General features: G+C 41.7%; 2 protein-coding genes and 2 long non-coding RNA genes across 4 annotated transcripts; 2 read left to right on the forward strand and 2 right to left on the reverse strand.

Annotated features, from left to right (window-relative positions):
* Positions 1 to 1,012: 1,012 nt before the first annotated feature.
* On the reverse strand, positions 1,013 to 79,479 carry PAH (phenylalanine hydroxylase). The gene is made up of 13 exons (XM_001156919.6): positions 79,296 to 79,479; positions 75,033 to 75,140; positions 57,305 to 57,488; positions 40,015 to 40,103; positions 29,146 to 29,213; positions 17,660 to 17,856; positions 15,333 to 15,468; positions 14,206 to 14,275; positions 9,582 to 9,638; positions 7,028 to 7,123; positions 6,338 to 6,471; positions 3,092 to 3,207; positions 1,013 to 1,910 (listed from the first exon to the last, which is right to left on the reverse strand). Exons 1-13 carry the CDS (start codon positions 79,353 to 79,355, stop codon positions 1,867 to 1,869), a joined length of 1,359 nt encoding a protein of 452 aa, XP_001156919.1. The 5' UTR covers positions 79,356 to 79,479; the 3' UTR covers positions 1,013 to 1,866.
* A 29,467-nt stretch (positions 79,480 to 108,946) lies between these two features.
* Positions 108,947 to 113,042, reverse strand: LOC107967619 (uncharacterized). Its single transcript, XR_001708227.3, has 3 exons — positions 112,786 to 113,042; positions 112,331 to 112,477; positions 108,947 to 109,124 (listed from the first exon to the last, which is right to left on the reverse strand). It is a non-coding gene; the product is annotated as an uncharacterized LOC107967619 (long non-coding RNA).
* A 397-nt stretch (positions 113,043 to 113,439) lies between these two features.
* Positions 113,440 to 116,186, forward strand: LOC107967620 (uncharacterized). Its single transcript, XR_001708228.4, has 2 exons — positions 113,440 to 113,630; positions 115,620 to 116,186. It is a non-coding gene; the product is annotated as an uncharacterized LOC107967620 (long non-coding RNA).
* Positions 116,187 to 119,855: 3,669 nt separating this feature from the next.
* On the forward strand, positions 119,856 to 122,692 carry ASCL1 (achaete-scute family bHLH transcription factor 1). The gene is made up of 2 exons (XM_016924057.4): positions 119,856 to 121,176; positions 121,534 to 122,692. Exon 1 carries the CDS (start codon positions 120,431 to 120,433, stop codon positions 121,127 to 121,129), a length of 699 nt encoding a protein of 232 aa, XP_016779546.1. The 5' UTR covers positions 119,856 to 120,430; the 3' UTR covers positions 121,130 to 121,176; positions 121,534 to 122,692.
* The last annotated feature ends 21,487 nt before the right edge of the window (positions 122,693 to 144,179 follow it).

Raw genomic sequence — 144,179 nt, forward strand, 5'->3', positions numbered from 1 at the left:
TTAAAACATCTTTACTGGACTAAAACTCACTCTTCAATATTGTCAAAAATATTATCTAATATTTAAGTTCCAGAGTCAATAATTAACTTTTCATGTGAAATAAAGAAACATCAGAATAATACCTTTGCAGGGATTGTTTTGTGTTTAGAGTAAAAGCAGAGAAAAAAGTCCTTTTTCACTTTTAAAATCAGTGGGTTTTACAAAGGCATAAACATAGATACAGGCATAAAATTCCAACTTGAAAACAATGAAACTTCAGACACATTCAGTAAATTCCTCTTTCCTCCCAGCTGGCATATATAAGCAGGTATTGTAACACCCCAGCAGTGGATCAGGCATAGCTATATAAAGACACATATGAACACTTGAATCATATTTCAAGGCTGCAATGGACCTTGGTTTATAAAGTTTAACTCCCTCATTGTTAGAGTGACACTGAGGTCTAAAGAAGGGAAACAGCTTATCCACATTGACATCATTGGCAGTGGCAGACTGACCACAAGTCAGGTTTTCTCAAACTGAATGTACCTGATAGAATTTGGCTATGAATAATAAAAAAATGGGGTACTTAAAAATACAGGTCTCTGGGCCTTATCTTCAGAGATTCAAATTGGGTGGAGCTGGGAAGGTACCCAGAATTTGCTGTTGATGATACTACAGCTGTTCTGAGAACTAAACTCGAAGAAACACTACGCGAATTCTTTAAGACTTAACTATTTCCAAAATAAAATGTAAAGTAGTATGAGAATTTCCAATCATAGCTTCAAAGATATTGTTTTTTTTCTCCCCACTGCTTCTCAGATATTCATGTTTTCATGGCAAACACACAATCAACAAAAGTCAAAGTCCGTTGACTGTCCAGGCATGACTTTGAGTGTCACAAGGAGCCCCTGCAAAGGGTTGGAGATATGAGCCTCTGGCCATTTTCTCATGTTACAAAACTATCTAGCTAATGTATTTCTAAGGCAGTGAGAGGAATATTTCATTCCAGGAAATAACTGAAACAGTGAAATTGTTTAAACTACTAATGTTTTATTACTAATACAAATAAAAATTTCACATTTATACAGATTTGCTTTTCAATAATGTATTTACTTATTTATTCAGTGAACATTTCCTGAATATCTACCAACCAAGCCTTTAGTCGACATCTGCTGCATCATAAATGTCCTCAAAGTGTTTCCCAAAACAGACTTGATAATTAATTGGAAAATGATACTGGAAGTTATGGGGATTAGGTGCAGAGTTTTATTACCTTATACAGCAGTATTTATGATTACAATAAAACATACAAAAATGTTTTTATATTAATATAATACTAAAGAAGTTCAATGCTTGTAACTATTTTAATGGGCTTCTGATTTAAAGAAAATTTACTTAGGTACAATAACAAAGTAGTAATTGGAATCATAGTTAACTAAAATAGAAAATAAACTTCATAGGTTACGATTTATATTAAGCCCAATAATTCAATTCTAATGACAGTCTTGTGTTTTACATTTAGCCTTATATGCTCCTTTATGAGTTCTCTGCAAAGCATATATGAAGCTTGAATGAAGCAGGTCCCAAATTTTAATTAATCTTGATGAAATGCGACAGATTACTGATTTAACTCAATTGAGAGTATGGGATTATCATCTCTAAATCAAAGATGACCCCAAAAGATTTACCATTATGCTTTTGAGTATGTACTCATATCCTGTCATTTCAGATTATTTTGACTTATTTGTTGTTTCTCCATCTTGTAAAGGATTTAAGGCTGTTATTTCAAATTAAGGTTTGCTTTTCGGACTTTTTCTGATGAAAGAAACAGTTGGATCTCCATCAACAGATTCACAGCTGACAGACCACATTCTGTCCATGGCTTTACTTTATTTTCTGGAGGGCACTGCACAGGATTCCAATTTCACCTACAAAGAAAAACACCATCAAAATGGGCCACTTATATAATAAACAAACACTCTTCAAGTGTCCTCAGTGCAAAGCACTAGGGGATAAGTGGGCTTCTTGGATGAGCTGGGTGCCACCCCAACTTTCAAGGAGCTTACAGCCTCATTATGTTATAAGTACTTGCATGTTTTAGAAAATGCCAGAGCCATTAATGTAATCAGCATCCCTTTTCCATAGGTCACTTCCCAGGAAAGGACTTAACAGGTCTCTCCCCAGGCAAATCATTAGCTGTTCCATTTCTCTTTTACATTACCATCTGCATATGCTTCAAGAAGCGAAATCATTGAACCTAATAGTATGGTTCACACAAAACTCTAGTGTCAGAATCACCTGAGGTCTATAAACTCCCAAGAGTTATCACAAATTTGGTAAATTTAGCCTTGGCTATGACTCAAAGCTATTAATTTTTAGCTGGCTTTTCATTTGATTCTGATGTACATTCAAATTTTAGAATCCATGGTCTAAGCAGATAACTCAGTCTAGATGGCAAGATCACTGGATGAAGGTGTGATGCAGCCTTCCATTTATGCCATGTCTTCACATACCAGGTAAATGAGATTGGAAAGGAGAATATTTTAAACATAAAGAACTGCATGGGCAAGGGTTAGGAGTCTGGAAAGAGCATGAGAACTAAAAATTGATCACTGTTGCTGGAAGAGAGTATGAAGGGCTAGAGAGATAATCAGGTGATAAATGAGGTAACCCTGTGATACTCTTAAGAGCAATTATTATAATATTCTCATTATGAAGGAAGAGTGGAAGGCCAACAGATGAGCCACTGGACAGCTTATAAAGTGGATAGAACCAGGCAGAGTGATAACAACTGGACACTTAGTGTAGAAGGGATGGAGAGGCGAGGGAGAAAAAGGAACATGGCAGTGACAGGCCAAGTGTGGAAAGGTGGAATGATGGTAGGAGGTGGAGTGGAATCTAGGAAGGTCAAAGGAAAAAGAACACAAGGGTAATTCTGACCTTTTTGTCAAGTTCTTCTCCATCAATGAACCCATGGCTTACATGGAGGTGCTTTTCTCCTTAATTAAATATTTCAATAAATTTATTATTTTTCCTATGGCGATGGTAGGGAAAGACAGTCTTCGATTACTGAGAAACCGAGTGGCCTCATAAGGTGTAAATTACTTACTGTTAATGGAATCAGCCAAAATCTTAAGCTGCTGGGTATTGTCCAAGACCTCAATCCTTTGGGTGTATGGGTCGTAGCGAACTGAGAAGGGCCGAGGTATTGTGGCAGCAAAGTTCCTAAGACCAAAACCACAGGCTTGAGTGAAGGGCACCATTTGGAGAAAGGTAATCTTAAGAGAGTTCTCAGTGGCATTTTACTTCTTTTTTAGGAACACGGACACCTCCCTAGAGCAGGGTCTTCAACAGCCAGGGCTGAGGCGGGGGGAATGGAGTTTTAGTGAGTCTTCTTGGGAAGCCTCTGTGTGTGTGTATGTGTATGTACAAACACATATATACACATGTTTATTTAGTCACCTGGCTCCAAGAAGACAGAGATAGCTTACAATGAAACTACTGAATACAATAAAGCCACAAAATCCTATCATTAAATAAAATCAAGAGTAAGTAAAATCTAGCTAAAGAATGCTATATAGAGGGAAAAAAGCTCTGAAATGCTTGACAATCAATGCAGAGGGAAATAGCTCTCAAGTGGTGAAGAAAGCACTATGTTAATAATGAAATTTAACATTGATGGAGTACCTTCTATGTTCCAAGAACTATGTTAAGTTCTAACTGTCCAATGCTCTTTACAAATATCCTTCCTTATTTAACCTTCACAAAAACCTTAGGAGAAAGGCACCATTGCTATACCCATTTTACGGATGAGGAAACAGGCTTGGAAAGGCTGCGTGACTACTAAGGCCATACTGTCAGTAAGTTATGCAGCTGGGAAGGAACCCAGGCAGTCTGACTCTGGCCTGGACCCTTTGCTTTCCTGCTTTCCCAGTGCCTTACTCCTGGATCTGGGAGAAATCCACCATGAGGGCCTCTATGAGGGACATCATGCAATACCTTTAACAAGATGTTGCAAAGTAATCACAGATTTCTAAGTTGGCCTCTGGTGAACCTATAAGCTGCTGTACTGAAAATACAATGTTATGGGAGACAGTAGGGACCTCCAAGTTTGGCAAGAGTGGCTCCCCAAGTTCCAAGTCAAGCTGCCTGGGCTGAAACCCTGCCTCTGTCTATTATGGCCCTTGTGACCATGGGCACAGGGGACCACTCTTATGTACCCCAATTTCCTCTGTAAAATTGGGGCATTAGTGGTACCTGCCTCAGGGGGTTGCAGCAAATGCTGTTACACTATGGTGTAAGTGCCCCATGAGTGTTAGTTGCTATCTTTCATGAAGAACAAATGGCCAAGTATATATTTCCACCTTTTCTTCTCTGAAAGGAGCTGTCTCAACCCAGCTGGTGGCATGAGCCACATGTTACACATCTGTGATTTTGCCTGCTCTGCAGCTCTTCCTCCTTCTTCCCATAAAGCAGCTCATTTTTGCTTTGGGTGATTTACCCCTACCCTACTAGGTGTGTATCAGTCCAGAAGTCAGTATTCGGTGCCAGCCCTCCTCTGGCAAGGAGGTAGCATGTGAACCATGCTCAGCCAATCACATCTCTGCCTACAACTTGAATCTTAAAACTCCAAGTGGTTAGAATTGGTTTCTCCTGGCTGAGATGCTTTGAGGGAATCCAAAGGGATGTGCAGATTCCTTGTTTTGAACTCCGTTCTTTAGCATTCTCTTTGATTCTCTGAGCCACTTCTCAGCAGAATGGGGTTTTCATGGTTGTTTCCCTTGAGGCCTCGGTACTGACAGGCCTGTTTCCTGGCAAGCTCTTCCCTGCTGGTCTCGGACTGATCACTTGCTGGTTAGAGAGTTGTCTCCAGGAGGGCCCATCCAAATGTGATCTTGGTATGACAGGGTGCTCATCAGCACTGCCTCTAAGCTCCAATGCCTAGGTCCAAACCTTGGGCCTTGGAGGGAGAGGGGGATGATGCTGGAAGGAGGCTAGGCTCCCAGTTTAGGAGAGAATTAAAAAAGCAGAGCCAGAAGGACTTGAGAGCTCTGGACAGAGCTGGAGAAATAGTCATTTTAGGCCACACCAAGTGGATTTGTGGGCCAGCATTTTACCTTTAATTATCTAAAGATAGTAGACCTAAATTAAGGAATATCCATTTTAAAAGAAAGAAACTTAGTCCTCTTTGAAGTCTCTTTATTCCAAAGGGTTCTCAAACAAATGTTAGCTGGACCTGTCTTGTCCCACAATATTACCTTGCAAATGTAAGGTAAGTGAATGAGCTGGCAAAAGGATAATTTTTACCTTTCTTTGTGAGGGGTCTGGGGGGGATGGAATTTGGATTTAGAAAGGAAGGACTAAGATGTATGTTCATTTGTCTTTGACTTTCTCCCTTATGTCTCTCTTTCCTCCCTCATGTCTCTCTTTTCAAAAGTGCGGATTTCTTTGAGAAGTCATTTATTCTATCACCACTCCCCTCCATTCCTCTGACCTCTCAGAGGCCATAGATAGGGTTGAAAGCTAACATACCCAGTGTCATAGACTCCCAAAGGCCTGTATGTTCCATGCCTGTCATCCATCACTGATAAGATTTTTTTGAGTGGTAACATACAGTGAGTATTAGGATATTCATGTCCAGGTGGACCCTCTGCCCAGTCTGTCTCCTGCTTGGGTGCAGGAACTGTGCACTCAGAGGGCCAACAGTCTCAGAGTCCGAGAACCACTCCATCAGCCTCTTGCTGAACTGCCTCTGGGATTAATGCCTTCACCAATTATTTATTGAGTGCTTACTCTGTGTCAGGTATTGTTCCAGGGGCTGGAGGAAAATCAGAAAATAGAAAGAACAAAATTTCTACCCTCATGGAGCTTACCTTATGTAATATATTACAAGTTAATAAGTATTACAGACGCACTGGTGGCAGGGATGAGTAGAAATAAGTTGGTTAGAGAAAGACATATAGAGATTAAATTTGGGTAAAGACACAAAGGAGGAAGCAAATTTTGTAGGTGTTTGGGAGAAGAAAGTGAAGAAAGGACTTCCTAGGTTATAAGACTTCTTTGATTTTGTGGGGAGACTTCTGTGGCCACTCTGTATGCAGGAGGGTTCAGTGTCTTGACTTGGTGGTTGCGTTGAACAGGGACCAGGTGGCAGGGGTGTGTGCAAAGGTCAGCATGCCCAACCTTCCAACAGAGAACGGAAGAAAAGGAGGGTGGAGAACATGGGAGAGAAACTGTCTATGGTACAAAGTTGCTGTAGGCATTGGAGTCCACTCTCCTGGCCAACCACCCACAGATGAGTGGCACCAGTCTGGAGGCCCCCAGAGCTAGTGGCTCACCTTTGTCACCACCTCACCTTACTTTCTCCTTGGCATCATTAAAACTCTCCGCCACGTAATACAGGGGCTGGAACTCCGTGACAGTGTAATTTTGGATGGCTGTCTTCTCCAGCTCCAGGGGGAGAAGCTTTGGCTTCTCTGATAAGCAGTACTGTAGGACCCAAGTGAAAAGTTATTATCACTGTTAAATCAGGATCAGTATTCCCTGCTGCATCCCATAGGCCATTTGTGCCCCTTCTCTCATCTCACCCCGATTCCTTCTACATCACAGCCCAAATGCTGTGAGCCAAATTACTTTGCACATACTAGGTTCTACCCTTCATAGCTCATCTAAAACCTACAGCCAAGGGAGAAAGGAGTAATTCATTCCAATTACTTTCAAGTAAGGTGGTCAATAGATGACGTGGGAGCCAACCACACTTTCTGGCATGTGTTTGCATACTCACAAGGCTGCATGCATAGGTCAGCCTTGGAATCAGGAGGCCCCTTCTCCTCAGAGATATGTGTACTTGCAATTCCATTTCTATCTGTAAAACCCACAGCCATCATCAAATCATAGCTGCTAAGGTACCAATCACTGGAGAATGAGTTCCCAGGTTGCATATCAAAATGGATACAAATAGGGTTTCAACAATATTGAAAGCACAATAATGGTTTTCTGTACCCACCACTTTTAAATCTATCCTTGGTTCCTGTTAAGGTCATACCTGTAATTCACCAAAGGATGACAGGAGCCCAGCACCATATGCCTTTATGGAGTCTCCTTGTTTGCAGAGCCCAAACTCCACAGTAAACCAGTAAATCTGGAATGGAAAGTCAATCTGAGAGCACACTCTGTGATGGTTAATTTTATGTGTCACCTTGACTGGATGAAGGGATACCTGAATAGATAGTAAAGCATTATTTTGGGGTGTGTCTATGAGGGTGTTTCTGGAGGGGATTGGCATGTGAGTCAGTGGACTGAGTGGGGAAGATCTTTCCTCATTGTGGGCGGGAACCACCCAATGGGCTGGAATCCCAGATGGAAGAAAAAGGCAGAGGAAAGCCACATTCGTATTCTATCTCTCTTGGAACCAGGACACCCTGTTTCTCCTGCCCTTAGACATCAGAACTCCAGGCTCTCTGGCCTTTGGATTCTGGGACTCGCACCCAACCATCACCCAGGGGTTCTCAGGCCTTTGGTCTCAGACTGAGAGCTATACCATCAACTTCCATGGTTCTGAGGCTTTTGAACTTTGACTAATCTATGCCACTGACTTTTCAGGTTCTCCAGCTGGCAGGCAGCATATCGTGGGACCTCTCAGCCTTGATAACTGTGTAAGCCAATTCCCCTAATAAGTCCCCTCTCAGATTTCCCTCTCTCTCTTTCTCTCTCTCTCTATATCTCACTGGTTCTTTCTCTCTGGAGATCTTTGACTAGTACACACCTCAAAGAAGGAGAAGGCAGCAACTGCCCCAGTGCCATGGACAGGATTGCCCAGGTAGAAGCCTGTGCAGGTTTGTTCTCTGAATCAGCATGACCTGTGATCACGTCTCTGTGTCCTGTGTCTCACTCTATCTAGTCACCTGTTGAGTGTTGGCTGAATGTAAAGCATGACGGAAAATATCAGGAGGTACTAAGAAGCCCCAAAAGGAGGCTCCCAACAATTTGTTCTCCATATGACAGGAACTCCTCCATCTCTTTTGTTTTTTTCTCTGTGGTGTCAACTAGACTGAGATGTTCCTCAGATGCTCTGAAGCTGGTAGAGCTCATTAGGCACAACAGTGGGAGGTAGCAGATTGGGTAGTGATAGAATCAGTGAGGAGAATGTCCCATCATCCATGCTAAAACTTGGGGATGTTTCTGAAGTCAACTACTGCATTTATGCAAATAACCAAGTACTTTTCTTTCAATAACTGACAGTTCAATATGTCCTAGAGAGTTGGCCTGAAAAAAAGAATATTGGGGTTCTGGGGCTAAGAGGAACCCAGAGCTCAGTTAGCTGCTGGAGACAGTCACAGTTTCAGAGAATTAGGGGTAGGTTATTAGTTACATCTGTTTATTGGACTAGAAAATGTTAAACCTGGGAGGGCTGTCAGAGCTCAGTCAGTCTGACCTCCTCACATACACGTGAGGAGTCTTCAGCCCAGGAAGGTAAGGCAACATGCATGTAGTTACACAGCAAATTAAGGGCAGCAAGAATCCAGGACTGTTCCCCAACCAATCAGTAACATTTTTTCAATCAGTAACAATTTTTTAGAAAAGTCGCATTGGTGATAAGTCATTTTAATATTGTTATGGCAGATAACATGATGCTTTGAGTTCCAAGTTTATTTTCTTTGTAGAAATGAGAAATTCTATCTAGCTCTGTAACTTCTTTGAAAGCCGCTCCTTGCATTTCTGTAGCCTCTGGCATTTAAAAACCCATGTTCACAAAAATTTAAATAATTCAATTTAAATAGTTAAATATTTAGTTGCTTTTGAGATGGGCAAGATATGAGCTATTGCATCCCATTTTTTAGAGATGAGGAAGAAAAAGCTACTTGTCCAGCACCTGAAAGCAGCTGTCAGTGAGAAAATAACCTTCTGGGAGTTTTTAGCCTTTTGATGGAATGAGTTCATAAGCTTCTAAACTGATATATCTTAATAATAGATTTGCACTCATTGGCAGTCCATAATTCAATTATAAATGTTTATTTTTCAACTTCCAGGACAGGCAATGTGGCTAGTGGCTGGGGTGGGATGTACTAAAATTAGAAACGAGTATGAAGGAAGGAAATCACCTGCTATGTAGAATTGCTTCTATAGCCCCAGTGGACAAGTGTCATCAGATATACTCAGGAGAGGAAAGTGTTCAGCAAGAAGGGGAAAGCCCACCCCCATTTCTCCCTCATGTCTGAGAAAGAAAAGATCCTAATGTATGCTCTGGTGTGAAAAGTAGAGATGTAAACATTCCATGTTCAAAGCTCTGGATCCAGATTACTTCATACACACACTTTATGCCAAGGGTTTTCAAGGGCTACTATTATAGCCTGTTGGTGGGTTCAAGATACTGCTTAAAATTTAAGAGATGTAAACATCTGCAGGTAGCTGATTTCAAAATCAAGTTATTAAGGAGAAATCTATCAAAATGTGAAGTTTCACTTGTGCAAATGTAACCCACCACATTCTGATTTTTTTCCCCAGATAACCTGGCTTCCAGGGGAGTAGGAAAGTTTCAAAGACCTGAGGGCCATAGCCTATAGCACTCCGCCATCCACCCAGGGAGAGAAGGGACTTACTGTGGCGAGCTTTTCAATGTATTCATCAGGTGCACCCAGAGAGGCAAGGCCAATTTCCTGTAATTGGGGGAAAACAGAACCTGTTCTGTTCCTGTAATTGGAACCACAGAACCAACCTGGTACTTGGCCATAAAAAGGTGATGGGTGGCCAGATGCCTTCAGAACAGCCCACATAGACCCTGAGTGTGTTATCAAGTCTTTCCTGCCTATATGTTATAGAATCACAGATCTCCAGGGTAGGGGGATCCTTTCACCCTCACTTGGCCCTTTGTTTTCACTTTATAAGTGAGGAAATTGAGGCACAGAGAAGGGAAGTGACTTGCTCATGGTCACAGGGTCAGTTAGTATCTAAAGCTTCTTCCCTTGACTCCAGCTCAGTGATTATTCATCAGCAGAACATTCCTGGAATGTTAAATGAGTCTTAATCATGTACCCTGGAAACATCACAGGAGAACTGCAGATAAGTGGTGACATCGGTCTAGGCATATATATAGCTGGAGAGTCTAACACATCATAGATTAATTCTCACCACAGCTTCTGTTGCAGAATTCCTCTACTGTCTCATTGTCTCTTTTACAGCACTTACTGCAGCCTGCCTTGTGTGTATGTGTCTTTCCTACTGTATACATTAATTCACTCTCAAAATATTTATTAAGTTCATTTGATGTGCCAGGCAGTGTATAAAATCAGTAAAGACATCTTGTGAGTTTTAGTGGAGACAGACAATAAATAATGAACATATACATAACTATGTTAGAAGAATATAAGTTCTTTGGAAAGAAGAAACAAAAGAAGAAATAAACAAGAGGGACTAAGAGCTCCAGGGGATTCAGGGGAGACTTCGATTTTAAATAGGGTTCCAGGGTAAGCATCATTGAGAAGGTCATATTTGAGCACAGACTTGAAGGAAGTGGAGTTGTTGGTTATACTGACATCTGAGGGAAGCACACTGTTGGCCAAGCATATAGCCAGTGCAAAAGCTTGCATTTCTTTCCCAAGAAAAGGCAGCGTTGTTTGGGTCAAGAAACAGGGAGGAAGCAATGTGGCTGGAGAAGAATTAGTGAGGGGGCAGTGGCAGGTGATATCAAAGAGGGATCCAGAGCCAGATCATGTAGAATATATTTAGATGTTTTAGGGCTTGAGTTTTTCCTTTCAGTGAAACAGGAGCCATTGCAGGGTAATGAGCAGATAGATGGTCATGATCTCACTTGTGTTATCAAGCACTCCTTCTGGCTGCTGTGTGAGAATAGATGGTAGCAGTTGAGGGTAGAGGCAGGACACCAAGAGATGGTAGGGGTTGAGGGTAGAGTAGGACACCAGGAGACTGGAGGGTAGACAGGGAACAAGGAGACTGAAGGGGTTGAGGATAGACAGGACACCAGGAGACTGGAGAGGTTAAGTGTAGACAGGACACCAGGAGACTGGAGAGGTGGAGGGTAGACAGGATACCAGGAGACTGAAGAGGTGGAGGGTAGACGGGACACCAGGACACTAGAAAGGCTGAGTGTAGATGGGACACCAGGAGACTGGAGAGGTTGAGGATAGACAGGACACCAGGACACTGGAGAGGTAGAGAGTAAACAGGACACCAGGAGAATGGAGAGGCTGAGTGTAGACAGGACACCAGGACACTGGAGAGGCGGAGAGTAGACAGGACACCAGGAGACTGGAGAGGTTGAGGGTAGATAGGTCACCAGGACACTGGAGAGGTAGAGGGTAAACAGGACACCAGGAGACTGGAGAGGCTGAGTGTAGACACAATACCAGGGCACTGAGAGGTTGAGGGTTAAAGGGACACCAGGAGACTGGAGAGGTGGAGGGTAGACAGAACACAAGGAGCCTGGAGAGGCTGAGTGTAGACGGGACACCAGGACACTGGAGAGGTTGAGAGTAAATGGGACACCAGGAGACTGGAGAGGCTGAGTGTAGACAGAACACATGGAGACTGGAGGGGTCCAGGGTAGAGACCACTAGAGGGGGCCACTGAGGAGGCTACCGCAGTCACTAGGATGAGAAATGATAGTGGCTGAGACCAAGTTGGTAGCAGTAGACATAATTGAAATGGTCAGACTCTACACATATTTTGAAGGTAGAACACACAGGATTTTCTGAAAGATTGGCTGTGGGGTTAAGAGAAAAAGGAGTTGGTAATGTCCCAAAGTGCTTATGGTTTGATCAGCTGGAAGGGCGGAGTTCCTATGAACTGATAATAGAAAAAGCTGTGCTGGAGAAGGTTTGAGAAGGAAGATCCAGAACTCAGTTTTGGATAGGATGTTAGAGATGTCTTATAGACATCCAAGGGGAGATGTTGAATAGGCAATTCAATATGTAAGTCTGAATTTGGGGATGGAAGTCTTGGCTGCAGATGTAAATGTGTCCGTCATCAGAGTAGAGATGGTATTTAAAGCCATGAAATTGAGTGAGATCACCAGAGGAGTGCTTGTAGACAGAGATGAAGACTATGATTAGACCCACTTTGAAGCAAGAAGCTACATGGTCTGCATCTCTATATCACTCCCTGGGCCAAGTCCAGAGCCTGGTTCAGATTAGGCTTATAAAATACTTTCTGATTTAGAGTGAACCAAATTCAAATTCTTAGCCTGGATCTGCTCTCTCAATTCAACTAGAAACCACTGATAAATCCAAGACCAAAATGGCGCCTTGTTCTCTTAGTCACCATTCTTTGTGAGCCTAGAGTTTGCCTACAACAAGGGGGGCCCCACATTCCCTGTACTCCAGCCCCACTCCATCCTGTACTGTAGTGGGAAGCAAGTCCTGCCTCTGATCAAAAAGGAATGTTCTCAGGAAACTTTCAACATGACTTGCTGCCTTGGAACTGTCCAGATCAAAGTTGGAACCATGTGACACTGATGCCCCAAAAGCTCCTGTTTGTTGACTTGAGCAACTGTCCACTCTTCTGTGGGGTTCCCCAAAGTGGAAATGGCTTAAGGAGGACTGCCACTTAGCCTCTGACTTCGTAAACTAACTTCTGGTGGTAAGAATAAAAGGTTCCTATTCTTCAAGGAAAAATCTGATTGTTTTTTGGCCACAGTAACAAATCCAGATTTTAAAACTGTCCCAAGCAATCAAAGATATCTTGGCAGCAGTAACCACACTTCTGAATGTCATTGGTGATGCTTCTACAGTTAAAGTTCAACTAATCCCTAAACACTTCCACTTCCAAAAGTCCAACGAACTTTGAACTCCATAATTCCCCAAACCTCACATAAAAGTAATTTTCCTTTTGTTTAGAGAGGCTGCATCTTACAAGTACAGTTTTCCCTCACTTAGCAAGCAATAAATTCCACTTTTTTGTTTGTTTGTTTCAAATATTTAGTGGTAGCTTCTTTATTTGACAGTGGGAATGTTTATTTCTGCCAGCTGTGGGAAAATGCCCATTAAATTCACACACAATCCCATTATTCTGAAATCCCAATACTTGGCTCAGCATTTGCTCATAGGTCATTCCATTTGATTCTTGTGCTTCTTTGTGAGGAAGATGACTGGTGGAGAGGGCTTTTGACTGATCCACTTTTATTAAAACTGAGGCACAGGTGGCTGATAATGTAACCCCAGGTCACACAGCTGGTTAGTGGCAGGGTTGGAGCCTAGGTACATCAGAACACCATTCAACCTTCTCATGATCCCAGCTACCAAACCATGGTTTTAGGCTGCCTCTCAGTGCCTGGAGATAATTGGTAGCATTATTTTACTCAGCCCAAAACTTTCTTTTTTGGCCAGGTGTGGTGGCTCTTGCCTGTAATCTTAGCACTTTGGGAGGGTGAGATGGGAGGACTGAGGCCAAGAATTTGAGGTCAGCCTCGGCAATGTAGTGAGACTCTGTCTCCACAAAAATTAAAACATTCAGCCAGGCATGAAAGTATGTGCTTGTAGTCCCAGCCACTCAGGAGGCTGAGGTGGGAGGATTGTTTGAGCCCAGAATTCTGAGGCTGCAGTGAACCATGATTACACCACTGCACTCCAGTCCAGCCTGGGTGACAGAGTGAGACCTTGCCTTAAAAAAAGAAAAAAAAAAAAGAAAAAAAAAAAAGAAAAAGAAAGCTTTTTTTTGAGCTTGTTAACCACTGTGAAAGATGAATGAAATTCTAGGTTGCAGGGTTGCAGCTTTGATGATGGTGATAAGATATTCAGCTCATTTTTTTCTTTGTTAACTCTAAGTCAGGGTATCAGCATTGGATTCTTGGCAAATGTCACCTCACTTAATTCAAGCATATACACAAATAACTGCCTGACAAGGTAGAAAGTTGCAACAGCCCTGAAAAGGTGAGGGGAATGTACTAAGAGATTGGAAGAAGGTGAGGTAGTTCCTGCATGGGAATCAGGGAGGCTTTCATGGATGAAAGGCTCTAGCAGGAAAAATGAGATTAGTACACTGAAGAACACACATATGATTCAGAGGATGAGTGATTCACTAACCCCATGCTTGATCTCCGAAATGGGTATTTAGCTTCCCAGAACCACACACCCATTTCAGGTGGGATCATAGAACTGTACCTGGTTTCCACTCTTGCAGAGGGCATGAGGACCCCTCCCTGGGCTCAACTCATTTGAGAAATTCAGGTCACAGACCTATAACTAGAAGGCTAAAAAATCCATTCCTTACCTGGGAAAACTGGGCAAAGCTGCGATCTGAAAACAAGGGCACATGTCCCAACAGCTCATGGCAGATGTCACTGAAAGACAGAAAGCACAGAGAGCTCGGAGGGGAGGAGGTTTAAGCCAAGCCAGACTCAGTCTTTCTACATGAGGAATGGGCAGAAAGAATGGAAATAACTCTTTTAGGCTTATGATCTCTCTCCCAGGAATAAGTGATATGCAGAGGTTGGGATCAGAAAAGGCAGGGTACAAGGTAAAAAGAAGAAAAGGAAGGAAAAATAAGAGACAGGTGCAGGGTAGGGCACAGCAGCCAAGGGTCTTAAGAGTATCCCCAGTGGGGTACCGGGCAGAAGAGCTAATATTCCTGTGGACATGCTCCCATATACCTAAGTGAGCTATGAGTCATGAACACTTCTCATCCTGTCTTCTCCCTGGTATTGACTTCCCTGGGCAGATACAATATGCTCAGCTATTCCACTGGGAACTAAAACAAAAACAGTGCTGCTCTTCTGTTAGTCTGGAGGTGGACAGCAGTGAGGGAAGAAAACCTACATTTATTTAACACTGTATGTGCTATGTCCATTTGGAACAGGTCTTTTTGGATTTGTAGCAATGAACTTTATGGGCAAGGAAAAACAATTTTGGATGTTCCATTAATTTTTTATAAGTTGCATAAGTTTTATCAGACTAAGGGGATAACGAAACACCCAAGTAAGAAGCATAATGGCTGCAATTCTCTACCTCTACCCAATACACAATCTAGGCAAAGAAAGATAAGAGTAATCTCGATGTATACTTAGGAGGTATTGAGATAGCTTGGCTGCTACTTGTTCCTGTTCTCATTTGCAACTTCGTAGCTTTGACTTTGGAACTTGATTGGGATCTCTCATTCTCACTGCCAAGGGAGTTCTGAGTTATTGGATCACAGGATGCCCAAATCTCCAATCAGTCTGGTCTATCTACTTGGATGGAGCAAATCTCCAGAATAGATGAATTGTTTTTAGTACTACCAGCAAACAGTCTAGACAACTAGTCCTGTGGACCAGCCAGCAATGAACCCAAACCTCATTCTTGCAGCAGGAAAAGATGGCGCTCATTGTGCCTGGCAACTGGTAGCTGGAGGACAGTACTCACGGTTCGGGGGTATACATGGGCTTGGATCCATGTCTGATGTACTGTGTGCAGTGGAAGACTCGGAAGGCCAGGCCACCCAAGAAATCCCGAGAGGAAAGCAGGCCAGCCACAGGTCGGAGGCGGAAACCAGTGCAAGCTGGGATGCAAAGAAGAAAGAAAACTCAAAGCTCATCACCACTGAGTCAGAGGCACTAGGAGACCTTTAGGTAGTGGAGTAGTACACATAACTGCCCAGGGACATAGGCTTTGACGCTAGGCAGACTTGGCTTCAGATGTCTGCCTCGCTGCTTTCTAGCTAGGTGATCTGGATCAAGTAAATTCCCATTTCTGAGCCTCAGTTTCCTCATCTGCATAATGTGGATAGATACTTCTTAGAGATGTTCCAAGAATAAAAAGAGCTAATGAATACGAAGTACTTAGCACAGAGCCTAGCACATTGGAAACATGCAATAAATTTAGCTTTCATTACCATTTGTTAGGGTGGAACAATGATTCCCTACTTCTGCTTCTAGAGTGAAGAGGGAATTTGTACCTCATTTCCCAGAAAGGAAGAGTATGGATAGAGTGCTTCCAGCTTCTGTACTGCACCTCACACAGTCTACCCCATGAGTAGCAGTGACCTGTCTGACTGGAGCATTTGGGAAGAGAATATGAATATTGTCAATTTAACTCTTTCTGTACTGCTCTTTCTCTCTTGATTGTTCACAGAGGACCTCATTCCAGTCTGCTCTTGGCCATGCAATGGACTATGCTCTATGAATTGGCAGGTAAGTTTACCTAATTAAGGGGTAAAATATTAGCAAGTCCATTTGTGTGCATATCTATATCACATTCTCTAAATCGCTCAATTTTAAAGCTGACCTCTGATCACCATCTCTATGGTTCCTGTATCTGTCTCTCAGTTTGTTGCAAACTTTGGAGGATAAGGATAATGACAGTGATAATGGTAATAATAGCTAACACTATATATGACCTACTGTATGTAAGACACTCTTTTAAGCTACTTTAGATATGCTACTAATCCCCACAATAGCCCTATGAAGTAGACACTTTTATTATGCCCACTTTACCGATGGGAAAGCTGAGACAGAGATAGGTTAAAGGTCTTATTCAAGGTCACAGCCACAGGCAGTCTAGCTTCAAAGTCTGTTCTCCTAATTACTATTATGTAGCTTCCCAACTGCTAGTATTACTGTTTTATTATTCTTATTATTGGCCATGGCAATGGAAGTAATTAGCTAAAGAAGTCTTTGAGATCCCCTTGCCTCTTGCCCCCACGTTCTCTGTGTCTTCAGGCTGAAGCACACTCTGCTTGGACCCTTACTCCATTCTTTATCTAAGAAGCAAAGACTTTCTAATGGAAGGGACCCAAAAGGTCATCTAGCTCACCCCCAAACTGTCCTGGCTACAACTTCCCTTCCTGCCAAGTAATTTCCCTGGCTCATTGCCCCCACAGTGGCCCATCTCTGCACAGCTCTGATATATAGAAAATGTTGTAACCTGTAGTCTGTCTCCCCACTTCTGCTTATTCTACCTGGCACACAGTAGGTGTTCGATATGTGCTAGTTCATTATTTTGTTTTTGCTAAATTAACATCCTCTTGGCAGAAAGAGTAACACCCATTTCACCTGGATATACTGTACAGAGAGGCTTGCGACTCAATGTACTTACCTATTGAGCTACTCAGATTTCAATTCAGTCCAAATTCACTGAATACCTGCTGTATATGCAAAACTGTGCTGGTTGTTTCCACATGCAGCACCTTACTTCATTCTCATAATTTCCCTATGGGAAAAGCTAAAGAGTTGATACAGTGTCCATTTGACAGATGACAAAACTGAGGCAGGTTTACTCAGCTGGAGAGGATCGAAGGCAGGATTCATACCAGATGCACAGACTCAGAGCTCAGGGCTCTTGGCACCATCCCCAAAAATAGCACATTTCTTACACAAACACACACTCCTAACTCATAACACAGCAGGAACTACAGGGCAAAAACAAAAACAAAAACAAACAAACAAAAAAAAACAACTCAATGAAGCACCTTGGGCTTTAAGTGTGAAAGAAAATACTTTTCAGGGACAGGTACACAGCAAAATCCACAGCCTCAGGTGTTTGATTGAATGAAAGTGGATAAACACAGTAGGGGCTGGAGGGAAGGCAGAGCGCAGTGAAATTTAGTTCTTCCTGGAGGAATCAACCTGCATGCATTTCTACAAGCACATGCTTTCATACTTGCCTCCACATACTTGTCTTCCCCTTCCCTCTCCTCTGCCTCAATCCTCCCCCAACTTTCTTCAGGGCCATTGACCCTGATGTGGACTTACTCTGCAGGAATTGAGAAACGTCTTCCAGCTGGGGAATGTTATCTTCATGGAAGCCACAGTACTTTTCAAGAAGTGGAAAAATGTGATTGTACTCATAGCAAGCATGGGTTTTATACAAGGACTTCAGAGTCTTGAACACTGTGCCCCATGTTTTCTTTTCTTCCTCCATGTATTCCACTCGAGGGATGGGCTGCCCACTAGAATACAGGCACAAATTAGGTGTCTCAAGCAGGGGAGGGGCACAGCAGAACGCAGGTTAGGTTAGCAGAGGGAGTCAGGGACCAGAACCTGTGAGCTGCCATCACTTGCTACAGCGAATTTCATACATTATTTGAAAGAGAAAAATTCCACATCTTGATATAGGAAACATTGTTGTTTTGATTTCCCACATGAAAGGGTGATTTGGTTAAGCAATGATACAGGCTGCAATGAGGATTTGCTCTCACTTTCGGGAAATCACTTGGTTTCTCTACTCTTCTAATTCTCTAATTGCTTACCTAGGGTAGAAATTCACTTACCTGCACGGGCCAGTCAGGTATCACAAAGCTGTAAAGTTGCAGAGATTGGCAATAAGGAGAATGGGGGCTGGCAGGAGAATACATTCCCTTTCTAAACCAGGGCATCTAAGTTAAAGCAACACAGTGTATTTTTATGATGTTAGCTAAAGCAATTATACCAGTGGGCTAAACTGGATTTAATATGTAAGCCACGAATCTGAGATCCCCTTTGTTTGGTAGGCATGCACTTATTGGGTTTGATATTTCTGCTCCTGGGAAGTTATAAAGGTATTTAAATACATGCTAAGTAAGATTCCACATTGTATACATATATCAAAACATCATGTTGTACACCATATTTTATATACAATTATATAATTATATACAATTATATAATTGTATATAATTAAAAATTATATACAATTTTTATTTGTCAATTAGAAAACTAAATAAATAAATAAGTTCTAGATCAAGGATAATAAATAAATATTGGAACAAAGGAGAGAAAATAAATATATAAATCCATTCTAAGGTATAAAATGCCTTATACCTTCTCTTCACTGAGTTTGTTCAAGTACATATGCCAGGCCGCATAGATCCTGAATCTCTTGGGGAAGGGAAGGCTCACATATCTGGATTCTAGTAAGCTCCCCAGGTGACTCTGATGCAAACTATAGTTTAAAAGTCATTAGTTTTAAAAGTCCGGGAAGCTCAAACTGGGTGGAGCCCACCACAGCTCAAGGAGGCCTGTCTGCCTCTGTAGACTCCACCTCTGGGGGCAGCGCATAGCCAAACAAAAGGCAGCAGAAACCTCTGCAGACTTAAATGTCCCTGTCTGACAGCTTTGAAGAGAGTAGTGGTTCTTCCAGCATGGAGTTTGAGATCTGAGAACGTACAGACTGCCTTCTCAAGTGGGTCCCTGACCCCCGAGTAGCCTAACTGGGAGGCACCCCCCAGCAGGGGCAGACTGATACCACACATGGCTGGGTACCCCTCTGAGACAAAGCTTCCAGAGGAATGATCAGGCAGCAGCATTTGGTGTTCAGAAATATTTGCTGTTCTGCAGCCTCCGCTGCTGACACCCAGGCAAACAGGGTCTGGAGTGGACCTCCAGCCAACTCCAACAGACCTGCAGCTGAGGGTCCTGACTGTTAGAAGGAAAACTAACAAACAAAAAGGACATCCACACCAAAACCCCATCTGTATGTCACCATCATCAAAGACCAAAGGTAGATAAAACCACAAAGATGGGGAAAAAACAGAGCAGAAAAGCTGAAAATTCTAAAAATCAGAGCACCTCTCCCCCTCCAAAGGAACACAGCTCCTCGCCAGCAACGGAACAAAGCTGGACAGAGAATGACTTTGATGAGTTGAGAGAAGAAGGCTTCAGACAATAAAACTTCTCTGAGCTAAAGGAGGAAGTTCGAACCCATTGCAAAGAAGCTAAAAACCTTGAAAAAAGATTAGATGAATGGCTAACTAGAATAAACAGTGTAGAGAAGTCCTTAAATGACCTGATGAAGCTGAAAAACATGGCACGAGAACTACGTGACAAATGCACAAGCTTCAGTAGCTGATTCAATCAACTGGAAGAAAGGCTATCAGTGATTGAAGATCAAATGAATGAAATGAAGTGAGAAGTTTAGAGAAAAAAGAGTAAAAAGAAATGAACAAAGCCTCCAAGAAATATGGGACTATGTGAAAAGACCAAATCTACATCTGATCAGTGTACCTGAAAGTGACGGGGAGAATGGAACCAAGCTGGAAAACACTCTGAAGGATACTATCCAGGAGAACTTCCCCAACCTAGCAAGGCAGGCCAACATTCAAATTCAGGAAATACGGAGAATGCCACAAAGATACTCCTCGAGAAGAGCAACTCCAAGACACATAATTGTCAGATTCACCAAAGTTGAAATGAAGGAAAAAAATGTTAAGGGCAGCCAGAGAGAAAGGTCAGGTTACCCACAAAGGGAAGCCCATCAGACTAACAGCTGATCTCTCGGCAGAAACTCTACCAGCCAGAAGAGAGTGGGGGCCAATATTCAACATTCTTAAAGAAAAGAAATTTCAACTCAGAATTTCATATCCAGCCAAACTAAGCTTCATAAGTGAAGGAGAAATAAAATCCTTTACAGACAAGCAAATGCTGAGAGATTTTGTCACCACCAGGCCTGCCCTACAAGAGCTCCTGAAGGAAGCACTAAACATGGAAAGGAACAACTGGTACCAGCCACTGCAAAAACATGCCAAATTGTAAAGACCATTGATTCTGGGAAGAAACTGCATCAACTAACGAGCAAAATAACCAGCTAACATCATAATGACAGGATCAAATTCACACATAACAATATTAACCTTAAATGTAAATGGGGCTAAATGCTCCAATTAAAAGACACAGACTGGCAAATTGGATAAAGAGTCAAGACCTATCAGTGTGCTGTATTCAGGAGACCCATCTCATGTGCAGAGACACACATAGGCCCAAAATAAAGGGATTGAGGAAGATCTATCAAGCAAATGGAAAACAAAAAAAGGCAGGGGTTGCAATCCTAGTTTCAGATAAAACAGACTTTAAACCAACAAAGATCAAAAGAGACAAAGAAGGTCATTACACAATGGTAAAGGGATCAATTCAACAAGAAGAGCTAACTATCCTAAATGTATATGCACCCAATACAGGAGCACCCAGATTCATAAAGCAAGTCCTTAGAGACCTACAAAGAGACTTAGACTCCCACACAATAATAATGGGAGACTTTAACACCCCACTGTCAACATTAGACAGATCAACAAGAAAGAAAGTTAACAAGGATGTCCAGGAATTGAACTCAGCTCTGCACCAAGTGGACCTAACAGACATCTACAGAACTCTCCACCCCAAATCAACAGAATATACATTCTTCTCACCACATTGCACTCATTCCAAAATTGACCACATAGTTGGAAGTAAAGCACTCCTCAGCAAATGTGAAAGAACAGAAATTATAACAAACTGTCTCTCAGACCACAGTGCAATCAAACTAGAACTCAGGATTAAGAAACTCACTCAAAACCACTCAACTACATGGAAACTGAAGAACCTGCTCCTGAATGACTACTGGGTACATAACGAAATGAAGGCAGAGATAAAGAAGTTCTTTGAAACCAATGAGAACAAAGACACAACATCCCAGAATCTCTGGGACACATTTAAGGCAGTGTGTAGAGGGAAATCTATAGCACTAAATGCCCACAAGAGAAAGCAGGAAATATTTAAAACTGATACCCTAACATCATAATTGAAAGAACTAGAGAGGCAAGAACAAACATATTCAAAAGCCAGCAGAAGGCAAGAAATAACTGAGATCAGAGCAGAACTGAAGGAGATAGAGACACAAAAAAACCTTCAAAAAATCAATGAATCCAGGAGCTGGTTTTTTTGAAAAGATCGACAAAATTGATAGACTGCTAGCAAGACTAATAAAGAAGAAAAGAGAGAAAAATTAAATACACAATAAAAAATGATAAAGGGGATATCACCACCGATCCCACAGAAATACAAACTACCATCAGAGAATACTATAAACACCTCTATGCAAATAAACTAGAAAATCTAGAAGAAATAGATAAATTCCTGGACACATACACCCTCCCAAGACTAAACCAGGAAGAAGTTGAATCCCTGAATAGACCAATAACAGGCTCTGAAATTGAGGCAATAATTAATAGCCCACCCACCAAAAAAAAGTACAGGACCAGATGGATTCATAGCCGAATTCTACCAGAGGTACAAGGAGGAGCTGGTACCATTCCTTCTGAAACTGTTCCAATCAATAGAAAAAGAGGGAATCCTCCCTAACTCATTTTATGAGGCCAGCATCATCCTGATACCAAAGCCTGGCAGAGACACAACAAAAAAGAGAATTTCAGACCAATATCCCTGATGAACATCAATGCAAAAATCCTCAATAAAATACTGGCAAACCAAATCCAGCAGCACATCAAAAAGCTTACCCACCACGATCAAGTGGGCTTCATCCCTGGGATGCAAGGCTGGTTCAACATACACAAATCAATAAATGTAATCCAGCATATAAACAGAACCAAAGACAAAAACCACATGATTATCTCAATAGATGCAGAGAAGGCCTTTGACAAAATTCAACAGCACTTCATGCTAAAAACTCTCAATAAATTAGGTATCGATGGGATGTATCTCAAAATAATAAGAGCTATTTATGACAAACCCACAGCCAATATCATACTGAATGGGCAAAAGCTGGAAGCATTCCCTTCCCTTTGAAAACTGGCACAAGACAGGGATGCCCTCTCTCACTACTCCTATTCAACATAGTGTTGGAAGTTCTGGTCAGGGCAATCAGGCAGCAGAAAGAAATAAACGATATTCAATTAGGAAAAGAGGAAGTCAAATTGTCCCTGTTTGCAGATGACATGATTGTATATTTAGAAAACCCCATCGTCTCAGCCCAAAATCTCCTTAAGCTGATAATCAACCTCAGCAAAGTCTCAGGATACAAAATCAATGTGCAAAAATCACAAGCATTCTTATACACCAATAACAGACAAATGGAGAGCCAAATCATGAGGGAACTCCCATTCACAATTGCTTCAAAGAGAATAAAATACCTAGGAATCCAACTTACAAGGGATGTGAAGGACCTCTTCAAGGAGAACTTGTAGTTGAACCACTGTTCAAAGAAATAAAAGAGAACACAAACAAATGGAAGAACATTCCATGTTCATGGACAGGAAGAATCAATGTCGTGAAAATGGCCATACTGCCCAAGGTAATTTATAGATTTAATGCCATCCCCATGAAGCTACCAATGACTTTCTTCACAGAATTGGAAAAAACTACTTTAAAGTTCATATGGAACCAAAAAAGAGCCCGCATTGCCAAGACAATCCTAAGCCAAAAGAACAAAGCTGGAGGCATCACGCTACCTGATTTCAAACTATACTACAAGGCTACAGTAACCAAAACAGCATGGTACTGGTACCAAAACAGAGGTATACACCAATGGAACAAAACAGAGCCCTCATTAATAATACCACACATCTACAACCAACTGATCTTTGACAAACCTGACAAAAACAGGAAATGGGGAAAGGATTCCCTATTTAATAAATGGTGCTGGGAAAATTGGCTAGCCATGTGTAGAAAGCTGAAACTGGATCCCTTCCTTACACCTTATACAAAAATTAATTCAAGATGGATTAAAGACTTAAATGTTAGACCTAAAACCATAAAAACCCTAGAAGAAAACTTAGGTAATACCATTCAGGACATAGGCATGGGCAAGGACTTCATGTCTTAAAAACCAAAAGCAATGGCAACAAAAGCCGAAATTGACAAATGGGATCTAATTAAACTAAAGAGCTTCTGCACAGCAAAAGAAACTACCATCAGAGTGAACAGGCAACTGACAGAATGGGAGAAAATTTTTGCAATCTACTCATCTGACAAAGGGCTAATATCCAGAATCTACAAAGAACTCAAACAAATTTACAAGAACAAAACAACCCCATCAAAAAATGGGCAAAGGATATGAACAGACACTTCTCAAAAGAAGACATTTACGCAGCCAACAGACACATGAAAAAATGCTCATCTTCGCTGGCCATCAGAGAAATGCAAATCAAAACCACAGTGAGATACCATCTCACACCAGTTAGAATGGCGATCATTAAAAAGTCAGGAAACAACAGGTGCTGGAGAGGATATGGAGAAATAGGAACACTTTTATACTGTTGGTGGGACTATAAACTGGTTCAACCATTGTGGAAGACAGTGTGGCAATTCCTCAAGGATCTAGAACTAGAAATACCATTTGACCCAGCCATCCCATTACTGGGTATATACCCAAAGGATTATAAATCATGCTGCTATAAAGACACATGCACACATATGTTTATTGCAGCACTATTCATAATAGTAAAGACTTGGAACCAACCCAAATGTCCATCAGTGATAGACTGGATTAAGAAAATGTGGCACATATACAGCATGGAATACTATGCAGCCATAAAAAAGGATGAGTTCATGTCCTTTATAGGGACATGGATGAAACTGGAAACCATCATTCTCAGCAAACTATCGCAGGGACAGAAAACCAAACACTGCATGTTCTCACTCATAGGTGGGAATTGAACAATGAGAACACTTGGACACAGGAAGGGGAACATCACACACTGGGGCCTATTGTGGGGTCGGGGGAAGGGGGAGGGATAGCATTAGGAGATATACCTGACAAGTTAATGGGTGCAGCACACCAACATGGCACATGTATACATATGTAACAAACCTGCACATTGTGCACATGTACCCTAGAACTTAAAGTATAATAAAAAAAAAAAAAAGAAAGACTGTGGCAATTCCTCAAAGACCTAAAAGCAGAAAAACCATTTGACCCAGCAATCCTATTATGAGGTACATACCCAAAGGAATATAAATCATTCTATCATAAAGACACATACACACATATGTTCACTGCAGCACTATTCACGATAGCACAGACATGGAATCAACTTCAATGCCCATCAGTGGTGGACTGGATAAAGAAAATGTACATATACACCATGGAATACTATGCAGCCATAAAAAAATGACATCATGTCCTTTGCAGGAACATGGATGGAGCTGGAGGCCATTATCCTTAGCAAACTAATGGAAGAGAAAACCAAAGACCACATGTTCTCACTTGTAAGTGGGAGCTAAATGGTGAGAACATACAGACACATAGAGGGGAACAACACACACTGAGTCTATTGAAGTGTGGAGGGTGGGAGGAGGGAGAGGATCAGGAAAAATAACTAATGGGTGCTAGGCTTAATACCTGAGTGATGAAATAGTCTGTAAAACAAACCCCCATGACACAAGTTTACCTATATGTAAATACCTGCCCATGTACCCTTGAACTTAAAATGAAAGCTAAATTAAAGATTTAAAAAAAAAGTCCTTTTGAAAACCACCTGGGAATGGACTGTGTTCTGAACAGCACAAACAGATGTAAACCAAACAAAGCCTGACTTCAAAGATCAGTGACTGTTCCCTAGGCTGCAGGCCTATTTCTCTAACAGGAACACAGTCTGGGACAAAGTGAGACCGTTTATCTCAGAATTATGGATCATCATTAGGCTCCAGATTAGGTCTTTCCTGCCCTTTCAGAATTGTACCTCATCCAAACACATTAGAGCACAGTCTTTGTTATTGTCTACAGACGAGTGACAGGGATTAGGCAAAAAGATAGCATTTTGCTTAAGTATTATTGAAAGCCAGACAAGTTCAGAAGGTCTTGTGGTAGCCAGCAATGACGGTGAAACAAAAAATCAGGTAAGCTCTTGCCCAAGAACATGCCATTATCGAGACTAAGCACTGATACAGGAGACAAACAGACTTTGGAAACAGACAGAGACTGTTCAATCCTTGGCCCTGCCATTCCCTAGCTGTATCAGCTCAGGCAATTTAGTAAACCTCTCTGAGCCTCAATCTGTGCAGCTGCTACGTGGGCTAAACATAAGTAACTATTTGTACGGTGTGGATAAATTTAAGTCTAATACAATGTATAAAGTACCTAGTATTAGTACTGACAAATCCTAACAATTGGATAATTGATCATTACCATTATGACTGATTCTCATTTTAAAAGAAAGGCATCTGTTATTCCTGCAACAAATTTCAAGAAATGGTAACATCCTGAGCACCAAGATGTTCTGCTGGTTGACACCTGCTGTTCTAGGGACTCAACATCTGTTCCCCATTCATCAGTAAAGCACCTTTCTTCCCTCTCAGTCTGTGAGGTTCGGGTGAGGAGAGACTCCACTCCTACCTTCAGAAGTGGGCATGTGACCAGGCTAAGCCAATTGAAATCCCTCATTCTCCTGCATTGTGCCTGGCTGAGAGACGGGCCTATGTCCTAATCAGAGTCAGTGGACTCAATGCCAGAACTGTGGTTGACTTTGTTGGAAATAGACAGGACCTCTAATTGAGTTGGCGTATCAGCCTAAAGGTTCTAGATTCCCTCTCCAAGAGAAATGAGGCCAATGTCTGAAAGCAAGGCCAAAGCAAAGGACACTAGAGTCAGAGAGGCAAATAATGAGACACTGAATCCTGGACCTGCCTGAGCCTAAACTATCCCCCTTAAACTCTTCATTTATAGTATCCAGTAGAGCTCTCTTTTATGTTTGAATTGTTTTGCAGCTGAAAAATATAAGCTCCTATGATCCGTTTTATCTATTCCTAGATAAAACTTAAAAGCCCAACTTCCACTCCAGTAATATCATCAAAACCTGCTGTAGAAGCCTTCTAGATGATTCTAGACACAATTCCTGGCTCTGCCTCCAATTCACCATTTTGAATCTTTACTTTTATATGGTCTCTTGGATTCATTCATTCATTCAACAAATGTTAATTGAGCACTGTGACAAAACAGTCAATTACCCCTGCCCTCATGGAGTCCACATTTCTAGTAGAGGCAGACAGAAAGCCAACACAACTCCGTTAGATGATGACAAATGCTATAGAGAAAAAAAGGGCAAAGGTATAGGGAGTTTCAGAGTGGGGTTTCAATTTTACATAGGGTGTAGAGAGGGCATGGCTGAGAAGGTGACATCTAAATGTCACCGAGGAGATGAGGCCTCGGTGCTTCACTCTGGAGTCTTCCGTTTAGCTTGAACATAACTATTTGAGATTCTGATTCTGCTTTTCTGCAGGTTAATCTGATTAGCGCCAGCCCCTGAAGTCTAAAGCAGTGATCGCTGTATCCCCTTTATGCAGTTATTGGGGCTGCTCATCCCAAGCTTGATAGCAGTGGCTCAGCAGTCACTGCTTTCCTGGGAAAAGCAGGAGAATCTCAATTCTAACTCTGCCGCTTCCTAACTGAGTGAGACCTTGGTCAATTTTTAAAAAGCAAAATCACAAACGAAAGCACAAAAATGTTAAAAATGTGACACTAAACAGACCATGTAAAGGACACATGTTGACAAAATGAGGGTAGAAACAGAAAGGTAGAGTGTCGCCTTGTTTGACCTCAGTTGGAGGTATACACCTCAGTAGAATCAAATTTTTTCTCCTCTCTGTGCAAGTCTGGGAATGACTGTGAAAGTGTACAGTGAGTATCGATTTTGGGGTCACAAATACACTTAAGCAAGTAGGCAAATTCGCAAAATAGAATCTGCAAAAAAAAAAAAAAAAAAAAAAAAAAAAAAAACAAGGATGAACTATATCAGACCCTGAAGTAAGAGACTATTTTGAAGAAGAAAGACATGGTGAAAAGAGCACCGAAAGCTTAAATGAGATGAGATAAAGTAAAGTCTGAAATAGGCTTTGAATTTTTTAAAAAGGCGAGCCCTTTACTAGCTACATGACCTTCGGCACATCAGTTAGTTAATCATGTGGGATTCATCTATAAAAGGTGAGAAATTGACTAAAAAATTTTAACATACTTCTGAGAGTCCAGCTATCTATAGATGATTTTCAGTAACCAAGTTAACTGATTAACATCCAGGATTGTGAGGTGATTCACCAATTTCACTCTTCTTCATAAGGTTTCACATTTCTATGAGAAGGAGGTTGAGGAGGATCTGTCTCCGCTCTCCCCAAATCCCAGCAACCCAGAAGTAAGTGAATGTACTTTCTAAGCACCTCCTCCTTGATTATATGAAGTGCAGTCTCTAGACTCTAGGAGTCCCCAGACACTCAGAAGAGTGGCTAAAAATACCCTTAGAATTCAACAAACCTGAGTGTAAAACCTGATTATGTCACATACTAGCTACATGATGTTGGCAACTTACTTAACCTTTGTAAGCTTTGATTACCCCATCCGAAAAATGAGAAGTTATTATTGAGGCTAAACAAAATGATATATACAAAGCATTCACCAAAGCCCCCAGACACACAGCAAGAAGATAATAAGTATGATCTGTTATTGCTGACTATCTGAAGGACTCTTGCCTGTACCTGCTTTGATGGTGTCCACCTGACTGAGCTGGGGCAAAGGTGGGGTCAGGAGAGGGAGGTCACCATCTTCTGTGAATCCTGCTCAGCAGGATCCAAGGCCCAGATGGGCTTAGATCTGACTAAAGACAGCACATTTTTGAATTCTTCCACTACCAAAAGTCATTCAGAAAAACTTTCTCTCTCTTTTTCCGGAGGTTTTTCCATGTTGAAAGTAACTTTGTATTCAGTATAGAAAGGCCCATCATCTTCTCCATCTCCCTGAGATTCTATCAAAGCTGTCAAAGTACTATGCCATGAGCATTCTGGACAAATTTTAAGTTTCTTCTTGTGCATGTCTTTTCTTAATCCCTTAACTCAGTAACAGCACTTGTCAAAACACTAAGTTTCCCATGGTGGCATTTCTGTAGTTCCTTAAGACTCAAAGGAGCAAAGCTGTTGTCTTCTCAAACATGTTTTATATTTGCATTTTCTTTTGGCTAAAATAGGGTAGGGGAGGAACACAGAACCCCAGACAGGAAAAAAAAAAAAAAATCCTAAAATTGTCCTTCACAGCTGGGTCAGACCAGATAAAAGTAGAAAGCTGAAGTTTGGTTGGCCTGAAACCTTGAATGATTCATTATTTCAGTAAAGCAGCCAGCTCCTTCTTGAATATAAATGATTCTCTTTTTCCTTCTTCCCTGTTGAATGTAGAGAAGACCGGAGGCTGTTTTATTCAGGACCAAGGCCTTTTCTAATTACTGCAGACACCACTGCGTAATTAGACAACAAAGCTTGGGAGAGAGCAGGGCCCCCGCACAGTGGGTAATTTTGTTTTGTCTAGCAGCAATCATTTTTTATCATGTGTTATTAAAGGGAGGGTTTAAACACACCCCCCCACACACATACACGCATGCACATGAACACATGCACACACAGAAGGCAGGACTCTTCATGCTGGTATTTTCCATCCTCAACTGGATGAGGGCAAGGGAGAAGCAGGCTGGGGGTGTGTTTTTCTCTCTTCCCCTCAACAAGCAAGGCAGACTTACTGGCGGTAGTTGTAGGCAATGTCAGCAAACTGCTTCCGTCTTGCACGGTACACAGGATCTTTAAAACCCTAGGAGAAAAGAGACACCTGATTTTTCAAGGCTTCATAGGAAGAGGTCTGGTACCTTTATGAATGCTTTGAATGGGGGCTCTCAAGTCATGACAGTGCATGTCTCCTTCCCTTCGTTATACCCTAAAACTAAAGTCTCGGTTAAACTTAGCTCTCCTACCAGATATTGTGAGTGACACCTTATTAGTAACTCCTTTGATTTAGCATGAGCCTCCTTGCTGTGGATTCCAATGTGCATGATCTGTTCTTAAAGAAACCTCAGCTACAGCATATCTGACTGACACACTTTGCTAAACTAGGCAAAGTTCATAGGATGGATGTCTATGATGAAGATGTACAATATCCATTTAATTCCTGATTAAGGTTTGTGTCTAGCTCTACCTTTTAATTTCTTGATAGACGAGCAGGCACATGCTTATTGCTCTTGCAATTTTTAAAAATACCATTGATTAAATACATACTATGTGCCAGTTTGTGAGTACTAGGAACTGATTTTACATATAATTCTCACAACAAACTTGCAAGTTCGACAAGTATGATTATCCTGTTCTTTCCGGAATAAATGGTGGTTCAGAGAAGTGGAGCCATAGTGAAGGTGAGGCTGGGATTTGGATCACCATCAGTAATTGTCAGCCTTTACAATCTGGCAGGGGTCTAGCTAACTGAGAGTCTGTCTCAGGACCTAAAAAGGATGATAATGGCGTCTTCTCTGAAGCTGACTCACAGGCAGCCTTTTCCCAGTGATTTGTAAGCAGCACATTTCCGAGTGAAAAGAGGCTAAGTGTGTCTTTGAGTGTTTGGGGTGGAAATGGGATTCCAACTGATTGAAAGACAATTTTCCAAAAACAGTTGATTGCAGTCTAAATTTTGGTAAGACAAGAGACTGATGTCATTTCCGTAGAACTCTGCTGTGGTTCTTCCAAGCCTTTCCCAGTAAGCCATGCCATCCACCACTTTAGCTCACAATTTCTCTGCTCCACTGTCCCTCCAAACCAAGGCAGTAGTGAATTCAAAACAAAAGCTTATGTCACAGATGGTAATGTTTAAAGGAGGCTTTTAAAAAGAGAAATATTCCCTGATTTTTAGATATTGTTTTTTGTTTTGGTTGCTTGATTGGTTGAATTTTTGTTTTGGGAGAGTTTTCTCTCTCTCTCTTTCTCTCTCTCTCTCTCCCTCTCTCTCTCCCTCTCTCTCTCTATGTATATACATATATATATATCAGTATATACATGTATATACACGTATGTATACATATATACGTGTATATACATGTATATATATACATGTATTTATATACGTATATATGTATATATATGTATATGTATGTGTGTATATATACATATATATATGTATATGTGTATATATATATCAGGGCCTACCAGTAATTGTAAAGACACAGAGGGCAATGTAATATAATGTAATTTGTTCTGAGAATCTGCGGCATTGATTCTGGTACACGGGAAAAAACTACAGACACTTATTGGAAGAAAGGAAGGGAGGGAAGAAAGGAGTTAATTAGTTTATTTCCTGGAATATATTTTGAAAAATAGAAACATCCAAATGTTTCACACTTGAAAAGTGAAGTAAAACTACTACACATTTTTTTTTACTCCAAATCTAAATCCCAGATAAATAATGTGATTACTCTGTTTAGAAAAGATTTTATGACACGGTTATTGCAAAGTATAACTCTTCCTTTCCCTAGAACACTGAATGGTTTTTAATCATTAATTACAGATTAGAAAGCTTAGGAATCTGAGTACTTAAAACTACTGTTGTGCCTCGTTTCTACTGGGTGAAGATAAGTTGGTTTGAGATGATGTGGTTAAAAAAAAAATAAAACTGGGCACCATGATTTACTTTCCAAACATCAGTAACACACCATTTTAGAAACCTGTCTACTGGACTAAACTAAGAACATTTATTTGTCCATATCTCCATACTTGGGGCTCAAAATAAAAATGTAATATTGGTCAGTCATTAAGGTTTGATTGTTACGGTCATTCTCACTTGCCATTCTTATTTAATAGTTAGTAGTGAATAGTTTTTCTCCAGGCCCTAAGGATAATATGTAGACTTTTGACCCTGTAAGGCACCTTGTAGAAAGGTCCATTTCTATATTTTGGTCTAGACTTGAAGAATATGAAGCCCATGGAGCCATTTGCCTAAAGGCCCAAAACTACCGAACTAGCACCTCCATTTGGATTTTGTGGTCCTCCCTAGGCTGGCAAGTTGAGATTTGAGCACTGAAGTAGGAATCCAGGAAGAAAAGAGAATTCCTTCAATCCGTGGATTTCCACTTCATCATGCTGCTTCTAGGAATGAGATATCCATGAACAGTTCTTACCCCCATTTGCCTTTATTGTTTATCTTTCATGTACCTTGCCTAGGTGGTTTAAAGATTTTCTACTTGTGAAAATAAAAGCTAATGTAATACTGTATACCCAGTTGATATTATCAATTATGTCAATTATGTCATATATCAATTATGTCAGAGGAAATATGTAAGTATATAAATGAAATGATTAAAGAAATACACCAAACTCTAACAAGTGTTACCTCCAGGTAGTGGGAAAAATAAGTAACACTAACAGTTGTATTCTTGAAAACTATTTATGCTTTTCAAGTTTTCTAATGTGAGAATGGGTTTCTTTTAGAATAAAAAAAAGAAAATAGTATTAAATATCCATCTCAAATCATTTTAGTGAAGTAGCAGGAGATTCATGTGAGAATGTGAGAATGGGTTTCTTTTAGAATAAAAAAAAGAAAATAGTATTAAATATCCATCTCAAATCATTTTAGTGAAGTAGCAGGAGATTCATGTGAGAATGTGAGAATGGGTTTCTTTTAGAATAAGAAATAAAGAAAATAGTATTAAATATCCTTCTCAAATCATTTTAGTGAAGTAGCAGGAGATTCATACATTGGTATACAGGAACACACACACAGATAATGCACTATACAGATCTTCCATTTGGGAAGGTTTCTAACCATGACCCTTTCCAGCTCCTGGTTTCTAAGAAGTTCATTATCAGCCTGCAAGGGGCCCCAACCAACCAGGTTGCAAGGAGTTTTGCTTTTTCAGTTACCAATGGTCAGAGAGCTCTGTGGCCTGACGCCCAGCCTCTTGGGGATCTGGCCTTGCATTCCATGGGCTACCAGACAACCACAGGGCCTCTGTAGCCATCCATGTGGAGTACATTCTGAATCAAATCGCAGTTGGTGATGACTGATCACCCAGTCTCAATTTAGACTAATAGCAGCAATTTCAGTAGCACTGCATGTAATTTATTTATAATCACCCTGTCTCAATTAAACTAATAGCAGCAATTTTAGTTGCACTGCATGTAACCAAGTATGTTTTGACAGGAAAATATATTGTTGGTGAAGGAGTGGTGAGGGGGAGGGGAGGGGATAGAAGACGGGAGAAAGTCGAGAGAGTTCTACAGGATGCAAGTCATGACATCAACTGAAGTCTGCATGTATTGAGAGGTATAATTTGTGTGTGTTGGGGGGGTTTAGGGGAGAGGGTAACTACATATATGGAAAAGTCTTGAGTATTCTTGTAGACTGAGATATTTATTCCATCATTTCCTAATATCATAGCTAAGGTTAAACCTCAGAAGTGCTCTCTTTAGGCTAGTGAGAACACAGGTTTTAAAGTCAGAAAAGCTGTGTTGGAATACTAATTCATTTATTCACTAGGAGCATGGCCTGGGAGTGGCCAGTTTATCTCTCAGAGCCTTAGTTTCCTCATCAGTAAAATAAGACTGTCAATCCTACCTGCTTCACAGTGTTGTACAGTTTAAGTCAGGTAATGTCGGCAGCACGTTAAGCAAAATTCTGAGCACATCGTAGTCGCTCAAAGCATGATGCATTTGTGCAAAATGGCAGGAAATCCAAAGACAGAGAAGTCTGGCTCAGAATATAAAAAAGATGTACTCTGGAATGGGTCAGTGATCCCCACCGGCCACAAGGGGCTTTTAAACCAACATCTACAGAATTCTTACCTTGCTGTGTATATTTCAGCTAGGCCAATAACAAGAGGCTTTTTGCATTTTTCATAGTGTTTCATGACAACTGGGGGAAGGATGGAACACAGAAGACAAAAGGTTCAAACTGGCATTTATTAAGTAGCTGCCATTCCCATCCTATAGACATTGGTCAAGGAGGACTTGCAAACAGTAGACTAGGGGAGCACCGACCATGCCCAATCCCTTTGCTCACCCTACAATTGGCCAAGAAGCCTATTCTGGAAAAATGTATGTACCTAGTTGCCCAAGCCCATAAGCCAGGAGTTATTGTTTTACTTCCCCCTTCTCTCTTCCTTCACATCCAGCAATCAATTTCTGCCCATTCTACCATTCAAACATCTGAGTCTGTCCTTCCTACTTCATTCTCACTGCTGCACCTGCATTCGACCACCACCATTTCTTGCCTGACTATTGTAGCTGCTGTGTAAGTGGCCTCTCACCCCCTCCACTTCAGCCCAAATTATATTTATAAAGTGCAAGTCTGGTGAGGCCACTTGCCTCTTCAAAAGCCCTTCAAGGGCTTCTCATTGCTATTAGACTGTTGTCCAAAATATTTAGCACAGTCCACAAGGCTTTACATGATCCAGCTCTGTCTATGCATCCAGCCCTGTGCTGACTCACGCTGGCCTTCCTATGATGCTGCAGAGTGCACTGGTCTTGCTTTAATTCCTTAAACACACCATGCTCTTTCCCACATCAAGGCCTTCACACGTGTTCTACCCTCTGAGTGGGACCCTCTTCCCCACTCGTTTAGACCAATAAGTCACTATCTGTTCTTTCTGTCTTCCTGGATTTTTCCAAAGTTTATTGGTTTCTCTCAGTGTGTTGTATGTTTCTCTTTTCAGATGGTCTCACATATGTTAACAATGATTAAACTCAGGAAACTCTTTTACATATCACTGGATTTTCAGGACATAGCACACTCAGCATATCCCCAAGTAGAAGCTGTTCAAAAATTATGCAAAACAGGCCGGGTGCAGTGGCTCATGCCTGTAATCCCAGCACTTTGGGAGTCCAGGGTGGGCAGATCACCTGAGGTCAGGAGTTCAAGACCAGCCTGGCCCACATAGTGAAATCCTGTCTCTACTAAAAATACAAAATTAGTCAGGCGTGGTGGCGCATGCCTGTAATCCCAGCTACTCGGGAGGCTGAGGCAGGAGAACTGCTTGAACCTGGGAGGCAGAGGTTGCAGTGAGCTGAGATCGTGCCATTGCACTCCAGCCTGGGTGACAAGAGCAAAACTCTGCCTCAAAAAAAAAAAAAAAAATATATATATATATATATATATATTTGCAAAACCTAGAGCAAAAAAATTACTGTGTGCCTTTTAAATGTCATATGAGATCATCGTCTCACAAGCTCACTCTGTGCTCTAAGGGGACATATATTTACTACTTATAAAGTTACAACCACTTCAAAGTAGATGCTGGCTTTTTAGAAGACCAATAAGTTGCAAAATATTCATTTGATTATCAAACTGTAAGTTGTTTCTGCCTAGTAGAAAGGATAAGACACATAATTACGGCTTTATTGTCTTATGGAACATTAATCACTTGTGCATCCATCTTTGTGACCTTATTCTGGCTTTCTATTTTCCGACGACCACATGTACTTTCATCTCTTGTATCTTTTCTGCACTATCTTTGTCATCTTGCTGGTTCCCTCAATAGTGAGTTAAATGGATCTTTGACAGGTGTTCACTATATACTTGCATGACAGTTATGTTTTTAACTTTTCACAAATTATGCTTGGATAGAGCAATTTAGTAAGAATGCAACAAGTCTTTGATGACTCAACTAGCTGACTGATTCTTAGAATGAACTCTGACAGGGCCTCAGGTGGAGAAAATTAGGTGGGCAAAAGGAAAAGAAAAGGAGAAAAGTATTGAAAAATATAGTCTTGTTCATGGGCAATTTGCTGAAGAAGAAATTTCCTACAGGAGAGCAGGAAAACTTGATGCCCACACCTTGAAAGATTAAAAACAGTTTCAGGCCTGGTGTGGTGGCTCATGCCCATAATCCCAGCATTTTGGGAGGCTGAGGCGAGCGGATCACCTGAGATCAGGAGTTTGAGACCAGCTTGGCCAACATGACGAAACCCCATCTCTACTAAAAATACAAAAATTAGCTGGGTGTGGTGGCACACACCTGTAATCCCAGCTATGTGGGAGGCTGAGGCAGGAGAATCACTTGAACTCAGGAGGTGGAGGTTGCAGTGAGCTGAGATTGCACCACTGTACTCCAGCCTGGGCAGCAAGAGTGAAACTCCATTAAAAAAAACCATGTAGTTTCAAAGACTTGGGTCAAGAAGTAGAAATATCCACAGAAGGACAGTTGTGTTGGCTGATATTTTCTTCACTAAGAAGCCCCCTCTATTGCAGATCTGTAGCCTAGACTCCAGTGCAGCTGCCAGGTAAACTGGAATAGGTAGCTCTGGAGTTGGGGGTCTATGCGGCAGAGGTTGCTGGTGCTCCCCAAGATCTGTCCTCTCTCCTTTGTTCAGAGAACGTTGCTAAACTATTTTCCCCCATCTTCTTTGCAGTTAGTAGTGGGCACGTGACTGAGCTCTACTCAATGGAATTTGATTGAAGGGATGTGAGTCATCTCCAGACATGGCCCATGAAAACTTCCCAGAAGCAATTCTCACTCTCTCTTCTCCCATCCACTGGCAGAATGAGTGGGCTCCAAGGAGTTGAAGGAGGGTACAGTCATTGGTGGAAGGAGCCTTGGTTCTGAAAGACTTTGTGGAGCAGTTTCCTTACTGACCCACATTGGAAGTGAACTTTTATTGGGTTGGCCACAGAGATCTGGGGGTTGTTTGCTGAGCAGTTAGCCTGCTCTGGTTGCTAGAGGGCTAGACTCAGATCTTCCTCTTTCTAGAAGTCCTCCCTAACCATTCCAGTACACAGTGACCTTAGAAATGATAGCACATGCTATCTGACTCATGAAACCTGGCATTTATGCACTTTTTTGAGTTATTATTATATAATTATATACTAATTATTATCCAAACTGTATTCCATGGAAAACTACCACTCACGATAATGTTGCTAGGTATTTCATTAAAAAGAGTTCCATGGGTAAGTAAGTTTTAGGAAACATTGCATTGACTGGGTTTCATTTTTGCAGGATTTTCCAAAGTTTCTAATGAGATAATGGAATTTGCATACTTAAAGTAGGGTTATAGAATACAGAGTTTCTCTCTTTGATCATGGGATATTTTTCATAAACTACAGTTTGGGAAACATGCATATGGCCCTTTCACTTGCATATATATATCTTGTGCCTCCCATGAGGTTATAAGTCATGAAGAAGTAAACTTATTGTGATCTGATACTCTGTACCCAAAGTATAAAACACAATGTGATTGTTGCCATCTCTGAGATAGTAACAGTGTGAGAAACTTAAGTCTTGGAAGAGACAGGAGGAAGGCTTTAGGGAGGCAACATATATGATTTAGACCTTAGATGAATAGAGGTTTCCAAGTGGGGAAATAACAGGTGGGTTGGCAAGAAAAACCATGTCAGGTAAAGGGAACAACATGGACAGAAAGGGGAGTAAATTTTGGAAATGGAAATTAAATAGAACCAGTTGGATTCTGCCTGCCAAGTTTGCAGTTACTATTCCAGCTCCCTCCTGCGCTGCTTTGAGAACAGTCAACACCCCTTCTCTCTCTACTGTACAACCACAGGCCCCTGGAGGGCAGGGATCATGTCATCTGTCACTTCAACTTCCTTTCTTTTATATGGCCTGAGACATAGTTCACATAGAGATGATGTTACACGGCCCTCTCCCTCTGAGATTTCTTATCTGAAAATGAGATGTACAGCCCTCATACGGTGGTGATAATATTCAAATTAAAAAAGGAATGCCAAGCATTTAGCATTGTGCCTGGCACACAGCCCCTGCTCAAGAAGCATTAGCTCCTAATATCATTAGTTAACTAAAAGCTTTTGGAAAAAAGAAAGCAAGGTGGGAAAGGGGAAAGGAAAGAGGCTGGGAAAGAAGGGGAAAGGAGGCAAGATGGTCACCAGGAAATCTAGCTTCCCTATTTCATTTTCCCACTTAGCTAAAACTGAAAGGCAGAGGCCATTTTCCCTCTGTCTTGGAAACAGTCCTTCCTTTACTTCATTTTTCAAAGTGACTGCTTTGGAGGACCTGATGAGAGATATTGGGTCACGCATCCATGCATACTGCCAAGGGCCGGGTTCAGGGACGAAGAGATCACACAGGATGCAACGGGACAGAGAGAACAGAGGGTCCTTTCGAGAAGAACACCCGCTGACTGCACCACTCCTTGTGCTGCTGTCTGTTTGCACTCACACACTGAGGCCAGGCCTGTGGGCCCCAGGGTCTCTGGGAAAGCACGCTGGAGGGTTTGTTTTGTCCTTGGCCTATGTCCCTGGGATCTGATGAGAAATGAAAGGAACAGAGAGAGCCTGGCGCCTCATCTTTAGGGAACTGTGTACCTGATATGTTGTATTTTTACAATAAAATTCATAACATTGAGAGGGCAGGGAGTCAAAGATGTGGCTTTTAAAAACCAATGCATTCCAGAGAGTTTTAAAGCCAGTGCCAGCTGCTTTGGAGGGGACTTGAGGATACAGGGAGAAAAATGTCCATCTCTTTGCATTGGCGTCTTCCACTGTCCCAAATGAAAAGGGAGTGAAACGAATGGGAAGAATGCCGGTTTGGGGCAGGAAGACAGGAGTTTGGTAAGAGGAGAATAACGCCCTGCTGGGCAGACCTCTTGGATGGGTCAGAGGTGAACAGACAGCTTTTCTGAGAACCAGTATCTTTGGAGATGCTTTGCTGACAGAGTTGATGGCTAAGAGGCCCCAGACAGAGATCTGTTGAATGGGTACACAGAGCAGAATCCCACCTGGAGCAACCTTGGCGCCCCAGGGCTCCTGGGAGTAGGCTACATGGTATATAGGATGGAATGGGGGTCAAAAGTCCCCACATTTACCTTTACTTTTCGGGGACAGAGAGTATTTAAGTAATATACACTAGGAGCTTTAAATTTAATTCCTATCCTCAGTTTAAATATAACTTGGTTTAATTTCACAACTAATATTCGAGGAAGCCATTGGAAGTTCACATGAAAATACATAGGTGAGACTCAAACTTCCTACACATTTGCAATTGGGTGCTGGTTAGTAAGTTGTGGCAGTTAATACACACAAACACACACACACACATATTTGTGTGCATACATATACACACTATATGTATATACATATATATATATAGAGAGAGAGAGAGAGAGAAAGGAGGAAGGATGGAGGCACACCCAAATATTAATATTGATTTATTGATTATTTTAGAATAGTGTGATAATAGGTGATTTTTTTTTTTCTGTTTGGAAGTCTGGGAGATTGGAGGAAATTCACCTTTGTTTCTGTTGATATATGCTTTCTCAGTATTTGAAAAATGCAGAACTGTCCAGAGAGAAAAATAGAAATAACTGAAATTATGGTTGCTTTTCATTTTCCTCCTCATGCTCCTCTGTGTTTTCAAGCCCACTATCATTGGTTTTACAATTTGAATTAGAAGAAGCATCAATCATTCATATTTCAAAGGGCCAGCTTGCCCCTGAAATAGCTTGCCCTTGGCCTCTGTAAAAGAGCCTGGATTTCTGCCACTAGCTAGGCCTTTGTCTTCAGGCACCATGAGCTCTCAGGATTCACAGTTTAGCACCGGGCCTTAGAAAAGTCATCAGGCTCCTCGGGCCTCACTAGTTCTGCAAGATGGAAGCATCTGCTTTGCCTCCTGAAAAGTGCCTTTGCGAACATTCTTTGCTGATTATAAAGACCCACATAAATGTGAGGAGAAAACAGACTCCTGTGGAAGTGTAAATGCTTCCTCTGGGTTCTGCTCAACCTTCACCGATGTAAATGGCTGCAAGTCATTTAAAGATGAAGGAGTCATTTGCCTGGCAGAGAATAAAGGGCAGGCAACAGGATGGTGGCCCTTCCCACCGATGGAGGCTGTGAGACCTGGCCCTGAGCCACCGCAGCCTGGGCTGTTCCTCCCCAGACCCTCTGCCCCAGAGTAGAGGGAACGATGAAATATCCCCCACCCTGGTCCTCTACTCAAAAACCATTAAAGGACCTGCCCCCATGGCTGCAAGCCACAGGCCCAGTCCGTGTCCCTCTTTCTGGTCCATTAGCCCTTTTACAATCTGATCCCAACCCACTGCCCCAGCCACATCTCTCATTCTCATACTTAATGCACCAACCAGTCATTCCCACAGTATTGTGGATGCTTCTAAGACTCTCAGTATTCTCATACACTGTTCTTTCAGCCATAAGCCCTCTCCGTTCCTTATGTGACCAGCATCTCCTACTCAGTTTTTAAGATCCAGTTTCAACGTCGCCACTCCCCGCTGCCCCCTGCAGTTGGCAGAGTTGTTAGTACAGGTTGCTGTTTACCAAGCACTTGATTTAAACCTCCATAGATGTACACAGGCAGAAACAATGATGATTTGCATCTGTGTGTGTGTTTGTGCATACACAGACCTAGTATATAGAGACAATAGTTTCTGGACAGTGATTTATATTCGCTCCTACAAAAATAATGACCATGATAATGATGATGACAATAATGTCTTGCTAATTTTTCCCAGCCCTCGTGTAAATAGGAACACAATAAGTGTTTGTTGAACAAGTGAACAAGCACATTGCTCCAAGTAGAGAAGGTAAGAGGAAGGGAGGGGAGTGGAGAAGAGGCACTGAAAAAATCTCATCCTACGGGCCATGGACTCACAGGGTGGTCAGCATCCAGTTCCGCTCCATAGCTGAGAATCTGATTGGCAAATCTGTCCAGCTCTTGAATGGTTCTTGGGAACCAGGGCACTGAAACACAGAGAAGGCAACGTCCTGAGTACAGATTGGCAGAACATGGCCAAAGGCCTTGCTGAGATCAGAAGTGGGGATCCCAGTCAATGGTGATGGCAAGTGGGCTGGCTTCCAGATAACCCCCAAATTACTATCATTCAAAAGTTAAACTCCATTTTCCTTAGAAACCGGTTTTAAAACCCATTCCCAAATACATTCTCTTTCCTGGAGATGTTCTCTGAATTATCTCAAAACTCATCTCCCTCCCACCCATCATGGTAGATTTCTTTGATGGTTTTCTTTAGCAGCAGAATTTTTTTTCCCTTCTGTCACCCAGGCCAGAGTACAGTTGCACGTGATCTCGGCTCACTGCAACCTCTGCCTCCTGGGTTCAAGTGACTCTCCTGCCTCAGCCTCCCGAGTAGCTGGGATTACAGGTGCACGCCATCATGGCTGGCTAATTTTTATAGTTTAGGTAGAGGCAGAGTTCTACCATGTTGACCAGGCTGGTCTCAAACTTTTGACCTCAGGTGACCCACCCCCTTGGCCTCCCAAAGTGCTGGGATTACAGGCATGAGCCACCGCATCCGGCCATTAGCAGCAGAATATTACATATAGGCCCAAAATATAAATTATATAAAACCAGGCTGTTCTACTGTAAATGAGTTCATGAGAACCCATCTTCCCATTATGTGTTTCCCTCCCAAAGGCCCCAGGCACTGCAGCAAAATCTTTCGATCGCAAAGCCAGTTAGAAAGCCGTTGTTGAAGCAGAGTGAACAGAGTCAGATAGTTGGGATCTGAAGATGCCTTGCAGCACCTAAAGGATTTCAGACTTGCTTCTGAGCCAGTGTAGTGGGGAAGGGGTTGGGCTTGAGTGGGGTGGACTACAACACTTGGGTCTTGCAGAGAGAGGGGCCCAGGGAGAAGGGCAGGTGGCAGCACCGACGTCCCTGTGGGTTACAGGAAACAAGATACATTGCAGGTGAAATTTTCCCAGGAATGAACAGAGACAAGGGCATTTTGGACTGTAAGTTTCATGAGGGCAGAAACCATGGGTACTTTGTTGTACTGGGCATAAAGAGAAAAAGAAGGAGGGAAGGAAGAGGGAAGAGAGGGAGGGAAGAAAAGGATAGAAAGGAGGGAGAAAACAAGATAGGGAAGAGAGGGAGGGAAGAAAAGGATAGAAAGGAGGGAGAAAACAAGATAAGGAAGGAAGGAAGAAAGAAAAGGAGGGAAGAAAGGAGGGAAGTAATGGATTCACCCTGGTTGTGTTAACATTTAAGGTATTGACAGCAGTAACCACCATCTAGAGTGCCTGCTTTGGTACAGTTGCTATTTCTGAGGTAGCTTCAAGATAAGGAAGGCATGATAACCCTTCTTGCACGGGTAAGAAACTGAGGCTCTAAAAGCTTAAATAGCTGATTTAAGATCACACCAGGAGTAAGAAAGTGGTAGATTCAAAAAGAATCCAGAGAGCCAAAATAGACGTGGTGGGAACCCTGAAGTGAGTGCAAGGCTTCCAGAACTTCCCCTGAAATGAGGTTGAGGGGAAGATGCTGAACTTCCAATCAGCATGCGGTCTGGCTTAGAATCCGGGTTCCATCTGCCTACTTATCCTCTCTGTGTCTCAGTTCCTCCTCCGGGAGGAGGAGGAATAAACAACTGGGATACACAACTATAGGAAGAACAGCAAACGTGTTTTTGAAGCCTTCCTACGTGCCAGGCACTTCTGGTGGAGCATTTCTGGTGGAGTAGCTACTTGAATCTGAGGATTGCTGTGGACAGTGATGAGAAACAAGCAAAGGGCGCCGCTCAGCGTCTGGTACATAAAACGTGACTTTCAATCTGACACCCATGATTCATGATTCTGACCTGCTTAGATGGGGCAGGAAAGAGCATGTGTGCCATCTAGTGGCCAATCTGGGGAAATTCCGTCCGTGATCTAAACAGGAGCCTCAGGAGGAGCAGCAGCTGCATTCCAGCAAAACAAGGAGAGCTGATTCCAGCAGTTCATAAAAGGTCCATTTAGACCCTTGTTTCTGCAGAGCTGAGGAACCTAGGCTCTCTACCACCCATGTTAGCAATAAAACTAACACTGAACGGTGTTCTAAATATTTTACCTGTGGGGGGGTACTATTAATATTCCCATTTTAAAGACGAGGACACTGAGGTACAGGGAGGTTTAGTGCAAACTCAAACACACACTGCTAAGAAACAGTGGAGTCAGGATTCAAATGCAGGTCCAGCTGACTCTCTGGCCTCTGGTCTTGATCATCAATCCATCTTGCCAATCATGGGAAGGTGGCAGAGCATACTGATAAGGAGGGCTGACTGTGAAGCCAGATTTCCTGCCCAGAAGTTTCCATGCCCCTAAAGCACAGCCCTCTTTTCCAGATTGGCTCCCTATGGACAGCAAGAACAGAGGCAGATGCTGCAGCCATCACTCCAGGTAACACTGCTGTCGTACTTGCTGTGTGTTGGACACTGCCCTAAACATTTCACATATGCTACCCCCTTCAATTTCTGCAACAGTCCTTTGAAGTAGGTATTATTATTATCCCGTTTTACAGATGAAGAAACTGAGGAACAATGAGGGCAAGTCTCTTGATAGACCTCCTTGGTCCCAACTGCTGAAACTTTGGAGTCTCGGATGACTCAATACCATGCTCTGTTCATTTGGTGAGGAACGTGGCTTCCCGCCTTGTCACCTACACTCCTCCCCAAGCTCTCCTTCCTCAGTGGGTCCAGCATTTGCGTTGTACACTGAACCTCTGTTGTCAGTGCCAAGAATGGGAGTTGTTTCCCACCCAGGTTTGCAAGGGCTTGAGAAAGGAATCAGCACTTTAGAGTCACCCAGGGCTCAGGATCTTCTAAAAGATCTTTCTTGCTTCTCCAGGACATTGCCACCAAGGGGTTTCAATGAATGGCACCCACCTGGACAAGGGGGCCTGACCCTTTCCTCTATGTTCAGGACCATGGATAATCTCATCCCCGCACTGCGGAGGTACCCTGCCTCCACTCATTCATCATCTCTCTTTTGCCTGGGAATCGTTCATAATTCTGGCAGTAACTGCTGCCCCCAGAAATAAGGCAGAACAAGTGCTTTCTTGCTGCAACCCCTTCTTACTTAGGGGACCTTTAGAATGATCAAAGGAGATTCCACAAATATGTACTGAGCACCTCCTGCGTACCAAGCACAAAGCATTGTGGGGTGCATACAAGGGAGTCTCCATCCTTGTGGTGCTTACATTCTGGCAGGGACAACACAAAATAAGCAATAAATAAATGTAAATACATGACAATGTCAGGAAATTCTTGAAAAAGAAGAATAAAGAAGCATAAGGAAATGGAAAGTGATGGGGATGCTCTTTTTTAAATTCTTTTTTAAAAATTCCATCTTTATTGGGGTATAATTGAACAATAAAAATGCATATATATTTATAATATAAAATTACAATTGCATAAAATTGTATAATTTATATATACATAATTATATTAGTATATATTGCATATATTTTATTATTTATTAATTTAATTTATTTATTTGAGACAGAGTCTTGCTCTGTCACCCAGGCTGGAGTGCAGTGTTGTGGTCTCGGCTCACTGCAACCTACGCCTCCCGGGTTCAAGCAATTTTCCTGCCTCAGCCTCCCAAGTAGCTGGGAATACAGGTGCGTGCCACCACACCCGGCTAATTTTTGTACTTTTAGTAGAGACAGGATTTCGCCATGTTGGCCAGGCTGGTCTCGAACTCCTGACCTCATGATCTGCCCACCTCGGCCTCCCAAAGTTCTGGGATTACAGGTGTGAGTCACTGCACCTGGCCTATTGCATATATTTTATATAACACATATATATTTATATTATAAAATTATAAATACAATGTAATTATTTAATACATGCATACATCATGGTTACCATGATCAAGTTAATGAACATATTCATCATCTCATGTAGTCATTTTTCCTGTGTGGGTATGGAGTGGGACAAGGACACTTGAGATCTCTCTGAGCAAATTTCAAGTACACAGTAAAGCGTGATTAACAATAGTCACCATGCAGTACATTTGACCCCCCAGTACTTGCTCATCTTATGACTGAAACTTTGTACCCTTGACCATCTCCCAATATTTCTCATCACCCTTCCCCCTGGCAACCACCATTCTACTCTCTGCTTCTATAAATTCAACACGTTTTGAATTGGATATAAGTGAGATCATGCAGTATTTGTCTTTCTGTGTCTGGCTTATTTCACTTGGCATAATGCCCTTAGGGTTCACCCATGTTCTCCCAAATGACAATATTTCTTTTTTCATGGCTGAATAATATTCCATTGTGTGTGTGTCAGGAGGGTATCACATTTTCTTCATTCATCCACCTGTTGATAGATATGTAGGTTGTTTCCCTTGGCTGTTGTGAATAATACTGCAATGAACAGGGGGTGCAGATATCTCTTTGACATACTGATTTCATTTCCTTTGAGTATATACTCAGACATGAGATTTCTGGAAAGTATGGTAGCTATATTTTAATTGTTTGAGAAACTTTCATGCGTTTTCCATAATGGCTGTGCCAACTGACATCCCCACCAGCAGAGTACAAGGGTTCCCTCTTCTCCACATCCTTGCCAACTCTTATCTCTTGTCTTTTTGATGTTAAAGACAACATGCTATTTACTATGACATCCTCTGCCTCTAGACCCCAGAGGGAAGACCCTGGTGACTTGAAATTGCCTTGGCATGGCTCAATGAAATCTGGGATACTCAGGATCTGGCCCTAGTCCAGAGTTGGTTTCCTATTTGTGTCATGAATAGTCAGTCCAGCAATGGTTAAGAGTCTTAAAACAGCCAGACAGCCCAGGTTTGAATCTTATCTCTGCATTTACTACCTATGAGCCCAGGAAAAGTTGTTGCATCTCTTTGTGCCTCACTCTTCCTATCTTTGAAATGATGATAATAGTAGTACTAGAAAGTATTGCTTTATAAGAACAACATGATGTTAAATGAGTTAATATGCGTGATTTATGGAAAACAATACTGGCACATAGTAGACAGTATTACTGCTCAGCTGTGAGTTACATATGTGTGTATGTATATATACACATACACGTATACACACATTATATATATCTGTATATATATGCATATATATACACTATATATATATATAATTTTTTTCTACTGTATCCTTAGCTTATCATAGCAGAGAGCAGAGTGGAAAGTTTTCCAGCAAGCCTAGAAAGTCTCTACCACTTATTTCGTTGTGTAACTGGCAAGTGTCTTATCTCCTGGAGCCTTAGTTTCCTTATTCACAAAATGAATTAAAATGCTCTTTCCGTATTATTGGATGAATTAAATGCTGCAGCAATATGACACATCTTAGCACAGTGGCCCATAATATGTGTTTTATCAATGTTAACCATTAATATGACAAAGATTTTAATGATGATGATTAAAGGAGGAGGAAGAGGAAGAAGAGGAGGAGGGAGGAGGAAAGAATAGAGACTGGGATCAGGAAGCTGGTTCTCTGTCCAGCTTGGATATTAAGAGGTTTCTAATCTTGGGCTTTAGTTTCTGTAACATGTGGGTATTAGATTCATCGGCGCAGCAAACCCTTTTGAGTTTCATATTCAGAGACCTGTGGGATCCTCTGAAGGGCTGAGACTGGCCAGATGATACTTGAAAAGTCAGCTCCACTTCAATCAATGTGTCAACCTCATTTATTTTTCAGAAGTACAGTCACTACATTTGTTCAGCTCCCAAATGCACAGCCTCGTTTTCCTTTCTCCTCCCACTAGAGAAACAACGTTCTTCCCCACAGACCTCAGTCAGGGTGCACCACCTTGACTCCGGGCTGTGCGGGCTGGCTGGCGCTCAGCGAACGCCAGAGGGCAGCAGAACCAGCATATTTCTAGCTCTGGGTGACTTTTTCCTTCTCCAAAGGAAAAATCTTATTGGGCCACCTGGCTTCATTCAGCCCTCTTGGTCGGAGAAACAAGACAAAATAAAACAAAACGAAAACAAAAAATTTGAAGAACTTGAGAAAGTTGCCAAGACTCAGAGGATTCAAGTCTTTGTAAAAAGAAGACAAAGATCAAAACAGCTCACCACATCCCAGACCTCTGAGCTCTGCACCTTGTCGCAGAGGCTGTGAGGGACCCCGAGGTAGCACTGCGAGGCTGCAGGGTGCTCACCTGAGTCCAGGGGCCTTTGGTGGCTTTGGGATCCCATCATCTTCAAGAAAAGGTCCAAAACACAGCCAGGCCAGAGAAGTGGCAAAGCCTGGGGACTCATCATACACACTTTGGAGCCAGACCACCTAGCTCCAATCTCTACTTTGGAACTTTGTGCAAATTACTTAAGCCCTCTGTTCCCTAGTTTCCCATTTACAAAATAGCTATACTAATAGTACGTCCTTCAGAGGGTTGATGGGAGGATTAAAATGAACTCATGTATGAAGAGTTCTTAGAATGGTGTCTGGCACACAAGTGCTTCTAAGTATCTGTTAGTGGTATTATCATTATAGAAGGACAAGTGAGAAAGGGTGAGAAGGTCTGGTGCTCACTTCCTCCAGGCAGCAGCCCAGCTCCACATTTGATCTATTCCCTTACATAAAGTTAATGCCCTTGGGTGCAGCCTATTTGTCTTCTAGGGTAGGATGAGGACCCAGGTCAGACCTAACCATTAAGAGAAATTCACCAGCTGTCATGTTGGAGAGCAGGGACAAAGCCTGAGGAACAAGACCAGGGAGAGGCACCTGGGTGCTGGGTGTTGGGGATTGGGGGTCGATCCCTGATGTGGCTCACTTCCCAGCTTGCAGAGTTGTGAAGCAGGCAATGTGAGGACCTCAGGAGAGACCACAGAGGACCCCAGACAAACTCAGTGCCGAGCCTTGACACATGTGCTGACTCTTTACATTGTGCAAAGGGTGTGCACATCCTGGGTTTGAAGCCAGCAGGTCTGAGTTCAAGTCTCATCTTTCCCACCCACACAACATGGAAGTCTGAGCAAACTACTTAATTCCTGCGTCTCTGGCTTTGCATCTGTGAAATGGGCAAGGTGCTGAGCACTTGCCTGCCTCCTTCTTTGGGGTGGGAAGAAACTGACCCAAAACAGGTGCATCTGTGGCATCAGTCCTTGCACCTGAGCCTCATAATAAACTCCAGAGTTGCTTGTCTGACTAAGATAGTGGTCCCAGAGGCCACTAGAGGCCAAGCCAGTCCATGCTTATGTCTCTAACCTCTGCACCTGGGCTCTTCTGATTTTTCCCAGGCAAAAAGGTAGGGCTACCCTTTTTCCTCTAAAGTTACATTTTCTTGAGCGCTTATTATGCACCAGATACTGTGCTAAGTCCTTTACTTTCATCATCTCCTTTAATTCGCAAAACAGTCCCAGGTGGTAGACATTATTGCTGTTCACTGATGAGCAAATAGGCTCAAAGAGATAAAGTGATTGCTCAAGATCACTGAGCTAGCTGAGCCGAAAGAACAATTTTGCAGCCGATGCACTTCACCAAAAAGCAATGCTGGGCTTAGAATAAAGGTGTGGGGGTGGTGAAGGGGTGCTTTTAAATTTTAGATTCTTTTTCTCCCACCTTGAGAAGGAAAGGAAGCGTGACAAACTAAGGCTCTAAAGGTGCTTGAAGAAGATCCCTAGGACACAGCCTTGAGTCTGCCCCATCCTAAGCATCCCTGGATTTAGGGATAGTCACTTTTTAACCTAAGTTCTCTTCACATACCCCTTATTTTCTTTAGTGAAGGCTGCAGGTCCCTTCCCCCTACCCGGTCTCTCTCACAAAGCTGGAAATAGAGACTGACCCCAGCGACCCAGGCCTCCGTTTTGAAAAGTTAAATCAGATTAGCTCATTAATGGCCTTGCCAAATACCTCGGCCGGTGGGCTGGCCTCTGTGAGCCCCTTAACAGCCTCTCCGGCGGGCGGCTGGGCTCCGCGGTTAATGAATGACTTGGGCAGGCTGGGGCAACAGAGGCCCTCTGTGGAGCGGAGGCACCCGGTGGGGGCAGATCATTAATAAATATTGATTTGGCTCCAAAGGAAGCAGCCCGCTGGAGAGCTGGCCCTGGACACCCACGTAGTGGTCCCATTAAGTCGGGGTCAACTGCTCAGCCAGGACGCCAAGGGGTGGCTGGCCCAGGAGCGCCACTGAGCAAAAGACCCCCCAGGCCTGGCCAGAGCCTGCTTCCTGGCCAGTGGGTCAGAGGAGGCCCATTCAATTTACAGCAGTTCAAGGTGCAGGCTGAGTCCAATCTTACCCCCTCCCTCCACCCGATGTTCCCCAGCCCCAGGGGTTAGCCGGCAAGGCACCCAGGCTTGCCTCCAGCCTGTCTCAGAGAGAGCAATAAATCCTGGTTTCTTGGGTCTGAAATAGAAGGCTGTTTTCACCACCTCCTCCCAGGCTCCCGGATGTCTCCTCCTAGGCAATGGCCTCCAGCCCCCCAGAGAAGCAGTCCCTGTGTGCTCATCTCCACAGCTCCCACAAAGGAAGAAGAGATGGCATGCCAACATCCTGCAGGAGGAAGACTTGTGAGGGTTTTATTCTTCTCTTTTAAGTAGCTTCTACTTTCTTTCTGGAGAAGGAATGCTCTTAAGGAAGCTCTTGGCAAGAATGATGAGCCAAAGGCTGGCTGATGATGCCCAGCTATTACCCTCTGCCTCCTGGAGACAGCAGTGGTCAGAAGTCAGGAGTGGTGATTTTAGGACAAAGCATCTGTTCTCTCTGTTCACATGGAAAAATAAGAATCCCCAAACCAGATGAATAAAAGGGATCTCACACATGAAGTAAACAGTGAAACTGTGCTTAATAAGCGGAGGGAGTGAGTGAATAGATATGAGTGGAATTATGAATAAATAAAATAACCTGTAGGGCTATTTATTCCAACCACCCACCTAAATTACAACTACCCTCCCAATATCCTTTTTAAGATACTATGTATCTCATAAACATTATCCATTGGCAGGTTGGCCCCCATATCCCCAAATATCTAATTCTGTCTTCTGAGAGCTCACCATTGCATTGAGATCTGGTTACCTGTCACTGACAACCCTAGTTATGGTCAAGCAACATTGGGTCAAACAGAAGACATCTAAAGCCTCCTCCACGTATTGGTTATGTCACTCCAGGAGCACTTATTTGGCCCTGCTCCCCTTCTTCTCATCAACTGAACCCATGCCTGGGCTCAGTGCCTTGGTGCACCTCCTAAGACTACTGAGGCATGCCATCTTCTCTATCATTGCCATGTAGCCACAACCTACTAGATTACAAAATGCATGGGTATAGGCACCATGTCTGTCTTTTTCACTATTGCATCCTGTCATGTGGCTGACACCGAGTGGGCACTCAATCAATATCGGTAGCATAAATGATCAACTGAATTAGGAGATAGATGTGAATGAGAGAGGAAGTTGGCAATGCTGACTCTGTGCTGTTTGAGAAGGAGTAGTAAGAGAAGGAAGAAAATCCCAAAAGTCAAGATTTTTAAAAAGTAAGGGCCACATAATTCATAACATGCTAAGGAAAAAGAGAATTCCTGGGGGATATTTGTATCAAATGCTACAAAAATGTCGAAGAGGATGAAAAAAAGAGAGGCTATTGGTTTTGAGTATTGTCAGAATGGTACAAGAGAAAGGAAGATGAGAAGAAAAAAGGGAAAGAAGAAAGAAGGAAGCAAGGAGGAAAGAGGATGGTGGAAGCAGGGAAGGAACGAGGAAGAAAGAAGGGAAGGAGAAAGAAAAGCTGCATGAAAAGCTGACCTTCTATCTCATATGCCAGTGCCATGTGCAATATAGCAGAAAGTCAAGTGGATGATGTTAAGCACAAAAAATATTTGGAAACGAGAGATCATTCACAGGGACCCTCATACAATCCCACACATGAAGTTGTCTCCGTGGCTGCTAGGTAAGCCTGGCTTCACCATGGTAAGCCTGGCTTCAATGAGGTGGTGGCTGCCACCAACTCTTTATATATTATTATTGGCCTGGTAAGTGTCTATGCCCATGGAGCTGGTGGAGACAAGTGACCTGTTATTGGCTGGGGTTATAGATCATAGAGAGCTCTCCCTATTGAAACTTAAGGATGTCTAAGATCAAGGGCCTATTCAACTCAAGCAAGTTCAATTTGATCTTTCAAGCACCCTAATGCACAGGGTACTCCACATAATCCCCTCCATGAGCCACAGGAATTGGGAGAGTGGGTCTTTGCTCCATTTCACAGATGAAGGAGAAGCGATCATCCATCTGGAAGGGTGTCAGATGGAATTCAAACCTAGCTAGTAGTGTACAAAATGGAGACCCAAATCCTGGCTCTTGACTCTAAATTCATGGCCCTTAGTGCATCACGACAATACTCCCTCAATCCAGCATGATGGCAAAGTGATATTTAGTTAGTCATTCCATATCCTTTTACTTCCTTCTTCAATTGAGAGAACACACCTGTCACACAGAGAAAATGTATTCCCAGTCTAAATTTTTCTACCTTTCACAATCTTTTGGACTGACCCAAATAGCATTTCACAGTTGCCTTTGTTTATCAAACTTCAGGAGTTTTGGGAGTTTGGACTTGCTCAACCCTAAGATTCATTGTGTACCCTTATGAGAGACTTAAGGGTAAGTTTACTTGTAACCTTTTGCATGGGCCCTACATGCTAGGCACTTTATGCAAATTATAACATATAATCCACACAACCACACTGGTACCTGGATTTCTTCATTTGCAGATGAGAAAATTGAGGCCTAAAGAGGGAAAGCAACTTGGCCGAACAGCTACAGCCCAGGAATTGAACTGGAAAATCCATGCAACCTTTTAATTATACCTTTCTGACTTGTTTTCTAATATTGAAAACAAGAATAATACTATGTTTGCTTTAGCTGCCTGAGTTGGTTGTTGCAAAGCTTAAATGAGATAACCTAATGCGAAAGAATTTGGAAAACACTGCGTGTGGCATACCACTGAGGGATTCCTCTTAGAATGAGAGCCTCCTTATAATTTTGTAATCTTCCTGAGCTTGAAGCTCTGTGACCTGGCAAACTAGATGGGCTGCAGAAATAGCATTTGCTCAGGATCTTCCTTTGCCAATGAATAGAGCTGCCTGTGACTGACTGCAGGGAGCAGACAGTCTACCAAGGATATGAAGGGACTCTGCTTCCCACTCCTGGGTTGGTGTCACCTCCCCCTGAATGGGCTGATCCTCTCAGCTGGAGTCTGCTTGTCTCAGTGAGGCAGTTTGCTGAAACGAGTGACCTCCCCAGCTGCCAGGACTTAGTGCTACATCAGTGCATCCAGCAAGCATCCAGGTAAAGACTGAAAAAGACAGCCAATCCTGTGTGTTTTTGCAAACATGCAGATACTTGGTCTCCTGCAGACACGGAGCCACATACATCTACAGCTGTGAAAGGCAACATGGAATGCACAAAGTAAAATGCACGGGAGAAGGTTTAGAACTGAGAAGAGGGCAAAGGGAAGGTGGAGACAGAAAAGCCAAGCAGAGGAAAGGAGAGAGGAAAGAAAAGTGCAGGTGGTGGGAGTGGGGAAAAACTCTAACCAGATGGATTCCCTTCCAGCCCTAAGCGGCTTCTATCTAAAAATTCTTAACTCTTTGGGAACCATAGCCCCTTTGAAAAATCTTGTCTCCTAAAAAATATGCATGCACACCCATGTACTATCTTGCCCACAATCCCAGGGGCTTTTCAGAGCCCTCTAAGGAATCCTATCCTCCCTTCAACCCTAATTGATCTGAAATGTCAGCTTTACTCAGCACAGTTCTTCAGGTCAGCAATGTTGAAGCAGAAGAAACTCAAGAAGGCAAGGAGGGGCAACAAGAGGGAAGGAATGACTATAATGATGTTGTTTTTGTCTTCTCACAGTAATCATAAGTGTCCCCAGACAACATAGATAGATAGATAGATAGATAGATAGATAGATAGATAGATAGATAGATGATAGATGATTGATGGATAGATAGGTAGATAGATGATAGATAGACAGGCATAGATGATAGATGATGGATAGATAGATAGATAGATAGATAGATAGATAGATAGATAGACAGACAGGCAGATAGGTCTTTCTGCTTTCCACAGAAGCAGTAGTTGTTCTGGCAATTTGAACTCACTTTTCTTCCCCACCAGGACCCTTATAATCACCATAAATTAAACAAAACCCAACAGATATTTATCTGCTCTTGGAAGATAACTGCAAACATATTTCTCAAATGGTGATGTTCCTAACTTCTGTCTACCCAAGACATTGTGTCTGTCTGCTTCTCCTGGCTGCAATCTCTCTCCACGTAGGAATTTTCCAGCCCCCACTAAATGTAATGTCATGCAGTCGACTCAAAGGGAAAGGTAAAAGGATTAGTAGATTGATCGATGAAAGATATTAATGCTCTTTCATGTTGGGTTGAAGAAGGATTTGAAGTCATCAGGAAAGAGGGTAGCAGGAGAATAGACCTCAAGTATTCAAAAGACTCTCTGGATTAAAATCCTATTAAATTCACATCAGCTTCTCCAGGAGGCATTTGAGAAGGTTGGGGTTTCTTTACCATGTCGCCGTAATTAACCTTCTCTTAAGCTGTTTTGGGTGGGGAACTTTCGCAATTAAGAAACTGAAAAACTTTTATTTTCTATCACCCACATGGCTTTTTGAATGGTTTAAAAACTAGAGTGGAAAGTGGTTTAGCTTAATTGATTTGAGGGGTTCAGATCTCCTACTTGAACCTGCTGTCAGACTCGCCTCTGAGATCTGAGCCCCACAATAAAAAGGGCATTTTGTCCGGAGAAAGAATCAAAGGTTCAGATCTACTACAATGCTTTTCTTCCTCTGACTGTTCTCCCACTGAGTCCTATAGAAAGGGCAACTTTGCAAAGGAATGGTTGTTCCCCTTAAAAAAACCTGTTTCTTGGCCCAGACCCCACTTCACGGAAACTACCACAGAAACCCAAAGAGTCTTTCTTGGCAGATGCCAGGTCGTGGCATGTCAACATCAGCTCTCTCATTACAGGTACGGTAAGGTCAGGTGGGGGCAGCCACTATGGGATTGGGTGACCAATCATCTGAAGAAATAAGGGTCACAAAACACATGTTATTTTAAAGGGTTGGTCTTAGCTAGTTTTTCTTCCCTAGGGAAAATGTCATCCCACTTCAAATATCAACAACCTTGACATTTTGAGCAAGAAAGCGAGAAGCCCCCTTAGGGAATTGAACCTGTGCTTCCTCCAGGCTCCAATAAGCCCAACTTTTATTACATGATGCCTCTATGTGAAAACATTAACTTTTTAGGCCGGGCACTGTGGCTCACACTTGTAATCTCAGCACTTTGGGAGGCCGAGGTGGGCGGATCACCTGAGGTCAGGAGTGTGAGACCAGCCTGAACAACATGGCGAAACCCTGTCTCTACTAAAAATATAAGAATTGGCCGGGCGTGGTGGCATGCGCCTGTAATCTCAGCTACTCGGGGAGGCTGAGGCAGGAGAATGGCTTGAACCCGGGAGGCGGAGGTTGCAGTGAGCAGAGATTGTGCCACTGTACTCCAGCCTGGGCGACAGAGTGAGGCTCCATCTCAAAAAAAAGAAAACATTAGCTTTTTTACTTTCTTACTTCCTGGATCCTCAGAGCTAAACACGAGTGGAGAACAGGCGGAATCACACCAACCCTGTCTTTGTCACAGCACCTGTCCCTCTATTCTACTTACCTGGGTGTGTCTTCCCCTTTGCCAGGCTGTGAGCTCCTTAAGAACAGGCAGTTTGACCCTTTCTTTCCTAGCACTGTGCCTGGCACAGAGCTGCTCTCAACACACCCTTGCACATGACCCCCCAGAACCCACTGTTTGCCTTAAGGCAAGTCACAGCCTCTGTTTTCACAATGAAAAATGAAGGGGTCTGTAGGGCTGCATGACCTCTCAGGTCATTTTCCAGTTGCCAGACTCTGAAAAAGTAGCTGTGTACAGGCTGCATTTCGGCCGCTCTTGTGCTCATGCCAGTGTTTATAATAATAATGATGATAATGGTAAGAATAGAGAATAACTTTAAGTCCTTAATTAAACATGCTCTGCTCTGTTCCCAGTGCTTCACTTGTGTGATTTCACCAATCCTATAAGGCAGAGGCTCTTGTGACTCCCCTTTGATACAGTGGGAGACTGCAAGGGTCAATGATTTGCTCAAAGTCACACCGAGTGTGGTCGCCGTGCTTCCTGAATCTGCACTCTTAACTCCCCCTCAATGTCCCCACTAAGAACCTCCTTTCTGAGCCTCCAGTTCAGGCTGCCGGCTCTCCAGCTGGTTTACTATATATTCCCTGGCTCCTCCAGGGGCTGGCTGTCTGCCTGTCAATTGCTTTGATTTCCTTCCTCATGGCCCCAGCTGGCCCAGCCTCCACCTGCTCCAACCAGAGGCTGAATTGCCCCAGGATCTGGCAGGCCCTTTGTCCAAAGGTTCTGCAGCTCCTGTTGAGAGCAGGTGGCCGGAAAAAAGCAAGGGAGGGCAGTCATTGGGGAAGCAGCTTGGGAGGCTGAAAAGGAAAGAAGGCAGATAGGACTAATCCAGGGAGGAATTCCAAGTGCCTGCCCTCCAGGGACCTGAGCCCATCTGCATGGCTGTCCACTCTCCACAAGGCCAGAACACTGGAGCGGGCTTTCCTTGCCTTGGTTATACCTACAGGAGAATGAAGGCAGAGATGAGTCTCCTAGAAAGGCCATGGAGCTACCTTTTAAAAAATGTTTCAGTGGCCTGTTTTACGGGGTGGATCTTGTCTCATTTTAAAGCATCTCTGCCTATTCAAATGCTTCTTTCAGCTATGGTGCCTGAGCTCCTCTTGACCCAAAGTCTTTCCAAGTGTTTTTGAAAGAAACTCGATTTTACAGTAGAAAAAAAAATAATTTTTTAAAGAAGTTAACCTCAGCAATCACATTCTTAGGTATTTACTTGAATCAGTTGAAAACTTATCTTCACACAAAAAAACTGCACATAAATGTTTATTCACAGCTTTATTCATAGTCATCAAAAATTGGAAGCAACCAAGATGTCCTTCAATAGGTGAATGAATAAACAAACTGTGGTACATCCTGACAATGGAATATTATTCAGGAACAAAAAGAAATGAGCTATCAAGTCACAGAAAGACATGGAGGATTTGTAAATATGTATTGCTAAATGGAGGAAGCCAGTCTGAAAAGGCTACATACTGTATGATTTCAACTATGTGACATTCTTGAAAAAGCAAAACTATGGAGCTAGCAAAAAGAGCAGTGGTTGCTGGAAGGAGTCTGTAAAGAAGAAGGAATGAATAGCTGGAGCACAGGGCATTTTTAGGGCAATGAAACTATTCTGTATGACATTGAAATGGTAGATACATGACATTACGCATTTGTCAAAACCAATAAAACTGTAAAATACAAAGCATGATCCCGAATATAAACTATGGACTTCAATTAGTGATAATATATCAATATCGGCTCATCAGTTCTAAAAAAAAATACCATACAAATGCAAGATGTTAATAGAAGAAACTGAGGTAGGGATGAAAGACCTGGGAACTCTCTGTACTTTCTGTGCAGTTTTTCTGTAAACCTAATACTGCTCTTTTAAAAAGTCTATTAAGGCCAGGCACAGTGGCTCATGCCTGTAATCCCAACACTTTGGGAGGCTGAGGCGGGTGGATCACCTGAGGTCGAGAGTTTGAGACCAGCTTGACAAACATGGTGAAATCCCGTCTCTATGGAAAATACAAAAATTAGCCAGGCGTGGTGGGGCATGCCTGTAATCCCAGCTACTCAAGAGGTTGAGGCAGGAGAATTGCCTGAACCCAGGAGGCAGAGGTTGCAGTGAGCTGAGATCGCACCATTGCACTCCAGCCTGGGCAACAAGAGCGAAATTCTGTCTAAAAAAATAAAAATAAAAATAAAAAATAAAATAAAAAGTCTATTAAAAAATGGTTCATTTGAATATGCTTGAGGCCCTAAAAAGCAGTCACCTTCTTCCTCTGTATTGCTTTCAGGCTAATCATAATCATAATAACAACCACATGCTATCATTTGTCCAGCCCTACAGTGCACCAGGCACTGTTCTAAGCACTGTTTATGTATGACTTCATTTAATCCTCACAAAAGCCCTATGAAAAATTGAGGTCAGGGCAGTTAAAGCAATTTGTCAGGGTATCAAACTCAATATGTGGAAGAAGTAGGACTTGAACCACAGTCTATTCAACTTCAAGCCCACACTTATAATTTCTACACTCTACCACCCTTTTCCTCCCCGGAGGATGAGTAGCATTTCAGTACGTAAATAATGGGACAATGCAAGTTTTGACAACTCCTATATTAGTCATTCACTCAGAAATATGTGCAGAGCACCTGTGTACCAAGCAGTGTGCTAAACTCTGAGGATATAAATATAGGTAAGAGAGTCTACCTGCCCACAAGGAGATTGTATGAGAAGAAGAGACAGATAAGAAGATGGAAAATGACAATGAAAGCCCTAGTAACAAGGAGCCAGGTATCTCCAGCTCTGGAATTGGCATGTTATGAAAAGGACTTGAAGAGATCCCTCTGGTTGGAGTGGAGAGATTCAAAAATCCATTCAACCATCTTGAGTTGATTTTTGTATATGGTAAAAGGCAGTGGTCCAGTTTCAATTTTCTGCATATGGCTTTCAAGTTATCCCAGCAGTATTTATTGACTAGGAATTCCTTTCTTCATTGCTTGCTTTCATGGGTTTTGTTGAAAATTAGATACTGCTTATTGGGTATTATGCTGATTACCTGGGTGACAAAATTATCTGTACACCAAATTCCCATGACACACAATTTACCCGTGTAACAAACCTGTACATATAACCCTGAATTTAAAATAAAAGTCAAAAGAAAAAAGAGAAAAATAAAAATAAATAAAAATTAAAAGCTTATAAAGTAAAAAAAAAAAGAAAAAAGAAATAGCTATCTTTAGGAAGGGGAAAAATAACTAAAATTCACTATATGTCTAAAATATACCAGGCACTTGCCTAGGTCCCCAACCTACGTCCACTCATTTAATCCCCCAAACAGTCTTCCAAGGCATTATTTCCAATACATATATATTAATTTTGCTTCCACAAAATAACAGCAATATATATTAAATATATATATATTTAAATATGCTGTTAAATATGTATATTGCTGTTATTTTATGAAGACAGTGTGGAGTTACTTATGTTGCAAAATTCCTCTAATTCTTACCTGTGTCTTTCTTCTTATCTCGTGAAAGCTCATGGACAGTGGCACCAATGTCATGCCTCAAGATCTTGATGATGTTTGTCAGAGCAGGCAGGCTACGTTTATCCAAATGGGTGAAAAATTCGTACTCATCTTTCTTTAAACGAGAAGGTCTAGATTCAATGTGGGTCAGGTTTATATCATTCTCCTAGAAGAGAGAATGGGGAGGGTGAGGAGACAGTCACTGGAACTAACGCAGGCCAAAGATGCAGAACCAGAACAGGAAAACCTAACACAACAAAATGGAGAGTTCAAGAATACAATTATTTTTATAAGAGTATAAAAAAGTCCTTAAATTTGCAAAAGTTGTTTACTTTTTCTTCTTTAAAACCAAGTACTAAGTGGCAGGAGGTGGGGCAGTTAGTTCACATGTCATAATTTAATCACATGAAAATCTGCTAAAGGCCTAGAATTGCCACTATAAGATTTTGATTTGGTTAAAATATTTAGGACAGCGGCTGCCAAAAATATTTACATAGGAAACACCCCCACTTTCCAAACGAAATTCTATGGAATTACAATAAATAAATAATATAGAAGCAACATTGTTCTGCTTGAATAGGTGGTCAGACTTATTTGATTTATATCTAATATCTAAATTTATTGCTTGTGAGACGATGTACTTTCATGTTTCTATTCCTCAGTTTTTCCATCTGTAACTTGCTGGTCTTAATTATACCTGCTTCATAAGTTCATTGGGAGTGTGGGATGATATTATACACGTGCACCACTTGGCACATAGTAAATGCTCGGTAAAAATTATCTAATATAATTACCACTAATATATTTATATAGGCCTGGCGCTGTGGCTCATGCCTGTAATCCCAGCACTTTGAGGGGCCAAGGCGGGCAGATTGCCTGAGGTCAGGAGTTGGAGACAAGTCTGGCCAACATGGTGAAACCCTGTCTCTACTAAAAACACAGAAGAATTAGCTGGGCATGGTGGTGTGTGCCTGTAATCCCAATCCCAGCTACTTGGGAGGCTGAGACAGGGGAATTGCTTGAACCACGGAGGTGGAAGTTGCAGTGAGCCAAGATCGCGCCACTGCACTCCAGCCTGGGCGACAGAGCGAGACTCTGTCTCAAAAAAAAAAAAAAAAATATATATATATATATACATACATATATATATATAAAAAATTACTTTTCATTCAAGCTATTCAATAAATATATACATTTGTAACACCCAACAGTGGCCAATCATCCTTCTAGCGGCTTGGGATCCACCAGTGAACAAAATAAAGATGCTTTCCTTTATAAAGCTTACATTCAAGTTGAGGGGATACAAACAACAAACAGAAACTCATTTGTGCATGTTATCATGAGAAGGACTAAGGCAAAAATGCAACACAGAGCAGGGGGAAGCAAATGGGCATTCCTGAGGCAGGGTGAGGGCAGATTGCAGGACCAAATAGGGCAGGCACATGGGGCCTCATTGGGATGGCAAGATTTATGTACAGTCCTAAAGGAGTTGAGAGAGGTGAAGACCAAAAGGTGGCAGCATGCCTGGCCTGTTGAAGAGACAGCCACAAGGTGGGTTGATGAGAGTGGAGGAGGTCAAGGGGAAAATAACAGGAGACAGTGTCAGAATAATCACAGGGTCATTGCAGGTCATTTTAAGAATTATGGTTTTGATTCTGAAAGAAATAGGGATCTTTGCAAGATTTTGAGCAGAGGAAGAATATGATCTCATAGGCTTAAAAGGACCAGTCTAATTTCTATGTTGAGAGTAAACTTTAAGGGATAAGATAGACCAAGCAAGTCCTGTCAAGAGGCCATTGCTGAAATGCAGACAAGACGTGAAGGTGGCTATGTCTATGTTGGTGGGAGTGGAAATGGTAAGAAGATGTTACATTCAGGACGTCTTCTATAATCACCTCAAAAGGATCAAAATTATCCAAGGATATGAGAAGAGTTTGTGGGTAGGAAAATGGAAAAAGTCCATCATATTCCATGCCATCCTCAGATTTGACTATTACTCTGGTGTCTATGTGGCTAAATAGAATTTCAGGAATCCAACGGGAAGAAAAGAGCACATCATATCTCCCTGAGGAATATCGTCTTTAAATCAAATATCATGGGCCAGGCTAGGTACTTGGACAATGCAAGGATGAATAAGATATTTCCTGCTTTTACATTAGCCATTCGTACCCTCATCAGACCATTTTTAATGGCTGCCTGATGATCTGCAGCACAGATGTGGTCATAAATTCTTTATCCAATACCCTAGTGATGGGTATGTTGCTTCTTGTTTTTCTGCCACTAGAAATAACGGTCAGCAATATACATAAAGTTTTGCCTAGTTGTCTAACTGATTTCTCAGAATAAATGCCTAGGGGTCAAATTGTTTAATCAGAAACTACCCTTTAAAGATTCTCTATATATTGTCCCATTGCCTTCCAGAAAGTCTATACTCATCTCTTCTATCTTTCCACTAGAGGATCCATGTTTCTCACCTGTACTACCTTTAAGGATTTTCAATATTCTTGACTTGACAGATGAAAACAGCAAATAACTCATTGTTCAATTTTTTATTTAACTGCTGATGACACTAAACATTTTTCCTAGGTTTAGTGGCCATTTGCATTTCTTTTATGAATTATCAGTTTATACCATTTTCTTATTATAGAGGTTTTTTACTGATTTGTAATAATTTTTTATATTTTCATATTAACTCTCACATATGTGTGTGTGTATATATATATATATATATAAAATTCAAACTGACATTTATTCTTGGCTATTCTTAAACACCTCAGTGAAAAAACAATTTTTAAAATGCTCTCAAAAAATGTTGGAACATCACAAGTATAAATAGTCTTAGAGTTTTTAAGGAATGCAGCTGTGATGCATTATCAGAAAAAAGGCAATAACTTCTTTCTCAAAGGCAATAACTGCCTGAGTATCAGAGTTTGCTTGATGTCTCAAATGTCCCTAATTGTAGAACCAAATTCCTTGGACTCCTCTGGATTACTATGGCATCTGCTGAGTGCTAGGTGCAAAATCACCAGACATAAATAAGAAGCACAAGGTGGGTTGTATAATTTGTCCAAATGCATCCTCTAAAAAATATTAGGCTGGATGGCTCAAGAGTTTTATTTACAACTGTCTTGTCCCTTTCCAAGAATGGGCTGTGGGGGACTGGAGCTCATCTGTCCCCCACAGTTTTCTGTGGCTCATATGCCACAGTTTTCTTGTAAAACCTGGACTCTTTACACTGGTTCTGAAGCAGAAATGAACTAAAAAATGAATGTTGGTCAGCAGCAACACTTGGCAAAGTCTACTAAAATACACTGAACCCCCAACACAAAGATTTCAACCTGCAGTCATCAGTCAGTGTTTTCCTGCTGGAAGCACTTGCTAAGCATGGAAGCATCCCACTCCCACATTCGTGCAAAGAGCTGGGAAGCTGCTTTCATTAAATGCCATAAAAATGTGAAAATAATGATTATTTACTACAGCTTCTCAATTTCAGTGTCTTTAGATGGTGATATTTTAGCTCTTATGGTTATTACAAAAACAAAGTCATTTATTTTAGTTGGTCCTCTAACATAAATGCCCAGCAAATCATCTGCTACTTAGTCAGAAAGTATGTGATTTCCTTAGTAATGCTATTTATTTTGGAGAAAACCAAGGAGTATTATATACACTTTATTAAAACAAACAAACACATAATAGGGGTCATTCCAATATTTAAATGGACAGAAAGTATCTGAAAATATAACTAAATAACTCTAAAATTTCAAAAAATTAAAATTCACTGAACTTGTAGTTGAAGAGGTGTATCTTTTGCCTTGATCATTAATGGTATAAGGTTCAAAAGAACTGTAGTGATGCCTTTTCATACTTAAGTAACACTTTATAGTATAGAATTCTTTTCTGTGACCATCCCAACAATCCTTTGAAAAGGTTAAGGGAGACATAAAAAAATAAAATCAGAGATGAAGGTGCTTGGCCGTAAGTAGCTAGAGAGCGAGGCCCATTTTTTTTCTAATTTCAGTCATTAGTTTTTTAACCACACTGCCTTTCCTGCCAGGCATACATACAGTGAGCACTCCACAAATATCAACTTTTATTATTATTACTACCATTATGTCAAACACAAATAATTAAAACCTCTGGGTGTAGTAAATATAATAAGTAACCTCAAACAGGCTCACGGTGCAGCCATTATTTATGGCTCCAACTGCAGACAACACACCCCTGAGGGCTGTGGCTAGGGAAACCCACAGAGGGGCCCCCACTAGGGAGAGAGAGAATAGTGAGGAGGTAATGCCAGAGAGATAGAGATAGATCTGAAGCTTTCTCTGGCAAACAGAGATTACTTGTTAAACAAAGCAAAGAGCAATGTCATCCTTCTTGGCTCAGGAATAAAGAGAATGGGTAGGTTCCACCTACTATTTACCTAAGATGAAACTTCAAAAGAAGACATAACCAATCCCTGCCTTATGTAGAGCTGAGAGCACAGCAAATCCAAGAACCGAGAATGGACACACCTCTGGCACGCTTATTTGTGGGAGAGTTTGGGAAGGGAGGGGAGCAGAGAAGAAGTTCTGGGAAGCAAACCATAGGATACAGTGCTCATCACTCATACCCCACCCCTGGAAGCATCCACTTCCACAGCTTTGAGGATAACAATAAAACAATTTATGTTTTATGACTCAGTTTTTCTAGTGCTAGAGATTTAACTTATGGGAAAATTCACATAGCATTTCACCAAAACTTCTAAGCTAACTAAACTCCCATAATAGAGGAATGATGAAGTGGACTGTGGTATAATTACACAATGGAAGATTAGGCAATCATTAAAAAGTGAGTAACAAAAACAACAACATGTATTAAAAAACGTGTCAGTAAGCACTTCAAGACATGAGTGCAGTGGCGGTCTCTAGATGAAGGGCTTAGGGATGATTTTGTTTCCTTCTTTCTCTTTTTTTAAAATCATAGTTCAAGTTTCCTAGAAACATTTATTGCTTTTTTTTTTTTTTTTTGAGATGGAGTCTTGCTCTGTCGCCCAGGCTGGAGTGCAGTGGCGTGATCTCGGCTCACTGCAAGCTCCGCCTCCCAGGTTCATGCCATTCTCCTGCCTCAGCCTCATGAGTAGCTGGGACTACTGGCACCTGCCACCACGCCTGGCTAATTTTCTGTATTTTTAGTAGAGATGAGGTTTCACCGTGTTAACCAGGATGGTCTTGATCTCCTGACTTCGTGATCCGCCTGCCTCAGCCTCCCAAAGTGCCGGGATTACAGGCGTGAGCCACTGTGCCCAGACACATTTATTACTTTTATAATAAAAACTTAACTTTATTTGTTAAATGGTTATAATGATAACCATTGGGGTAAATACTTATAATAGATATAGGTATAGGATTATTTAAAAATGTTTAAAAAATTATGCCCGGGCTAACAAATGGGGGGTGGGGTGTGGGAGTTATGTAACTGCTACTTACTAGGCAAAAGTCTTATATGAGTGAAGTTTCTGGTTAATTACACATTGAACATAGAGCTGAATTGTTTAAATAATTTCTTTCCCTTTGAGTCAATTTGTTAAAAAATAACCCTCCAGTTTGGCATGTAATTTCCTTATTGGCGTCTTTCTAATTTACTAGTATGGATCCTTAGAAACCAATAATTTTGATTGCTAAGAGAGCCTCAAAAGTTAATTTACAAGCCTGATTAGGATCATACTTTTAACAAATGAATTTTTACTTTTCAACAAGAGGTTTGTGTAGGTTTACAAATTGACCCATATACGCTCACCATATCTTTGCTGAGGGATAAAGAAAGCACTCTTGATATTACTCCAAGTGGGCATCTCGGGGAAGGCAATAAAGGCTTGAACTTTTCAAAAACAATTTCACGATTTGTCTAATATTTAATTTATGCATAAAAGATGGCAGCATAAAACCTTGCTAATCAGGATTCAAACAGAAGATATAGGCAAGGTGAAATGAATCACCAATTTTTCTAAGGATTCACCAGAAACCACTTTCTTCTCCTATCCTTTAAGAAAGCCTTTCTAAAGGGGGATTGTTCACAAGTAAATAAAACTATAGAAACAGAGTTCATAATGGTGAAAAGTTGGCTTGCCTTTCTGGATCTTCTTTTGACTGCATACTGGGCACCCCGTCTCCTCCTCCTCCTCTAACTTATTCATTGACAAGAGAGAATGGTATCTTGCAAGTATGTGGGCTGAGTTCAAATTCTGGTTCTGCTACTCACTACCTTTGGATATATTAATTGGCCATTCTGAAGTTGGTATTCTGTGTTTAAAATAAAGATAATATTACCTGGCAGCTTAATGAGAGTTTAAAAAAGCAAAAGCACCCAACAATTTTTGTCTGCACCTAATAATTTTTGTCTTCATTAATATATATTCAGTAGGTACTCCTTATACTCTGCCTCCTCAACTTGGTATAGATACCCATTTCTCTGAAAGATGGAGCACATTACATTTTATGTGTCATTTTATCCTTCAATATTTGTTTTACCCTACATTTTTCTCAGCTCTTTTTTTTAATTTTTTTTTTTTTGAGCACACTTCAAAAAGAAGGAAAGCCTAGGCATCTTTTGAGATGAGAATAGACTGGCAAGGGAGAACTTCTTGGACCACTATGTGCTGTTGTCTTGGAGTAAACTTAAGTGAAGTTATGTCCTGGCCTATTTCAGAGGTTGCTGGGGACAACATCAAAGACATTTACAAAAAATGCCCTAAATCACTGGTCTTAGGTAAATAGACAGGACCATTCAATAATTCACTCAGTTAAGCACCATTTTTGTGTTAACCACTGTTCTAGGTGCTGGAGTGTAACAGTGGGAAAAGCAGAAAAAAAAATCTCTGCCCTTGTGGAGCTTTATGTTCTCAAAGGAGGAGACAAACAGTAGTTATGGTAAATAAGTAAAATATACAGTCTTCAGATGGTGGTCAGCACCATGGAGAAAGATGAAGCAGGAAAGAGGGACTGGCTACACCATTGTGCATGGGGGTGCTATTTTTAAACAATGCAGCCACGAAGTCATAAAAAAATAAACAGGTAACCTTTAAGCATGAACCTGAAATCAGTGAGGGAGAAAAACGTGAGGGAATAGCCAGTGCAAGGGTCCTGGAGTAAGAGAATGCACAATGTGAGGGCAGACCAACAAGGAGGCCGGTGTGACTGGGGCAGAGTGAGCAGGAAGCGGGGGTGTGAAGACACCAGGCAGAGAAGTTACCAGGAATAGATCATGGAAGGCCATTTTGGCCATTACCTGAACTTTGTTTGGTTTTCACTCTGAGTGATATAAGAAGCTATGAGGAGAGGTAATTAGGCAGAAGAGAGGTATCATTTGATTCATGTTTTAAAAGACACATTCTGGCAGCTGTTTTAAGACTAGACTGTAGTGTGACAAGACAGGAACTGTCTGGGGCAACAACAGTATTTGGGGTGAGATACGGTAGTTGCAAAGGTTGGAGAAGTCGCAAGGAGATACTGATGGAACTTCTTACATGTTTCACTGATTTCCTCTTCTGGGAGGGCCAGCAATGCCCCAGTTGACCAACAATATGGAAATTAAACCCACTGGCATTTACAGGAAACCAGAAATATTCAAGAAAGTATGAGCAGCACAATTAAATTCTATAGGGAGCTCAAGATTATCCCCCACTCTAGTCTGGAGGAGGAGATCTTGGAGAGGTTCAAGCTGGACCTTCCATGGGATTCTCACCCCAAAGACCATCTTTTGGGATCTCACTCTTGCTTCCTCTTGGCATGTCTCCTGTGTGATTCTTTGGACATTTTTTCTTTCAGTCACCTCCCACTTCATGAGATTATTCCTTCCCCCACCCTCCCTTCCAGGTAGCTGGGGCTGCCTAACTCAGAGGAGACTCCTTGCAGGAGAAAGCCAGGGTTGCAGCTTAATCTGGCTCAGCTCACGCCTTTAGGGAAAAGAACTGTCTTTTCTTTGTGTTTCTTTTCCTATACCACCAAATTGGTAAAATATTCTAGGTCAAAAAGACCCTGTGGGCTGGGCACGGTGGCTCACGCCTATAATCCCAACACTCTGGGAGGCCAAGGCAGGTGGATCACCTGAGGTCAGGAGTTCGAGAACAGCCTGGCCAACATAGTGAAACCCCGTCTCAACTAAAAATACAAAAATTAGCTGTGCATAGTGGCAGGTGCCTGTAATCCCAGCTACTCAGGAAGCTGAGGCAAGAGAGTCTCTTGAACCAGGGAGGTGGAGGTTGAGGTGGGCTGAGATCGTACCAATGCACTGTAGCCTGGGGGACAAAGTGAGATTCTGTCTCAAAAAAAAAAAAAAAAACACACACACACACACACACACAAAAACAAACAAAAAAAACAACCTTATGGAGCAATAATCACAACTCATATGCTATCAATAGGCCACAACCTCTGTGATCATTGAATATCTGATGAGGTCATTGATCTCTGAATATCTGATGAGGTCACGATCACTGGGTATCTGATGAGATCATTGAATATCTGATGAGGGGGAGGAGTGGATCCCCTAGGCAGGAGTAGGGCACAAAAAAGTGGGTATGACTAATAGATACTGTGCCTTTCCCATTTGCTTCCAAAAGGTCTGTCTACTGTAAAAATGGAGGGTAAATTCTGAAGCAGTTTTTGTCTCTAAGTGTCTAGCTCCTGGAAGCTTGTTTAGTCTGAGCCTCTGTGTCTTCATCAATTGAATGATGCTGTCTTTGAACTACCCACATACGTCAGAGACGACCTTGGAGCTCAGAGCTCTGTACATCTGCTTGTTTGCTTGTTCCCTTCCCTAGAGAATACGTGGTAAGGTGAACAGTGTACTTCCCCCAGGAGCCTGCTTCTCATTTTGTAGCCCATTACTAAGCCACTTACAGTAAAGACTCTCAGGAGAGTATTTTCCTAAAAGGCGTGGACATGAGCTAGTAGAGGCTAAAAATATAGAGCGCTACAGAAAATGTTTAAACCAATGCATAAATAATTGAAAGTTGGAACAATCTACTGAGGTCAGTGGGATGTTGTAGGTTAGCAGGTAAGGGTTTTGGTATACTCCTAATCATTTGGCCCCAATTCACTAGAACTTCTACTTCTTATCTTAATTTTTAGAATGAGGAAACCTAGCCACTAAGAAGTTAAATACTTTTCTTGAGGTCTTCAAGCTCACAGGTTGTGCAACTGCGTTCTGAATCCAAACAGTTTGACTCTAGATGGTATATCCTTAACCCCAATGCCATTCCATCCCTCAGGACCCCAAACCTAGGTTATCACTGGTAGTTTGGAGTTCATAACTCTAAAACAGCATGAGTTTAGTGGAACACTAGTGCCTGGAAGATATTAAGAGATCTTCCCTAAACAGGGTCCCATGGTAAATACATATAGGAAATGCTGAGTGAGATTACATTGAACAGGTTTCCTCCCTACAGAACTTCTCAGAGTCTTTAATAAGTTCATGTGCACTATGGCTCCCTAAAACCTAGATGTGGAATTTTTCAGATATAATGACCCTTGGAATTCTTTTCTGATAAAATACCTACTATCATACAGATTTTGACAGAATATTATTTGGGAAACACTGCTCTAAAGTGTAGTCTAGATTATTTCATTTGTTTTGCCACTTATTTCCTTTAATTTCATTTTATAGGGTCCAGAAATGTGTTGTAAACTGCACAGCTTAAAGGTCTCGTCTGTATTTTCATCTATGGCTTGCTTCTCCATTTCATTCACAAAGATGTTGGGAGAGATGTAAACACCCAAGTAGAGTATGCACACCACAGTCCCCCTGCTCTGCCAAGCTACTTTTCTTCTGGCGAATGGCTCAACCCCAGCTCTTATTGCTCATTGCCATTTTTCTGTAAGTATTCACAAACAATACAGTCATTCATTCTAGATTTTCATTAAAACAAAAAACAACACTTTAAAATCAAAGCTTTCTACTCTCCCTAGTCTTCCAACATCTTTCTCATCTTCACGCTTTCTCAAAGATTCCTGATGGGGTAAAATAAAACACGTGAAAGGGGTAAAGGAATAAAAATTGTGTGAGCATCTTCTGTGGCCTCAGAGTCACACCAGGCATAGCAAGACCAGTAAGTCAATCACTGGTAGATCTGGGATTTAGATGCCCAATATCAAGCCTATATTCCTCCTACTCTTTATGTCATAACATGGGACTACTATAATGTTTGGAACCAAAGATATGAATTCTTCTACGGGCAAATAGTGATCTCTTGATTTCTCATAAAACCTTGGCCCCAGATAGCTCCCTGATTCACCCCCTTGTAAGTAACAGATAGGTGATGGGGTGAAGTCACTAGTCCAAGGACAGGGTACCAAGATCTACCAGCCAAGCTTCTCTTGGCTCTCAATATTTTGTTTCAACATTCCCAGTTTAAAGATCGTTCTCTTTGCAACAAAAAGAGATGCAAAATAACTGCTGTGTCATTCTGCTTTCTCATAACAATTGGTTTTTTTTCTGATTAAAAAAAATATAAGCCCAGAGGTTTTAGCATAATAGACCTAGGTCAATTTCTGAAGTCCTACCACCTTGTCTACCTTAGACAAGCTACTGAGTCTCTGAGGTTTAGTTTCCTCCTCTCTAAAATCGGTATGGCATTGCTGACTCCCCACAGCACTGTGATGAGTATTAAATATGACTTAATTCATGTGAAGCGATAACACAGTCTCTCATGCACAGCAAGAACCCCTTCCCAGGCAATAGCTTAGAACAATGGTTCTCATTCCCGACTTGGCATCAGAGTCACCAGTGGAATTAAAAAAAAAAAAAAAAATTCAAGAACAAACAAAAATCCAAAACACATGAAAAAATGACTGAAAGTATTGATTATATCAGAATTGTAAATTTCAGTATGACAAATTATACCATAAATCCAAGTAAAATGAGAAAGACTGGGAGAAAATCTTTGTAACACACATAACAGTATTCAGAGTATATAAAATGTCAAAAAATCGGTAAGAAAAAGGCACATTTGCCACAAAAAATACAATGTGTAGACAAATCACAATTTACAAAAAAGACAAATTATAAATGTTATGAAATATGACCTACATCTCACTAATAGTCAGAAAAATGAACATTAAATCAACAAATTACCACATTTCACTCATTATATTGTTCAAGATTAAAGGCAATAATAAGCATATATTCTTAAATGTATAGAGAAATGAGTATTCTCATGTTGAATCAGTGGGAGTATAAATTCTTACAGGACATTTGGAGAAAAACTTTGTAGTTCTGATTAAAACTAAAAATGTCCATATCCTACGACCAGATTCCACTTCTAGGTATCTACCCTAAAGAAATTTTTGCATATTACTTACCAAAAAAATTGAACAACATACTGCAGAATTGTCTGTGACTATAGAAACTAGAAAACACCATGGATGTCAAAAATAGAGGGATGATAAATAAAATATGATACACAGATATTAAGAACTATACTTCAGAGGTTAAAAGTTATGAACCTGATCTATATGTATCAACATGTATACATTTTTTAAATGTTGCATTCACAAAATATATATATAGTAATTCTTAACAGTTAATAAATATTCTGAGGGCGCATTAAGTGATTTAATCTTTAGATCACATGCATTAAGTGATTTAATCTTTAGAACTACCCTATGAAGCAGATACGATTACTATTTCCATTTTACAGATGAGGAACTGAGGCACAGAGAAGTCAAGTGACCCCTCTCTAAGCCACAGCCCTGCATCCATGGAGTCCATCCTCTTGGCCACTCCATTGTGCTTACTGAAAGAGGCTGCAGACCAACGTGCACAGCATGACACTTGTCAATATCAACATACTTTTCCAAAGGACTGGAAGGAAATATGCTAAACTCATAATGATGCTGTCTTGGCTAGAAAGTTTGTAGAATTAGAATGATCAGGATAGAGGAGAGATGAGAAAAGACTGTAGCTTTATCTTCTAATTTTTTTCTTAAGAAATGATATGTTAATTTGTAATATTTGAAACTGCAATGACACAGGAAAAAATGAAAGTGATATGTCAAAATGTTAACAGCGGTTGATAATAGATGGAAGGAATATTAGTAGTTAATTGTCTTGCATTTAAATGCATTTTTCACTATGAAAGAAAAAATACCCAGAGACAGGTACTTTTGCCCCCTCCCCCCAAGAATGAGAGACTGGGACCAGGATATTTGCATTTTTAAAAAAACTCCAGAGTGATTCAGATGTTCAGGGATAGCTGTATTTGGCAGAGGTGTGGGGTGTAATAGAAAGATCATGGGCTTCGGAATCTGAGATTCAGAGTTCAATGCCATTTCCACTGCACATTAGCTGTGTGATCTTGAGCAAATTACTCAACCGCTCTGAACCTCAGTTCCCTCATCCATAAAGTGAGAGTACCACCTTCACTTAGTTTAATGCGGATTAAATGAAGAGTCATATGTGCCCAGCTCATTGCATAATGCGGTTCCACAAATACTAGAATTTGATTCTCTCCCTTAACGCAGCATCTTTTTCCTTCTTTTCTTTCTTTTTTTTTTTTTTTGTGGGGAGGGAGGGGGCGGACAGAGTCTCACTCTGTTGCCCAGGCTGGAGTGCAGTGGGGTGATCTTAGCTAACTTCAAACTCTGCCTCCTGGGTTCAAGCGATTCTCATGCCTCAGCCACCTTAGTAGCTGGGATTACAAGTATGCGCCATCACGCCCAGATAATTTTTGTATTTTTAATAGTGATGGGGATTCGCCATTTTGGCCAGGCTGGTTTGAACTCCTGGCCTCAAGTGATCTGCCCGCCTTGGCCTTCCAAAGTGCTGGGATTACAGGTGTGAGCCACCATGCCCAGCCTTAACTCAGCACTTTGAGTGATTGTAACATTTTGCCAGGCTGTTACTAAGGCGAGAAGTATACTGGCCTATACAATTTCTACAGCAACTTCTGAAGTATGTTTGGAAAAAAAAAATCAATACTCACTAACAACCCTTCTTCAATCACCCAATACAGTGACCTCTGTTTCCTCTTCTGTAAAATGGGTGTAATAACATCACTTACTGACCTGTGCAGTTGAGATTCTGGATAATGCTTCAGAGAGTTCACCCAGAGTTCACATACATGCATGCGCCCCCCTCCCTACCACCCCCTGCAGCCCCGACACACACACACACACACACACACACACAAACACACATGTCTTGAGTGCATTCCATCCAATTCTGGTAATTTAGTTACTTGTCATTTATTTATTAGGTTGAAAACATTCTGTTCATTTACTATTATTTAATCTATTAACTCTGACTTAGGCCTAAGGGGCAACCTCTCAAGGAGAAAATGCTGATTATCTAATATAAAAGCTAAAAAGTTACATAGGTGCATTTTACAGATATATTCTTTCTCAGGGACAGTTTGTTGCTCAGAAAATGCTGTCTCTCTTCTCTACACCCATTGCTCGCTTGCTCTCACTCAGACATACATTCTCCTCCCCCAGGTTTAATTTTTTAAGGCAATTTTTAAAGAATAATTTTGATTTATGAAAAAATAGAAATGATAGCACAGAGTTTCCACATAACCTGGACTCAGTGTCCCCCATTATGAACATCTTACATTAATGTGGAACATAGGTTACAATTAATGAACCAATATTGATGCACGTTATAAACGAAAGACCATACTTTATTCAAATTTCTTTAGTTTATATCTAAAGTCCTTTGTCTGTTCTAGGATCCCATTCAAGATACCATGTTACATTTAGTCCTCATGCCTCTTTTTTTTTTTTTTTTTGAGACAGAGTTTCACTCTCGCTGCTCAGGCTGGAGTGCAATGGCGTGATCTCAGCTTTCTGCAACCTCTGTCTCCCTGGTTCAAGCAATTCTCCTGCCTCAGCCTCCCAAGTAGCTGCCACCATGCCCAGCTAATTTTTTGTGTTTTTAGTAAAGACCGGGTTTCACCATGTTGGCCAGGCTGGTCTTAAACTCCTGACCTCAGGTGATACTCCCGCCTCAGCCTCTCAAAGTGCTGGGATTACAGACGTGAGCCACCGTGCCTGGCCCTAGTCTTCATGCCTCTTTAAGCTCCTCTCGGCTGTGACAGTCACTCAGACAGTACTTGTTTTTGATGACCCTGAGAGTTTTCAGGAGTAATGGTCATGTATTTTGGATAATGTTCCTCAATAAGGATTCATTTGATTTTTTCTCTCATGGTTAGACGGAGGTTATGGATTGTGTGGAGGAAGACCACAGGGGTAATGTGCCATTTTCATCCTACCAAGAATGCATACCATCAACATGACATCACTGATGATGTTAATTTTAATTTTAATTTTTTTTTACTATTAAGGAAAGGTTTGTTTTAATATTCAGTTTCTTTTTGAATAATGTTGATTTTGGTCACATGGCTGAGGTGTCTTTGTCATATTTCTCCACTGTAAAGAAACTCTTCTCCCCCTTCCATGTGGTACTTTTTGGAAAAAAAGTCACTATAAAAACCCACTACTTAAATTATTTGGAACTCTAAATAGGAGATCTATCTTTTCTCTACTTATTCATATATTCGATCACAAGATTTAATTATATTTAAAAACTCAGGGTAAAAATTAATTGGCCCTGGCTGGTAGCTCACGCCTGTAATCCCAGCACTTTGGGAGGCCAAGGCAGGCAGATGACTTGAGTCCAGGAGTTCCAGATCAGCTTGGGCAACATGGTGAAACCCTGTCTCTACTAAAATTATAAAAATTAGCTGGGCATGGTGGCATGTGCCTGTAGTCCCAGCTACTGGAGAGGCTGAGGCATGAGAATCGCCTGAACCTGGGAGGCGGAGGTTGCAGTGAGCTGAGATTGCACCACTACACTCCAGCCTGGGTGACAGAGTAAGACTCTGTCTCAAAAAAAAAAATTAATTGGCTCAAAAAGTGAAAAGATACTTTTAAAATATTTTTTTAACTTAAAAAAATTTATTAAAGTAAAAAAATTTTCTTTAGATTGAATTTCATTCTTAATTGAACACAACATATATAAAACTCAGGTTCTGTTGAGGATATAAACATGACTGAGACAAGGTTCTCTTCTTGAAGAAACCATCCTCAGGGCTAGACATAAGGTATATGCTGAGCACGCAAGGAAGTGCTGCAGTTAAAAGTAAGAAGTGCTTTGGGAACACTGAGAAGATTGTAATTAATTCAAGGAAAGCTTGATAAAAGAGGTCTGAGGTCAGGGCCAGCTTCTGGGATGTGCAACCACTGTCATACCACAGGAATTACACTTGGGGTTTCATGCTCTTTGCAACCTCCTTGAAATTCCTTTTTTTTTTTTTTTTTTTTTTTTTGAGATGGAGTCTTGCTCTGTCACCCAGGCTAGAGTGCAGTGGCACGATCCGGGCTCACTGCAAGCTCCGCCTCCAGGGTTCACGCCATTCTCCTGCCTCGGCCTCCCAAATAGGTGGGACTACAGGCACCCACCACCACGCCGGGCTAATTTTTTGTATTTTTAGTAGAGACGGGGTTTCACCATGTTAGCCAGGATGGTCTCGATCTCCTGACCTTGTGATCCGTCAGCCTCAGCCTCCCAAAGTGCTGGGATTACAGGCGTGAGTTGAAATTCTTAATAACGACTTTTGAATTTGTGTTTCATAAGCAAAGTCCAATGGGACAATGAAGCACATGCCGGGTATTTGGAGACTCAGCTCATGTGTAATCACACCATTTGCCCTCTCCTTACCTTCTCAGCCATGGTTCTAAGGGGTTGCTTTCAAGCACGTTGGCCCTCTGGACCCACGCAGCCTTCCCCTCCCTGGTCTTACCTCACCACCACTACTGCCCTTTGCCCAGAGTCATGACCAGGAGGCATGGGCTTTGGGGGGAAGTTTATATTCTGCTGCCACTCTCCGCCAACCCTGGGAGATCTGGCAGGGGATTTGGTGGGTGATTTGGCTTCAGGCAAGCTTCCTTTCCATTCTCATTCCAGAGGTTACAATCTCTTGGGGGATAGCTCATCACTGTGGGTTGGTGCAGCAGGCCCACGGAAATGGAAGATGGATTTCCCCATCCTTGGTAGGGGCTTGGCTGTCAGCCCAGCCCTGGCTAGAAAGGGAACCCAGCAGTTAGAGGGCCAAGGTGCCCAGGGGAGGAGAGCACAACTAAATGGCAAATCAAAAACACCATAACAGGACATGAGAGAGACCACAGAAGAAAGGATAAAGTTATATATTTTAGTACTTTTAACAGCATTATTTCCTGTTATTGAGGAAGAGACCCCACGTTTTCATTTTGCACTGCACCCTGCAAACTATGAAGCTCGTTCTGTCTGGGGCAGTACTGAATAGCAGTTAAGAGTGTATGTAGGTTCTAGACTCAGAATGCCTGGGTTTAAATGATTTCTTCAGTATTTACTAGCTGTTTGACCTTGGGCACATTTACCTAACCCCTCTAAGCATCAGTTTCTATCTCTGAAAAATGGGGGCAGAAATAGCTCCTACCTCATGTTATTTTCATTAGACTGAATAAGATCATGTCTATAAAGCTACCTTTTACTGAGATAACTTCTCATGCTCTGCCTTCCCTCCCCAGCTACTCAGAATATTTGCTTCCCCTGTTAGATCCTAAAGGAGGCAGTTTCTCTTCCTTACAATTTCTATGTGTCCCCCATCTTCCTCCCCACCCACAGTGCTGAGAACATCATAGGTTTTCACAAGATATCTAATCGTATCCAGTCATGCCCCAAAAGGATTTGTTGATTGCATGCCCAAACACACTGAGCACTAAGTATGTGCACAGCCCTGACCAATGTGCTACCCCTGCCTCCCAATCAGCTAGAGAGGTCACAGGAATCTTAGCATAAAGCAATGTATTTTCAGGTGGGACAAAATCCCAGCAAAAATATTAGCATAGTACTCGGAAGGAATCTGGATGAGGAAACCTATTTGGAGTTCTGTGAAGTTTGGCTGCCCAGCAAACACCCAAATCAACATTTCCTAAACTCTGTTCCCAGATGTGAATACGTGTTCTTAAAATAAAAAGGATCCACAGTCAAGTAAGTTTGGAAAATAATACATACATTTCTCTCTGTAAACAACTTAGTATAATTAGTTTTATAGACTCTAAAAGTCCTATAATAGAGAAATCAGGTAAAATAATATGCCCGAATTTCCCAAGTTTATTAATTATGGAACCACTTTAATCATAAGACATTTACCAATGTCTTGAAGAACATTAGCTATTTTCTAAAGCATAGTTTTGGGTTAAGCTACTTGAAGAAAGGGACGGTGTCTTGCATATTATTTTACACTTATACATAGAAGACAATCAATATTAATTTAGTGAATAAAAGAATTAATATTTATTTCTTGTTTTCGCTACTCTTTAACTGTAATCACATGTGACACATGTGATTACATGTTATGTGAAATGTAATCACGTGTCACATATGATTATAGTTAATCATGCCTAATCACACATATGATTAGGCATTTTACAAAACACCTTATTTCATCACAAAGTTCCTGTTGAAACTGACAAGGCACATATTATCAGCACTATATTATGAATGGAAAAACTGAAGCTCAGAGAGATTGAATGACTTAACTAAGGTCACACAGTTGGTTAATGTAAAAACTTGAGCTCAAATTCAAATCTGCCTGTTCCAGATCCTGTGTTCTTTTCATTGCATCTAACTAGAAAAGAACATGGAAGTTTGCTACGACATTATCCAAGACAAACATGATTGTAGCACTGACCTCAAATAAGCGCAATACTTTGGCCAATGCACCAACTTCTTCTTTGAGTGAGAAGATCAGTGATATGGCACCATTTTGATTGCAGTTGTCTTCAATATAGCTTGTTTCCTACAGGATAAGATGCATTTGTTTAAAACATTTTCCACAGTTTAGCAATTCATTCCTGTTAAACCTCCATGGACAAAGCAAGCATGAACTCTTTCTTCTAGTTAAATCTTGCAATACAATGAGCTATATATATTCTGTACAGAAATATGTAGTGTGGTGGAAAATAAGTAAGTCCAGGGCAATTAAATGATCAATGATGCTACTGGGTCAGTTATCAACTTAAGGAATCTTCAATTATTCATTGATGTCACCGTTCAATCCTGTAAATTCAATACCTTTTATTGAGCACCTACTAGGTTCCAGGCACTATTTGGGCTCTGAGAAATTTAAAGATGAATAAGACAATGCTCTATCTTTTAGGAGCTCACAATCTAACTTAATAGACACATATATAACAAACTGAAAGATCCTTAGAGGTGATATAATATGGTTTATAAAATGTCCCAGAAAGACATTGAGAAATACAGTGTGGGAAGTACTAAAAATGGAGCATGCACAGGCTTTTGAATCGTAAGACCTGGATTGGGATCCTCTCTCTTTCATTTTCCAGGTGGACTACTTTGGGCAAATCATTCAGCTTTCTTAGTTTTCTCATCCGTGAAAGCATGCTAATAACAAGATCTGTCAAAACAGTATTCAGAGGATGAAAAAAGGAAAAGAATAGTTTAAAAAGAATATTGAGAAATATATAAAAATGATGGAAAATTATAAATACACAAAAATGACCTCTTGACCTTTGGCAAAGATCTCAGGAAGCATTAACTTGCTCCCATATGCTGAGATCTGAGACATCCAATTGTTGAAAAAGAGTCACAAAATCCATGAAAGTACACAAATAACCTATCAGAAAATAAACTTAGTCTTAAACTAAATCTCAAAGAATGTCCAGGATCTAGCACTTACTACATGCATGTGACAGAAAACCAAGGTTGGGGTTAGGGCTGACATTCCAGAGTTTGCTAAATCATTAGCCTAAGTCGAAAAATAATACATAAAATTCTATGTGTGTCCACAATAAGCAGCAGGTACCTAAAACTGGGAAGAAAAAAATTTGCAGAACAATTACTCTCTTGTAAGCAAGTTAATGAAATTAATGGAATAGATGTTACATCATCTCAATGAGAGAAGGCTGTGTTAGGAAACTCTTAGTGACTCAGAATAACAAGCCCTGCATGAATACTGATGACCCTTAGCAAAAAATTCTTTCAATTCAGAAAATTCAGATTTTTGCCAAAACATCCCATGAAACTGAGGTGTGAAGGAAAAAACAAATTTATCAGCAAGAGTGATTTTAGGGAGCTTCAAATGAAATGGAAGACTAAACTGTTAAATATCCCATTTTGATCATGATGTTATCTTTCTAAAAAACTTTATTTATTTAGAGCCTATAATTTCTGGGTATTATAATAAGCACTTGATTTGGATTATCTCATGTGATTTGGCAACAACCTAAGAGGTAGGTTTTATTAGGCACCAAGTGCCCCCTTTTATTGATGACAAGATTAAGGCTTAGAGAGGTTAAGGAACTTGCCTATAGTTACACAGTTAGCAGTGGAGCCAGGATCTGAACCCAGGTCATTTGATCTCTGCATACTGTCCACGAATCACAATCTCTTGCAGCCTCTATTCCTCTTCCCCCTTTTAAACCCTGCCAGAGAGGTACAGATGAGTCTCTGACTTCAGTCTTCTTCCTACTAAAGAATACTGAGCCTTCTTCTTTCCAGTTTCCTTGAAATGACAAAAGATATTCCTGTCTCTAGTTCACTTGGCAGCACTCTTTTCTCCTGTTGGCTTCCAAGAAAAGTAAGATATATCTGATACACATCCACAGATGCCACTTTTGACTAGGGCAATTCAGACTTGAATGTACCTGGGCTTGAAGTTGAGTCACCCCCCAAACCCCACCCCACTACAGTGTGTGTTCAGCCAATCACAAGTCTGATCTCGTCTTCTCCAGAAATGCCTCTGGGCATCAGGTCCTTTCTTCCCACTGCCATCACCTGAATCCATTTCTTAGTGGCCTGCATCGATCCAGCCTGACATTTTTACTCTTGTCCTTCTATTTAGAATCCCTCAAACGCTCCATCCCCATGGCTTCTTGCTGATGTTTGGCAGTTTCTGTGGTACCGAATCTCTGGAGGCCCACCTACAGGAACCTCCTTTCCAGCCAAGCTGCTTTCTTTCTTGCCTTTTTAGCTCCTCATTAGAATATTCACCAAATTTCCCTTTCCAAGATCTCACCTTCCTTAAAGGCTCTTTTGGGTCTCAATTCTCTTAGGAAATGTTTGTTCCCCTCAGCCCAGGTGCACAATCACTTCTTTATCTATGCTTTCCACTTGGCATTTGATGCCCACATGGTACTTCATAATAATTGACTCACAGAAATTGATTTGTCCTTAGTGCTCATCTAGTTAAACTCCCTTACGTTACAGATGGGGAAAACTTAGAGCCAAAGGGAGAAAATAACTCACCTGAGGCCACATAGGTAGTGGAGGCTGGTCAAGAACTCAGGCTCCTAATTATCAATTTTTCTACATAATTCCCTTTGCTATGGACATAATATGGGAATTTAGTCCTGTTTCTTGCAAAGTAAAAGATTTACTCTGGTCCAGTCACCAGACAGTTAGTCAATACCACTCCTAACAGCCTATATTTCACCATGCTGATCCCCCTTCACTTGCTCCATTTCTCTCCATACACTTTGTAAATCAGTGTTTCTCAATGAGTGTTCCTTGGATCTTGACTCCAAAATTACAGGTGATTCCTTCTTATAATGCAGTTCCCTGGGCTTTACCTAAACCTGTTGAATCAAGTTGTCTTAGAATCTGCCATTTCAAAACCATCCCAGGTGATTCTTAACCATAGAAAATTTTGGAACCATTGATATATATACAGCCTATTTTTTTTTAATTATAACTTTTCCCTAAATGTGTCTGCAAATTCACATTTACTATATAACACGACACTACTTTGTTTGTTATCAATATAATTTGTGGATTCTCAATCTTCTAAGTGCTCTATAAAGAACTTTAAACCCCTATGCTTTCCTGATGAGATCTCTGCCCCTAACCCCTTCCCACAGTTGTGGGGACCGTATTGCCAGCAGCACCAAAACTATGTGCAGGATGGAGCCAGGACCTGTTCTGGGATCACTCTGACTCTCACGCCGTTCCTCTGTACGATAAGTTCTGTCTCCTAAGAGCCATGTACTATTTTCATAAGAGTTTTTTTTTTTTTTTAAGGATTCAAAAAAAAAATCAGTCCTAAGTTCTGCAGTCTTTCTAGTTATATTAACGTTAACATTAACCATTCTTTTCTCTCCAGCCTCCCTGTTTTCTACTGAGAACTCTTCTCCCTAATCCTACAGATGACAGGGGCCTGCAGGCTCACATTATTTCCCGGGCCTGGGCTTTATGACTGAATCTCAAGAGTCCAGGTGCAGACTTCCTCCTATGGGTAAATATGTAGGTCACATTAAAGAATGTATTCTGCAATTCTTCACCTCAAGAAAATGCCAACAAATCCTGGAGAATGGAATATACCTTGGGCATTATTTCCAAGTCACATTTAGGGTTCTTTCACATTCCATGCCCAGGGCTAACTCTTGGTCATTTTCCTCTCTGCTTAGTTTCTGCCTCCCCTGGTCTGAGTAAGTTTCTGTCTGAATTCTCTTCATGCCTCATCTTCTTCCCAAAATGAAAGGAGGATAGTTACTCACAATTTTGCCATTTTGATACCTTGCTGAGAGCACTTTATAAATATTACAAAAGAAATCTAGAAGGATTCCACATCCCATCCCAGATCATTAGGGACCAGCCCCTTCAGTGTACAGAAGAGTAAACAGACAACAGAGAGGGACAGTAACTTGTCCAAAGACACACAGCTAATTGGTGGCAGTTCTGGAGGCCAGATCCCCAACCCCCTAAAGCAATGGTCATTCATTCCTGTGAAAGCCACCAAGGACAGATGTTCTCCCACTTAGAAACAATTGTTGAGGACATTTGTCTGTTGACTTCCTGGACATTCTCATCAGCTTCCAACGAATTCAGACTTCTTACTGAGCTTATGAAACCAGGAAGCACCAGCAGTCTTCAGATCTCTTTCTCTGGAGGCCCAAATTCCCCTAACTGAGCAGCTCAGGCTGCCGTGGCTCACCTGTCCAAAGTCAGAGAGTTTCCTGCCCAAGCCTGGGTTTTCCAGGACCGCAGTGGACATGCTGGCTCCCCGGGAGTGAGGTCTCTGGCTTTTTAGGGCCTCAGGTACAGGCAGGTTTGCAAACAGCACGTGGGGCTGAAGGTTTTAACCTCCCACTAGGGAGGAGAAGAGAGTTACAAAGGGTGTCTCTTGCGCGGTGCATCTCCGCACAGTAACGCCCCTCGTGGGCGTTGTCCTGACGCAGGAGGCCAGGGCAGCCTGCCCGATGCTCCAGGTCACCTGCCCAGGACGGGCCGGAGGGGAGGGGCTGAGGGAGGGTGTGGGGGACGCAGGAGGCACCACTTCGCTGCCCGCCCTGGGTAAAGGGAAGAAGCCAGGGAGCGACGGGCCACCGAAGCCCCGTCGATTAGACAGGTTTAGGCACTTCCGGGACTCTCAGAAGCCTGGGAAGCGGGTTCTCTGCAATTGGACTAAGCCTGCGACCGTCTGGTGTAACAATTATATGAATAATCCTCCCCCACTTACCCCCAGCTGAAACAGTCAGGATTCTCATTTAGATTTTTGTTGTTGTTGTTTTCCCTTCTGTTAACCTCTAAGCACACTGCCTTGCTGTGCGCTGACGTCAGAAAACTACAGCTAGAGGGCACGTGAACGCTGAGCACAGCAGGTAAAGAGCAAATCTAAGAGCGATCTGGGTTTAAATCCAGCCTGGTGTTCTCCAGCTATTCGCACAACTGCTCCTGAAGCTCGGAAAAGAGGGTGGTAGAGCCACCTTGCTGGAAGCTTTTAAGAATAGGAATAAAGAAATGCATTAAAATTTAGTACAGTTCTTCCACATAAACACTCAGTAAATGGAAGATATTGTTTAAAAGCAAATCCACATAAATTTGACAATAATTACTGAGACCTGTACCGTGTGCTTGGTGGTGTTCTAGTCTTTGGGAATACAGCAATGAACAAAACAGACTCTGCCTCCCCAGCCATGCTGCCATTCTGGTGGGCAGAAAATAAACATATAAATAAGTTTAGGTAGGGCTAAGTCTTTTGAAGAAAGTAAAGTAGGGGGATGGTCTATGAGTGAGCTGGTGGGATTTGGCCAGTGGTCTTCAAATAGTCAGGAAGATGCCATTAACCACACTTTTAGAGAAGACTGAGGGTGAGGCATTACTGACCAGCAGGTAAAACAAAGTATAAAAGAATGCTGGAAAGCAGGTTCAGAGGTTCAGAAAGGATGTGAAAACTCAGGGGCCTCAAGCCTTGAGTGCCTGCTTAATATTTTCCCAAGAGAAAGTAATGGACTGTAAGAAAATAAGCCAATAATAAAGGTTGCTGGAAGCCCATCCCTCTCCTCCCACTGTTCTTTGACCAAGCATCTGAAAATAAATAAACAAATAAATAAATAAATAAGTAAAATAAAACTCAGGTTTAGGATTCAAAACAAGTGGTTTAACTCTTGGTTCTACCACTGATTTGGTCAAGCCCATGCCTCAGTTTTTTTTTGTTTTTGTTTTTGTTTTTGTCTTTAAAATGAGAATTTTAAGGGATATTTAGGATTCCTTAAGCCTTTATGATGTGCCAGGCTGTCTACTGTCTGCTAAGAATACAGATATAACAAGTGCAATTTCTGTCCAAAAGGAACCTTTAGGGGCCTGATGAATATTTCCCATAGTAAGTTGGAAGCTCAATGTTGTTAAATATTGAAGGCGAAGATCTTGATTTCCATCCTCAGGAGAATCTGTATTCTTTATCTGACTCCGGCATTTTTCAGTGTAGTAGACATAAAACATGTTGTATTCCTCAGCCTCAGGATTTTCTTACAAACATAATTTCATCCCTTGATGCTACTTGAGGGCAATGAATGTGATAGCTCCAAAAATATTACAGGCATGCAATAAAGAAAAGCAAAGAATGTTTTCTACTTATTTGCATGCACACTCTGTCTTAGACACGTGCCACGCTCTCCACGTGCATGGTTTCACTTCTTCCTCTTAACAATCCCATGAACTATGCACTCCCTCTTAATAGGCAAGAAACTGAGGCCTAGAAAGTTTAAACAAATGGCCCAAATTCAATCTATGTTTCACCCAACACCAAGGCACTGCACTGGCTCTCAAATACTTTTGCTTTCCTGTTTGAAATGAGGACAACATAATTTTGAGGACAACAAAATGATAGCTTTTCTTTCTTCTCCCCATAACAGCTGAAAATGCAACTCTTTTTTCTAATGTTTAATTTTTGTGGGAACATAGTAGATGTATGCATTCATGGAGTATGTGCAATATTTTGATACAGGCATGCAATGTGTAATAATCACATCATTGAAAATGGGGCATCCATCCCCTCAAGCATTTATCTTTTGTGTTGCAAACAAGCCAATTATACTCTTTCAGGTATTTTTAAATGTATAATTAAATTATTTTGACTATATTCGCCCTGTTGTACTATCAAATACTAGGTCTTATTCATTCTTTCTATATTTTTTTGTACCTATTAACCATCTCCACCTCCCCTCCAGGCCCCTACTACCCTTCCCCACCTCTGGTAATTAGCTCTCTACTCTCTAGCTCCATGAATCAAATTGTTTTGATTTTTAGACCCCACATATGAGTGAGAATATGTGATGTTTGGCTTTCTGTGCCTGGCTTATTTCATTTGACATAATGACCTCCAGTTCTGTCCATGTTATTGCAAATAACAGGATCTCATTCTTTTTTATTGCTGAATAGTATTCCATTGTGTATTAAAGTACCACATTTTTTTAAAACCCATGTTGATGGAGACTTGGGTTGCTTCCAGATCTTGGCTATTGTGAACAGTGCTGCAACAAACATAAGAGAACAGACATCTCTTTGATATACTGATTTCCTTTCTTATAGGTATATACCCAGCAGTGGGATCACTAGATCATATAGTAGCTCTATTTTTAGTTTTTTGAGGAACTGCCAAACTGTTCTCCATAGTGGTTGTACAAAAATGGAATTTTTAATCCTATCTCACATAAAAATGCCCTAAATCTAGGTTGAGAGGAAAGCACATCATTGCTATCTGAGAGAAGAAAAACTAATCGCTTCTTTAAAAAAAATTATTCTGGCAAAAAGGAAAAATTTATTTATGCACTAAGATAAAAATAAGAGATTGCTTGTGCCATAAACTTGCAGATGATTTTTAAGCCACCTTTTTGTTCAATTTGGTTGGAATGCAATGTGCTGCTATAATGAGAGCAGTGCTGGGTGCTAAGGAAATTGAGGGAAAAAAGGCACGTCTAGAAGAAGCATCCACAGTCAGTCAGTAGACCACTGAGGTATTTTTTAACACTGCACAGAGGTGGGGAACATGTCACAAGATGAGAAGTTGTGTACTTGGCAAACTTAGAGCTGACCTTTGCTGATTTGGAAGTTGAAGATTACCCAACCATTGCAGGTTTATCAGTTCTTTCTTGTTTATCTTCATGTGCAGAAGGTTGAGTTAATCATAATCCATGAGTTCATGGCACAGAAACAAAACCTACATGACCCTTCTCTTGTTTTTTTATTCATTCTCTTTTGTCATAATTCCTCACTCTCACTGCCTTTCCCCAGAGGCAAATTCTCTAATATGATGTTTAGCCTTGAACTTGTAAAATACATAGAAATGTTTGTGCGTATATGTATTTTTCATGGATATGTGATGTGGCACTATAGATTTACTACAATCTATGGAGGTACTATAGATTTCATAGTTTCTTTTTTCTTTCAACTGTGTTCTTAGGATCCAGCCATGCTGCTGAATATATATCTAGTTCTTTGCTTTTCTAAATGGTTCAGAATATCCCAGTGTGTATCTGCCACACTTGACTTCTTTATTTTCCAGTTATGGACATCTAAGTCACTTCTAATTTTTCACCACCCCAAACAATACTGTGATAAATTTCCTTATCTTTCTTCCCTTATAGGCCTGGGGTAGAAATTTTCTGGGATAGAAGAGTGGTGCTATTATGAATCATAGGGAACATGCACTCTTAATTTCACAAAGTGCTGCCAGATTGCCCTTTAGAGTGGCTTGGACCAGTCTACACACCAACCAGCAGGCAAAAGAGTTCCTATTGGTGGGTATACCTAATATGTGGTATTCTCCAAAGGTCAGAATTTTTGCCAATCTGATCAGCATAAGCTGGTGTCTTGTTGTTTTTAATTTGAATTTCTCTCATAACTCATGAGTTTGAGCATCTCTTTATATACTTATACCTCTTAGATTTCCCATGCTATGAATAGTTTATCATCATATTCTCTACCCATTTTCTACTAGGATTCCTGTCTTGTAGATTTGTTGCAATAATTTCTGTTAGCTCTGTGTCCAAATATTAGCTCTGTGCCCTTCTCAGTCACTGAACACATTGCCTCCCAATGTGTCACTGTCAGTTAATTGTCAACTGGTGTCCTTCCTTGATTAAACAATACAACAAGTAATTTTGAAATAAAAAGTCCATCCTTTAAAAAATTTTTGTGGTTTGTACTATAGAGTATTGTTTAAGAAGTCCTTCCCCATCCCAAAGTTCCAAAGAGGTGCTCTTCTCTCTAGCATCTAGATCTATCATAGCTAGATCTTTAATCTACCTGCATTGTAGATATACCTGTACATGCCTTGGGGATTTCTTAGAGGCTTTTCAACATGGTCCCACAGTCCAGGTAATACCACCTAACTTAAAGAGGCCAATCCCACAATCAATTGTCTTTTGGGATTTTCTCACCATAGAGCCTATTTTAACTTTCCTCTAGATATATAGATCAAATTTTCTTTCTCTGATTTGAAAGTTATCCCTTATATTTTAATTTTTTGCTGTATTTTTATTTTTTTGCTCCAAATTATATAATTTTTTCCTTTTAGATATAACCTTTTTCATTTATTTTTGAGGAGGTAAGCACTCATATGGCTCAAACATCAAAATGTAAAACCTAGTGAAAATTATTTCACAGTCCCCTGTTCATCAGGCACCTGATTCTCTTCTCCAAAGATAACCAACATTGTCAGTTTCTTCTAGAGATTTTTAAGCAAATATTTATGATAGTGTATATGCATATATTCCTTCCCTCCTTTTCTTACACAAATAGTAGCATACTATACATGATTCTAAATCTTGCCTTTTTTTTTTTTTTTTTTTTTGAGATGAAGTCTCGCTCTGTTGCCAGGCTGGAATACAGTGGTGGGATCTCAGCTCACTGCAACCTCCACCTCCCCAGTTCAAGTGATTCCCCCACCTCAGCATCCTTAGTAGCTGGGTCTACAGGTGTGCACCACCATGCCCAGCTAATTTTTTGTATTTTAGTAGAGACAGTGTTTCATCATGTTGGCCAGGTTAGTCTCGATCTCCTGAACTCATGATCCACCCACCTCAGCCTTCCAAACTGCTGGGATTACAGGCGTGAGTCACCACGCCTGGCCCTAAACCTTGCCTTTTTAAACTTTAAACTTAATGATATATCTTGAGGTCACGCTGTTTACTACATGAAGACCTTATTTATTCTTTTGTAATGGCTCCATTGTATTTTTATGTGGATTATCATAATTTATTTCATCAGTACTCTGTTGGTAAGTATTAACATTTATGTTGTTTCTAATCTTTCACTATTACAAGTAATGCTTTAATGAAGAACTTTGTATGTATCATTTTACACGTGTAAGAAGATAGCTATGTGAAATAATACATTAAGTTGAATGTATGAGTCAAAGGACATGAGAGTGTATCATTTTAGTACATACTGACAAATTACCCTTTAGAGGATGACCATATAATTTATTATCCATGTTGGAATGTTTTGATAGTGAAAGGACGTACTAGTTATAATCACACAGAAAAAAAACCAGATATAAATTGGACTGTCTCCGTTAAACGGTTATGTATGGTCTATCAATCCATATGAGTTCTACCAACTTACACTTTACCAACAAAATATAAGAATGTCCACTTTCCCTATAGTTTTCAACCCAATGTGACATTGTATACTTTACCACTGGGCAAATGTCAACAAGTAAGTTCAGATTTACAGAAAGACCAGACATCACTTGAGTAAATCAAGAGGTCTGCTGAGTCAAGATTCACAGCAAAAAGATCATCAGTATCACCTATGAACAAGCAGGATATGTTTACAGCAGGGGGTACACACTTGTGGATGATAATGCCTGCGTGAATGAGAGATATGCTAGACCTTATGGAAGCTCAGCTCCTCCTTCACACACAGCCTGATGAGCATGAGACTAAAGCAGTTCTGGACAGGGACTTGACTGTATACAACAAACTTGGTTTCAGCATAACACGTTAATCACACATTGCACAGTTTGGTGAAATGGATATAGCACAGGGTACCCTTATGCCTGAACAAACTTCTCATTAATCATATTCAAGCTCTTCATGCTAATGTAAACTGCTTGAACCAAGAACATTTATAAATTTATTGCTGTGGGACCAGAACAAATGTTAGGTACCCAGGCATGTGGCCTATAGACCATCCATGAGAACTTACCAAAATTCTTGATTCTCACCATTCTAGAGGGGGAAAAACATATTATAGTTTAAATTAGAATGTACCTTATTTTGAGCAATGTTTGTACATATTTAAAAGTAATTTCTATTGTTATTTCTGTGAACTGTCTACACCTAAGATGTCTAAATTCTGATTATTTCTCTAATGGGATATTTTGTACCTGTCTTGGGGATTTCCCAGAGGTTTTTCAACATGGTCTCACAGTCCAGGTAATACCACCTGACTTAAAGAAGTCCATCCCACAATCAATTGTCTTTTGGGGTTATCTCACCGTGCAGCCTATTTTAAGAAAAACATACCTTTGTCCTGCCAATGGTGGAGTCCAGCTTCTTCTCTGGACTTCTTTTCTGTCTATGCTCAATATTCAAAGAAGTTATCCAGTTTCTTGCCTTTATACACGAGCTAGGCAGTTTCTACACCTGCAAAATCCAGAGGACGTAGGCCAAGCTCTCTGGTAGGTTCTTTTTAACCACCCTAACTTGGTATAAGGTAAAGAGGAGGGAATACTTCTCCCCTTCCAGTGGAAGCAAAAGAGAAATGTCACAGCACATTGACACATCTCTAGTGAAATTCTCTTCCCAGCCATTTGTTTTAGTCTTCTGGTTTGTTCTTATAAATCCTTACAGTGAGTATTGAATCTAATGCTGCAAAATGGGATTCTCCATCTCTTAGCATGCATGTCCTGTATAGAAAGTCTCAAACTCCAAAGCAGCAAGAACAAAACAATCACATTCAATGTACTATTAGCAGCAACTAGACTGATGGGTTTTTTTTTTAAATTAAGCTGCTTCCTTAAATATTTAACCAGTTTTATGCATTTGTAAAGAATTTAACAAATGGAGATGTTAGAGACAATTTCTATGGCATTTCTATATGTCTTGGACTACCTTTTCAAGGATATATGCACAGCAAAGAGCATTAGAGGCTAGTCTGTCCCTTTGGGTCAGACAGCAGAATTATTTATTGACCAGTATAATAATTATAGAGAACATCTCCATCTCTGAAGACATTCCATAATAATAAAGTCTTCAACCTCTCACCAGAAGAAAACTTGTTTCCATGCCAAGGTAAAGATAATGCCTATCTTTGAAGAGGAGGATGAGGAAGTTGCCATCAGCTTCTGTATGAATCAGAATGTCCTAAGCTCAGTGTTCCTTGGCTGTGAAACTGTATGCTCAGCATCCACCTGGATCTACTCTGCATTACCCATGGACTTGGGGGACAAGGAGAGTCAATGAAAATATGGACCTCATGTTGCCTATTGTGCCCTGAACAATAAACTGTGTAAATTCATTTGGATTCCTGGTTTACTCATTTGCCAATGTTATGAAAGTGTGGAAAGTCTGCCTAGAAGTTACACTGATGTTCAGGAATTGCTTGGCAACTTGATAGGAAAGAAAGGGACCTGTGGCATATACAACTAGGTTCTCCATTTTCTTTCTTTCTTTCGCATGGAAATGGAAACTCAATATTAGTTTTCCCCAATCCTTCATAGAATAAAAACTGCCTTTCCCAGCCTTTCTTGCAGCTGAGTGTAACTACAGGTCTAATATTTGGCCAAAGAAATGCAAGGAGAAGTAGTCTGTGCAATACCTAAGTAGTGTCCCTAGAGGAGGCACACCCTTCTCCTTTTATTTTCTCCTTCTTGCAGGATGGAATGCAGATATGCTGACTGGAGCAGGAGCAGCCATATTGCATTATAAGGTAAATTTAGGAATGGAGACATGTTTTTCAGAGCAAAGGAGGAAAGGTTCAAGATAGAAGAAGCATTTGTGGTTATTGATATCATAAAGCATCACTTCAGCAGCCTTAGACTGCTGACTTAGAATTTGATGAGAAAAATTAACTTCTACTTTGTTTAAACTCATTTTTTTGACGTTTCTGTCACTCACAATCAAATCTAATCACAACAATCTAAGAGACACGGATTGATATTTAAGATGGATTTACTTGTCCTAAAACTGTTCTTTCTTCATCAGACTTCAGAGAAAAATGCAACGTCTCATTGCAGACACAAAGGAGACTTCCTAAAAAGTCAGCATGGCTCACGAACTTCTTCAGAACTTTGTTTCAATGGCATCCTTCGTTTTAGTCTAACTTTTCCCTCACAGACAACCCAGAAATCTAAAGATCAGCCAAAACCCACATAAATCCAATGCAATTAAGGTATGAAGTCATGGTTTTCATTAAAATAAGATTTCAGGCAGGCTATTCCAGGAATTCTTAGCAGAATTTAGACTTTACACTGAGTCATAATAAAGTCAGTTTGTAAATCAAGTGCATTTGATCCAAGTTTAAGTACAAACCAATATATATATAATATACATTATATGTATGATCTCAAGACTCTGAAGTCATTGCATTAGCATCCCTTCTCGCAACATCAGAGTGAGATCACTGAGGTGCTGTCATTCATGCACACATTTATTCAACAAACATTTGTTGAAGATGTACTAAGTGCCAGGCACTGTTTATGATAAACAGGAGAGTCTACTCAAAGTAATTTCACATCCTATTAGGAAACATGAACATTAAATAAATAGACAAAAAAGGCAAGATAAGCTCAGTACTTACAGTGACCAAGAAGACACTGAGTTTTAAAAAGAGGTAAGAGACTATATGGGGGATACTGTTTTAAGTCGGGTGCTGAGGGAAGATCTATTCAACAAGGTAATGTTTGAGCTGAGAACTGAATTATGGAAAGGCTCCAAATGCAAAGAGCTAGGGGAAGGGATTTCTGGTAGAGGAAACATCTATACAAAATCTCTAATATATGAGTAAATGGGACTTTTTTGAGGAGCATACATAAGCCAGTTGTTGGGGGGGCGGGTAAAGAGAGTGAAAAGGAGAGAGGTGTAAGCTGAGTCTGGAGAAGTAGGCACGACAAATTCATGTAACTGGTTCATAGCCAGTTGTGAGCTAAAAGTATTAGATTGGTGCAAAAGTAATTGCAGTTTTTGCCATTAAAAAAATGCAAAAACCACAATTACTTTTGCACCAACCTGATAGTTCACATAGACATTCCAGAGACTATTTTTCAAGAACTTATCAATAATTTTGTGAGCATATTTCTAAACAGAACCACAATTAAAAACGAAATTATGTAAATTTGTGATTGAATCAATTATATTAAAAACAAAGGTAATAAATACTCCAAGAAGATTACTTCTAATTATTTTACTGCATTTTATTACTATCTATGCTTTTAATGTTATTTTATGTCCATTGTATCTATGTGGTAGAAATATGACATAATATGCTACTGTACCACTCTTCCCAATTCTGTGTTCAGTGACATGATGTTGGTAGCTTGAAGTCAGTCATAGAGTGAGTCTTTACACCATGATAATTAGCAAACACTGTTTGTTTGGGTGGGTGGGTTGCTAAACATTTACCACAACCCCACTGACTATTACTATGGTAGCAAAGTCACAAATAGGACTGGATTGAAGTCTGATGGGTCAGAGGACAGAGCAACAATGTCATTAGGAATAGAAGACACTTAGGGGCAGAGAAAGCTCAGCCATTGATAACAGAGAAAGGGACATCAAATCCAAAGTTATCAGGGTATGCTTGGTCTGAAGAAAAATTCAAGGTGAAAGCTAGGGGAGGCTGCAAAAATGGAAGGCTTAGGAGTAAGGATCGACACTCACCAGGTCAATTCATACACTACATCTTCAAAAAAGTATTTTTTTTTTTTCTGACTCATTGCTCCTAGTCAGAGGTGGGCATCCTTCCTTGGCCCAGATACTGCCTGGCAGTTTTCTCTGCAAACTCACACACTCTCTTGTGATTTTGTTTCCACTCTTCTGTCTCCTCTCCTGGACTAGGAACTCTCAGGACAGAGATCAAATATCAGTATTTCTAAATCCTCAGGACTAAGCGTGGTGCCTGATGCACATTATGTGTTCAATGCTTACTAGTATAATCAGAAATGTAGGAAAATATGCACAAGTATGTTCAGGGCAACATGATTCCAGACAGTGTGGGGAGAAATCAAATCTTCAGCACAGGGAAAATAATTAATTACAGTTTATTCAAATAATAGCTGCAGCCACAAACAAAATTAAGATTATAAAAGTGTGATATTTTACAATGTACACAATTAAGCTATGAGTAATTACTGATAAAAGATATAAAGCCTTGTATTCCTTATTATGTAGGTATGTCAAGAAGCATACAGCCCAACCCTATGCCAAAAAACAAACAAACGAAAACCAAAAAACAAAACCTAGAAAGAGGCAGTGTTTTGTTTAGATTGTGGAATCAGGAGTGATATTTTGTTTGTCACATTTATTCTTTCCCACTTACATGTATGTAAGGAAGTACAGTTGCAAGGGAAAATATAGTTTGCCTAAAACTATATTGGATTTCTAGTTGAACATAAATGAAATATCCTTCAGCTTTATTCTTTCTATTTCATTCCTTCTGGAAAGAGAGAGAAACAAAAATTAATTCAGCACTTGTTATTCAGTACCAGGCACATCGGAAAGGTTATCTCACTTGATACTTTCTACAGTCCAATGAGATACGCTTTTATTTTTAAATTTTTTAATGTTTAATATATGTGGGTACATAGTAGTTGTATATATTTGTGGGGTACATGAGACATTTTGATACAATCATACAATGAGTCATAATCACATCAGGGTAAATGGGGTATCTGTCACCTCAAGCATTTATCCTTTCTTTGTGTTACAAACAATCCAATTATACTTTTAGTTATTTTTAAATGTACAATAAATTACTGTTGACTGATAGATTTTTAGTATTCTCATTGTGTGGATGAGGAGTCTGAGATATTGTAGTCTTCTGGGATAGAAAGCAAAATATCAGGTATGGTGATGTCAAGGCTGGAGAAAGTCCCCATTATCTTTTCCCTCTGGTTCTCAAGGGAAGCAAAATGTTTAGTAGAAGGGGCGTGGTCTAAACACCCCTATCCACTTAGAGACCCCTGACCCTTGCAGGGACTTGGTAGGTTTGACCATTTGAAAGCATGAGTTTTGGAGACTGCAGTCACTATTCATCTAATAAAAAATTTTGGAGGCACATATTCTGAGGTACACAGTCCATGAGGCCATGGGGTGCTCAGTTTCCTGATAAGACACAGACCTGATTGTGGATATAAATTCTTTTGCTAATTCCTCTGTGTCTGTCTCACCAGGGGAAAAAGGTGGCTAAGGTCTAGGGCTAAGGAGACACTTGGGGGACTAGACAAGAGATTCACCCACCCAATCTAAAAATATTTGTTCAGCTTTTGCTGCAAGAGAGCCACTCTTCTAGGTTCCATGATTATAACTGCCTTCCTGAGTTTGTTTCTTTTAGCAAATGGAGATTGATATGGTTTGGCTGTGCCACCACCCAAATTGGGGCGTTCTCATGCCCCCATGCTGCTGTTCTCATGGTAATAAATGAGTTTTCAGGATATCTGATGGTTTTATAAAGGGCTTTTTTCTCTTTTGCTCGGCACTTTTCCTTCCTGCCACCATGTGAAAAAGGATGTGTTTGCTTCCCCTTCCACCATGATTGTCAGTTTCCTGAGGCATCCTCAGCCCTGCAGAATGGTGGGTCAATTAAACCTCTTTCCTTTATTAATTACCCGTCTTCGGTATGTCTTTATTAGCAGCATGAGAATAGACTAATACAGACATTAGTCAAATCACAGGAATAAATTCAAATTTGTAATCTTAACAAGTGCCATGAAGGAGATGTACATAATGCTCTGATAACTTTTCCCTAGGAAGTTTTTGCAATCTCAGAGAGCGAAGTAGAAATATCTAGATGAAAAGGGAAGGGAAGAACCTGGAACCTTCCAGAACCTTCCAGGCAGAAGGAATAGCATGAGCAAAGGTCATGTTGCAGAAACAATGGGGAACTTGGTTGAAGATGCGAGTGGAAAGCTCCTTGGGGTAGACCATGTCAACCATGGCAAGGAACTTTTATCTTTATCCTGAGAGGTGGAGTGCCCTTGAAGTGTGTAATCAGAGGTGGCTCCATTAGATGTGCATTTTGACAAGACCACTCTGGCTGCAAGGTGGAGAGTGGAATGGAGGGTATCGAAAGCAGCTAATAGGTGATTGCACTTGTCCAGGTGAGAAATGGCCATGATGCCTTGGACTAAAGTGGTACTGAGGATGGAGATGAAGAAAATAGGATGAATTTGAGAAAAACTTGGAAATTTTAAAAAGAGGAGTCAGTTTAGATATGAGCCAGCATGAGAAACAGGTCAAAGATGACTCTTAGGCTGCTAAGTAGATGGAGAGAATGCCATTCTCAGAGATAGCTCCATCTCTGCTTTTGAAGGAACAAAGAGATCTATTGAGTTGTGCTCTTCAGTCTAATCATTGAGAAGATCCCTGTGGAACTGGGACTCATTGAGATATTAAGTTAGGGACCTTCTATTATGTGTTATCTTTCTAAAAACTATTTTTCTATTTGTGTTTTACATTTTGATTTACAGAGTATTTTCTCATACATTATCTGTAAGGTATAGATTGCTAACCCCATTTTGAAAATGACGAAATAAACTGAGTAGTTAAGTAACTTGCTCAAAGTCACACAGGCTATCTGAGTCCAAATTCAATGCTCTTTTTATTTTATTTCTGCCATTCATTCATTCAGTATGTGTTTACCACCTACTCAGAGGCAGCAGAGGCAGATTCATCATGTAGCTAATGAACTAAAGCTTTAGAGCCTCACATCTACATAAGCTCTGAGGCTCTTAGAGGAACCCTAGAAATGAGTTTGTCTGGTTACATATTTTCATCTTTTTTTTTTAATTTGCCAAAGTAAGATAGTTAATCCACAGTTATGTATGACTGCCATCTCTTCCCACATTAACATCCTCTCCATCATGCTTCTCCTCATGGCCAGTGGCCACAGACATCTTTGAGATCCAGATAAGAACAAGATAGGATGAAAATTCATTTGTGTATAGTTAGTGGTTATATTGACATCTTTTGCACCAACTTTTATAAGAGTTGTTTTCCTGGCTGTCTAGGTGTAAGAAGAGATTCCAGAACACCCCTGCTGTCCACTATCCTGAGTTACTGGGTCTTAAGGTCTTGAGAAGAAGTTTGGAGAGCGTGTTATATGGGGTCTAGTTCTCTCTAATCCCTGATCAAAACAGAATTTCTCTCCTTGTCAGGAATATACTTGATAATAAAGCAAAAACACACATCCTTTCTTCCTTATTTCTGTTGAGAATTGTGTGAAATCAATGTATGAGAATTCCTGTTTGAAAGGCACAAATCTTTAGTGGTTCTACAACTACACATTTCAGTGTATTTGTGTGTGAAGCGATATGTCTTACGTATCTATGGTATCAATAATAAAAAAACAAATTTCAATCATGTTATAGAAAAAATAAATTATCTGTTTATTCTCTCTGAAGTTAATGAAAGTAAAAATTATGAGATAATCAGTGTACACCAAAAATACAGAAACAGTTACTGTAGAGGTTGATTAGATAATTTATTAATAAAAATATTATATAATTTACCTGGAATTTGTGGCATTTTGCCAGCCTTCAATAAGGTGGCATTTACTTGGGTTTTTGTTCTAAAGACATATTCATTTTTCTATCAAATTTTATGTTTAAAATTTTGTATTCCTTTCCTTAAATAGAGCCCCAAAGTTTTATAAGCCATAGGCTTCCAAAATTTGTATGTACTCCCACACAGGAACTATGTGAGTCAGACAAAATAACCTGCTCCCCCACAACTTAAAGCTTATGAGAGGGAAACGGCAGTGGGGTGGGTAGGTGTTAGAGCTTGGCTGTGTGGGGCCAAGTGCTGGGGGAATGCGCCACAGATGCCCCTGACTCACTTAAGGGTTGATGATGATGGTTAGGAAAGGAAGATGATTCCCAAGTGGAAAGGAGAGGTAAGGATGTCTTAGGTAGAAAAACTAGCCAAAGCCTCACATAGACATAGTTTTAATCCCCACTACTTGATCTAAGGTCCATGAATTGTTTCTTATGCAAAGCTCTGATGACTTCATTTTGCGAGCTCTCCTTTCATTGCTACTTCCCTCAATCTCCTTGCCTACCTTCCCTGGGGAGAGTCAGTTGCCCCTTCCATTGGTCTTGGTTAGCACCCTGTTGACATTCTGGTTTTGCATTCAGCCTTTTTCCTTGCCCTCTTGCAAAAAGGAATATTATGTTAACTCCCTCAATACAGAGACTGAGTCTTTTTTCAATTTTTGCATCCTAGAACCCACCACATTGTTGGTACATAGTAGGTATCCAATAAATGTTGATGCAGTAATATTTATTGAGCTCCTATCATGTGGCAGCCCCTGTACTAGACACCAAAAAACCACTGGTAAATGAAGCAGACACAGCCCCTGCCATCCTGGGGCTTACATTCTAGTGTCTGTTGAAAGAATAAATGAATGGTGGTGTGTGTGCTGAACAAGCTCAGAAAAAGTGATGTTAGGAAAGGGGTTTGAGGTAGTCAGAGTCTGTCTCCTCCAATCCCCCTTCCATTGCTTCAGACTTATCATCTGTGTTACCTCTCTGCTTACAAATCTCCCAGGTCATCCCAACCAAACCATTTGTCTGTCATTCAAGGCTTCCCAAAGCCAAGCCTACCCTGCCCAACCATCCCAAACCCTTAGGACCCACCATTACAGGGTCTCTGCCCTTCCCACTGTGCCCTTCTTATACTTACAGCTTATGAGAAGGAAATGGCACAAGACTTTGACAAGTTAACAACCATGATTATGTGAAACCATCAATATCAACTACGATGAACATTTATTAAATGCCTGCTATTCAATAAATAAGCACCAGACTCTGTGGGCTCCTTGGAGAGAAGACCCAGTTGCTTGAGGCTAGGAAGATATTCACATAAAAAGATCGCTGGTGATCCTAGAGAGCCCATGCCAAGGAACAAATGAGGCTACAGAGATGACAAGAGGAGAAGGACAGTTTTTCTGAGACTATTAAATTAAGTGTTTTGCATGCCACTTCCTGTATTACATATACATATATCTTACATTTTGTAAGCAGCTTTGGTACCACCAACTCAATTCACTTCTTCAACAAGTGTATATAGAACATCTGCCTTTTTTGAGACACCACAACGAGTGCTGAGTTCATGAAAGGAGGCAAAGCAGGTTTTTCACTCTTATGGGAACTTCAAAGGCAGTGGGTTCTTATAAGAATAATGGGAGGCTACTGAAAGGTTTTTCATTATTTTAATTTTTAATTTTTAGTTGTTGTGAGTATGTAGTAGGTGTATATTTATGGAGTACATAAGATATTTTGATACAAGCATGCAATGCTTAATAGTCACATTACACATTGCACGCTTATACTCATGGAAAATAGGGTATCCTGTACCTCAAGCATTTATTCTTTCTTTGTGTTACAAACAATCCAATTATGCTCTTTCATTTTAAAATGTACAAGAAATTATCATTGACTATAGTCACCCTGTTGTGCTGTCAAATACTAGATGTTTTTCATTCTATATCACTATATTTTTGTACCATTAACCATCCACGCTTTCACCACCCACTATCCTTCTCAGCCTCTGGTACCCATTGTTCTTCTCTCTGTCTCCAAAAATTCAATCTTTTTAATTTTTAGCCTCCATAAATAAGTGAGAACATGCAAAGTTTGTCTTTCTGTTCCTGGCTTATTTCATTTAACATAATGACCTCCAGTTCCATCCATGTTTTTTCAAACAACAGGATCTCATTCTTTTTATGGCTGAATAGTACTCCATTGTGTATAAGTACCACATTTTGCATATCTATTCATGTGTTAATAGGCATAGGTTGCTTGCAAATTTTGCCTATTGTGAATAGTGCTGCAATAAACATGGGCATGCAGATTTCTCATCAACATACTAATTTCCTTTATTTGGGGTATATACCCAGCAGTGGGATTACTGGATCATATTGTAGCTCTATTTTCAATTTTTGAGGAACCTCCAAACTGTTCTCCATAGTGGTTGTACTAATTTACATTCTCACCAACAGCATACAAGGGTTCCTTTTCCTGTATTTTGGATTATAAGCCATTTTAACTGGGGTGAGATGATATTTCATTGCCGTTTTGATTAGCATTTCTCCGATGATCAATGATATCAAGCGCCTTTTCATATGCCTGTTTTCCATTTGTATGTTTTCTTTTCACAATGTTTATTCAGATTTTTTGCCCATATTTCAATTGGATTATTAGAATTTTTCCCATACAATTGTTTGACCTCTTTATATATTTCAGTTATTAATTGGTGTCAGATGTAGAGTTTGCAAATATTTTCTCCCATTCTGTGGGTTGTCTCTTCACTTTGTTTCTTTTGTGGTGCAAAAGCATTTTTAACTTGATGTGATCCCATTTGTTCATTTTTGCTTTGGTTGACTGTGCTTGTGGGATATTACTCAAGAGATCTTTGCCCAGTTCAATGTTCTGAAGAGTTTCCCCAATGTTTTCTTTCAGTATTTTCATAGTTTTAGGTCTTAAATTTTGATTTGATTTTTTAATATGATGAGACATAGGAATGTTGGTTCATTCCTCTGCATATGAGTTTCCAGTTTTCCCAGCATCGTTGATTGAAGAGACTGTCCTTTCCCAAGTGTATGTTCTTGGCACCTTGGTTAAAACGAGTTCACTGTAGATGTATGGATTTGTTTGTGTGTTCTTTATTCTCTTCCATTGCTCTGTGTGTCTGTGTTTATGCCAGTACTATCCTGTTTTGGTTACTATAGCTCTGTATTATAATTTGAAGACAGGTAATGCAATTCCTCCAGTTTTGTTCTTTTTGATCAGAATAGCTTTGGATATTCTGGGTGATTCATGGTTCCTTAAATTTTAGGATTTTTTTTTCTGTTTCTGTGAAGAATGTCATTGATATTTTGATAGGGATTGCATTGAATTTGTATGTTGCTTTGGGTAATATGTACATTTTAACAATATTATTTTTTCCAGTCTATGAATATGGAATATCTTTCTATTTTTTTTTGCATCCTCTTCAATTTCTTTCATCAATGTCTTATAGTTTTCATTGTAGAGACCTTTCACTTCTTAGGTTAACTCCTAGGTATTTTATTTTATTTGTGGATATTGTAAATGGGATTATGTTCTTCATTTCTTTTTCAGATTGTTTGCTGCTGGCATATAGAAATGCTACTGATTTTCTATGTTAATTTTATATCCTGAAACTTCACTGAATTTGTTTAGCCAGTTCTGTTATTTGGTTAAGTATTTAGGTTTTTCCAAATATAAGATCATGTCATCTACAAATAAAGATAATTTGACTTTCTCCTTTCCAAATTGGATGCCTTTTATTTCTTTCTCTTGTCTGATTGCTCTAACTAGAACTTCAGTGGTTAAAGTAGGCATCCTTGTTATTTTCCAGACCTTTGAAGAAAGGCTTTCAGTCTTTCCCCATTCAGCATGACCCTAGCTGTGGGTCTGTCATATATGGCTGTTATTGTGTTGAGGTATGTTCCTTCTATACCCAGTTTTTTGAGAGTTTTTATCATGAAGGGATGTTGAATTTTATCCAATGCTTTTTCAGCATCAGTTGAAATGATCATATGGTTTTTGTCCTTCATTCTGTTGATATGATGTATCACTTTGATTGATATGTAAATGTTGAACCATCCTTGTATCCTGGGATAAATCTCACGTGGTGTTGATGAATGATCTTTTAAACGTGATGTTGAATTTCTTTTGCTAGTATTTTGTTAAGGATTTTTGCATCAATGTTCTTTAGGAATACTGGCCTGTAGTTTCCTTTATTCATGTGTTTTTATCTGGTTTTGGTATCAGGGTAATAATGGCCTTGTAGAATGAGTTTGGAAGTACTCCCTTCACCTCTATTTGTCAGAATAGTTTGAGTAGTATTGGTATTATCTCTTCTTTAAATGTTTGGTGAAATTTAGCAATGAAGCCATTGGGTACCAGGCCTTTTTTTGTTGGAAGACTTCATTATGGCTTAGGTCTTGTTACTTGTTATCGGTCTGTTCAGGTTTTGGATTTCTTCATGGTTCAATATTGGTAGGTTTTATGTATCTAGGAATGTATCCATTTCTTCTAGGTTTTCCAATTTAGTGGTGTACAGTTGCTCATTGTAGCCTCTAATGATCCTCTAAATTCCTGTGGTATTGGTTGTAATGTCTCCTTTTTCATATCAGATTTTATTTAATTCGGTCTTCTCCCTTTTTTTTCTTAGTCTGGCTAAAGGTTTGCTGATTTTGTTTACCTTTTCAAAAAACCAACTTTTTATTATGTTGATCTGTTGTATTGTTTTCTTTGTTTTATTTCTTTCTGCTCTGATCTTTATTTTTTTTTCTTCTATTAATTTTGGGTTTTGTTTGCTCTTGTTTTTCTAGTTCCTTAAGATGCATTGACAGCTTGTTTATTTGATTTTTTTTATTTTTTGATGTGGATGCTTATAGGTATAAAATTTTCTTTTAGTACTACTTTCACTGCAACCCAAAGGTTTTGCTTTGTTGTGTTTCTATTATCACTGGTTTCAACAAATTTTTCAATTTCTATTTTAATTTATTCATTGACCCACTGGTCATTCAGGAGCATATTGTTTAATTTCCATGTGTTTGTGTAGTTTCCAAAATTCCTCCTGTTATTGATTTCTAGTTTTCTTCCATTATGGTCAGAGAAGATACTTAATATAATCTCAATTTTTGAACTTTTTAAAGACTCTTTTGTGACCTAAAATATGGTCTATTCTTGAGAATGATCCATGAGCTGTGGAGAATAATGTATATTCTGCAGCCATTGAATGAAATGTTCTGTAAATATCTATTAGATTCATTTGGTCTATAGTGCAGATTACATTGATATTTCTTTGTTAATTTTCTGTCTCAGTGATCTGCTCAATGCTGAAAGTGAGGTGTTGATGTCTCTAGCTATTATTGTATGGGAATCTACCTCTTTCTTTAGCTCTAATAATATTTGCTTTGTATATCTGGGTACTCCATCATTGGATGCATATATATTTACAATTATTATATTGTCTTGATGAATTTACCACTTTATCATTATATAATGATCTTCTTTGTCACTTTAAATAGTTTCTATCTTGAAATATATTTTGTCTAAATGTAGCTACTCCTTCTGTTTTTCAGTTTCCATTGGCATGAAGTATGTTTTTCTATTTCTTTATTTTTAGTCTTTGTGTGTCTTTATAGGTGAAGTGTGTTTCTTGTAGGCAACAGATCATTGAGACTTATTTTTTCTTTCCATTTAGACAACCTATGTCTTTTGATTGGAGAGTGATATGGTTTCGCTGAGTCCCCACTCAAATCTCATCTTGAATTGTAGTTCTCATAATCCCCACATGTAGTGGGAGGGAACTGCTGGGAGGTAATTTAACTATGGGGGCAGTTACCCTCAAGCTGTTCTTGTGATAGAGTGAGTTCTCAGGAGATCTGATGATTTTATAAGGGGCTTTTCCCCCTCTTGCTTGGCACTCCTTCTTGCTACCACCATGTGAAGAAGGATGTGTTTGCTTATCCTTCATTATTGTAAGTTTCCCAAGGCCTCCCCAGCCCTGCAGAACTGTGAGTCAATTAAATCTCTTTCCTTTGTAAATTACTCAGTCTCAAGCATGTCTTTATTAGCAGTGTGAGAAAGAACTAATACTGAGAGTTTAGTCCATTTATATTCAATGCTATTATTAAGTAAGGACTTACTCCTGCCATTTCTGTTGCTTATTTTTCTGGTTGTTTTGTGGTCTTTTTCTTCTTTCCCTCCTTTCTGTCTTTCTTTTAGTGAAAGCGGTTTTCTATGGTGGTATGTTATAATTTCTTGCTTTTTCCTTTTTTTTTTTTTTTTTACCTGTTATATGGTTTTTTATTTGAGGGTACCAATGAGGTTTCCACATAATATCTTATAACCTATTAATTTGATCCGATGACAACTTAATGCTGATTGCATAAACAAACAAACAAGCAAAGAGAAAACTAATTTTAAAACTCTACACTTTAACTTTGTTGCCCTGATTGTTAACTTTTTATTATTTCTATTTATATATTATTGTACTTTCAATGTATTGACAAGTTGTTGTTGTAGTTATTATTTTTTATTTACTCATCTTTTCATCATTCTACTCAAGATATGAGTAATTTATACACTATATTTACAATGTTATTATATTATATTTTTCTCTGTGCTTAGTATTACCAGTAAGTTTTTCACCTTCAGATTATTTCTTAATGCTCATTAACATCATTTTCTTTCAGATTAAAAAACTCCCTTTAGCATTTCATGTAGGATAAGTTTGGTGTTGATAAAATCCCTCAGGTTTTGTTTGTCTGGGAAAGTCTTTATTTCTCCTTCATGTTTGAAGAACTTTTTGGCTGGATATACTACTCTAGGATAAACATTTTTTTCCAGAGGGGAGGTGCCAAGATGGCTGACCGAAGCAGCTACTGTGCACCGCTGTCATGGAATGGAGATAAAGTTGTGAGTAAACACTATAAATTTTCCTTAGTACTGCTCTTCAACAAGATTGTCCAGGAAGCCATGTTGGAATTCAGCAAGGAAGCAACAGTGAACCACAGAGAGCAGAGAGGAATGAGGCAGGACAGCTGCCCACCAAGGATTGGCATGGAAGCAAGGGAGTATCCCCACCATGGGGAAAGGGTGAGTGAGCAAGAGGCCCCAGTGACCACACTATTCCCATAGATCTTTGCAATTCTGGGCACAGGATTTTCCCTGTGACCCTCCCCACAACGCCCCCCTGCCAGGCCTCCAAACTGACATGGACAACTGCCTAGAGTCTGGGCAGAGCTACCACTCAGGCTCACATGGATCCCCAAGGGTCTTGGATCCCTGAGCACCCCAACACCACCTGCTGTAAGTGTGTATTTCACCAATAAGGAATGCCAGGCTCTCTTGCTAACCCCCAGGATAGGGTTTGTGTCCACAGTGCTGAGGAAGGGACAGACTGCAAGCCTCACCTCTGCTTCATATCTTCAGGCAAAGCCCACTGGCCCAGGACCCCAGAACAGCCACCCTACTCCCACCTAAGCACTTGGGCCAGTAGCAGCTCTGCATTTCTCTGGGACAGAACTCCCAGAGGTAAATGACAGACCCTTAGTTGCTGCTGCTTGCTGTCTGCTGTCTTGGCCCTCACCTCTATTTCCCTCAGGCTAGGGAGGTAGTGAAGAGCCCAAATACTGTCTCAAGCCTCCAACATGCTGTAGTAGATGCCATACAGAAAAGGAGCCAGATTATTCTTGACACTGGTCCTTGCCCCTGCTACACTTCACTCAGCAGGGCCTCCCAACCTGGGCTCCCACCACAGCCACCTTCTCACTTCAGTTGGTGGTGGCTGTGCATTTCTGTGAGGTGGAATACCTAGAAACAACTAACGGGCTCTCTGCCATTGCCACGGCAGCATATCAACTCTTTCTGCCCTTGGGTTGGGGAACGCACAAAGACCCTGATTGCTTTGCTCACATATCCAACATGCCTCAGCCACCATACAGAGAGGAGCCCAGTCTCTCTTCCCTGTGAGCTCCTGACACCCTGCTCTTCATCAGGCAGAAACCCCCACTTGGGCCTGCAGAGTAACTGTCCCACCTCCAGCTGAACATTTTCACTGACAGCCCCGTGTCTCTCTCAAGTAGTGTTCCCCCAAGCAACTGACAGCCTCTCTGCCATTGCCACTGCTGCCTTCTGGCTGAGAAACGAACAACAAAGAGCCTGAGTGCTTTACTCACATTTCCAGCACACTACAGAAGACCTATGGAAAAGAGGCCAGACTGTCTTCCCCCAGAGCCCTCTACACACCTTATTCTTCACCAGGCAGGGCCGCTGGCTTAGGCCTGCAACACAGCTGTCCCACCTTCAGCTAAACGTTCCCATTGGCAGCAGCTATGTGTTTCTCCAGGGCAGAGCTCCCAGAAGCAACTGACAACCCCTCTGGCACTACCACCGCCATGGTACCTGCCCTTGCTGCTCTTGGGCTGGGGAGTGAACAAAGACCCTGATCATTTTGCTCACAGCTTCATCATGCAGCTTCCATACAGACAGGAGCCCAGTCTTTCTTCACTGTGGACCCTGACTCCCTGCTCTTAACCATGCAGGGCCCCCAGTTTGGGACTACAAAGCAGCCACCCCACCCGTAGGTGATGATTCCAATTGGCAGTGGTTCTGCATTTCTCTGGGGTGGAGCTCCCAGGTACAAGCGACAGGCCTTATGCCATTGCCACTGCCAAGGTCTCTGCCCCTGCAGACCTTAAGCTAGGGAGGAAACAAAAGCCCAAGCTTGCCCCAGGGCTGCAGTGTGCAGCCTGGGAGTGCCAAGCCAAGATCTGTGGCCAGCACTTGACTGGGAGAGGAGCCTACACTGTCAGAGCACTGAGAGGATGGAGGCAAGCAGGAGGAAATACAGAGGAGCCATGCAACTGAGTGAGAACCTATCTAATGGCCCTTATGTTTAAGTGCCATCTACTGAGCTGCAGCTGAAACTACAATAGCAAAAATACTTTGCTAATACATCCTACTGTGAAACCATGAGCAAGAATTCACCCACAAAGACAGACCCTGCACAAAGACTGGCCCTCTGAAAACATCTAGAAATGAAGCCAACTGACTGCTCAAATGACACCACAGTTAAAGAACATCATCCCACACAGATGAGAAAGAACCAGCATGACAACTCTGACAATTCTAAAAGCCAAAGCTTCTCATCTCCAAAAGACCACATTAGCTTTCCAGTGATGCTTCTTAAGGAGAATGAAATGACTGAAATGACAGACATAAAATTCAGAATCTAGATGGCAATGAATATCACAGAGATTCAGGAGAAAGCTGAAACCCAATCCAAAGAATCTAAGGAATTCAGTAAAATGATTCAAGAGATGAAAGACAAAATTTCCATTTTAAGAAAGAACCAAACTGATCTCATAGAGCTGAATGACTCACTACAAGAATTTCATAACACAATATTAACAGCAGAATCAACTGAGCTGAGGAAATAATTCTCAGCTCAAAGACTGGTTCTTTGAATTAGTTCAGTGCGACAAAAATAAAGAAAAACAAAATTTTTAAAATAAGCAAAACCTCTGAGAAATGTGGGATTATGTAAAGAGACCTAACCTATGAGTCACTGGCATCCCTGAAAGACAGGAAGAGAGAGCAAGCAACTTGGGAAAGATATTTGAAAATATCGTCCACAAAAATTTTCCCAATCTTGTTAGAGAGGTCGATGTTCATATTCAGAAAATTCAGAGAACCTCTGATATACTATACAAGATGACCATCCCCAAGACACATAGTCATCAGAATCTCGAAGGTCAGTGTGGAAAAAATTTATATTAAAGGCAGCTAGAGAGAAAGGGCAGGTCATTTGCAAAGGAAACCCTATCAGGATAACAGCTGACCTTTCAGCAGAAGCCCTACAAACCAGAAGAGATTGGGGATCTATATTCAGCATTCCTAAAGAAAATAAATTCCAACCAAGAATTTTATATCCAGACCAACTAAACTTCAAAAGTAAAGGAGAAATAAAACTCTTTTCAGACAAGCAAATGCTAATGGAATTCATTACCAACAAACATGCCTTACAATAGATCTTTAAGGAGTGCTAAACATGGAAACAAAAAACCATTACTGGCCACAACAATAAGTACATAGACCACTGACACTGTAAAGCAACTACACAATTTATGTAACGACCAGCTAATAACACAATAATAGGATCAAATCTGAACATTTCCATATTAAACTAGCATTTAAGTAGGCTAAATCCCTCCAATTAAAAGACACAGAGTAGCAAGCTGGATACAGAAGCAAGACCAAACTATATGCTGTCTTCAAGAGAACCATCTGACATGAATGCCATCCATAGGCTAAAAGTAAAAAGATCGAGAAAGATCTATCAAGCAAATGGAAAACAAAAAAGAGCAGGGATAGATATTGTTACTTCAGGCAAAACAGACTTTAAACCAACAATGATAAAAAATAATGAAGTAGGGGATCACATAATAATACAGAGTTCAATTCAACCAGAAGACTTAACTATCCTAACTATATATGCACCCCACACTGGAACACCCAGATTCATAAATTCTTAGAGGTCTACAAAAAGACTTAGAAAACCACACAAAAATAGTGGGAAACTATCACAAAGCAAATCCACAGTGATCAAGTAGACTATATTCCTGGGATGCAATGTTGATTCAACATAGGAAAATCAATAAATGTGATTTATCACAAAAGCAGACCTAAAAACAAAAACCACATGATCTTCTCAATAGATGCAGAAAAGGCTTTTGATAAAACTCAACATCCCTTCATGTTAAAAACCCTCAACAAACTAGGCATCAAAGGAACACACCTCAAAATAATAAGAGCCATCTATGATGAACCCACAGCCAACATCATACTGAATAGCAAAAACTGGAAGCTTGAGAACTGGAACAAGACAAGGATGCCTACTCTCACCACTCCTATTCAACATAGTACTAGAAGTCCTAGCTAGAGTAATCAGGCAAGAGAAAGAAATAAAAGCCATCCAAATAGGAGAGGAAGTCAAACTATCTCTCTTCATAGATGTTATGATCCTATACCAAGAAAACCCCATTGTATCTGCTCTAAGGCATCTAGATCTGATAAACAACTTCATAAAAGTTTCAGAATAAAAAAATCAATGTATAAAAATTAGTAGCATTTCTGTACACAATAACATCCAAGCTGGGAGTCAAATTAAGAAAACAATCACATTCACAATAGCCACAAAAATAATAAAATACCTGGGCATACAGCTAACCAGGGAGGTGAAAGATCTCTACAATGAGAATTACAAAACACTGCTGAAAGAAATCAGACACAACACAAGCAAATGGAAAAACATTCCATGCTCATGGGTAGGAAGAATTAACATTGGTAAAATGGCCATACTACCCAAAACAGATTCATTGCTATTTCTATGAAACTACCAATGACATTTTTTTTCACAGAATAAGAAGACACCATTCTAAAATTCAAATGAAACCAAAAAAGAACCTAGGTATTCAAAACAATCCTAAGCAAAAAGAACAAAGTCAGAGGCGTCACACTACCCAACTTCAAACCATACCACAAGGCTAAAGTAACCAAAACAGCATGGTACTGTTACAAAAACAGACACATAGACCAATGGAACAGGTTAGAGAATTCAGAAATAAAGTTGCACATCTATAATTACCTGATTTTCAACAAAGCTGACAATAATAAGCAATTGGGAAGGGAATACTTATTCAATAAATGGTGCTGGGATAGAGGACTAGCCATATGCTGAAGATTGAAACTGTACTCCTTCCTTTCACCATATACAAAAGTCAACTCAAGATGATTAAAAGACCTAAAACTTTAAAAACCTAAAACTTTAAGAACCCTAGAAGAAAACCTATGAAATACCATTGTGGACATCAGCCCTGACAAAAATTTCATGAAGAAAACACCAAAAGCAATTGTAACAAAAAGAAAAATTGACAAGTGGGACTTAATTAAACTAAAGAGCTTCAGCACAGCAAAATAAAGTATCAATAGAGAAAAAAGAAGACCTACAAAATGGGAGAAAATATTTGCAAACTACGCATCCAACAAAGGTCTAATATTCAGATTCTGTGAGGAACTTAAACTAATAAACAAAACACAAACAACCACATTAAAAATGAGCAAAGGACATGAACAGACACTTCTCAAGAGAAGACATACACACACCCAACAAGCATATGAAAAAATGCTCAACATCACTAATCATTAGAGAAATGCAAATCAAAACCACAATGAGATACCATCTCACACTAATCAGAATGGCGATCATGAAAAAATAAAAATGTAGCAGATGTTGGTGAGGTTGTGGAGAAAAGGATATTTTCATACACTGCTGGTGGGAAAGTAAATTAGTTTAGCCACTGTGGAAAGCTGTTTGGAGATCTCTCAAAGGACTTAAAACAGAACTACCATTCGACCCAGCATTATATTATATACCCAAAGGAATATAAATCATTCTACCATAAAGATACACACGTGGACAAGTTTGCTGCAGCATTATTAGCAATAGCAAAGACATGTAATCAAACTAGATGCCCATCAATGGTAGACTGGATAAGGAAAATGTACGACATATACACCATGGAATATTATATCATAAAAATGAATGAAATCATGTCATTTGCAGCAACATGGATAGAGCTGGAGGCCATTATCCTAAGTGAATTCATGCAAGAATAGAAAACCAAATAAACATTGAGTGAAGATAGACACAAAAAACAGAACAATAGATACTGAGTCCTTCTTGAGGTTGGAGGGTGGGAGAAGGGTGAGGATTGAAAAATTACCTATCAGATACTATGTTCACTACATGGGTGACAAAATAATCGGTACACCAAACCCCTGTGATATAAAATTTACCCATGTAACAAACCTGTATGTGTATTCCCTGAACCTAAAATAAAAGTTGGAAAGAAAAAATAGTTTTTTCCCTTCAGCACTTTAAATATGTCATACTACTTCCTCCATGCCTGTAAGGTTTCCACTGAAACGTCTACTGTCAGATGTATTGGAGATCCATTGCACATTTTTTGTTTCTTTTCTCTTGCTGCTTTTAGCATCCTTCCTTTATCCTTGACCTTTTTTGATTATTAAATGGCTTCAGGTAGTCCTACTTGGGTTAAATCTGCTTAATGTTCTATAATCTTCTTGTACTTGAACATTGATATTGTTCTTTAGGTTCAGCAAGTTCTGTTATTATGCCTTTGAAAAACTTTCTACCCCCATCTCTCTCTCTACCTTCTCTTTAAGGTCAACAACTCTTAGGTCTGCTCTTTTAAGGTTATTTTCTAGATCTTGTAGGCATGCTTCATTCTTTTTTACTCGTCTGTCTCCTTTGTGTATTTTCAAATAGCCTGTCTTCAAGCTCACTAATTCTTTCTTCTGCTTCGTCAATTATCTTACGACTGTAATACATTCTTCAATATGTCTATTGCACTTTTCAGCTTCAGAATTTCTGCTTAATTCTTTTTAATTATTTTAAATTTTGATAAATTTATCCAATAGAATTCTGACTTCCGTCTCTATGTTATCTTGAATTATGTTGATTTTCCTCAAAGCAGGTATTCTGAATTCCCTGTCTGAAAGGTCACATATCTCTGTCTCTGCAGCATTGGTTCCTGGTGTCTTATTTAGTTCATTTGGTGAGGTCGTGTTTTTCTAGATGGTCTTGATACTTGGCCATCTAGTTCATTGGTGTCTGGGCATTGAAGAGTTAGTGTTTCATATAGTTCTCACCATCTGGGCTTGTTTGTAGTAGTACTTTTTGGAAAGGATTTCAGGTATTCTAATAAATTTGGATATTGTAATCCAAATTTTTGATAACTGCGGCTGCATTTGCAACAGGGGAAACTCCAAACCAAGTAATACTGTGGCTCTTGCAAGCTTACAGAGGTACCACCTTGGTGGTGTTGGATAAGGTCCAGAAGAATTATCTGGATTACCAGGCAGAGACTCTTGTTTTTTCTCCTTACTTCCTCCCAGATGAGTAGAGTCTCTCACTCTGTGCTGAGCTGTCTGGAGCTGGGGGAGCAGAGCAGTGACACAAGCACCCCTGTGGTCACCACCACTAGGACTTCACTGGGTCAGATCTGAAGCCAGCACAGCACTGGATGTAGCCCAAGACCTGTGGCAACTACTGCCTGGCTACTGCCTATGTTCACTCAAGGCCCTAGGGCTCTATAGTCAGTAGGTGGCAAAGCCAGCCAGGGTGACACATTCTCCCCAGCCTTAGGCTGGTCCAGAGATGGAAGCCCATACTGCAAGTAGGGTATTAAACACCTAACTCTTCAACATCCAGGTGCCAGAGCCTGGAGTTGGAAACCTTAGGAAACTACCTGGTGCTCTCTTCTACTGTGGCTGAACTGGCACCCAAGCCACAAGAGAGAGTTCTTCCCATTCTTCCCTCCCCTTTCCACAAACAGAGGGGTCTCTCACCCTGGCTACCACTGCCCCAGACCCACAGGGAGTACTGCCAGGCTATCACTGATCTTCACTCAAGGGCTAAGGGCTCTTCGGGCAGCTTGTTGTGAATGCTGCAAGGTCTGGCACTCTCTCTTCAGAGGAGTGGGCCCCCTCTGGCCCAGGGCAGTCCAGAAATGCCATCCAAGAGCCAAGGCCTGGAACTGGGAACCCAAGAGCCTGCCTGCTATTTTACCCCACTGCAGCCAACCTCATACCCAAGCTCCAAGACTAAGTCCCCTTTATTCTTCCCCCTCTGTTTCTCAAGCAGGAGTCTCTCCTCATAGCCACCACAGCTAGGAATATGCTAGGTCACACCTGAAGCCAAGGCCCATGGAATATACTACCTGGTTACTGTTGCTGATCATTCAGGGCCCAAAGGTTCTTTCCATGACTGGGTCCTTCGCTTCAAGGTAGTGGGGTCTCTTCTGTCCCAGGGTGTGTCTAGAAATGTTGTCTGGGAGCTAGAGCCTGGAATAGGGGCCTCAGGACTCTGCCCAGTACCCTATTCTACTGTAGCTGAGCTGATATTCAAGTTGCAAGACAAAGCCCTCTTTATTCCTCCCTCTCCTTTCCTCAAACAGAGGGAAAGAGTCTCTCCTGGAGCTGTGAGCTGTGCTGCCAGAGGTTGGAAGAGGGGTGAGACAAGCACTCCCTTGGCAACCCTTGCTGGGGATTCACTAGGTCATGTGCCCCGCAAGTCCACTGGCTCTGAGCCCAGCATAGCATCAGGACTTGCCTGGGAATTGCAGTCTTTGTGGCCTAGACTGCCTTTTGAGTTTCTTTAGTACCCAAGAGCTGTTTAGCCCATGTTGGTGAGACTTGCAAGAACTAAACTTTTGAACACTAGGATGGGCAATTCTCCTCTGGCTCGGCCTGGTCTAAATGCTCCCTCTGTGGGTGCTGACTGAGTTCTGCCTGGTGTTGCTTTCCACTATGGCAGGGCAGGACAATGCCAAGTCCCACAATCCCTTTGCTGTCCCTTACCGAAGCACACAGATTCTCTCTCCACGCCATGCGTCCACTGCTGCTGGAGTGTTGGGGTGATGGGGGAGGAGTTGCATCAGCAATTCAAGACTGTCTTTTCTACCTTCTTAGGTGTCCCTTTCAGTGATATAAAACTAAAATAGCGTACTGTGATGGCTTACCTGATTTTTGGTTCTTATGAAGATGCTTTTTTGTGTGGATAGTCACACAATTTGGTGTTCCTGTGGGGAGAATGGTAGGTGAAGGCTTCTATTCAGCCATCCTGTTCCCCTGTTCTGAAAGGTTTTGTAGAGGAGCAATAGGGTATGTGATACTTTGTAAAGATCTCTTTGTCTCGGGCTGTAATATAAAGTTCCATTTTTTAATGTTCTGATGCCTTTTATACGTGTGACTGTGACATTTAGTTAGATCATTCTGGTGGCAGTGAAGAAAAAGTATTTGAGGGAGATTAAACTAAAAGCATGAATACCAGCTGGGACAATACTGAAGTAAAGCAATGATATAGTAATAGGGAGGAAGAAAATGATTTAAATTCAGATGGATTTTTCATTATGTACATTTGTTTATATTATATACATACTAAATGTGTGTGTTTGTGTGTGTATATGTGTGTGTGTGTGTGTATAATTGTTAAGACTTGGTGGTTGTGGAGTGCCTGTGAGAGAGTGGTGAGAGTATGGCATGACCCCAGGATTTTGGTTTGACTGTGTGGGTGGATGGTGCTAAACCCTGAAATATAGAACACAAAAGGAGGGAATGAGTTGAGGGAATAAGCATGATCTCAGTTTCAAATATGTTGCCCTTGATACATCCATGGAATATTCCAGTAGCAATGTTGGTCACACCAGTTTCAGATCCCAGGGAGGTCAGTCCAGAACCAAGAATTTGAGAGTCATCAGCAGAAGAGGTGGAAGCTAAACTCTAAGGGCAGCATATGTCATCAAGGAACTTGACACTGGGGATGAGAAACTAAAAAAACTAAGTACTGAGAAACAAAGGATCAGAAGGATAAGAACCATGGTAGTCAAAGGAGGAGAGAATCTCAAGAAGAGAGGAGTGATCAGCAGGGCCAGATGCATTGAGATGATCAAATAAAGTAGGACCTGATGTATCTTTTATGTGTAGCAAAATAGAGTCGGGGTGACTGTATTAGTCTGGGTTCTCCAGAAAACAGAACCAGTAAGAAATTAGATGTAGATGGACATGTATTTCAAGACATTAGCTCATGTGGTTATGGAGGCTGAGTCCCAAGATCTGCAGTTGACAAACTGTGGACCCAGACTACAGTTCCAGTATGAGTCTGAGTCCAAAGTTAGGAGAAGACTAGTGCCCCAGCTCCAAGACAGGTAGAGAGAGTAAGTTCTCCCTCACTCATCCTCAGTCCCTCAACAGATTGGATGAGCCCTACCCACAATCTTTACTCAGCCCCCCTCATCCAGAAAGATTCCCACAGACACACTCTGGGTACTCCAGAGGGAAGAGCAAGAAATAAATGAAACTGTGGGTGTTGACTAATGTTCAAAAAATTTGGCAGAGGGCTAAAGGTGGTCACAAGGTCAAAGAGTGTATCGGCCTTTTTTTTAGGATGGGAAGGTACGCATTTTATAAGTTACAGGTTTATGAGTTAATCAATCAAACTTTCCTGAGTTGGGGGGAGACCAGATTGGAAGAAATAGAGCTCAGGAAAGGAGGTTGGAGAGAGGTAGGGCAGAAGTGAGGATGAGGAAGAATCAGAGGATGAGGCTACACGGGGGAATGGAAAGTTAAGATTTCCAAAGTGGGGCTCTTCTGGGTAAAGACAAAGCCCAAGATGCAGACTTGAAAGGGGTGGCTGAAGAGGAATGGAGGTTAAGGCTACTGGAGTGGAGAAAGTCAAGGAAGCGAAAGGCTCCGGGGCTGGGTAGGTTGTTCCTGTGGCTCTTTTCTTCCTGCTGCAAGTTTCTGACCATTCTTCAGGGCCAGTATCAAAGGCCATCTTTGTAATAACTTACTGAGCCTCTCCTCCCCCTCAAGTCACTAGGGCATCCTCTTACCCAAATAAAGTATTAACATATTTACATGGCTAGTTTAACTTATTTATCAGAATATATTAGTTCTTCATGAGTCTGAGTAATGGAGACTGTCTTATCACCCAGAATACCTCTAGATAAATAGTTCTTTATCTTTAGTATACAAAAGGACTACCAGGTAGCTTGTTAAAAGAGCCAATTTGCCAGATTCTGATTTGGTGGGTCTGGGATAAAGCTTCAGAATCTGAATATTAACAAACATCTCAGATATCTCTAATGGGAGTATCAGGGGAGAACGTCATTAAGTCGGCACGATGCTCTATGGTTGAGCCAAATTGTATGGAGAAGAATTAATGGAATAGAATCAAGTAGTCCTGAATGAATCAAGTTGCAAATGTTCACAGTCCCAGCTGCAGTTTGCAAAATAACCGGCAGGTGGCGAACGACCCACACAACTCGCAGAAATTACAGCTTCTCGGGGTCCCAGTTCCTAGACCCAAAACTGCCCAGGAGTAGAGGAGAATCCTATTTCCCAAGCAATGCTGTCAGCGACAATGGTGAGTTTCATCCGTTTGCATGTGCATCTGATGTGCCAATGGCCGATCTCTTGCCCTAGTCCCCAGGGCTAAAGTCATGCTGACCCAATGACATTGCCTTCTGGCTACCAAGAGCCGTAATCCTGGCACCAGCAAGGACTGGTCTCACTGATGACATCATTTGCCTAATGAAGGTTCTTATGGCAAGAGGGCAGTGGGAGAAGAACAGCAAACCAAGTTCGTCTATTCAAAGAGAGGAATGGTTGCCACTAGAGGATCATGTGGTCCACGCCTGTATTCTCTATTTAGTCAGAATCAGAGGGGAGGCATCTTACTCAACCTTCTCATTTTATAGAGCCTGAGAGACGATGAGCAACTTGCCAGAGGTCACTGAGGTAGAAAGTTTCAGGATTTTCTGGGATCTGTCTCTTTAAGTGACTTGCCTTTTCATTGCACCTAACAGTAACATGTGTCAAAGGGTGTGTGTATGTTGAAATCATTAGTGTCTGCTCATGAATTGTTATATAGGAGAAGCTTAGGGGTGACCATCTGGTTGGGGAAGAGGGGCTGGATGACATTAGGATGTGTTTGCATAACAAGTCCACCACTTTTACCTAGATTGTGTATTTATGTGGGGTGGGAGATGCAGGAAGGTGGGAGGTCAAAGAGAAGGGAGCATGGGGAAGAAGATTCTCCATGGTTGCCCCCACCGCATGTTTTAATGGACTTTCTTATACATCTCCTTTAATGTCTACTAAGTCACAAATGTATTGAAGGCACTCATTGTGTCTTATTCCCCTCTGATTAGGTTTCATAGTTATTTGATGAATCAATGAGCATGTCAGCCTTGATCATTTTTAGATCTGAACAGTATTTTCTAACATCTTAGATGATTAGCATATACCTCCTGTTATCTATTTCTGTCTGTTTGTACTTATTTAACACATATCCAGTGTTTACTATGTGCACTGTTGTCAGCATTTTACAAATATCAACTTACTTAATCTTGTCTTTGTTGCTGTTTCCTAAAGAGTCCATGACAGTGAATATCTACTATTAGAAATCCTTCTCTTCCTCTCTCTTCCTCTTCCTCTCAAAAGGCCTGAAAATCAGTTACTGGTCCCTGCCCGTGCTGCAAATACTTGGCCTAGGGAAGAGTGGTGGGGAGGGATGAAATAGTTAACTAGCTGACCTGGGGCGCACAGTTTCCCTGGCAGATGCTGCGCTCAGGCTGCGGCTGCTTCCTCCTGAATCTGTTAGGAGTACACTTTCCCTTTGCCCTCGGGGCCAGCGTCCAGGTTTGCCACGGTGGTGGAGACAGCTCCAGCCACGAAGCTGATTTATAGGCCAGAGCATTCCCAGGCCGCACCGCAAGGAGTCGGGCTGAGCTTGGACTTTGGGAAGGTGGTGATGGACACAGGACACGTGGCCACACAATGGGGACACACGACTGACCTCAGTCACTTCGGTAAACTGCCCTTGCTTTCCGGAGGCGGCAGGAACGTTTCAGGAGCTCCAAGGCTCTAGGCGCCTGCATTCCTCGCCCCAGCCGGTAGTCTCCTAGCCCTGTTGAACGCAAGAGCATCCAAGGGCGCGCAAGTCCCCAAGAGCTCTCAGAGGTTGCTGACCCTGAGCGTTAAAGCCCTTCGTCGCGGATGAGACCCTTGGTGCGTTCCACCCGCTTGGGGGCTGAGACTCGCCAGGACGCACTCAGAATGAACTTTCCGCGCAGGTCAGATATAGGCACCCAGGGGTTTTGTGACGTCACAATGCCGTCTGACCCGGTGAAAGGCAAAGGAAGGGTCAAAAACGGATAGTGTGTGTGTTGTGGCTGAAGTGGGGGCATGTGAGAAGAGGGAAGTCCGAGGAATGGGGGAAGGCATTTGGGGACATGAATTTGAGAAGGAGCAATCAAGTTTGTGCGTGGGGGGGAAGCAGGATTTTTTCTTCTTCCCTCCTATATGCAAACTGTCACTTCGGGTTAGCGTGAGCCCTTATCTGGCTCATTAGCATGAGCTGTGGCTAACACGCTTAAACCCTCTAATTATTTATTATGCCGTCACGGGGCGGGTTGCAACCCCACCCAGGGGCGCACTTTCGGGAACCTGCAGAGCTGGGCACCGCACGGGGGCCGGAGCACAGCTCCTGGCCCCGCTGCGCGCTACCAGGGAGACTCCTTACGGTTCAGGAGTCCCACAGGGTACTGTTCTGAGGGTCAACGAAGCAGAGTTGTTGGGGGTCTATCTGGAATGGCTTCTCACCAACATTCATCCCCAGGGTAGTAGTACTGCACTCGCCTGGTGAGTCTACATAGCACCCTAACTTCTCCATTAACAACTCCAAAGACGGAAGTTGGAGCCAAGAGGAACAGACTTTGCAAAAATAAAAACAGAAGCCAAACCTGGTGCAAAGGGTTGGGAATCGGGCTGAGTAGCATGTTGGGTACACCTTCCAGAAGAACCCTGGGGAGAACCTAAAGTTTGCTGGAGCCCTCTTCCCCACCCCCGAGTTCCAAGAGGATCCACAAAGTCGGGGTGGGAGATTTGATGGGCTGAAATCCAGTCACTCACGTCCACGGTTCTATTCAGAAAACAGTTTCAAAATAAGTTAACCTCTGTAGGGCGTTTTTTCCCCCTCCCCTTTAAATTGTCCCCCCTTCCCCCTCCTTCTTCTCATTTGAGTCTGTTTTATGTTCCCCTGCGTTGTGCCAACTATTTTATCTTTATTCCTTCTCTTTCTCTCTTGCCATTCATTCCTTTTTTTGTGTGTGTGGCTTCTCCGGCTGATGTGCGGCTCGTTACCACCCACTGCACACTTGCTCCTGTAGCTGAGGTGTTTCTATACAAACTCCAGCGTCCAGTTGTCATATTAATTATTACACTGAGTAATGACTGAAATGGTCAAAATAAGGGGAGACTCAAGAGCGCTTTTTCTTGCGGCTCAAAGATTCAGCAAAGAAGCCGTGCAACAAAGCACTAATTGGTCCCCAGAAACACTCTGACAAGGCATGGAAGATAGGTTTCATAGAGCCCTTCGATTGTGAAGGGGGGAGAGCTCTGAATGGACTCCACGCTTCTTTTCTAAACTCTCTTGCTGAGCAAAAAATGGACCTCTGTTTGAATACTGCCCTGATCCTTGAATACTATACCCAGCAGAGAAAAAAATGCACCATTTATTGTAAGTTTTTTTTTCTTCTCCAGCTATTCAGGGGTTCTCTGTGAAGAATCAGCTGGTTTTGTTTACCGTGAAAGACCTTTACTTTACTTTCATTCTTGGAGGAGGTGGGGAGGAGGAGGGAAGGAAAGCCATGTGCCTAGACAGAGAGGAGCTGGCCTACTGTAACAAAATAGAGTGTAACAAATCCTACAAAAGTTTAGAATGTATTGATTCTTTGGAGAGCTATATAGATTAACGACTTTCTTTATGCTCATCCAAGGAAGGTATTTAATCATAATGTAAATGGGGCTTTAGAAAAAAATAAAGACTTAGCGTTACTTCTCCTTATTTGGAGAACTTCAAAAGGACTTGTGAGGGTGGCTGCAAATTACCTCCTCACCCCACCCCACATTCCCTCCTTATCCCAAAAGCCACAATAAAATATAGTTTGTGCTTTTTTTGTTTTGTTTTTTCAAACTTTTTTCTTTTTAAAGCATATTGAAAAAGTGAATAGATTTGTTAGAAGGCTGAATTCCTTAATGCAGGTGCAAGCCTGGCTGCTGTGACCAGGAAGCTGAGCCAAGCCAAATACATGGTTTGTGCTATTCTGCCCCCTGAGCAGGCCCTCCAAGGCTGGTGCAGAGTCAATGCAGGCTGGGCAGCAATCCTTTCTGAAATTACCTTGGGTAGGGTATTCTTAGAGGCAGTAGATTGTGCAGTAAAGTCCTTTTCATTTTCCCTGGGTAGGACAGTGTCTAGCACAGCCTTAGAACAGCACACACCCCAGCAGGACAGAGGCCCTGTATTAATTATAGCTCCTGGAAGATGAATATTGGCTATGGATGCCAAGCACACTCACTTTTCTCAAAGCATCCATTGCTTCTGGAACTCAAGTCACCCCCAAATTGAGGATTACACTTAAAATCCTGTAACAAAATCCAGAATCCAAGACTTGTGTTCATCTTTGTATTCCCTTTGCCCCTGATTCAGAATCTAACTAAAGTTAAAAATATAACTTTGTTAAATTATTTGTCCAATGAAAATCCTAGTTTCACTTTTAATATCAATCCCTCTCCCCAAAGAGAAAGCATAAATTGGTTTTCAAAGAGATGAGTCATATCTTCTTTTTACAGAGAGACAACACACAATCAAGAGAACATACATAGGTCTTGAGCTTCAGCAAAGGTGGTACTGGCCTGGCCTTCAGCTGTGAATGGAAATTAAGGTGGCAGGAGACTCAGGGCACAGGGTCTCTGATCTCAGGGCAGCAGACCCCTTTGGCCACTAGGAAAGCCATCTCCCCCTACAGATCCTGATGCTGAATGAAGATAAAGTCTAATCTGAAGTATGGTTCAGCTCCAGAGTGTTCTGATATAGGAAAGGGGCCTGAAGGTGCAGAAATTAAGTCCCTTATTGTATTGGAGGAGAAAGAGAAGCCTTCTCATCTTTCTGCAATGTCTGTACTCTGGGTGATACTCACCAAAGGGGATCAGTGCTTTGTCCTTCCCACTCCCCCACCCTCATGACAAGACAGACCACTGAATGCTGCTATTCGAAAAAGTGAAAAGGCAATCTCTGATATGTGGAGAGACTTGCAAAGCAAATTACCCAACAACATCTGATTTAATTCTCATAACACCCTTGACATACAGGCTAAGGGAGTACTACCACCTCATTTATGAATGAAGGTATCAAACCTTCCTTTTGTGAGTTGTTTACTTCTCCCTTCATGTGAAGATAAATGGGACATTGTTCAAGTGTCTTAGCCAACTAAAGCCCTAAGGACTTGCTCAGAATCAGGCCCACTGTGTGGCAAGGGAGCCAAGAAAGCAGGGCCCAGTGGCTCTGCTGAAGCCCCTTGCATGTGGAGGCCACAGAACATCTCTATAGTCTATCTTACTTGCTACTATTCATGTCTAAAAATCGGGTTACTATCTCCATCATCTTAATATGCCAGTATCACCACCATTTCTCAAAAATGACAGGAATGACTCACCCCTAGGTGCTGGGACAGTGAGACAGAGTGGCACTGGATCTCCATTGGCTGGAGTGATGATCACAGAGTGGTTCCAGGAAGCCAAGTGCTGAGGCTCCTCCTGCCACACACCCTTTCCTGGGTGGGTTGTGTGAGCATGACTTTCTTATTAATCCCTTTCTCTTTAGACCTGGGCTAGAGTGCTCTACATACATATCATTGAAGTCTCACAACTCTTGGAGGTAGATACTATAATTATTGGCATAGGTGAAATAGAGACCCCTAGAGTGTCTCAGGGTCACACAGCTCTCAGGTAACGGGGCCTAGATACCAAGTCAAATCAGCCTGCTTTATCTGGAATTCCATGGGCCTAGGAGAGCAGAACATGTGGCCAGTTCTCTCAGGTCGGGAGGAGGGATTATAATCTAGGTCACAGAGTCAGAGGCAGGATTCTAATTTTGGCTCCTGAGCCTCCCATCTTTTGCTTCACACTGGTGAAAACAACCAGAAAGCCAATATCAATGGAAAACTCTCTTGGTAGAATCCCCAAGGATAGAAATGCAAACCTCTAAAGAAAAATTATAGACTGTTCTGCCCTAGGGTTGGAGGAGAAAGTGGAGATGACAGTGTTGAGGTGCAAACTCCAGGTTTACTTGAGTGGGGGGAGGAGAACACCTCGGTTCTTGGAAGGCTTTGCAAAGCATGTAAGGAAGAAAACTTAGCATACTAGGGTGAGAAGAGTGAGGACAGGCTCAGGGCTGGCATAGGGAGAATAGAGACAAATGTTCTGGCGGTTTTGGCCAGAAGGATCCCAGCAATGACTGTCCTTCCTCCTGGCCTGAGGCCAATGAGTAAGGCCACTACTAGACAAGGCTTCTTCACTACAATGCACTTCCATTTGGGCACCCATTTCATGGTGTGTGTAGGGGGGAGGAGGAGAGGAGGTTCTGTCCTCTACTTCCCTGGTATTGAGATCTCTGTGTATGCATCCTGGAAAAGGAAACACGTGCTGGCTACCAGCAAATTTTCTAAGCTGTTAGATACAAGTTTCAAAATTAGCTACTGTACATCTCGTGTGTAGATCAGAAAACTGAGGCCAGTAGAGGCCTTGTTCAAGGTTATAAGGCACCATTGTGGTAGAGCTCAGACTCGGGACCTTTGTGAAGTGAGTCCAAGTTGGTAGGGAGTTTGGGGCTCATGTTTCAGCTTAATGTAAAAGAAAACACATCTAGATGCTTCCACGTTTGCGACACTCCCTCCCTCCCCCAACACTCAACTATTTGGCTGAAACAGAGTGAATGGGGCATTAGGACACAGCTGGGTCATGTGGGAGGTGGGTAAGGAGTGCCTGAATAATTCCTATTTCTGCAAGTGGTCTGAGGCTTACTCTGGCTGGGAGGTGCAGGGTGCCCAGGCTGTGTTGCGACTCTGCTTTTGGGTGCTCACCTCCTATACTTCCAGAGAGCTCTTAGGCCCTTTCCTTGGTCAGGGATGTGGAGAAAGGCCTGAGGTGTGAATCCCACGGGGTTCAGCCAGTCCTGTGAGGCCATCAAGCCACAGGTTACCGTGGGGAGAAGGGGCTGTGTGGCTGGGAAAGGTTACAGAATTGACCTCTGTTGGCACGATTTGGTCCTATACCTCTGAAGCCTACCTATTCTGCAAAGATGAAACTGAGGCAGAGAAGAGAGGTGATTCACTTCGGGAGCTGCCCGTCCTTACTGCCCACCATCATCACTATTGTTCCAGAAACACTCAGCCAGCCCACATACCAAGAGCAGCTCTCTGGGTCATCCCCTTGGCCCTTTAGAAAGATCCACCTCCACAAAGGGGAGTTCAATTAGAACCAATTATCCGGATAATTCACCACAATCATTCCTGCACCCAGATCTCGGATTATTTCTACTGGAAAGTCAAATGGATGATTGCCCTCCACTTCGTTCTGCCTATGTAGACAAGACCTGAGACATGCCCCAGCCTCTCTCCGACCAGATCCTTAAAGAGATGGGGCCTATTGCTCGGTCTGCTTTCTCCTCAGCGCCGCGTCCCCAGACGTCCTGAAGCTGGACGGGGTTCTGGCCAGAGAGCGCCAGGGCCGAAGGCCCAGGAAGGGCGCCTGGGCAGGCGCTGTCCAAGCGGTCGAGCGACGGCTGCAATCGCCTCCCCCTCCCTCTCGGCGCCAGCACGCGGCCCCGCCGGGCTCCGCTCCCAGTCGCCTGCCACCGGCCCGCCGGGCACACGCCTGGGGCGGGATGGTGGCTGCGCCAAGGCCGCCGAGGTGCCCGCGGCGGCGCCGAACAACCAGGAATCCCCACCAGTGCCCTAAGCGCCATCACTCAACCCCCGCCCCGCATCTTTCTTCTCCGAGGGTCTGGGAGTATCCCAGAGCACTCCCTTCTTTATGATATCCCCTAAGCTGGTCCGGAAATAATCTTTATGGGGAGGGGGTGGCGGTAGGGGGCGATGGTACAGGGGGCCAGAGGTCATCCTAGGGGGACGTCCCTGCCATATACACCCACCTACAGGACGGCTCACAACGACTCCTCGGTGTCGCTTCCCCGCGGCCCCCCCCCCCCACACTTGCTCAGTTATGGGGAGCACATCCTAGTTTTTAGAGCTGAATGGGACATTAGAGACCATATTCTGTGGCTGCAGACGAGGAAGCGAAGGCTCAGAGAGGATGCCACTTCGAGGAGCCACAGAGCATTGAGAGGACGCCTTGGGACTAGAACCCACGTTTTCACATAGTCCAGCACTTTTTTTCACTGTTCTGGACGGAGTCCCTCCCCCAACCATGTTTCTAAACTTCAATCGTAATTTGCTCCAATTTCTGAGGTCACCGAAGAACCCGAAGAGAATAACAGTGAGGAGAGGGAGAAAACAGGAAAAGTCGAGCCCCACTCCCTCCTCACCTCCACACCGTTCCTGTGCCATTTTTTCTGCCCAAACCCTTCCCTGCGCTTTGCTTCAAGTTCTTAGCAGAATCCAAGAGAGCTTCACCCCAAATCTTTCCACCTATACACCTCAATTCCTAGAGCCATTTGTCCCTCCTGTGACGCCCCCCACCCCCTTCCTAAAGCCACCCCCGGCTGCAGCCCGCCCCGAGCGCGCCGCCTGTTTATTCAGCCGGGAGTCCGGCACGCGCCAGGCGCACGCACTGCAACAACAAACCCAGCTGAATGGAGAGTTTGCAAGGAGCGGGAGAAAGGAACGGGAGGGGGGAGAGGAGAGGAGGAGGGGGAGTTTAGGGAGTGGGTGGGAGGAAGAGGTAAGAGGAGGGGGGGAGTGGGGGCTGCAGCCGCTCGCTGCAGCAGCGGGGAGTGGGGGGCGAGGCGGGGCCAGGGCTGCGCGTGGGGCTGGGTGTCCCATTGAAAAGGCGGACGCACTCCGGCAGCCCAGCACTCTCTCACTTCTGGCCAGGGAACGTGGAAGGCGCACCGACAGGGATCCGGCCAGGGAGGGCGAGTGAAAGAAGGAAATCAGAAAGAAAGGGAGTTAACAAAATAATAAAAACAGCCTGAGCCACGGCTGGAGAGACCGAGACCCGGCGCAAGAGAGCGCAGCCTTAGTAGGAGAGGAACGCGAGACGCGGCACAGCGCGTTCAGCACTGACTTTTGCTGCTGCTTCTGCTTTTTTTTTTTTTTCTTAGAAACAAGAAGGCGCCAGCGGCAGCCTCACACGCGAGCGCCACGCGAGGCTCCCGAAGCCAACCCGCGAAGGGAGGAGGGGAGGGAGGAGGAGGCGGCGTGCAGGGAGGAGAAAAAGCATTTTCACCTTCTTTGCTCCCACTCTAAGAAGTCTCCCGGGGATTTTGTGTATATTTTTTAACTTCCGTCAGGGCTCCCGCTTCATATTTCCTTTTCTTTCCCTCTCTGTTCCTGCACCCAAGTTCTCTCTGTGTCCCCCTCGCGGGCCCCGCACCTCGCGTCCCGGATCGCTCTGATTCCGCGACTCCTTGGCCGCCGCTGCGCATGGAAAGCTCTGCCAAGATGGAGAGCGGCGGCGCCGGCCAGCAGCCCCAGCCGCAGCCCCAGCAGCCCTTCCTGCCGCCCGCAGCCTGTTTCTTTGCCACGGCCGCAGCCGCGGCGGCCGCAGCAGCCGCAGCGGCAGCGCAGAGCGCGCAGCAGCAGCAGCAGCAGCAGCAGGCGCCGCAGCTGAGACCGGCGGCCGACGGCCAGCCCTCAGGGGGCGGTCACAAGTCAGCGCCCAAGCAAGTCAAGCGACAGCGCTCGTCTTCGCCCGAACTGATGCGCTGCAAACGCCGGCTCAACTTCAGCGGCTTTGGCTACAGCCTGCCGCAGCAGCAGCCGGCCGCCGTCGCGCGCCGCAACGAGCGCGAGCGCAACCGCGTCAAGTTGGTCAACCTGGGCTTTGCCACCCTTCGGGAGCACGTCCCCAACGGCGCGGCCAACAAGAAGATGAGTAAGGTGGAGACACTGCGCTCGGCGGTCGAGTACATCCGCGCGCTGCAGCAGCTGCTGGACGAGCATGACGCGGTGAGCGCCGCCTTCCAGGCAGGCGTCCTGTCGCCCACCATCTCCCCCAACTACTCCAACGACTTGAACTCCATGGCCGGCTCGCCGGTCTCATCCTACTCGTCGGACGAGGGCTCTTACGACCCGCTCAGCCCCGAGGAGCAGGAGCTGCTCGACTTCACCAACTGGTTCTGAGGGGCTCGGCCTGGTCAGGCCCTGGTGCGAATGGACTTTGGAAGCAGGTAGGTTGCACTTTGGGGCGGGCAGGGGGGTATTCTTGCCTTCGTCCTCCCTCTGAGTGTCTGTGGAAGTGGGGATGTCTCCAAGGAGATAAGGGGATTTTTATTTAAAGGATTTGTGAAAGTTGGTCGATTTCAAGTCCTAGTTTGTTAGTTTCAGCACTGGCGTCTGAAAATGGCTTTGCCCAGGTCTCCAAGGAGTGAAGGGTAGTAGTGAGGTGCAGAGATACTGGTGAACCGAATACTGGGACATGTCAAAAGAGATGTCTACCTGACAAACTCTTTCCCCAGACCTCCATCTCCCTCTACCACTAGCCTACACGTTCAAATTAACCTCTCCTGTTCTTTTCCTTGTTATAGGGTGATCGCACAACCTGCGTCTTTAGTGCTTTCTTGTCAGTGGCGTTGGGAGGGGGAGAAAAAGAAAAGAAAAAAAAAAAAAGAAGAAGAAGAAGAAAAGAGAAGAAGAAAAAAACGAAAACAGTCAACCAACCCCAACGCCAACTAAGCGAGGCATGCCTGAGAGACATGGCTTTCAGAAAACGGGAAGCGCTCAGAACAGTATCTTTGCACTCCAATCATTCACGGAGATATGAAGAGCAACTGGGACCTGAGTCAATGCGCAAAATGCAGCTTGTGCGCAAAAGCAGTGGGCTCCTGGCAGAACGGAGCAGCACACGCGTTATAGTAACTCCCATCACCTCTAACACGCACAGCTGAAAGCTCTTGCTCGGGTCCCTTCACCTCCCCGCCCTTTCTCAAAGTGCAGTTCTTAGCCCTCTAGAAACGAGCTGGTGTCTTTCGTCTCAGTAGCCCCCACCCCAATAAGCTGTAGACATTGGTTTACAGTGAAACTATGCTATTCTCAGCCCTTTGAAACCCTGCTTCTCCTCCAGGGCCCGATTCCCAAACCCCATGGCTTCCCTCACACTGTCTTTTCTACCATTTTCATTATAGAATGCTTCCAATCTTTTGTGAATTTTTTATTATAAAAAATCTATTTGTATCTATCCTAACCAGTTCGGGGATATATTAAGATATTTTTGTACATAAGAGAGAAAGAGAGAGAAAAATTTATAGAAGTTTTGTACAAATGGTTTAAAATGTGTATATCTTGATACTTTAACATGTAATGCTATTACCTCTGCATATTTTAGATGTGTAGTTCACCTTACAACTGCCATTTTCCCTATGTGGTTTTGTAAAGAACTCCCCTCATAGGTGAGATCAAGAGGCCACCAGTTGTACTTCAGCACCAATGTGTCTTACTTTATAGAAATGTTGTTAATGTATTAATGATGTTATTAAATACTGTTCAAGAAGAACAAAGTTTATGCAGCTACTGTCCAAACTCAAAGTGGCAGCCAGTTGGTTTTGATAGGTTGCCTTTTGGAGATTTCTATTACTGCCTTTTTTTTTCTTACTGTTTTATTACAAACTTACAAAAATATGTATAACCCTGTTTTATACAAACTAGTTTCGTAATAAAACTTTTTTCCTTTTTTTAAAATGAAAATAATCAGCTGACTCTAAGCTTTCTTTGACTCTGATGCCCCTGGTCCAGTTTTATGAAAATGTCAAAGGGAAGAGGTGGATGGAGAAGAAAATGTTGCAAAACATGCTAAGTGGCAGAAATGACAATGATAAGTGCTATGGCCAGTCCCATCCAAATGGTTACTTTATGATGAATGAGGGTGTGTGTGTGTGTGTGTGTGTGTGTGTGTACATGTATATATGTTTTCTTTCTATCCTATGCTGCAAATGTACATGCCCGCCAAAAAGAATAGATGGTGACTAATGGCTGCATTATCCTTTGATCAAAATTTAAAATCCCCCAAAAAAGTGAACCAGAAAGAGAGGGTCCTCCACCATTTTCCAATTCTCAACTCCATTCTGAGTTTCTCCCTGTGAAACTGTGGTGGGGCTGGATGAAATAATGGAGACTAGGTCTGGGTGGGGAGGATGGTGGTTCTGGGATGGGGGTTGGAGAGGCATCCCTCTCCACATACAAGCTCCTACTGGTGAGTATGTTTCTCTTCCCTCACTTCCAGGCATACATTTTCTACTCATTTTCTCCAATACACATACTTGCTATATTGATTTTAAGTAAGAGGCACATATGATATGAATTCATTCCAAACGGATTGAGATTTTAATTAAAAAAACGCATTAGAAATGTGTGGTCGCTTTGAGACACTGGTCTATCTAAGCTTGTGACTCTCTCCGAATAGCGTGAGCTGCGTGTAAAAGTACCCAATTACCAAGATTCAAAAAGAAATTGGTGGGTTTTTGGCTGGCTTGCTTCTTGTCAGTTAGCAAGGACGTGATTAGAATCCTACTCGGCCTCTCGCCGGCTCCTCGCTCGCCGCCTGCATTACTTGCAGATTCAGTTTGCGTGTCTCCAGCCAAGCGGAAAGCCGAGCGCAAAATGCATCTTACAAAACCCAACAAAGAACGGGTAGCCAGCACGTCTTCCAGAGTTAAAAATCTAGTCTGTGTTGGTACATCTATACCATTTAGTGGCACAGAATAATCATTTTTTAAAGCCACGATGCGCGGAGCACGCCACAGCGTCTGATGTCATTTTGCTAAATGACCCTCTATAGAATGCACATTGAGGCTTCAGTCCCTTTCAAAGAGATGAGCGTAATTAAGGAAAAAAATCAGTAAATTCCTCATCGCCATAAATAATCGGACTTTCTGCCAGCAGTGGGCCAATTTAGAGCTTACTTGAGAGAAGTAATGCTTTTGTGATGCCTGCTTTTATTTTTATCTTCTCATTTGGAGGACCAGAGATGGGCTCCACCCCCACTCTCCATTTCTCTTTCCTTTAATTTAGCTCCTTTGCAAGATTCCAGATAAGGTATGCAAAGAAAGTGTAGCAAGTCATTTATGGCTATGAATATAACATTAGGATAATGTTTCAGCCCCCACAAAAGGGGATTTTTTTTCCCTTCTCCTGTGAGGACAGGTGTTCTTTACTCACTTCTGAATGGGAAATATCCAGTCTCGTTAAACTCGAGGCAAAGTTAGTCGTTGTTTGCCACAATGCGCAGGCAAACTCGAAAAATTCACAAAAACACACACAATTTTGCCTAAGCTAGGAAAGGGCAAAGCGAGGATTGGGCAAAATCTCATTACATCTGCTCTAATCGCTTAGCAACACAAAGCCGGGGCTTGTGCGGCGAAGGGAAGCCATTCACAGAGCTCTGACAGGCCGCATTCAGCGCGCGTTAGTCAGCTCCATAAATCACCGCTGCCCATTGGCTGCGCGGCGGGCTTTGGAGCGGCCCTGGGCTGTCAGCGAAATACAAAATGTAGACCCCAGAGGCTAGCAATAGTAGCCTCTCCCCCGTCTTAGCCCCCACCCATTTTTCTTTCTTTCTTTCTTTCTTTCTTTCTTTCTTTCTTTCTTTCTTTCTTTCTTTCTTTCTTTCTTTCTTTTCTTTCTCTTTCTTTCTTTCTTTTCTTTCTCTTTCTTTCTTTCTTTCTTTTCTTTTCTTTTCTTTCTTCTTTCTTTCTTTCTTTCTTTCTTTCTTTCTTTCTTTCTTTTTTGAGAGAAAGAGGAGGGGAATGCTGGGGTAGAAAACTGCGCTGACTTTATTGACTGAGAAATCTTACCTATTCAACAAAGGCTTGGAGACCACCGAGTTAAGACTGAAGACACGCCCGAAATCGACGAGGAGGAGCTGGGAGTGTGGGAGAGAAAAGAAAAACAGACCTGCCGCGAGCTGCAGAGCTGTTGAATGGCACACATCATCAGAGGCTGGGAGAAAGCTATTGGTGCACAGGTTTCACCTCTCTGACACAGTTATTTTAACATTTTAAATTGAGAGTAGGAGGAGATGCATCAAGAAGAATCTATCTCGAGTTCCCATCAGGGAGGACCCACCAAGGAAGAGAGAAGAAATTATTCCGTGGTTTGCAAAGAACTTCAAAGGAGTAAGACTGAGATGTCTTAAGAAAGAGCAATGAACATGCCTTTCCACTTCACTGTTCTTGCAGTGCTGGGGATGTTTAAACACAGAAGTAACAGCCCAGTTCCTTGATATACACAGGAGCTAGGTGAAGCCATGCAAAGGAGTTAAGAAAAGGCTTGATGGCAGAGATTACAAGCTATATGTAAATGCTATCCCCTGCTGTTGTTGCTATTCTTATCTTCCAGTCCTGTATCTCATTTTCCTGGGGACTGGTCAGATGCATCTAGATCACAGCCCAAATTGGATTCTTACCCACAAAACCACGTAGAAAAACCCTGATAGTAGATGTGGAATCAAGGGAGATTTTTCTAAGAAGCCAGATTGCCTTAACTCAAGTGCCACCTCCTCCAAGAAGCTTTTCCTGACCACCCTCTTTAAAGCAGCTCTCCATCTGCTACAATCAGTCCATTAATCCTGTTGTTCCTTCCTGGCATTTACCACTATCTGAAAATGCTGTATCTTTGTTTGGTTTTATGATTATTGTCAATTATCCCCTACTACATGGTAACCTCCCTGAAGCTAGGGACCTTACTTGTCTTGTCTTGTCTTCCCTGCCCCTGGTAAGATAGGTATTTGTTGACTAAATGGACAAATGGGGATGGTTTTCTCTGCTTCACTGAAAGTTGTTTCTTATTCTTCCTTTCCCCTCCACTTGCACTCTCCACCCTTCTCTGCTCTTCTCTCTGTCTCAGGAGGCAGGCTTATCTTTATGGATTTCATCACAAGAGTTGTGTGTCCTTCTGGCTTCTTCTTGGGTTTGGCCAGTGGGAGACACCAGCAGGAGTTGGCAAAGTAGGAGGGGATATAGGTTGGGATATTTTTATCCCTGCTCCATCCCTGCCTAGGCCCTATTGCTTTGCCTGTAGCTTTACTCCTTGTCCTAAGGCTAGGGCTGTTGTCAGGAGGCTTCTCTCCCGCAGATACACCTCTTGCTGAAGTCCAGTAACAACTCCCTTCCCTTGCCCTTTAATAAGGCCCAGAGGTGGTAACAGCTCTCCCTTGTTCCTAGTCTCCGGGTGCAGCATCATTTTTGTTAACCTCACCAACATCTCTGTCTTTCTGTTAAACTTTTTCATTTACCCTTGTGCCATCATCTCTCTTTCCGACTCTGCTACACAGGCCGTTTCCCCATAGGATCTCACGGATATACTAGTTTTGTTTAAGATTTTTCAGGGACTCTTGGGGTTACGAGTAAGAAAAATCCTAGAGTATGGGTGAACCCAACTCCATATAACATGTAACTCTAGAAACATTACTTCATCTTTTTGAGACAGGAGTGAAGTCAATTACAGTTTTCTCTTCTGGAAAAACGAGAAAAATGATACCTTCCTTTGCATAGATCACCAGATGAACAGAAAATGAAAGGGCTTTAGAGCAACTAATGACTATATCAATGCAAGAGATACGTGCTTCTTAAGATCTTTCTGAACCAGGTAGTGGGGTGGTACTGGGTCTTGCCGTTAAGATCAGCAAAGCTGTTGCTGCTGTTGGAAGCCACCCCTACTTTCTTTCGCCCATTCATTCGCTCTGCAATTTATGTACTCACTTCAAAGGGGAGGGACAAATTATTAAATCTGGTCAACATTTCTAGAACTTAGTTGTGTTAATTTGTATTTTCTAGAGAGTGCTCTCCAAGAAGCATCAGTTATTGCAACTTAAAAAAAAAAAAAAAAAAAGCAACACTGTGGATGCTTTTGTGGTGTAATAATCGTCCGCAACCTCAGGTCCTTTTACTTATTGCTGAAAAGCCTCTGAACTCCTTTCTCCCTCTCTCCACTCCTGAGCCAAGAAATAATTCTTTTCGGACTTCCCGAGAAGCTCCAGGTTATCCGGAGTCAACGGTAAGGAGGGAAGTGGATTCGGTGACACTAAGGTTGTTTACCCACTGCGAAAGCGAATGGCTTGGATCTAGCGCAGGTCGAAGTTATATTCCTTCTTCCTTTGTATGCAAGATTAGGTTGTTACAAAAGAGGGTGTGTAGGTTAATGGCAGGAAGCAAGTTGCAGCGCGGAGCGCGGGCCCTGAGCGCGTGTCAGGCTTAATGATTTATTCAAGCTGCAGCGCATCCGGGCGTTGATTGGCTGCAGGCATGCGTCCGCTGTCAGCTGCGCGCGCCGGGAACTCTCCAGGCTACCTGAAGCTGGGGGGAGGAAGAGGAGGCGTGGGGACCCGAGGGGAGAGGTGTGAAAAGGAGGAACAGGTAGGAGTAGGGGGTGAGAGAGAGAAACAGAGATAGAGCAAGAGAGACATAGAGAGAGAGGAGGAGACAAGGCAAGGAAGGAAGGAGAAGAGAGAAGGGAAGAGAAACTCAAGCGTAGGTTGCGGGGGTGGGAGAGAGGAGAGGAAAAGATGGAGAAAGCAGACAAGAAAAACAAGAGGGAGAAAGAGAGAATAAAGGAGAGGCGAGGATAGGAGAATAAATGAGAGAGAGCATAGAGAGAGGTTGGAGACAGGAGTGGGACGCGCTCCCAGAACGTCCCGCTTGCGCCCCCCTCTAGGCAGCCAGCGGGCGGCCGCTTACAAAGCCGCCTTTGATGCTCTGGCTACCAGGGCTATTTTGGGGACGAGATGGGGGAAAGCCGCCAACCCACACTCCTTGGAGGGAGTCACTTTCTGTAAAGTGCGTTGGAGAGGACTGGGCCCTGGGTCCGGGCTGTCGAAGCAGGAAGTGGATGTAGGGGACAAAAGCTCCGCACCTGCCAAAAGCGAGACCTTAGAGAGAGCCTCCCCCTCGCCGCTCCCTGCTCCCCCGCGGGCCCGGGAAGCTTGCACTACCGGGCTCAGCGCAGCCAGCCCCACCGCCTCCGGACTCGACCCCACCATAGCCCCGCCCTCCGCATCGTCTCTGAACCAAACTACTTCTGCCTGCCTTTCTTTGGATCTGTCTTTCTCTGTCATCTGAGTCACTTTCTCTCTCGCCTCTCTTTTCTTTCTTCTTTTTCTTCTTCCTTCCCCTCTTCTTTGTCACTCATTTGTTCTTTCTTTTTTGTCATCATTATTTACAATTAACAAAACCCCGGACACTTCTAGATTGGAGCTCTGCTCAGCCGGTGGACTCTTTGGAAAGAGGGAGGATAGTGGGGAGAAAGAGCAGAAGAAAGATATTGCTGGGGGAAGAGAGTGACGTTTGAAAATTGAATGAAAAAACCAGCCTACTGTGTGCATTTTCCTGGATGAAGTTGTTGAGCCTGCAGGGTCAGCAGTCAGAGGGCGGCTGCTTCTGTTGGGGGAATTGGAAATTCTATCAATAACCACCCCACTCCTGAAGACCAGACAGAAGTAAAGCTGGCGTGTCCTTCCCCCAGCCACCCCCCTCCAATACACAGAGCTTTTAGGTTCCTCCAGCTATCTCTCTTTACTAGGAAAAACAGTCTGTCTCCATTGTCCAGGTGCCAGCAGGGCCTTTGGCAAAAGGGAGGCCGGCCAGCCTTCTGATCAAACTCAAAGGTTAGTTAAAAGACAAAAACAGCTGAAAGTCTTCATGAATAATGTTGGGCCAGCACCCCCCTCCTCCACTCCACCACCCCAAACCCCCCCACTCCCAACTCAGTGTAGTGCAAGCCATGCTGAATGCCCTACCACTTGGTTATGCTGCTCGCCTAAGTCAGAATTTCACAGAAAGGCCGAAAAGAAAAGCTCCCACAATTAGGGGTCGCCTGTCAGAAAACATTAACGCCTTCCTCTCCCAGCCTGTCAGGCCTGCTGCAGATACAAACTGCCATGGCGAATTGGCCCTCCACCCCATGAAGTGCCTGCCAGCCAAAGGAGCGGGGATTTGCAAGCCAAAGGAGATGGAGCCTGTCCTAGTGCAGTTTCCGCAGTGTCCTGACGCACCGAGATGCCCCCAGCTTCTGCTTTCTGAGGCTTGGCTGTGTTGGATGCCTGGGAGAGGTCATACAAGATAGTACAGCAGGTGGGCAGATGAATGACCACCCAGACCAGGGCAGTATAGCAGGACCTTTTCCTACAATGGAAATGGGTAAAATATATACACATGGCTACATCCTTATCTCCTGTTTGCTGAGCATTTTTCAAGTGCCAGGGATCTTACATTGTTCATGATCAGAGCAATCCTTCAAGGTGGTGTATTATTATATTTATCTTATAGGTGAATAATACTGAGAGTCTGTAACAGCTAAGTAGTGGCAGACAGGATTGGACGTCAGATTTGCCTGACTCCAAATTTCATTCCCCTTCCACCATAATCCAGCCCTTAGTTTCTCCAATAAGATCCAGACACCAACTCTATGCTTGCTTGCTTCTGAAAGCACTGCCAATACTTGAGCATGTTCTTTGCCATCTTCTTTGTATTACCAAGAATATTCTCCACTTTTAGAACAGTATCTGGCATGTCCTTGACACTCATAAACTTGTGGAAGGAAGGGAAGAGGAAGATACAAAGAAAGGAAAAAAAGGAGGAAGGGAGGAATTCCTTAGAAAGGTCCTTTTGGTTTTCTTTGAACATTATTTTGTTCTGGAAGATATTTAACTTTGCGTGAAGAGATCTGGTTGGGATTCTTATGTACCATCAGTTAGTTCGGGAGTGGAACCTTTGTTTTCTCATCTGCATAAGTGGAGATAATAATAACTACCTTCTATGGTAATGATAAAGATAGAATAAGATTAACTTTGCAAAAGTTGCTAGCATGATATCCAACACATGCTCAAGAAAATCCAGTTGAAAATGAAATAGGTATTAGTCTTTTATTTTTGTGTATCAAGAAAATACATATCACACATGCCTTACGTCTGTGAAACAAAAATGCTATGCCATAGCTAAGTCGTCAGGGAATTTTTAATACTGTTGTTCCGTGGTGTTCATGCCACCAAGATAGAATGAGGTAAAGCAGAGATCATGTTCACAGGTCTAAAGTTATGGAAAGAAGGAAAGAGGAAAGACTGTCTAGTGTTGTGGAAGAGTTTCAGGGCTTCCAAGAAGTGAGCCATCATCTTCCAGCAAGAGCAAAATGATGTGGGTGTTACTTCTCCCTGATGAAGCAGGTAGGAAATTATCACCCCATTTTGGGGAACAGAAAAATGAAGCCCCAAGATGTGACTACTTTGCTAGGAGAAAATAAACACTGGAAGTTAAAATTGGCCACTGTGATTCCTTCCAGGAGACATATCTTCTGAGCTTTCTGGAGTGATTCAGAACTTTGGTCTCCTCAGGACTTAGAAGGAACATTTTCACAAAACCATTCATATTCATGGGATAGTCATTATTTCCACTGCATGGGACACTAGTGAAATTATTAAAATTTGCTTCAGTTTTCAAACTTCCAAGATTGCTGTCACTGTCTCCCTCTGCTTCTACCCACCAATCAGCTCTTTCAGTTCCAAAACACCAATTTTTTAAAAATGGAGAAAAAAAAAAACCCAAGAAAAACTGCTGTTGATAATCCCAGAAATGTTTGATAATCCTGCAAAAGTTGGTCAGCTTCCTGGTCATTAGCTTTTCACTGAGTCCTTGTATGATGTTTTCGTTTCTGGAGAGCGGGGATGATCTTCCACATGTCCCTCTTTGTCTTTCCCACATTTCTGGTTTTTTTTCCTTCCCTGGGCAAACTTCTTCATCTTCCAGAAGACAGACTATGTTTTTGAGATATAATAATTACCTCATGGACTGTTGGCCAAAAATAATGGAGGCCAAAAATGTAAACACAAGGTCTACTTTTCAGATATTTTATGAAAATATTACATTGTCTAAATATGTTCAGAATGCAGTAGTATTTGATACATAGGACAGATTTAGAAACAACCATAAGCCTGCCCCACATAAGCACATAATATAGGACTGCTGAAATAAAAACTCTAGAGTTGGTATAACCACAGAGATGTAGCCAATGGTGCTTCATGTAAACTAATGATGATATTTTTCCCCTTGAAAATCCATGAAAATATAATACCAAATATCTCAGCCTTGGGAGGATGATCTGGCTAGACTAGTCCAGGTTCAGCATTCAGACCACTCATGTCTCCACTTCCTGAGGACATGGAAGCTGTGTTTGGAAGACAGAGCAACACGTGTAGGGCATGTTCTTTCTCCTGTTGGGGTGGCTAAGAAGAGGCCTGCTTTACATCCATCTCCTCTTTCTCAGGAACGTCCCTGTTTCACTGGGACACAGAAATGAGGGGGATTTATTTTGTGCTGTTTAAACAGGGTATACATTTCAACGAACAGCTAATTTGTTGCTGGAGATCCTCTATAGATGAAAACAGACATGCTATTCTAATTCTAGGGACTTTTTTGTAAGGCAAAAAAAAAAAAAAAAATCAGACAAGTTGAAAAGATACATAGCCAGAGGTGTTTGTTGTAGTATTTTTTTTTTAAAAGATAATGGTGAAAAACCCAAAACAACCCAAAACTTTAATCTTGAGTATTGGTTCAAATGAATACTATATTTGCAGGCAGGTCACAGCAGCTCATGCTTGAGATCTCAGCACTTTAGGAGGCTGAGGCAGGAGGGTTGCTTGAGTGCGGGAGTTTGAGACTAGCCTGGGAAAGATGGCGAGACCCTGTCTCTACAAAAATTAGCTGAAGGTGCTGGTGCATACCTGTGGTCCCAGCTACTCAGGAAGCTGAGGTGGGAGGATCACTTAAGCCTAGGATGGTGAGGCTACAGCGAGCCACTATGGTGCTACTGAATTCCAGGCTGGGTGGCAGAGCTAGAGACCTTGTCTCAATAAATATATAAATAGATAAATAGATTAATATTTGCAAGCTCATATAATAGTATATTGTGCAGAATTTTAAATGGTGATGCAGATTTATGTTTATTACCATAGAAATATATCTGTGATATACATAAATGAAAAGAAGAAAATAGCCATCACGTATAATTCTATCAACCAGAGAGTATTAGTCAACATTTAGTTATCTATCTATCTATCATCTATCTTTCATCTATTTATTTTTATAAAATAGCATCAGATCTTTCACTTTTCTACTTAGAATATGAATATTAATTAGTTTATTTATTTAACAAATGTTGTCCCAGGTCCTGTTGTAAGCCCTCAAGATACAGTAGTGAAAAAGACCAACGTGGTCCCAGACCTTACGGTTTATGTCATCCCATTAAGACAGAAACTCAAACATCTAGTAGTTACATGTTTCTGTATCATTAGTCTTCTACAACATGATTTAAAATGTTAAAATGTTGATTGAAGGTACAATAACATCTTAACAAATCTGTGTATTTTTAAACAAGGGAATTTCTTTTTTAAAATATGTTGCCCTTAGTGAATAAATTCTATGATGAAAAACATTATAACCAAGCAATTACACACTTCCATGATTATATCCTCAGGACAGATCTACAGAAGGAGACTTGCTTTGCCCAAGGAAATGTGTCTTTTGGAGGCTTTTTGCTTAATATTTCTTAATTGCCTTCAGAAAGATTCAATCAGTTATGATTCCATGGTCAGTGATATGAGTATAAATTTCCTCACAGTCTCACTAAGTTTTATTATAGTTTAAACCAACAAATTTACCAATTGGTAAGTTTTCTTAAAAGTGATTTCTCATTTTTAAAATTATGCTTACATCACTAGTGACACTCAATTTTTCTTTTCTTATGTATTTGTAGCAGTGATTATCATATGCTGGACTAAGACTGGTAGCATTATAATAAATGGAGAGAGGTTTGCTTAAAATACATATTTCTGGAGATTCTAATTAACTGAGGTTTCTCTGATATAAGGCTAGTTTGTAGACAATCGTTTTTAATTTTAGCCTTTCTGGGGAGATAAATCAGATGGAAAAATTTAGAAATAACAATTGTGGATAAGATAAAGCCTCTAATTCCATAAAGAGGGCTTATTCTAAATTTACTTCTCCCAAGTTACATGGATTGAATGTCCCCAGTGGTAATCTATTGGAGGTGAATGCAGAGGATTACTTTGGACTCTGATTCCCCCAGTGGTCCTGCTTCTCCTTTCCAGTCTCTTTCCGTTTGTGCTGACCTCTCAGCCCTGCCCCCCACCTGCTGCTAGCCCGGAGAAGAAAGCCATTTCCATTGGCCTTGGCTGCCTGGGGAGATCTATGTTACTCTGGGGAAGACAAGAGCTGCCCCCATCTTGGTAAAGTGTGAAATTCGGTTTTGATTGCAAAGGGAAGCCATTTCAATGGGATTACACCGTGACCATGTAGATTAAACTCAGCCATATGGCCCAGGGACACTTCTTCCTACTGTCAGGTAACAGTGCATTGCTAATGACGTGGCAATGACATTTTCAAATGAAAAATAAAGCCACCTGGATGGGAATAAAGGAGGCAAATAAATGACAAGATGCTGGTAAGCATTAACAGAGCTCTGGACTCTGCTGGTTTTGAAGAGGGGATGTATTTGCTTAATTTATAAGTAAAAGCAGTAAGCGTGATGCTATAAAAGGACTTTTGCCTGCTTGGCATAGTGGAAAGAGATTCCTTGTTTTTATCAAAAGAGATCCCAGTGTTGACATAATGAGATTGCTCAACCTCACTTAACCTCAGTTTCTTCACCTGTTTAGTGGGCGTAAACACATTTTGCAGGGTTGTCACAAGACAAAAACAGTTATATGAAGGTGATTTGTAAACTGCTAACTGATGTACAAATGGAAAAAAATAGGTGGTTTTATCAGTCAGAGCTCTCAGTTACAAGCAACAGAAATAGACTTTGGTCAATTTAAACAAGAAAGAAAGTCACAGAAGGAGCTTTGGGTAGTTCATAAAATTACTAAAAAGGCTAATTCCAGAATCAGAACATGGACTAGAAAATGTACGGCTGAGAAGCAGCCAAAACCATCATTAAAACCATTTCCCAGAATAGTTGGATAGGGCTGCAACCACCACTGCTTCTGATCTCTGGTTCCCACTGTTTGTACTGACGCCATCCCCAGGTCTAGACATTGGATGTACTGCTGGTGCAGATGGTGCCACAGCCTGGAAATTGGTTTGCCGTAGCCCCAGGTACTACAGGGACAAAAACAGATTATCTTCTGTCCCTGCTTCTTTGTGTCACTAGTCGTCAGGTCCACATCTATGGTGAGAGCTTCAGAATGGTTGAGCCGTAGATGCAAGGAAGGCCAGGAAAGTGAGTGGCCTTGTCTGCTTTTAAACTTTTCTCAAAATGCTTAAGAATACCCAAGGGAAGTGTACTCAGACACTGGGCAGCCCAAAATAAAACAAAACAACAAACAAGAAAATGCAACTATCTTTTAGATCAGGAATCTGCAAACTGTTTTGTAAAGGGTGACATAGTAAATATTTTCAGCGTCATGAGCAACTACTCAATTCCGCAACTGTAGTGCAACAGCAGCGAGGAACAATATGTAAATGAATGAGTGTGGCTGTCCTCCAATAAAATTTTACCTACAACAACAGGATTTGATTCCAGATTGTACTTTGCTGATCCTTGCTCTAGAGTGATGATGATGGTGATAACTAGGTGAAACTTTAAAACTGTCCTTCAAGGAGTGCCTGGAAATGGATGCTGGCAGAGAGAGTAGCAATTCACTCAACTGTGCACTAGCAAGATGTTTTCTCTCATTCGGTTATGTTGCCCCTGGTAACTGTTGGTTTTGTTGTGAAAACTGTTTCCCAGTTAGGGGGTTAACAATATGTAAACTATCTGCATTTAAACATAATTTCAGTTCAGATCTGGGCATTAGTTGAGACCTCCTCTAGGTAGGGAGTGTAGCAGAACAAAGGAGGGAGAAGAAGTGCCTTCTCCTACCTTATGCCTTCCTGCATGACCACCCAGGCTCTGCTCTGAGGCTCCCAAGTGCTCCTCTTCTCAGCCCTGATGCATTATTACACCTTTTGGGGCAAGTTTCATATTTCCTTGCCATGGATGGTATCACAAGGGCACTTCATCTACCCCAGGAATCTGGGTATTACCTTCTTCCTAAGGGCATGTCATGCCACACTGGTGAAATTCAGCAGATACTTCTTGTGGTTTCCATGTGATGTTCCCATAGACTGGTTTAGTTGACCTGGGAAGGAGAAAGAATCAATCTAATGATGAATCATCACATGTAAATGTTTGCTGTCAAAATGATAGAATAACTCTTTGATGGAAAAAGACACTTTCCTTCTCTCCATCATTTATTTAACCCGTAGGAATTGTGGTCTTAAAGTATGTCATGTCTACACTGGGCAATAGGGCTAGAGGTGTATAAAATGTGGCCTCTGTCCTGGAAGACATACAATTAGTTTTGTTCCTCTTTGTAGTCAAGATTTTTTACTGGAAGCAGTCATTTATTATATCTGTAGCTCCCAAACATACTAAGTGTTGCAGGAGAATGAGCTTATTCATCACTAAATGAAAGAGGTCAGTCATCATATTTATCAGAAATAGGTTGATGGTGCAGAAAACCCAACCTATGATAGTAAAACCAAATTACGGATGCACCCCTCCTTCTTTCCTTCCTTCCTTCTTTCCTTCCTTCCTTCTTTCCTTCCTTCCCTCCTTCCTTCTTTCCTTCCTTCCTTCCTTCCTCCCTCCCTTCCTCCCTCCCTCCCCCTCCCTGCCTCCCTTCTTTCCTTCCTTCCTTTCTTCCTTCTTTCCTTGCTTCCTTCCTTTCTCCCTCCCTCCCCCCTTCCTTCCTTCCCTTCCTTTCTTCATGCCTTTCTTCTTTTTTCTCTTCTTTTGTTCCTTCCTTCCTTCCTCACCTTCCTTCCTCCCACTGCCTCCCTCTTTTCCTCCCTTCTTTCTGCTTTCATTCCTTTCCTCCCTCCTTCCTCTCTCTTCCTTCCTCAATCTCTCCCTCCTCTCCCTTCCTTCCTTTCTTTCTTCCTTCCATCCTTCCCCCTCCCTCTTTCCCTTCCTTCCTTCATTCCTTTCTCAGTCCCTCCTCTATCTACTTTCTGCCTCCCCTTCTCTGTTCTCTTCCTGTCTCCAGCTTCCTTCCTTCCCTCTCTCTTTCCCTCCCTTTTTCCTTCCTTCCTTCCTTCCTTCCTGCCTTTGTTCCTTTCCTGCCTGTCTTCTTTCTCTCCTTCTTTCTCTCTTCTCCTCCGTCTCTCTTATTCTTTTCCTCTCTCCTTCACTTCCTTCCACTCTTCCTCCCTCCCCTCTTTCCTTTCTTCCTTTTTCTCTGAGCAAGAAGTCTGGATGTAGGAATGCACTGGGGTTACTATGATGGCTCTCAGTGCTTTCAGGGTCACAGGTGCTGACTAGCTTTCCACCCAGCCATCCTTAGTGTTTAACCTGTTGCCTTATGGTCCCAGGATGACTGCCCCATCTCCAGATAATGTCTGCTTTCTAGGCAAGAAGGGGAAGGATAAAGAGAAAAAGAGCAGGCCAGCTGAAAGCTGCTGTCTTCTAAAATGTGGCTAGAGTTTTACTTTTTAAGTCAGGAATGTCACTGCTTAAAATGCAAGGGGGATCCTGTGAGTAAGGAAGAGGTGCACAGTGGGTATGGGGTTTCGGAGAGACTTGGGCTCTGTCTACTGTAGATTTTACTCCAAGGGCCATTTTTAACGAATTTGTGGGTCCCACCCATGAGCTGGGCATTTGCTTCCAATACTTTTCATCCTCCTTAATTGTCTGAACTTTTAAGTTTTCTGAACAGTAGGGTCAGATTTCCCAACATGGTGTCATCAATTTCATTTATGGAATCCCTGAATGTTTAAAGGTAGAAGTACCTTAGAGGTCTCCTTCTTCAACCCCCTGAGCTATAGATGGTGGAAACAGAGGCTCAGAAATATTAAATGACTTAGGCTGGGCGCGATGGCTCAAGCCTGTAATCCCAACACTTTGGGAGGCCAAGGCGGGCAAATGACGAGTTCAGGAGTTCAAGACCAGCCTGGCCAAAATGGTGAAACCCCGTCTCTACTAAAAATACAAAAAATGAGCTGGTCGAGGTGGTGAGCGCCTGTAATCCCAGCTACTTGGGAGGCTGAGGCAGGAGAATTGCTTGAACCCGGGAGGCGGAGGTTGCAGTGAGTCCAGATCGTGCCACTGCACTCCAGCCTGGGTGACAGAGTGAGACTCTGTCTCAAAAACAAAAAAAAAAAATTAAATGACTTGCCCAAGATGATACCACTCATAACTGGGAGATTCAAGATTAAAAAACATGGAGAGAATGGCAAGTATGTTCCCTCAAAAGACCATTTTCTCAATTAGATTTGAAGATTGCAAAAATTTCAAACCATCAAGGCCAGGCAGAATCTTCTCTATCTAGTTCCTTTCATTACTAGGATCTACATTTTAGCTGACAGCACTGGCATTGGTGTTTGAACTACATTTCCAGCCTTCCTTATTTTTTTCCATTCCTAGAACCTCTAAGGGCCTAAATCTAGCTCTCATTAAGTGCTTCTTAGGCTCTGAAAAAAATGTTGGTTGAAAGAGCATGCCCAACTTGTTTTCCAAATCTTCATTTGTGATATTGCCACCCCCATCCCCACAATATTTTCAACCAGAAACCCAAGAGTAGTTTGTATCCTTTCTCATTTTCTTCTACCAGATCCCAGTGAGCATCAATAAATCTAAAAGATTCTATATGATGTCTTAAAAGTCTAGAAAATGGGGAAATATTAGAATGATTTGTTGAACTATTTCTCCCAGTTAATGATTAGACCCATAAAGCTTTACATTTAGAGATATTTTGCCTGTAAAGATGTCCTGAGGTTGGAGGAAACTTCTGAGAATGTTATTTGAAAATGTAACTGATGCACGATTTAGACATAATTTTTTCTGTTTCCAAACCTTTTATATGCCCTTTTCATTTCAGCTCCTGCCTTCTCAACCCCATGGCTTTTGCCTTTGTTCAGGACCTGATCATTTCTCCCTGGACCTTCGCCTCTTAAATACTGTTCTTATTCTTGTCACTCCAATCCATCTTCCACCCTGTGGCCACTAGAGTACTTTTAAAATAATACACAGACCACACCACTGCCACCAAAGTGATCTTTTAAAACACTTCTATGGTTTCTCCCATTGCCCATGATTGCAGTTACTTTTTTCACCCCACAAATATTCATGGAGCTCTTACAATGTGCCAGTACTATGGTAGGCAAAGTTGACGTGATGCCAAGTATGGCAGATGTGCTGGCTACTCACCTGGAACTTCTGTTCTAATGGATGCTTGATAAGAGATTTGATGACCTAGCCTCTGTCTTCAGTCCCACCCAGATCTCCAGCCACCCTGTTGACCTTTATCCCCCAGCAATGCCAAACTGCTTGTCCTCTCTGCACATATTCTGCTTTGTCTCATCTTGGTATCTTTGCATATGTCCTCTTTGTTTCTCTGGTGTCTCAGTCATCACTTCCTCCAGGAGGCCTTCTTTGATCCCACTTTACACAGATTAATCACTTTTCTCTGGAACTTTTGCACAGAGTTGGCCCTCCATAGCCATGGGTTCCACATCCATGGATTCAACCAATTTCAGATTGAACATATCCGAAAAAAAATTACATCTGTACTGAACATGGACAGATTTTTTTCTTGTCATTATTCCCTGAATGATATAACAGCTATTTATATATCATTTACCTTGTATTAAGTATTATAAGTAATCTAGAGATGATTTAAAGTAGAAGGGGGGATGTATATAAGTTATATGCAAATACTATGCCATTTTATATCAGGGATTGTAGTATATCAGCACCTGTGGACTTTGGTATTCCAGGGGTTCCTGGAACCAATCCACCACAGACACCAAGGGATGACCGTATTCTGTTGTTACATAGTTGCCCTCATCACAATATTCTATTTATTTGTGCATAGTCCTTCCTTTTTTATTTCCTAAAGTGAAAAAGCTTATTAAAACAAAAGACCTTTGAATTGTGTTTAGAATTCAGAAGAACTCCTGGAATCATTTTTATTAAGTAGACTCTGCTGTATCAAAAAGAGAAAGGATGAAAATTTTCATATTGACCACCAAGAGTTACAATGAGCATTCTGTAGCTCTGAGAACAATAGCTCTAAAGAAAAGTAGCCAGGAAACTCCATGATGCTTTATCTGACTCAGCTATAACAATCTGTGAATCCTCATTAATTGTCTAACAATGTTTCATGAATCTTGAAAGTAACTGAAATAAAAGGGTTCATTAGTGTGTGCTTCATAATGAGAGAAACTCAATTTTCAGAACACAAGAAGGGAACTATTCTTTTTGTTCTCTTTAGGTGTCAGGAGGTCTAGGGAACAGAAAGAACTGTCTATAGCAAAATGCAAACGGATTTGGGACTTTTTTCCCAGTCTAAAAAATCTTGGTAGCAATAAAATGGGGGTGGAGAGAGAAAAATCTAAGCAAAACTGATTCATGTGGGAAAGCAGAAACTTGTGTGTCTATTCTGTTTTTTTCTCCATATGAGGGAACTTTTATGTTTTATTTTCACAGTAGATTATTGGGGTTTGGGGAAAAGTACTGTGTTTAATATTCCCAATGCCTAGGGCAGAAACATAGTAGGTGCTCAATAAGTGTAGATTTCAATTAAATAATTGTATAGTTAATGACTGTTTTTTGGGAAAAATTGTGTAGTATAATTGTATAGTTGATGACTGGTTTTGATGGGAAAAAAATCTAAAATCTAAGACAGGTGACAGACATGGTAGGAAAAAAAATTGGCTATGTAAAACGACAGGTCTTAGGGTGTTGTTGAGTTTTACATTTTTGGGCAGGCAGGACACAGGCCCAGCAATGGGGAATATGAGTATATGTGCACATGTACAGCACCATGCAGATGGGTCATATATATCCCAAGCTTTGGTCTAGCAACTCCTAGACTCTATAGCTTAAGTCCTGTTTTTTTTCTGGTAGTCTCAGCACCCCCTTCTCTTTTGTTGCCTTTGCCAGTGACATGGAACTTTATTCCTGCATTTTGTTTTCAACTTTTCTTTTCAAACAACCTCAGGGAGTCCAGGTATAAAAAAAGAGGAGGGCCCTAAGAGCTGTTCTGGCCCACTGGGAACAGGATTTTAACTTCCCTTCTTTCTGGCCCCAATTCATAACTTTTTATTTTTGTTCTTGGTGCCCCCTTCTTTATAAACCCATTCAGCAATTTTTTAAAAAAAATTATACAAATTCAATGTGTGTGTGGATTTTGGGTGGGCTGTGGAAATTGATTTACGAGTCAACCACTTTTCTCTTTTCTTGCCATCTCCCGCTTGAGTGGTTTGTCGGCCCTGGGGCCTTTCTTTCACTCGAGGAGAATAAGGTTGTCTATGGAAGAGGTCAGCATTTCAAATTGGTGGAGTTCAACTGCACAAATGACATAGAACTGACAAGAAAAGACAGGGGGTTTGGAGGTCACAGACTGCATAGGTCTCGCTTAGGGTTTTTGCTTTGTGATGAACCCTGGCACCAAAATGAATTAAATAACAGGCTTAAGGACTATTGAGGGAGGACTGAATGCAAACCAAAGATAAGTAGAAGTTTTCTTTCCTAAAAGGGGAATGATTTTTTTTCCTTCCCTCTCCCCTTCCATATCTGTGCCGGCAAGAGCTGCATGTTAAACATGATTTCGCTGGCATTATGCTGGGCGCTTTCACTCCAGGCTGCTGTGATGGCCTATCTTGGCCTATGATTAATGACCTGCTAGGCAATTTGGAAACCATAATAACTCCACGGTTCACACACAAACTATATAGTCGCATTCCTTTTGCAGATTTGCCAAGCTGTTACCAAGGGGCCCGCAGAGGAGCCGGATTGCTGGAGAGATAGGGAGGCATTTCTGCAAATGCCATTCGGGCCTTATCTTGCTGAAAAGTGCAATGAGCGGCAGGCTCATTCACAAAATTCAAAGCGTAGATCTTGCAGCTTCTTTATTTAAGCCCAGATTAGGGAAAACAAAACAAAACAAACAAAAATGGCTCCAAAAAAAAAATGGGCTGGTAAAAATCAATCTCTCTGTATGGTCTCCAGGTTCTGAGTGATTCCAGAGACAGCACAGTGGTATTCCCAAATTTTGAACTGGATTCATCAAGGTCTAATGATAGTAATGCCTCTCAAAACAAAGAGTAGATTTTTGAAAAACCTAGGCAGAGACAAAGGCTCCGCTTAAAGTTTTGCTCTTTGAAACTATTTGTGCACACAATTCTAAACAGTAAAATTGTTTATCAGAGTGGAAGGGCATTGCACTGGGAGTCATAGAGTCTGGGTCTAGTGCTGGGTCAGTCGCTGCACTGCTCTGCGACCCCGGATGCATTTCTTCTCCTCTGTGGGCTGCAGTTTTCACATCAGTTCAATGAGAATGTTGGATTTAGAAACAATCTAGCAGGCTTTTTCTGGCTTGAATTTTTATTTATGTTGCAGATATTTATTGAGCACTCACCATGTAGTTAGCACTCTTCTAGGCTCTTGAGATATTTAGAGAAGAAAGCAGACAAAGTTACCTGTGCCCAAGGAGCTCACACTCTAGAGGGGTGAGACAATCATTGACAATAACAATAATTTAATAAGGAAATTATATATGTTAGAGGATAATAAGCACTATGGAAAAGAAAATCGTTGGACAGAATAAGGGGAAATAGGAATGGTATTAGGTGGAGGTTGGGGACAGAACAAAGTCAGAAATATGGTGGTCAGTGAGATTTGACAGTGACCTGAAGGAGATGAGGGAGTCAGCCAAGCATATATCTGACAGAGAAGCATTCAGGCAAGGAGAACATTTCTAGAGCAAAGGCCCTAACGGTCTATAAGACCACTGATGCTGTCATTTTCCGTGACTAACTGGCTCTCAGTCACTTAGCTAGCTGATGGTGACTTTATCACCCAGCCTTGTGGTTTTCAACCTTGGCTGCATGTTGAAAGCACCCAGATAATTAGAAAAATAAAACTCCTGGGTCCTACTTCCAGAGATTCTGATTTAATTGGTGTGGGGCGTAGCCTGGGCATGGAGGGTTTTCAAAGCTCCCAGGTGTTTCTTCTATGCAGTCAAGGATGAGAAACACTCAACCTTGAGAGCAGTGGGTCAGCTCCACCATAACCTTTCTGGGAGCTGTTTGTCACTAAGAAAGCTGACCTTACAATGCACACAGTCAAGCCAAGTAACTGTCATCAAGTTCCCAGGCATTATCTCATGAAGAACCTTCTATGCACTAGGTTCTATGCACAGTACTCATCATGCAAGATAATCCATGCCAAAATATGGAGAAGATGGACATGTGAAAAACATTTTTCACAAAGAAAAATGTTTGGTACGGAGCACCAAAACTTGTAAGATGCTAAAGGCCAGTTTCTCTCACACATAACTCATTCAAATGACACTTCCTTATGTTTGTCATATTCATGTAATATTGAGTCATGCTTTTCATTTAATTTCTTACTTTACTCTTGTCCTAGTCAATAGTACCTGTAAAATTACTTGTTTGTATGTTATATGTCACAAATTTGATATGTACTTTATATAATATATGTAATTACATATATATGTGTGTAATTGAAAAAATGACAAATGTTTATCTGTGCACTATCTAAAATCATCTCCAGGATGACTACCAGAAGAAAGTGAGCTACATTTTTGGAAATAGAACTGAATGACATGAGGTGGTGACAACAAAGGGAGGAAGAGAACATTTGAGGCTGAGGGACCCATGGCTTCCATTTTTATTTACATACAAAAACAGTCAATGCCAGACTAAGAGAGTCAAAGTTAGGTAGTTGAGGTAGGCTTTGTGGTTACGCAACCCATTGATCAAGTTTGTGCCATTTGGATGATTAGTGGATGGATTTTTCTTTGAAATTTCTAAACATCAAAAATCACTTGCTTTTCACCGTATGGCCAGACTTCACTTTTCTCTCTTTGTGTCAAAGCATTGTGACTGGAAGTCAAGGTCATGCCATGTGAACTCAGGGGAATCTAAGGCATAAAATATGCCCTAGTATGTTTAGAAAAAGCATTAAAATGATAATTTTTGGTCTGATGATTGTATCTTTCTGGAGAGCTTACCTTTGAGAGAAAAACATGTAAAAACGTTTTTTAAAAAATTAGGCTTGGCTACTGGGTGTGGCAAATTTCCAAATTTCTATGTTTTTCAGGTATATATTTGCTTTGAAAATTATTTTTTCTTTCCCTACTTATTCTAATTAGAAGGCAGCAACATATTTTTGGAATCTGTACAATACTCAATAGACACATGGTACGGGTGTCCTCTTTTCTAAAAATATTTTTATTTTTAACTTCCAAGTAATAAATAAATTAATTCCCACTGCAAACAATTTAGGCATTGTAGAGAATAGTTATAGCTTCCTATCTTTATTCCAAAAGGAGTCATTTTCACCAGCTAGGACTGAACCTGGCTGGCCTTTTTTTTCTTTTTAAGGTATTTATGTATATGAAGCTTTGAAACTAATTTCTGTCTGTATGTGTTTCATAGAAGTATGCATGATGTTATACTTTACATGTCATTCTGCAAAATTTTTTTCACCGAACAATATGTCTCATGTATGTATGTCTTGTACTAGGTCAGTACAAATGAATCCACCTCATTAAAAAAATAGGTGCACAAAGTTTCAAAGTATGCATTTACATCCTAGAGATAGTCATTGTGCTACAAAACCAATGTTGCCGGATGACTGTCCATGCAAATGCCTTCCTCTTTTATAACACCTCATCATACACTTATGAGTCTGTCTCTAGGGTAGACACTGAAAATTGAAATCGATGGATTATAGGGCATGAGCATTATTAACTTTAATATATTCCACCAAAATATCCTCCAAAATAGCTTAACCAACTTTCACTATGTTGTAGGACCACGTGCCATTTCTTAGGTGTGTCTTTTATGTAATTCCACTGTTTGTAGGTGGTATATTTACTAAAATCTTCTCACCTATGGTAGTGGGAATATATTTACCCAGATCTATCCATATTCTCATTTGCAGCTCAGAGTAGTAAGAGGTGGTTGAAGACAGTATGGAATTATCTGTCCCAGGCAGGTGTGATAATCCTCATCTTAAACTGGGCATTGACCAATTGAGCTAAACAGTGGCCCAGAGTCTTCACAACACCTTGACACATCTATATTGCATTAATTACATGCAGGATATTAGGCTTTGGAACACACACACAAAATAATAGTGGTTAAAATAAGTTTAGAAAATT

Source organism: Pan troglodytes, chromosome 10, assembly GCF_028858775.2.
Source record: "Pan troglodytes isolate AG18354 chromosome 10, NHGRI_mPanTro3-v2.0_pri, whole genome shotgun sequence".
Taxonomy (NCBI): domain Eukaryota; kingdom Metazoa; phylum Chordata; class Mammalia; order Primates; family Hominidae; genus Pan; species Pan troglodytes.

Coding starts and splice junctions, on each gene's coding strand:
- PAH (XM_001156919.6), bottom strand. CDS start 79,355: ATGTCCACTGCGGTCCTGGAAAACCCAGGCTTGGGCAGGAAACTCTCT. Junction 14,276..15,332: donor CCCATGTATACCCCCGAACC/GTGAGTACTGTC, acceptor TCTGTCTTTCAG/TGACATCTGCCATGAGCTGT. Junction 6,472..7,027: donor CATCCTTTGGTGAATTACAG/GTATGACCTTAA, acceptor TGGGTCCTACAG/TACTGCTTATCAGAGAAGCC.
- ASCL1 (XM_016924057.4), top strand. CDS start 120,431: ATGGAAAGCTCTGCCAAGATGGAGAGCGGCGGCGCCGGCCAGCAGCCC.